Below are 103497 nucleotides of genomic sequence, written 5' to 3' on the forward strand. Positions count from 1 at the left end.
TCAATTGTTATTATGTTAAATATCATGTCAGTAGTTAAAAGTAGCTTATTCTTTATTCATTTTAGAGCAAATTATCTGATCTGTTTAAAAGTCATCCTTTATTAAAGCTCCTCTTTAAAACTCATATCATTTGGTAATACTTGCTTTTGTTCCAAGAAAGAAAGGATGCACACACTTAATATATTACAAATAGAAACAGAAAGAGAAGAATAGAAAGAAATACTAAACATTAAAATTTGTCTTCAGAACTGGCCCCACAAGGCCAAGAGGTGGATTAAGGGATGCTGAAAATCTACCCTAACCATTCTAAAATATGGCTGTGGTTACATTGCTCAAGGTATTGGGAAAGTCTGATTTGATGAGAAGCTGATTATTTAGAAAGGTCCATAGTGAGGGTTTTTATCTATGAAATGAAACCTCACTGACATCATCAGTGAAAGGTTGTGAGGTTCTTTATTTTCAGAACTTCTAAGTGCTCCCTTTAATTGGTTGATTTAGAGTGCCCTCCTGTGGCTGCATTTTTATATGATGGCAGTTTTGAAAACATTTAATATTAGAATCATAAAACTGAGGAGGAAATTTAAATACCACCTTTTTCTTTTCTCATTGAACACTGACTGTGTGCCAGGTCCCATCCTAAGCATGATAATTTTTTTTACAGTGATCTAAATCATACATACAAAAAAGTAAGAGGTTCCAAGATGGCGGCTTATTAAGGTAGGTGCGTCTTAGTTCCTCCTCCTCCAAAGCAACTACTAGGTGAACTGAAACAGTACAGAACAGCTCCCGGGGCTACGGCAGGGAATGGACACACAGCGTACCCCAGTCTGGACTGGCTAGTCTGACTGCGAGACTCAGCTGCGGTGAGATCCCCGAGCGGCGCGTGATTTCCCGAGCAGCGGCAGCTGCGGCGGTCGGAGCTACTCCCTCCCTCCTTCCCGGGCCGGCTGAGAGTCTTGGAGAGGCAAGTTTCCCAAGCCGAGGCGGCCGGCACCCCTCTTTTGTGGGCGGCTTCAAGTCTTGGCTTCGAGTCCGTGGCTACGAGTCTCGGATCAGAGGGCTATCCAAGCCGCGGTGGCCCCCCCACCCCGCGGGCGGCTTCCTGGTCCGGTGGGGAATTCCCCAGGCCGCGGCGGCCGGTGACTGATGCCCCTCCCCCGCGGGCGACTTCCTGGTCTGGTGGCGAATTCCCTGGGCCCGCTGCGGCCAGCGACCAGCCACAGGGTCCCCTCAAACCGCAGCGGCTGACGCCCCCACCACGCGCGGCCCCTGAACCAACGGAGAGAATTGGATCAGAAATCCCCAGGCCGCAGAGATCCGTGACCGGGGGGATCCATTCCAAACACTTGAGACAAACGTGTGCCACAAGCACCACCTACTGGGCAGGATAAGAAAAACAGAACCCAGAGATTTCACAGAAAAATCTTACAACCTTGTGGGGTCTGACACCCAGGGAAATCTGACTAAATGCCCAGACGCCAGCAGCAGAAGATAACTGTCCACGCTCAGAAGATTGAGAATATGGCCAAGTCAAAGGAACAAAACAATAGTTCAAATGAGATACAAGAGCTGAGACAACTAATGCTGAATATACGAACAGAAATGGAAAACCTCTTCAAAAATGAAATCGATAAATTGAGGGAGGACATGAAGAGGACATGGGCTGAACATAAAGAAGAAATAGAAAAACTGAAAAAACAAATCACAGAACTTATGGAAGTGAAGGATAAAGTAGAAAAGATGGAAAAAACAATGGATACCTACAATGATAGATTTAAAGAGACAGAAGATAGAATTAGTGATTTGGAGTATGGAACATCTGAATTCCAAAAAGAAACAGAATCTATCGAGAAAAGAATGGAAAAATTTGAACAGGGTATCAGGGAACTCAAGGACAATATGAACCGCACAAATATACGTGTTGTGGGTGTCCCAGAAGGAGAAGAGAAGGGAAAAGGAGGAGAAAAACTAATGGAAGAAATTATCACTGAAACTTTCCCAACTCTTATGAAAGACCTAAAATTACAGATCCAAGAAGTGCAGCGCACCCCAAAGAGATTAGACCCAAATAGGCATTCTCCAAGACACTTACTAGTTAGAATGTCAGAGGTCAAAGAGAAAGAGAGGATCTTGAAAGCAGCAGGAGAAAAACAATCCATCACATGCAAGGGAAACCCAATAAGACTATGTGTAGATTTCTCAGCAGAAACCATGGAAGCTAGAAGACAGTGGGATGATATATTTAAATTACTAAAAGACAAAAACTGCTAACCAAGACTCCTATATCCACCAAAATTATCCTTCAAAAATGAGGGAGAAATTAAAACATTCTCAGACAAAAAGTCACTGAGAGAATTTGTGACCAAGAGACCAGCTCTGCAAGAAATACTAAAGGGAGCACTAGAGTCAGATACGAAAAGACAGAAGAGAGAGGTATGGAGAAGAGTGTAGAAAGAAGGAAAATCAGATATGATATATATAATACAAAAGGCAAAATGGTAGAGGAAAATATTATCCAAACAGTAATAACACTAAATGTCAATGGACTGAATTCCCCAATCAAAAGACATAGATTGGCAGAATGGATTAAAAAACGGGATCCTTCTGTATGCTGTCTACAGGAAACACATCTTGGACCCAAAGATAAACATAGGTTGAAGGTGAAGGGTTGGGAAAAGGTGTTTCATGCAAATGGCAGCCGGAGAAGAGCAGGAGTGGCTATACTAATATCCAACAAATTAGACTTCAAATGTAAAACAGTTGAAGAAGACAAGGAGGGACACTATATACTAATGAAGGGAACAGTTAAACAGGAAGACATAACAATCATAAATATTTACGCGCCGAACCAGGGTGCCCCAAAATACGTGAGGAATACACTGCAAACACTGAAAAGGGAAATAGACTCATATACCATGGTGGTTGGAGGCTTCGGTTCACCACTCTCGTCGATGGGCGGAGCATCTAGACAGAGGATCAATAAAGAAATAGAGAATCTGAATATTACTGTGGATGAGCTAGACTTGACAGACATTTATAGGACATTGCGTCCCACGGCAGCAGGGTGCACCTTTTTCTTGGGTGCTCATGGATCGTTCTCAAGGATGGACCATGTGCTGGGTCACAAAGCAAGTCTTAAAAAATTTTAAAAGATTGAAATCATACACAACACTTTCTCGGATCATAAAGGAATGAGGTTGGAAATCAATAATAGGCGGAGTGCCAGGGGATTCACGGATGCGTGGAGGCTCAACAACACACTCCTACACAACGAGTGGGTCAAAGAAGAAATTGCTAGAGAAATTAGCTAATACCTCGAGGCGAGTGGGGATGAAGGCACAGCATGTCAAGACTTGTGGGGCGCGGCGAGGGCGGTGCTAGGAGGGAAATTTATTGCCCTAAATGCCTATGTCAGAAAAGAAGAAAAGGCAAAAATTCAGGAATTAACTATCCATTTGGGGGAACTGGAGAAGGAACAGCAAACTAATCCCAGGGCAAGCAAAAGGAGGGAAATGACAAAGATTAGAGCAAAAATAAATGAAATTGAAAACATGAAAACAATAGAGAAAATCAATAAGGCCAGAAGTTGGTTCTATGAGAAAATCAATAAGATTGATGGGCCCTTAGCAAGATTGACAAAAAGAAGAAGAGAGAGGATGCAAATAAATAAGATCAGAAATGGAAGAGGAGACATAACTACTGACCTCACAGTTATAAAGGAGGTAATAACAGGATACTATGAACAACTTTGCGCTAATAAATACAGCAATTTAGAGGAAATGGACGGGTTCCTGGAAAGACATGAACAACCAACTTTGACTCAAGAAGACATAGATGACCTCAACAAACCAATCACAAGTAAAGAAATTGAATCAGTCATTCAAAAGCTTCCTAAAAAGAAAAGTCCAGGACCAGACGGCTTCACATCTGAATTCTATCAAACATTCCAGAAAGAATTAGTACCAACTCTCCTCAAACTCTTCAAAAAAATCGAAGTGGAGGGAAAACTACCTAATTCATTCTATGAAGCCAACATCACCCTCATACCAAAACCAGGCAAAGATATTACAAAAAAAGAAAACTACAGGCCAATCTCTCTAATGAATATAGATGCAAAAATCCTCAATAAAATTCTAGCAAATCATATCCAACAACACAGTAAAAGAATTATACATCATGACCAAGTAGGATTCATCCCAGGTGTGCAAGGATGGTTCAACATAAGAAAATCAATTAATATAATACACCATATCAACAAATCAAAGCAGAAAAATCACATGATCATCTCAATTGATGCAGAGAAGGCATTTGACAAGATTCAACATCCTTTCCTGTTGAAAACACTTCAAAGGATAGGAATACAAGGGAACTTCCTTAAAATGATAGAGGGAATATATGAAAAACCCACAGCTAATATCATCCTCAATGGGGAAAAATTGAAAACTTTCCCCCTAAGATCAGGAACAAGACAAGGATGTCCACTATCACCACTATTATTCAACATTGTGTTGGAGGTTCTAGCCAGAGCAATTAGACAAGAAAAAGAAATACAAGGCATCAAAATTGGAAAGGAAGAAGTAAAACTATCACTGTTTGCAGACGATATGATACTATACATCGAAAACCCGGAAAAATCCACAACAAAACTACTAGAGCTAATAAATGAGTACAGCAAAGTAGCAGGTTACAAGATCAACATTCAAAAATCTGTAGCATTTCTATACATGAGCAATGAACAAGCTGAGGGGGAAATCAAGAAACGAATCCCATTTACAATTGCAACTAAAAGAATAAAATACCTAGGAATAAATTTAACTAAAGAGACAAAAAACCTATATAAAGAAAACTACAAAAAACTGCTAAAGGAAATCACAGAAGACCTAAATAGATGGAAGGGCATACCGTGTTCATGGATTGGAAGACTAAATATAGTTAAGATGTCAATCCTACCTAAATTGATTTACAGATTCAATGCAATACCAATCAAAATCCCAACAACTTATTTTTCAGAAATAGAAAAACCAATAAGCAAATATATCTGGAAGCGCAGGGTGCCCCGAATTGCTAAAAACATCTTGAGGAAAAAAACGAAGCTGGAGGTCTTGCACTGCCTGACTTTAAGGCATATTATGAAGCCACAGTGGTCAAAACAGCATGGTACTGGCATAAAGATAGATATATCGACCAATGGAATCGAATAGAGTGCTCAGATATAGAGCCTCTCATCTATGGACATTTGATCTTTGATAAGGCAGTGAAGCCAACTCACCTGGGACAGAACAGTCTCTTCAATAAATGGTGCCTAGAGAACTGGATATCCATATGCAAAAGAATGAAAGAAGACCCATATCTCACACCATACACAAAAGTTAACTCAAAATGGATCAAAGATCTAAACATTAGGTCTAAGACCATAAAACAGTTAGAGGAAAATGTAGGGAGATATCTTATGAATCTTACAATTGGAGGCAGTTTTATGGACCTTAAACCTAAAGCAAGAGCACTGAAGAAGGAAATAAATAAATGGGAACTCCTCAAAATTAAACACTTTTGTGCATCAAAGAACTTCATCAAGAAAGTAGAAAGACAGCCTACACAATGGGAATCAATATTTGGAAACGACATATCAGATAAAGGTCTAGTATCCAGAATTTATAATGAGATAAATTTTGTTGTTCAACTCAACAACAAAAAGACAGCCAACCCAATTACAAAATGGGAAAAAGACTTGAATAGACACCTCTCAGAGGAGGAAATACAAATGGCCAAAAGGCACATGAAGAGATGCTCAATGTGCCTGGCCATTAGAGAAATGCAAATCAAAACCACAATGAGATATCTCTCACACCCACCAGAATGGCCATTATCAACAAAACAGAAAATGACAAGTGCTGGAGAGGATGCGGTGAAAGAGGCACACTTATCCACTGTTGGTGGGAATGTCAAATGGTGCAACCAGTGTGGAAGGCAGTTTGGTGGTTCCTCAAAAAGCTGAATATAGAATTGCCATACGACCCAGCAATACCATTGCTGGGAATCTACTCAAAGGAATTAAGGGCAAAAACTCAAACGGACATTTGCACACCAATGTTTATAGCAGCGTTATTTACAATTGCAAAGAGATGGAAACAGCCAAAATGTCCATCAACAGACGAGTGGCTAAACAAACTGTGGTATATACATACGATGGAATATTATGCATCTTTAAGGAAGGATAAACTTATGAAGCATGTAATAACATGGATGGACCTAGAGAACATTATGCTGAGTGAGTCTAGCCAAAAACTAAAAGACAAATACTGTATGGTCCCAATGATGTGAATCGACACTTGAGAACAAACTTGGAATATGTCATTGGTAACAGAGTTCAGCAGCAGTTAGAAATAGGGTAAGATAATGGGTAATTGGAGCTGATGGGATACAGACTGTGCAATAGGACTAGATACAAAAACTCAAAAATGGACAGCACAATAATACCTAATTGTAAAGTAATCATGTTAAAACACTGAATGAAGCTGCATCTGAGCTATAGGTTTTTGCTTTGCTTTGTTTTGTTCTTACTATTATTACTTTTATTTTTTTCTCTATTAACATTCTATATCTTTTTCGGTTATATTGCTAGTTCTTCTAAACCGATGCAAATGTACTAAGAAACGATGATCATGCATCTATGTGATGATGTTAAGAATTACTGATTGCATATGTAGAATGGTATGATTTCTAAAAAAAAAAAAAAATGGACAGCACAATACTACCTAATTGTAATATAATTATGTTAAAACACTGAATGAAGCTGCATCTGAGCTATAGTTTTTTTTCTTATATATTTTTGTATTTTTTATTTCTATTTTTATTTTTTCTCTATATTATCATTTTATTTCTTTTTCTGTTGTCTTGCTATTTCTTTTTCTAAATCGATGCATATGTACTAAGAAATGATGATCATACATCTATGTGATGATATTAAGAATTACTGATTGCATATGTAGAATGGAATGATTTCTAAATGTTGTGTTAGTTTATTTTTTTTAATTTATAAAAAAATAAAAATAAAAAAAATAAAAAAAAAGTAAGATATATAGTTAGAGTTTAAAGAAAGAAAAACCATACCCCTCCTGGGGAGAACTCATTGGATGCCCCCTAAAAATTGCATTGCCACACCTTCTCCTCGGGGTTAACGCTATCTTGCTGTTGTGTTTATCATCCCCTTGCTTCTGTTTATAGTTTTATTCTTGTGTTTGTCTTCCTAAGCATTATACATTTTTGGTTTTTCTTATTTTGGAGCTTTGAATAAATTGAATCCTACCATATATATTCTTCCGTGACTTGCTTCTTCTTCTTCTTTTTTTTTTTTTAACTTTTTTTATTAATTAAAAAAATCATCAAACAAAACATTAAGATATCATTCCATTCTACATATACAATCAGTAATTCTTAATATCATCACATAGTTGCATATTCATCATTTCTTAGAACATTTGCATTGATTTAGAAAAAGAAATAAAAAGACAACAGAAAAAGAAATAAAACGATAATAGAGAAAAAAAAAGATTATACATACCATACCCCTTATCTCTCGCTTTCATTTACCACTAGCATTTCAAACTAAATTTATTTTAACATTTGTTCCCCCTATTATTTATTTTTATTCCATATGTTCTACTCTTCTGTTGATATAGTAGCTAAAAGGAGCATCAGACACAAGGTTTTCACATTCACAGAGTCTCATTGTGAAAGCTATATCATTGTTCAATCATCATCAAGAAACATGGCTACTGAAACACAGCTCTACATTTTCAGGCAGTTCCCTCCAGCCTCTCCACTACATCTTGAACAACAAGGTGATATCCACTTAATGCGTAAGAATAACCTCCAGGATAACCTCTCAACTCTGTTTGTAATCTCTCAGCCATTGACACTAGTCTCATTTCACTCTTCCCCCTTTGGTCGAGAAAGTTCTCCCAATCCCTTGATGCTGAGTCTCAGCTCATTCCAGAATCTCTGTCCCACGTTGCCAGGAAGGTCCACATCCCTGGGAGTCACGTAGAGATGGGGAGGGTGGTGAGACTGCTCATCATGTTGGCTGGAGAGAGGGGCCACATCTGAGCAACAAAAGAGGCTCTCTTGGGGGTGACTTTTAGGCCTAAATTTTAAGTACACTTGACCTATCCTTTGTGGGGTTAAGTTTCATATAAACATACTTGCTTCTTTTATTACACCTTTTTTTAAAAAAAGTATTTTCTTCATTATTTTCAAGTCTTTATGGTATTCTATTTCATGAATATACTCTTTTTTTATTAATTAAAAAAATAATTAACAAAACAATTAGAAATCATTCCATTCTACATGTACAATCAGTAATTCTTAATAACATCACATAGTTGCATATTCATCATTTCTTAGTACATTTGCATCGATTTAGAAAAAATAAAAAGACAACAGAATAAGAATTAAAACATTAATAGAAAGAAAAAAAAAAACCTATACCTCACATGCAGCTTCATTCAGTGTTTTAACATAATTGCATTACAATTGGGTAGTATTGTGCTGTTCATTTCTGAGTTTATATATCCAGTCCCGTTGTACAGTCTGTATCCCTTCAGCTCCAATTACCCCTTCTCTTTTTTTTTTTTTCATGAATATACTCTTGGTAAACATTTGGTTTTTTTTCAGTTGCCATGAATAAAGATGTTAGAACATGAATCAACACATAGTCAGTGTTCATATACAAGTCTCCCTGGGGGTACATGCCTATAGTGGAATAGCTGGGTCTTACAGTGTGCATATATCCAATCTTCCTGGATAAAGCCAGTTTCCCAAATTGATGGCAGCAAGGTTTCCTTTGCTCCACATCCTTGCCAGAATTTAGTTTTAAGGTTTTTACATTTGGCCAGTCTGGTGAAGTGAAATGGTATCTCATGATTTAAATTTGCAATAATAACTCATGAGGTTGGGCAACTTTTCATATGTTTACACAAATTTGTGGGAAAATTTTCTACTGGATTGTTTCTCTTCTTATTGATTCTCAGGTATTCTTTTTTTTTTTTTTCCCCTTTGGGGCATTTTTTTAAATAGCAAGATACACCATTCTTACAGAAGAATGCATAATGCAAAAATATATTGTTATAGGAATAATATAAAAATCAAACAACTAATTTTAAAGTCAAAATCATAGGAATAATTTTAAAGTCAAACCATTTCCTAGGTCAAAAAATCAGAAGCACCCCATTTGCCCTTCCTGTTCAAAATCCCCTTCTCCCCTCAGTAGTAATCAACATTCTGATATTTGTGGCAATTACTTCATTGGTTTTCTTTGTACAGTTTTATCACCTGGGAATGCATCCCTGAACTATATAGATTAGTTTTGCCTGCTCATGAACATTATAAAAATGGATTCACATGATTGTAACCATACCAAACCCTGAAATCTGGTCTACAATTAATTGTTGTGCTATGCTTTGATATTCATTGCATTTTTTGTATATGTTATTTTTCACAAAAAAAGAAAAAAATAAGTTGTGATGATAAAAAAAAAAAAACAACTATTCCTTCTAACCTCCTATGTTCTGGAGCAGTTAGAAGGAAAAATCTGAGAGGATGGTTTGGTAGACCATGACAAACTCTGGGATCTGTCCTGTAACTATTTGTTGTAGAATACTTTGAAAACTATTGCTTTTTTCTTTCTTTGCTTTGCATATATGTTATATTATATGATAAAAAAGGTTAAAAAAAAAAAAGGATTCACATGGTACTTATTGTTTTGTATTTGTCTTCTTTCACTCATTATGTTTTAGAGATTCATGCTGTTTCTCATGGCTGTAGTTTGTCAACTTTTGTTCCATTGTATGAATATATCCACAGTTCCTTTAGATATTCTAGCATTGATGGACGCTTGGGCTGTTTCCAGCTTTTAATTATCATGAATGATATGCTAGAACATTCTTGTAATGTCTTTGGACTCACTTGAACAAGATATTTTCTACGGTATATATCAAGATTGGAACTATTAACTCTGTAGCATATCTTCAACTTTACTAAACAACCCTAAACGACTTTCTAAAGTACCAACTTCTGGGAAGATGGCAGAATAAGGACAGGCAGAATTGGCATCTCAAAAAAAAACTAAAGAACACACAGAAACGGTACGATGCAGTGGTTTTGAGCCTCGAGTGACCAGAGAAGGACCAACATATAAGCAAGAGCTGGATGCAAAAGCAGAGAAACCATGGCTGAGAAGGAGGTGTGAATGAGCTCAAACATGGCCACCCCTTAGGCCTGTGGGTATGCCCCAACAGGACCAGACCTCTGAAAAACGATGCACTCCTACTTTAGCTGCAAGCTGGGGAAGTTAGCCCTCTCATTCCGGCAGGCTTTCCATATGGGAGCCAGCAGATCCATATGTCCACATACAGAGACCCCACTGCAGTTCCTGGTGTCCACCTCCCCACCCCCGAGGCTGGCTGTCCTGGGCACCCAGATCTGGGGGAGACGGGGAGGCAGAGCAGTGAAGATCTGACAGTTGGCCAACGAGGGAGACCTCTTGGTCACACAGCCTTGATTCTTTCTGCACAGGGGACCAGGGTGCTCAAAGGTCGACTGTTTTTGTGAGAGGAGAGGCAGGGCGAGGGAGGGAGCTCCACTGTGATGCCAGGCAGCCTTTCCCCACCCCTGAGGCTGGTGGCTGTGCATGGCCTGGGACTTGCTGGTAGCAAAATGCAACACACTCCTTGGGGCCAGCAGCTGGCCAGTGAAGGTGACTCTCTCAGTCCTGCAGCTGGGAGTCTTTTCCATGCGGGAGTCTGGGAGCCATCAGCTCCATCGTACCTACAAGTGGAGTCTTTGCCACAGTGCACAGCACCCATCCCGCACCCATCCCCAACCCATGCCCGACCAGCAGCTTCTAGTGCGCCCGGACCTAGGAGAAACAGGAAGCCCTCCCCTTGGGAAAAGAGGAAGAAGCATCACAGTCCTGGGCTAACAGTTGGCCAACCCTCTGGGGCCTGCAGCCTTGAACTTCATCTTGACTGGGTCTGGACCCTGCTGCTGGGGTCAGCTGGGGGGCGGCTGGGATGTAGGGGACAGGTGACCCAAGAGTGCCATCTTCTGGGAAGACTGGGAATGTGCAGTCTGGCAAGCTGCTTTTCTGCCCACCTTCTGAGAACCTTCTGAAAGGGGTTGAACCCCCTGCGTGAGACCCTGGTCCTGGTTCTGTTGGGAATTACTGACAAACCAAGTGCAAAAGGAGACACTCAACATGAACCCAAGCAACAACAAAATCTTAGACAAGAGAGGGAAACCAACTTTCAAAATAATTTTATCACAATAATCAGATTGAGATTAGTCAGAAACAAAAGGACAAATACTGTATGGTCTCACTGATATGAACTAACATTAATAAATGAACTTGGAGAATTTCAATCAAGAACAGAGGTCATCAGGAGACAGAAATAGGGTAGATATTGGGTAATTGGAGCTGAAGGGATACAGATTGTGCAACAGGACTGATTGTAAAAATTTAGAAATAGATAGCACAATATCACCTGATTGTAGTACAATAATGTAGTACACTGAATGAAGCTGAATGTGAGAATGATAGACAGAGGAGAGCTGGGGGCACATATGAAACTACAAGGAAAGATAGATGATGAAGACTGAAATAGTATAATCTAGGAATGCCTAGAGTGTATGATAGTGACTAAATGTACAAATCAAAAAACGTTTTTGCATGAGGAAGAACATAGGAATGTCAGTACCGCAGGGTGTTGAAAATATATGGTCATTCATATTTTAAAACTTCAAATTCTGTGTGAGACTAAAGAAAAAATGTTTATTGAATAAAGAACTTATATTTTGACTACTGCATTTCATAATATAACTTTATGGAGAGGTTAATTGAACACCATAACTACATGGAACCTTGAATAGGGCATGGGATTTTGTAGTTTGTCCAGTGTGGTGCCCCAATAAATCCCAGAGTGATCTGAACAGTGAATACAGAAATATTGGCAAGGTCCCCTTGGGGGAATGGTGAGAAAGGAGGAAAACTCAACTTCCCCATTTGAAGAATTCCTGATATTCTCACAAGCAGTGCGGACAACCAAAGCAATAAGCTGAGCCTTCAATCTTGGGGTATGTTCATATCAAACTTATCCCCACAAAGGATAGGCTAAACCTACTTAAAATTAGGCCTAAGAGTCACCCCCAGAGAACCTCTTTTGTTGCTCAGATGTGGCCTCTCTATCAGCCAACACGGCAAACAAACTCACTGTCTTCCCCCTCTCTTCGTGGGACACGACTCAGGGGTGTAAACCTCCCTAGCAACATGGGACAGAAATCCTAGAATAAGCTGGGACTCAGCATCAAGAGATTGAGAAAACCGTCTCAACCGAAAGAAGAGAAAGGAAGACAAAATAAAATGTCAGTGACTGAGAGATTTCAAACAGAGTTGAAAGGTTATTCTGGAGGTTATTCTTACATATTATGTAGATATCCCCTTTTCAGTTTAAGGTGTATTAGAGAGGCTAGAGGGAAGTGCCTGAAACTGTAGAACTGTGTTCCAGCAGTCATGTTTCTTGAAGATGATTGTATATGATATAGGTTTCTCAGTGTTACTGTGTGATTGTGAAAACCTGTGTCTGATGCTCCTTTTATATACAATATGGACAGATGAGTAAAAAATATGGATTAAAAATAAATAATAGGGGAAACAAATGTTAAAATAAATTGAGTAGATTGAAATGCTAGTGATCAATGAAAGGGAGTGGTAAGCGGTATAGAAAAAAACGGGAAACAAAGGTTAAAATATATTGGGTAGATGGAAATACTAGTGGTCAGTGAGAGGGAGGGGAAAGGGGTATGGTATGCATGAGTTTTTTCTTTTCTTTTTATTTCTTTTTCTGGAGTGATGCAAATGTTCTAAGAAATGATCATGGTGATGAATATATAACTATGTGATGATATTGTCAGCCATTGATTCTACATCAAGTATGGAATGTTCATATGTTAAGAATGTTCGTGTTTGCATGTTGTTTTGTTTTGCCAATTAAAAAAAAAGATGATCAGATGCCCAGAAACCATAAGAAAATCACAAGGCACATGAAGAAACAAGACGATATGGACAAGCTAAATGAATTAAAAAGTCAGAGGAGAAAAAGAATTTGGAAAAACTAATCAGAGATATTCAAGCAAATCTCCCAAAATACTTCAAAGAGATGGTGAAAGAGATAAAGGATATCAAGAAGATACTAGAAGACCATACGGAAGAATATGAAAGAGTTAATAGAAAAATTAACTGTTACAGAAGTTAGAGGCAAGTCTTACAGACAGGTAAGGCAGGTCTTACAGAAATGAAATAAAAAGTTTAAAGTAGGGCAGGCCACGGTGGCTCAGCAGGAAGAATTCTTTGTTGGATACCAGTCTGAGTTCATTCCCAGTGTATCTTGGGGTGTCTCCTTCTGACTTTGGGGCCTACTACTGTTGAGGTGTGTTTTGTTGCTGTTGTTGTTTCATATTTTTATTTTATTCTTATTGTATTTTATTCTTTTTTTGGGGGGGGTGCATAGGCTGGGAATCAAGCCTTAGTCTCCTGTGTGGTGGGCAGCCATTCTACCACTGAAGTACCTGTACATACTGGTCTAGCTTTTAATAGACCCTCAAGTTGAAATGTATCCCCTACACAAGATCTTAGCCTTGGATTTTCAGGGAATGACTGATAAAGCAAGTGCAAAAGGAACCTTCAAACGCAAAAGAAGTAAATACAAAACTTTAGACAGGTAAAGGAAACTAACTTGTAAAATAAATTTATCAAGATAATCAATTACCCCAATACAACTGAAAACACCAAAGCATGTGAAGATCCAAGCGGAAATGGCCAGCCAAATAACCAAATCAAAACTCCAGATGTTGATCTGGATAGAAAATATAGAACTACTTAATGATATTTATAAAGGATATCAGGAAGACACTAAAAGAACATAAAGAAGTCAAAAGACTAAATAGAAAAATGGCAGATCTCACAGAGATGAAAGATACAGTAGATCAAATTAGAAATATGCTAGACACAATAGCAGATTAGAAGAAGCAGAAGAGAGAATGTGTGCTAGAAGACAGAGCAATTGAACTAGAGCACACAAAAGAACAAATGGCAAGAAAGATGGAAAAATGAAACTAGATCTTAAATAAATGATGGACAACAAGAGGTGTACAAATGTAAGAACCACTGATGCCCTAGAAGGAGAAGAGAAGATTAAAGGGCTGAGTAAGTTAGTTGAAGATATAATTGGGGAAAACTTCCCAATGCTTATAAAAGATGTAAATATGCAAATCAAAGAGGCCCAATGAACCCAAAATAGAATAAATCCAAATAGGCCTACTACAAGACAGATGCCAATCAACCTGTCAGATGTTGAAGAGAAACAGAGTCCTGAGAGTAGTATGAGAAAAGCGACCTACTACATACAAGGTAAAACACTTAAGACTGGCTTTGGAAAACTCAACAGGCACCATGGAAGCAAGAAGGCAGTGGTATTCAAGATTCTGAATGAGAAAGGCTTTCAGCCAAGAATTCTTTATCCAGCCAAATTATTCTTCAAAACTGAAGGAAAGATTAAAGTGTTCAAAGGCAAATAAAAACAGAGAACTAATCAAGAGATCTGCCCTTCAAGAAATACTAAAGGGAGTCCTGTCAACTGAAAAAAAAAAAGACACGAGAGGGAAGTCTGGAGGAGAGCACAAAATTGAAGAGTACCAGTGATGGTAATTTAAAGGATAAAAAAGAGAGAGAAGTTTAAATAGATTTGACAAAAAAAAAAATAACAACAAAGGATAATAAGATGGTAGATTCAAGAACTACTTTTTGAATGATTACTTTGAACTTTTTTTTATTTTTTTTAATTTTTTTTATTAATTAAAAAAATTAACTAACACAACATTAGAAATCAATCCATTCTACATATGCAATCAGTAATTCTTAATATCATCACATAGGTGTATGGTCATCATTTCTCAGTACATATGCATCGATTTAGAGAAAGAAATAGCACGACAACAGAAAAAGAAATAAAGTGATAACACAGAGAGAAAACACAAATAAAAATAAAAAGTACAAAAATATATAAGAGAAAAAAAAACAAAACAAACAAAAAAAAAACTATAGATCAGATGCAGCTTCATTCAGCGTTCCAACACAATTACATTACAATTAGGCAGTATTGTGCTGACCATTTTTTTTTTTAGACATCATACCATTCTACATATGCAATCAGTAATTCTTAACATCATCACATAGATGCATGATCATCGTTTCTTAGTACATTTGCATCGGTTTAGAAGAACTAGCAGTATAACAGAAAAAGATATAGAATGTTAATATAGAGAAAAAAAATAAAAGTAATAATAATAAGAACAAAACAAACAAAACAAAACAAAACAAAAACCTATAGCTCGGATGCAGCTTCGTTCAGTATTTTAACATGATTACTTTACAATTAGGTATTATTGTACTGTCCATTTTTGAGTTTTTGTATCTAGTCCTATTGCACCGTCTGTATTCCATCAGCTCCGATTACCCATTATCTTACCCTGTTTCTAACTCCTGCTGAACTCTGTTACCAATGACATATTCCAAGTTTATTCTCGAGTGTCGATTCACATCATTGGGACCATACAGTATTTGTCTTTTAGCTTTTGGCTAGACTCACTCAGCATAATGTTTTCTAGGTCCATCCATGTTATTACATGCTTCATAAGTTTATCCTGTCTTAACGCTGCATAATATTCCATCGTATGTATATACCACAGTTTGTTTAGCCACTCGTCTGTTGATGGACATTTTGGCTGTTTCCATCTCTTTGCAATTGTAAATAACGCTGCTATAAACATTGGTGTGCAAATGTCTGTTTGAGTTTTTGCCCTTAATTCCTTTGAGTAGATTCCCAGCAATGGTATTGCTGGGTCGTATGGCAATTCTATATTCAGCTTTTTGAGGAACCACCAAACTGCTTTCCACAGTGGTTGCACCATTTGACATTCCCACCAACAGTGGATAAGTGTGCCTCTTTCTCCGCATCCTCTCCAGCACTTGTCATTTTCTGTTTTGTTGATAATGGCCATTCTGGTGGGTGTGAGATGATATCTCATTGTGGTTTTGATTTGCATTTCTCTAATGGCCAGGGACATTGAGCATCTCTTCATGTGTCTTTTGGCCATTTGTATTTCCTCCTCTGAGAGGTGTCTATTCAAGTCTTTTTCCCATTTTGTAATTGGGTTGGCTATCTTTTTGTTGTTGAGTTGAACAATCTCATTATAAATTCTGGATACTAGACCTTTATCTGATATGTCGTTTCCAAATATTGATTCCCATTGTGTAGGCTGTCTTTCTACTTTCTTGATGAAGTTCTTTGATGCACAAAAGTGTTTAATTTTGAGGAGTTCCCATTTATTTATTTCCTTCTTCAGCGCTCTTGCTTTAGGTGTAAGGTCCATAAAACTGCCTCCAATTGTAAGATTCATAAGATATCTCCCTACATTTTCCTCTAACTGTTCTATGGTCTTAGACCTAATGTTTAGATCTTTGATCCATTTTGAGTTAACTTTTGTATAGGGTGTGAGATATGGGTCTTCTTTCCTTCTTTTGCATATGGATATCCAGTTCTCTAGGCACCATTTATTGAAGAAACTGTTCTGTCCCAGGTGAGTTGGCTTGACTCCCTTATCAAAGATCAAATGTCCATAGATGAGAGGGTCTATATCTGAGCACTCTATTCGATTCCATTGGTCGATATATCTATCTTTATGCCAATACCATGCTGTTTTGACCACTGTGGCTTCATAATATGCCTTAAAGTCTGGCAGCGCAAGACCTCCAGCTTCGTTTTTTTTCCTCAAGATGTTTTTAGCAATTCGGGGCACCCTGCCCTTCCAGATAAATTTGCTTATTGGTTTTTCTATTTCTGAAAAATAAGTTGTTGGGATTTTGATTGGTATTGCATTGAATCTGTAAATCAATTTAGGTAGGATTGACATCTTAACTATATTTACTCTTCCAATCCATGAACACGGTATGCCCTTCCATCTGTTTAGGTCTTCTGTGATTTCTTTTAGCATTTTTTTGTAGTTTTCTTTGTATAGGTCTTTTGTCTCTTTAGTTAAATTTATTCCTAGGTATTTTATTCTTTTAGTTGCAATTGTAAATGGGATTCGTTTCTTGATTTCCCCCTCCGCTTGTTCATTACTAGTGTATAGAAATGCTACAGATTTTTGAATGTTGATCTTGTAACCTGCTACTTTGCTGTACTCATTTATTAGCTCTAGTAGTTTTGTTGTGGATTTTTCCGGGTTTTCGACGTATAGTATCATATCGTCTGCAAACAGTGATAGTTTTACTTCTTCCTTTCCAATTTTGATGCCTTGTATTTCTTTTTCTTGTCTAATTGCTCTGGCTAGAACCTCCAACACAATGTTGAATAATAGTGGTGATAGTGGACATCCTTGTCTTGTTCCTGATCTTAGGGGGAACGTTTTCAATTTTTCCCCATTAAGGATGATATTAGCTGTGGGTTTTTCATATATTCCCTCTATCATTTTAAGGAAGTTCCCTTGTATTCCTATCCTTTGAAGTGTTTTCAACAGGAAAGGATGTTGAATCTTGTCAAATGCCTTCTCTGCATCAATTGAGATGATCATGTGATTTTTCTGCTTTAATTTGTTGATATGGTGTATTACATTAATTGATTTTCTTATGTTGAACCATCCTTGCATACCTGGGATGAATCCTACTTGGTCATGATGAATAATTCTTTTAATGTGTTGTTGGATACGATTTGCTAGAATTTTATTGAGGATTTTTGCATCAATATTCATTAGAGAGATCGGCCTGTAGTTTTCTTTTCTTGTAATATCTTTGCCTGGTTTTGGTATGAGGGTAATGTTGGCTTCATAGAATGAGTTAGGTAGTTTTCCCTCCACTTCGATTTTTTTGAAGAGTTTGAGGAGAGTTGGTACTAATTCTTTCTGGAATGTTTGATAGAATTCACATGTGAAGCCGTCTGGTCCTGGACTTTTCTTTTTAGGAAGCTTTTGAATGACTGCTTCGATTTCTTTACTTGTGATTGGTTTGTTGAGATCATCTATCTCTTCTTGAGTCAAAGTTGGTTGTTCATGTCTTTCCAGGAACCCATCCATTTCCTCTAAATTGTTGTATTTATTAGCATAAAGTTGTTCATAGTATCCTGTTATTACCTCCTTTATTTCTGTGAGGTCAGTAGTTATGTCTCCTCTTCCATTTCTGATCTTATTTATTTGCATCCTCTCTCTTCTTCTTTTTGTCAATCTTGCTAAGGGCCCATCAATCTTATTGATTTTCTCATAGAACCAACTTCTGGCCTTATTGATTTTCTCTATTGTTTTCATGTTTTCAATTTCATTTATTTGTGCTCTAATCTTTGTTATTTCTTTCCTTTTGCTTGCTTTGGGGTTAGCTTGCTGTTCTTTCTCCAGTTCTTCCAAATGGATAGTTAATTCCTGCATTTTTGCCTTTTCTTCTTTTCTGATATAGGCATTTAGAGCAATAAATTTCCCTCTTAGCACTGCCTTTGCTGCGTCCCATAAGTTTTGATATGTTGTGTTTTCATTTTCATTCGCCTCGAGGTATTTGCTAATTTCTCTAGCAATTTCTTCTTTGACCCACTCGTTGTTTAGGAGTGTGTTGTTGAGCCTCCACGTATTTGTGAATTTTCTGGCACTCTGCCTATTATTGATTTCCAACATCATTCCTTTATGGTCCGAGAAAGTGTTGTGTAAGATTTCAATCTTTTTAAATTTGTTAAGACTTGCTTTGTGACCCAGCATGTGGTCTATTTTTGAGAATGATCCATGAGCACTTGAGAAAAAGGTGTATCCTGCTGTTGTGGGATGTAATGTCCTATAAATGTCTATTAAGTCTAGTTCATTTATAGTAATATTCAGATTCTCTATTTCTTTGTTGATCTTCTGTCTAGATGTTCTGTCCATTGATGAGAGTGGTGAGTTGAAGTCTCCAACTATTATACTATATGAGTCTATTTCCCTTTTCAGTGTTTTCAGTGTATTCCTCACGTATTTTGGGGCATTCTGGTTCGGTGCGTAAATATTTATGATTGTTATGTCTTCTTGTTTAATTGTTCCTTTTATTAGTATATAGTGTCCTTCTTTGTCTCTTTTAACTGCTTTACATTTGAAGTCTAATTTGTTGGATATTAGTATAGCCACTCCTGCTCTTTTCTGGTTGTTATTTGCATGAAATATCTTTTCCCAACCTTTCACTTTCAACCTATGTTTATCTTTGGGTCTAAGATGTGTTTCCTGTAGACAGCATATAGAAGGATCCTGTTTTTTAATCCATTCTGCCAATCTATGTCTTTTGATTGGGGAATTCAGTCCATTGACATTTAGTGTTATTACTGTTTGGATAATATTTTCCTCTACCATTTTGCCTTTTGTATTATATATATTGTATCTGATTTTCCTTCTTTCTACACTCTTTTCCATATCTCTCTCTTCCGTCTTTTTGTATCTGACTCTAGTGCTCCCTTTAGTATTTCTTGCAGAGCTGGTCTCTTGGTCACGAATTCTTTCAGTGACTTTTTGTCTGAGAATGTTTTAATTTCTCCCTCATTTTTGAAGGATAATTTTGCTGGATATAGGAGTCTGGTTGGCAGTTTTTCTCTTTTAGTATTTTAAATATATCATCCCACTGTCTTCTAGCTTCCATGGTTTCTGCTGAGAAATCTACACATAGTCTTATTGGGTTTCCCTTGTATGTGATGGATTGTTTTTCTCTTGCTGCTTTCAAGATCCTCTCTTTCTCATTGACCTCTGACATTCTAACTAGTAAGTGTCTTGGAGAATGCCTATTTGGGTCTAATCTCTTTGGGGAGCGCTGCACTTCTTGGATCTGTAATTTTAGGTCTTTCATAAGAGTTGGGAAATTTTCAGTGATAATTTCTTCCATTAGTTTTTCTCCTCCTTTTCCCTTCTCTTCTCCTTCTGGGACACCCACAACATGTATATTTGTGCGGTTCATATTGTCCTTGAGTTCCCTGATACCCTGTTCAAATTTCTCCATTCTTTTCCCTATAGTTTCTGTTTCTTTTTGGAATTCAGATGTTCCATCCTCCAAATCACTAATTCTATCTTCTGTCTCTTTAAATCTATCATTGTAGCTATCCATTATTTTTTCTATGTTTGCTACTTTATCCTTCACTTCCATAAGTTCTGCGATTTGTTTTTTCAGTTTTTCTATTTCTTCTTTATGTTCAGCCCATGTCCTCTTCATGTCCTCCCTCAATTTATCGATTTCATTTTTGAAGAGGTTTTCCATTTCTGTTCGTATATTCAGGATTAGTTGTCTCAGCTCTTGTGTCTCATTTGAGCTATTGGTTTGTTCCTTTGACTGGGCCATATTCTCAATCTTTTGAGCGTGGACAGTTATCTTCTGCTGCTAGCGTCTGGGCATTTATTCAGATTTCTCTGGGTGTTGGACCCAGCAAGGTTGTAAGATTTTTCTGTGAAATCTCTGGGATCTGTTTTTCTTATCTTGCCCAGTACGTGGCGCACGTGGCACACGTTTGTCTCAAGTGTTTGGAATGGGTCTCCCCCAGTCACCGATCTCCGTGGCCTGGGGATTTCGGATCCAAATCTCTCCGTTGGTTCAGGGGCCGCGCGTGGTGGGGGCGTCAGCTGCCGCGGCTTGAGGGGACCCTGTGGCTGGTTGCGGGCCGCAGCGGGCCTGGGGGATTCCCCACCGGACCAGGAAGCCTCCCATGGGGGGGGGCTTCCGCGGCTTGGATAGCCCTCCTATCTGAGACTCGTATCCGCGGACTCGAAGCAGAGACTCGAAGCCGCCCGCAAAAGAGGGGTGCCACCTGCCTCGGCTTGGGAAACTTGCTTCTCCAATACTCTCAGCCGGCCCGGAAAGGGGGGAGGGAGTAGCTCGGACCACCGCAGCTGCCGCTGATCGGGAAATCGCACGCCGCTCGGGGGTCTCACTGCAGCCGAGTCTCGCAGTCAGTCTAGCCAGCCCAGACTTTGGATAGCCCTCTGATCCGGGACTTGTAGCTGCGGACTCAAAGCCGAGACTCGAAGCCGCCCGCAAAAGAAGGGCGTTGCCTGCCTCGGCCTGGGGAACTTACTTCTCTGATACTCTCAGCCGGCCCGGGAAGGAGGGAGGGATTAGCTCAGACCGCCGCAGCTGCAGCCGCTCGGGGGTCTCGCCGAAGCCAAGTCTCGCAATCAGACTTGCCAGCCCAGACTTTGGATAGCCCTCTGATCCGAGACTTGTAGTCGCGGACTCGAAGTCGCCCGCAAAAGTGTGGCGCCGGCCGCCTTGGCTGGGAAACTTGTCTCTCCGAGTCTCTCAGCCAGCCCGGGAAGGAGGGAGGGATTAGCTCGGACTGCCGCAGCTGCGGCTGCTCGGGAAATTGCCCGCCACTCGGGGATCTCACTCACCGCAGCCGAGTTTCGCAGTCAGACTAGCCAGCCCAGGCTTGGTTACGCTGTGTGTCCATTCCCTGCTGTAGCCCCGGGAGCTGTTTTGTACTGTTTCTGTTCACCTATTAGTTGATTTGGAGTCGGAGGAACTAAGACGCATGTACCTTACTAAGACGCCATCTTGGATCCCCAATTACTTTGAACTTTAACAGACTGAACTCACCAATTAAAAGACACAGACTGGCAGAATGGATTAAAATATAGTCTATCTACATGCTGTTTTATTATAAGAGACACATCGTACAATCAAGGACACAATTAGATTGAAAGTGAAAGGATGGAAAAAGATGTTCTATGCAAGATGTAACCAAAAGAAAGCAGGAGCAGCTATAGTAATATCAGATAAAATAGACTTTAAGTGTACTTTAAATGTAAAGATGTCATAAGAAACAAAGAAGGACACTATTAATAAAAGGGACAATTCACCAACAGGAAATAATAATCATAAATGTTTACACTCCCAATCAAGGAGCTCCAAATTACATGAGACAAACATTAGCAAAACTGAAGGAAGCTATAGATGTTTCAACAGTAATAGTGGGAGATTTCAGTAAACACTCTCCATTATAGACAGAACAATCAGACAGAGTACCAACAGGGAAATAGAGAACCTAAACAATGGGATAAATAAATTAGGCCTAATAGAAATACATAGATCATTACACCCCAAAACGCCAGGACAGACATATTCTTCTCTAGTGCTAATGAACGTTCTCCAGGATAGATCATAAGCTGGAACACAAACTGAGTCTTTATAAATTTAGTAAGATCGAAATTATCCAAAGCACTTTCTCTGACAAGAACAGAATGAACCTAGAAATTAATTATGAAAGAACCAGAGTTTTCACAAATATATGGGGATTACACAACACACTCTCCATCAGCAAGTCAAGGAAGAAATTACCAGAGAAATCGGGGAATATCTGGAGACAAATGATAATGAGAAAAACATTGTGCTGGTTTGAAAAAATATATGTCCTCTAGAAAAGCCATGTTTGAATCTAAATCCCATTTCATAAAGGCAAGATAATCCCTATTTAATACTGCATGTTTGAATCTTTAATTAGCTCATCTCTCTGGAAATGTAACCCAATCAAGAGTGGTTGTTAAACTGGATTGGGGGAAATGTGTCTCCACCCATTTGGGTGGGTCTTGATTGGTTTCTAAAGTCCTATAAGAGAAGAAACATTTTGGAGAATGAAGAGATTCGGAGAGAGCAGAGAATGCTGCAGCACCACAAAGTATAGAGTTCATCAGCCAGCGCTTTGGAGATGAAGAAGGAAAACGACACCTGGGGAGCTTCATGAAACAGGAAGCCAGGGGAAGTAGCTAGTAGATGATGCTGTGTTCACCATGTGCCCTTCCAGATGAGAGAGGAACCCTGACCGTGTTCACCATGTGCCTTCCAGATGAGAGAGAAACTCTGACTGTGTTTACCATGTGCCCTTCCACTAGAGAGAGAAACTCTGAGCTTTATCGGCCTCCTTGAACTGAGGTATCTTTCCCTGTTTGCCTTAGCTTGGACATTTCTATAGACTTGTTTACACTGGGACACTTTCTCAGCCTTAGAACTGTAAACTAGCAACTTATTAAATTCCTCCTTTTTAAAAGCCATTCTGTTTGTGGTATATTGCAATCCGGCAGCTAGCAAGCTAGAACAAACATCAAAACTTATGGGATGTGGCAAAGGCAGTGCTGAGAGGGAAATTTATCGCAGTAAATGTCTATATTAAAAAGCAAGAAGGAGAAAAACTTGAGGACTTAACTGCTCACATAGAGAGTTTAGAGAAAGAAGAGCAAACTACCCCCAAAGCAAATAGAAGAAGAGAAATGATAAAGATTAAAGTAGCAATAAACAGGCTGGGGGACAATAAGACATTTGAAAGAATCAGCAAAGAGTCAAATCCAGGAAGATGGCAGAATAGGATAGCCTGAGTTCACCACTGCTCCAAGGAACAGCTAGATAAGTGAAGAAAAATGACCAGGACAGCAATTCAAGGGTGTAAGTGACCTGGGAAGGTCTTCATCACCATAAAGGGAGGCCTCGTTGCAAAAGCTGAGGAATCGAGACTCAGAGAACTGGAGACCAGCCAGCTGGTGCAAACAGCCTAACACGCTCCTTTCCAAATGGAGGATGCAACCCTCAGGAGTGCACAGGCAGGGAGACGGGGACTAGGAAGTAAGCAAAGCCATGTTCCTTGAATGTGCCAGAACCATTCAGGCCCCCACCCTGAGACCTGCTACCTCCCCCATGCCCCATGTACCTGAACCCTACCACCCATCCACTCACCAACGCCCCAAGCACCCCCGCCCGCCCTGACAAGCCCCCTGTGCATCTCTGTCCCAGGCACATGCACATGCACATGCCCACCCCAGCCCTATCCACCTCTCCCACGCAAACGCACACTCGCGCCCCGCCTCTCCTGAGACTGGCACACATGCCCAGCCCCTTACCTCCACCTCCTCCTCCCTTCCTCCTGAAGGCGCTCAACTATGCGCATCTGGGCAACACCTACCCCCAGCCCATGCACTTATACAACCCCGCACTTCCCCTCCCTGAGCTCTGTGCACATGAGTGTCTGACCGGCCAGGCCAGCGCATGTGCATACCCATGTCCTGCCCCAGCATCCACACATCTGCACCCCACCCCCTTGACCCCTACACCCCATGCCCATGGTCCCGCATACATGCATAACCCCATTCCCCTCACCCCCAGCTCTGCACAAGCACTCACTTGTGCATCTGGGCCATTCCCAGCACCAGGACATGCAGGTGTGCAGTCCCACCCCACCCTCAATGAGCTCTAGGCATGTGCACACCAGAGCCCCACCCTTCAGACCTTTGTATATGCATATTCGCATCCTGCCTGTCCCAGCACCCACTCATCTGTGCATTGACCTCTCCACCGTTGCAACCCACACCCCTGCCCTGCGCACATGTTCCCCCCCCCCCATCCCATGGCATAAGTGGCCCACTCAGAGACCTGGCAGGGGCTCACATGTTCATCTGTATCACACAGCCCCCACCCTGAGAACACGTGCCCTTCTGCCCCACCACCACTGCACCTGTGCCAGGGCCCCACGCATTCCACAACACCCACCCTCAACCCAAGTCCTGTAATACCCATGACATGCGCTGCAACCCTGCATACACACATCTGCATCCCAGTCCCCCTGTACCCCCTTCTCCCAAGCAAGGATGCATATGCGCACCACCCTCTCTGTGCCCCAACCTCTGTGCCCTGATCCCCATACCCTGATACCCACGTTGCCTGCATTCCATGTGCCCACCCATATCCTGCCCATGCATCAGCCCCTGTGCATCTGCAAGGCCCCACCGATCTGCCTCCTGCCAGGCCCTACGTCTGTGTTCCCTAGCTGCACTTGCTCTGTACTCCAAGGCCTACCTGAGCTGCACCCTGCTCTCACAGCCCCACACTGCCCCTCTACAACACCATGCCCTGCACCCACGCTTCTGGCCACCAGCATAGTGCCCCCAACCCAAACCTATACCTATGCCACGGCCTGTCACTACACTGTTGTGCCCTGAATCCTGCTCCACGCCTGACCCACAAATACAAAGCTTTAGACTACGGAAGGAAATCAACTTCCAAAGTAAATCTATCAAAATATAAAAATATTTACATGCCTCAAAGGCAAGAGAAAATCACAAAGCCTAATGACCACATTAAAACACTGGAGAAAGGGGCACACAGGTGGTTCAGTGGTAGAATGCTCACCTTTCATGGAGGAGACCCAGGTTCGATTCCCAGACCATGCACCCCAGAAAACAAAACAAAACAAAACACTGTAGAAGACACAGGCTTTGGAACAACTAATCAAAGATTTTTATAGAACTCTACTAAAGAAATCAGTGGGTTGGCTAATGACATAAGAAAATCAAGAAGACACTAGAAGAGTATAAAGAAGAATTTGAAAGAGTAAATAAAAAACAGCAGATATCACAGAGATTAAAGATGCTGTAGGCCAAACAAAAAATACACTAGAAACACACAACAGCAGATTTGAAGAGGCAGAAAAAAGAATAAATGAACTAGAGGACAGGACAACTCATTTCAAATACACAACACAGCAAATGGAAAAATTTGAATTGGATCTCAGGGAAATGATGGACAAAACAAAGTGCACAAACAGACTCATCGGTGTCCCATAAGGAGAAGAATAAAGGGCTAGGAAGTTAAGTTAAGGATATAAGGGGGGAAACTTCGCAACCCTTATAAAAGACATAAATATGTTAATCAAAGAAGCCCAAAAAACCCAAATAGAATAAATCCAAATAGGTCTACTCCAAGACACATACTAATCAGTCTGTCAAATGTTGAAGAGAAGCAGAAAATCCTGCAAGCAGCAAGATAAAAATGATCTACTACATACAAGGGAAATCACATAAGACTGAGTTCAGACTACTCAATAGGCACCATGGAGAGAAGAAGGCAGTGGTATGATATATTCAAGATCCTGAAAAAGAAACACTTCCAGCCAAGAATTCTATACCTAGCCAAAGTGTCCTTCAAAAATAAGGGAGAGATTAAAATTTTCACAGACAAACAAATGCTGAGAGAGTTTTTCAACAAGAGATTGGTTCTACAAGGAATACTAAAGGGAGTTCTGTCAGCTGGAAAAAAAAGACAGGAGAGGGAAGTCTTGAAGAGGATACATAATTGAAGAGTACCAGCAAGGATAATTTAAAGCAGAAAAAAGAGAAAGAGGGAAAATAATATATAGATCTGACAAATAAAATCCAAAGGAAAAGATGGTGAATTCAAGAAATGCCTTTACAGTAGTAACTTTGAATGTTAATGGACAAAACTTACCAGTTAAAAGATACGGATTGGCAGAATGGATTAAGAAATATGACCCATCTATATGCTGCTTACAAGAGACTCATCTTAGATCCAAGGAAACAAATAGGCAATTTAGATGAAATGGACAAATGAGAAAAACATGAACAAGCTACACTGACTCAAGAAGACATAAAAGATTTCAAGAAACCAATCATAAGTAAAGAGATTCGATCAGTCTTAAAAAAAAAATTTCCTACAAAGAAAAGTCAAGGCCCAGATGGCTTCACAGGGGAATTTTATTAAACATTCCAAAAAAAAAAATAAAACAAAACAAAATACCAATCTTGCTTAAACTTTTCCAAAAATCAGAGGAAGAAGGAACACTACCTAACTCATATTATGAAGCTACCATCACTGTAATACCAAAATTGTGTAAAGAAGCTATAAGAAGAGGCAGGGCAAGATGGAGGCATAGTGAGGTATGGAATTTAGTTCATCCTCCAGAGCAGCAAGTAAATAGCCAGAAACAGTACAGAACAACCACTGAGGACACATCAGTGACAGGACACACAGCATACACCAAACCAGGCAGAATAGCTGAGATCCAGCTGTACATTCCCAAACCCTGGAGACCAGCGCCCTGCCCCAGGGGCACAGCAAGCTGTCTCCCCGAGGGGAAAGGAAACAGACTTCCCTAGCAGCAAGGGCTTAGCTCAACCAGCCTCCAATTGCAGAATTAATTAACAAATTCTGACTACTGAAAACAGCCCCCAGTACAGTAAAGCTGGAATAAGCACTAAAGAAACTAGGAGTTTTTGCCCCCAGCAGAGAGGGGGTGGGGTTGACAGAAAAAAAATAGGCTTTTTTGAGTTGGACAGCACAAAATATTGTAAAAAGGGTGGATCCCAATAAAACAGGCACATAAAGCCTGGAGATACATAGAGTGTCGTACCAACTCAAGCTCTTGATTAACAAACCCAAGAGTGGAGGTCCAGCTCTAAAAGGACTTTTTTTCTTTTTCACTTCTTAAACAGCTCATTAGACAGAACTGCTAGCAGTCTCAGGCTCCAGCACTGCCCTAGGGAAGGGTGGAATTAAAGCTTGTCTGAGAGAAGAAGTAGCTAGTCAGGTAAAAGGGGTTAATTCCCTGAAGGCTGTAACTTCCCCCCAAAATGAGGGCAGGGCCCAGCTCAAGTGGAATCCCTACTTGAATGAAATCAGGCCCCAGGGACTTGAAAACTAGAAGCAATCAAAGCCATCCTACCACCTCATCTCTGTCTCAACCATGCCCCTGGCAGGGAAAATCTGCTGAAATTAAAGGCACCACATCACTGTAAGCTGGTTGGAAGCTGCAGGCAGACAAGCACCACATGCTAGGCAGGATAGGAAAAGAACAGACTCTAGAGGCTGCATAGAAAATGTGACAACCTGCTGGGGCTCACCCTCAGGGAAAACTGAGGCTGGCTACTCTCTCCTCCTGAGACTTGGGCCCCTCTGGTCTGGGAAAATCTCACTGGGGTCTGTAACATCTGAGGAAACCTTCCTCAAAAAAACAAGGGCTCCACATATGCAGGGCAATAAACAGAAAAACAAGAACTGAAAAATTCTGATAAGTTAAACAGAACCTGTGCTTGAGATCTAGAATAAGTTTAATTGAATATCAAAGAACATCTTTCCAGCAAGAAAACCCTAGGTAAGAGTGAAAACAACCTCTAGAATAAACTAATTAAGGAAATCAGATCTCTAAACACCAGCAAAAAATAATGGGTCATATTAGGAAAACCAAAGATATGGTCCAGTCAAAGGAACAAATCAATACTTCAAAAGATATAGGAGTTGAAACAACTACTTCAGGATGTTTGAACAGACATGGAAAATCTCACCAAATATCAAATCAACAAGTAGAGGGTGGATATAAAGAAGACATTGAGTGAACATAAAGAAAGTTAAAAAAACAAATCACAGAACTTATGGGAATGAAAGGCACATGAGAAGAGATGAAAAAAAGATGGAACCTACAACAGTCGATTTGAAGAGGCATAAGAAAAGATCAGTGAACTAGAGGACTGGACATCTGAAATCCAACACACAAAAGAAAAGATAGGGAAAAGAATGGAAAAATAAGAGCAGGGTCTCAAGGAACTGAAGGAGAATGTGAAGCACATGACTATACGTGTTGTGCGTATCCCAGAAGGAGAAGAGAAGGGATACCTGCCTTTTCTGCAAACTTCTTCTTGGGTTTTAGGCTGTATAAGTACTGGCATGCATCCACAGGCTACAAACAGGCTCTTGACACCAAATGTAGATACACATTCTCCATCTTGGTTGGCAGAATTTAGTTCTGCTACATTGTACATTACAGATGGCTCCAATGAAACCTTCTCTATAAACATGGGTGAGGTTATCATATTCTAAATCTGAGCCTTCAAAAATACTTCGTCATTCATAGAACTGAGATCATTCTCTGCATTGCAAAATTTGATTTTCACATCCACTGGTTTGAGAAACTGAAATTTTAAGATTTTCTAAAAGATATTTTTTTCTCCACTCTGAGTTGTGTAACTCACTGCACACACCAACCTTCTCTGAAGACTGGTTACTGGAGAGATTGGGCTTCTCTGTCAGATAGCAAGGCACAGGATGCTATCTGCTGGTCCTTCTCTCCCAGGTTTCATTGTTTCAGTCCTGGCTTCTCCATCTGTGGATGGAGAATTTATATATACACAATGGAAGGAAAAGAGAAAAGTAAAGGGCCAGGAAGAATATTTGAGGAGATAACTGTGGAAAATTCCCAACTTTTATAAAAGACATAAATATGCAAATCAAAGAAGCCCAATAGAATAATCCAAACAGACCCACATCAAGATGCACACTAATCAGACTGTCAAATGCCAAAGAAGGAGAGACTCCTGAAAGCAGAAAGAGAAAAGTGATTTGCCATATACAAGGGAATCCAAATAAGACTAAGTGCTAACTACTGGTTAGGCACCATGGAGGTGAGAAGGCAGTTGTACAATATATTTAAGATTCTGAAAGGAAAAAATTGCCAGCCAAGAATTTTTTATCCAGCAATGGTGTCCTTCAAAAGTGAGGGAGAGTTTAAAATATTCATAGATAAACAAAACTGAGAGAATGTGTTAACAAGGAACGTACCCTACAAGAAATACTAAAGGGAATTCTGATGGGTGAATAAAAAAGGTTGAAGAGAGAGTTTGGGAGGATATTATAGAAATGACGATTATGAGTAAAGGCAACTGAAAGGATAAAAAGAGGGGAAAATATTAGATCTGACAAATAAAAGCCAAAGGATAAAAGGGTTGAGTTAAGGCTGGCTTTTACAGTAGTAACATTGAAATTACTGAAATAGCAAAAAAATGCAAATTGGCAGAATGAATGAAAATCTGATCCATCTATATGCTGTTTACAAGAGACTCATTTTAAACCTAAAGATAGAAATAGATTGAAAGTGAACAGATAGGAAAAGATATTCCATGTAAGCAATAACAACAACAACAACAAAAACAAAAATAAAAGTTTGTGTAGCTATATGTGTTAATTAGGGTTCTCTAGAGAAACAGAACCATCAGGAGAGATCCGTAAATATGAGATCTATAAAGTTGTTTCATGCAACGGTGGGAATGGAAGAGCCCAAAAACCGTAGGGCAGGCTGTGAAGCTGGCGTCTTTATTTATTTATTTATTAAAAAAAATTAAGAACAAACAAGCAAAAACATTAACATATCATTCTGTTCTACATAATCAGTAATTCTCAATATCATCACATAGTTGCATATTCATCATTTCTTAAAACATTTGTATCAATTCAGAAAAAAATAAAAAGACAATAGAAAAAGAAATAAAATGATAACAGAGAAAAGAAAAAAAATTATACATACCATACCCCGTACCCCTCACTTTCATTTATCACTAGCATTTCAAACTGAATTTATTTTAACATTTGTTCTCCCTATTATTTATTTTTATGCCATATGTTCTACTCATCTGTTGACAAGATAGATAAAAGGAGCATCACACACAAGGTTTTCACAATCACACAGTCTCATTGTGAAAGCTATATCATTATACAATCATCATCATCAAGAAACATGGCTACTGGAACACAACTCTACATTTTCAGGCAGTTCTCTCCAGCCTCTCCACTACATCTTGAACAACAAGGTGATATCTACTTAATGCGTAAGAATAACCTCCAGGATAACCTCTCGACTCTGTTTGGAATCTCTCAGCCATTGACACTTTATTTTTTGTCTCATTTCTGTCTTCCCCCTTTTGGTCGAGAAGGTTTTCTCAATCCCTTGATGCTAAGTCTCAGCTCATTCCAGGATCCCACGTTGCCAGGAATGTCCACACCCCTGGGAGTTATGTCCCACATAGACAGTGGGAGGGTGGTGAGTTTGCTTGTTGTGTTGGCTGGAGAGTGAGGCCACATCTGAGCAACAAAAGAGGCTCTCTTGGGGGTGACTCTTAGGTCTAAATTTTAAGTAGACTTTGTGGGGTTAAGTTTCCTATGAACAAACTCCAAGACTGGGGGCTCAGCCTACAGCTTTGGTTGTCCACACTGCTTGTGAGAATATCAAGAATTCAACTTCGGGAAGTTGAATTTCTCCCCCTTCTCACCATTCCCCAAAGGGGACTTCACAAATACTTTTCCACTCACTGATCAAATCACTCTGGGAGACATTGGGGCTTCATTCTGGACAAACCAACAAAATCTCATGTCCTACCCAAGATTCCAAGTACTTATGGTGTTCAATCAAGCTATCTACATGTTATATTAGGAAATGCACTAGTCAAAATATAAATTTGGTACCGAATAAATATTTTTTGCTTTAGTCTCACACATAAGGTGAAATTTTAAAATATTAATTACCATCTATTTTCAGCACCCTGCAGTAATGATATTCCTTTGTTCTTCCTCATGCGCAGACATTTTAAAAATTTGTACATTTAGTCACTATTATTATACACTCCAGGCATTCCTAGCTTATACCATCTCAATCTTTATCGTCTTTCTTTCTTTCTGATTCCATTTATGCCCCCAGCCCTCCTCCCTCTATCATTCTCACATGTAGCTTCATTCAGTGTTTTAACATAATTATATTACAGTTAGGTAGTATTGTGCTGCCCATTTCTGAGTGTTTGTATTCAGTCCTGTTGCACAGTCTGTATCCCTTCAAGCTGGCATCTTTGATGAAGAGTCTGGACAAAATCCACAGGAAAGGCTCGCTGGTTGAAGAAGCAGTGAAAAAGTCTCTCTTCTTCTTCAGTCTTCAAGCGATTGGATTATCTCTTCGGGGGAGACACACCTTAGTTGATTGCAGATGTAATCAGCCACAGATGCAATCAACTGACTGATGACTTAATACACCAACCTTCCTGTTTATCAACCAGCAACAAAATATCCTTGCAGCAATGGTCAGGCTTGCCCCACCCGACAACCGGACTTAATCATTCGTCCACGTTGACACCAGAACTTAACCATTACACTATACTAGTATCAAACAAAATAGATTTTAAATGCAAAATGTTATGAGAGACAAAGGACACTATATATTAATAAAATGGGTAATTCTCCAAGAAGGAATAACAATCATAAATATTTATGCACCTAATCAAGTTGCTCCAAAGTACATAAGACAAACACTGACAAAAGTGAAGGGAGTAATAGAGGTCTTTACAATGATAGTGGGAGATTTCAACACACCAACTCTCTCCAATAGACAGAACTTCTAAACAGAGGATCCATAAGGAATACAGAACCTAAAGTGGGTGTACCAGCTTACATTCCTACCAGCAGTCTGGACTACATTATTATCAACAGTTGGTATTGACAGATTTTCCATTTTTGTCACTCTGTGGGTGTAGTTTGTTTAAAACAAAACAATTACTGGACATTTAATGCATTCCCTGAATACAATATATCTGAGTACCTGCTTTGTTTATTGGACATTTGGATTTCTTCATTTTTAAAGCATCTTTCAATTATTTTACCCATTTTCCTGCTGAGCTTTTTTCTTTAGAAATTGTATGTGCTAGATACTAGCTATTATCAATGATGTGTCACTGATATCCTCTCATTCCATGGTTTATGCTTTTCTGGTTTTTTTTTTTTTGGTGTATTTTGGAGGTTAAATTCCTTTTAAATTTTATTCTAATCAAATTAATCTATTTTTTAGGACTAGTGCTTTTAAAATCACATATCCCTATACAAAGGTCATGAAGAAATTTTAGTACGTTATCTCCAAAAAGTCTCAGTTTCACCTTTCAAAGATTAAGGTTTTTTTATCCATCATAAATTTTTGTGTGTGTGTACGGTATTGGAAGAGTCAGTTCATTTTTCACCCCCAATATGGACCACTAACTGGTCACCACCATTTACTGAAAGGACGTTCCTTCCTTGCCTCTGCTTTGCGGCGCCTCTTGTGTCAGATCTCAGGGTCCATATACGTGTTTCGTTCCCATCTCTTTCTTTCATAAGAAGGAAGATAAAGGAATGTTTTTGCTTATCCACTGCAGCGAGTATACACTAACCTGTCTTAACATTCTTAAGCATTCTGTGTTCCTTAAGCTTTTCTTGATTACGTGTGAACCGCCGCTTAAACTTAACCGCCTCAGAACCAAGAACCAGTCGCTAGCGAACCTCTGCCCATGAGAGGCCACACGCAGGCACGCCCTGGCCCCGCCCCACGTTTCCCAGAAGGACGTGCGCTTGCGCAGGGACGTCCACCCCCGCCCCCGGCTCGCTATAAAATCTGCGCGCTTCTCCTCGCGAGAGACTCCGTGCTCATGCTGGCCGCGGGGGTCGGAGGTCAGAGCGAGCGTCTTGCGGGCCGTAGGAGGAAGATGGCGGTGGAGTCGCGCGTTACCCAGGAGGAAATTAAGAAGGAACCCGAGAAGCCGATCGACCGGGAGAAGGTGAAGGCCCAGCGCCCCTGGGTCTGGAGGAGGGATCCCGGAGAGGGAGTAGGGACTGGGAGCCCGCGGGGCGGAGGGCGGCGGCCTGTGTGCGCTCAGCCCCGGGGCTTGCGTTTTTGGAGAGGTTTGGAAGGTTATCTCGGGCTCGCATCCGCCTTCTCTAACTTATGTCCTCTTTTTCCTCCTCTTTTTGCCAGACATGCCCGCTGCTGCTCCGGGTCTTCACCACCAATAACGGCCGCCACCACCGTATGGATGAGTTCTCCCGCGGAAACGTGCCCTCCAGCGAGCTTCAGATCTACACTTGGTGAGGGCGCCGCGCGACGGGGGTGGTAATGCGGCTTAAGGACCCTTGTCGGGCCCCTGCAGCATTTAACTAATTTCCTTTCCTAGTGCTGAGCTAGTCTCCTTGATTTCAACCTCTCCCCGCCACTTGGGGCCTTCGAAGACAGCTCTCGGAAAGTTAGACGTTTTAGCTGTTAGGAAGAAGGGGATTTTGCCCATTTTCTGTAATTAATTATGAAGCTGGTGGTTACGAATTTTTTCTGATTCTAATTTTGGACAGATCCAAGATTGCTGTCAATATATGCCTCCCTGGTTCAAAAATGATGTGTAAATATTTACAATGTGGTGGGTCTTGTAGATGATACTAGAATAACACGGTAAGGGGGAGTGATGCTTTTTGAATTTGTCATCCACCAAGTGCATTTCTGTGTAATATTAAGCTTTGAGTGCCATATCATCAAAAAAAAAAAAATCACCAACAGAAAACAAGAGACTTCTGATTCAGAGCCTAGTGGAAAACTTTAGGTATGTGTGTCTAGTGAATCTTTATCTCTTGTGTAATTTTCCTGTTCCTACGTCTATGTCCATCACATAATGTAAGTTTGTCTTTAGTGGTGCATGTACCTCCTTGGTTTGATGCTATAGTTACTTATTTGTGACAGTGAAAGGTATATAAATGAAAACTGTAAATCCAGTTTACAAGAACTGAGTCCTTTGAAGATTGTAACCTTATTTGTCTTCTTGGAGTGCTTGTTGTGTTTATGTAGTGGTATAATTCTAGTACACAAAGGGTACTAGATCAATTTCACAAAGGGTAAAAGTTCCAGAAAGGTTGATTTAACCTATAAGGAAGAATGGTTCAGTCATGGATTGATGAAAACTTGTTCAGAGGTTAAATTATATATTGTTTCCCAACTAGAGTTCCTACTGTTTGCCAGGTGCTATTCTTAGACCCTGGAGGAATAAAGTAAAGAAGGTACTGCCCCTGCTTATACTGAGCACAGTTTAGTGGAGGAAGCAGATGAATATGTGAAATATCATGCAAGATTTTAGGGTTAAGATGGCAGGTGAGGTTTTAACCACAAACCTACTCCCAATCATGAAAAAATTATAACAAAAAATCCTATCCCAAATTCATACACTGCAAAACTTGGAAAAAGTATGCATCAAAATGATGAAAACAAAGATTTTGAAGAATGGATGGTTAGTATGGGGACAACCCAGAACCTTGACCCATTCCTAGAAGAGAAGAGAGGAGATTAGTTAACATTTCTTGAGAATTCTCATAAACATTCTCCAATTTGGAGAAACAAACTGACAAACTAAAGTAGGCAGCCTTTAGAAAAGTTAGGGAAGGCCAAAAGAGTTCAGCAGAGACAGATTGAGTTTACCAAATTACCTGAGACTGGGTGGAGTTTGGGGGAGCAAGCCAGATGCCACAGAAATAGAATGCATCCTGCATCTGGGAGGTCATTAAACAAGTTATTGGAAGAGAGTTCTCTAAGTCACTGTATCAATCAGGTTTCAAGCATAGAAACAAAACCAGCAGTAGGGGCTGGTTTGGCAGGTCCAAAATTCATAGAGTAGGTTGTCAAGAATGGCAGTCAGGGGCACAAGCTGAAGCTGCTGGCTCTGGCTCTGCTCTGAAGGCTTTCAACTAATTGAATCAGGTCTACCCAGATTATGTAGAACAATTCAGTTGAATGGATAGCATAAGTTAACTGATTATGGATTTAATCATATCTACAGAATAACTCACGGCAACACCTAGATTAGTGTTTGAATAACTGGGGATTATAGTTTAGCTGACTGGGTACATAAAATGCATTCTCCACCCCTTGTCAATTTGGCACCCGGTATTTCCTTAAACCATACTTAATCTCCAACTAAAGACAAAAGTCAAACTTTTGTCTAACATGATAGAACAATCCTGTGTATAAAAAGCACACTTCTCATTTCCTCAGAGAGGGTGCAAAGTCCTTGGGTGATGTTAACTCTTCTCCTTTGATATCTTGTAACTTAAATATATGAGATAAAGTTAACTATAATTAATGCATTTTATGTTAGATGATAAGGGATGAGAGGGAAGAAAATAAGACTTTTTGGTTGATACGGTCATAACAAAATAAAAACTATTCATAATTATTATAGTCATTATAACATGGTTGTAGTTACTATTAACTACCTTCTTCCACTACCCATTCTGTATTCCCTCAGCACTTCAGCTGGTTGTGGCTTTTTGCCTGGTAGGGTGATCGCTGAAGGTGTGTTTCATTAGCAGTCCAGTTTGATCTGGGTTATAGTTTTCCGTTGACTTTAACCATTGGACATGGGAGTTGTAAGAAATGTCTTCAGAGATCTCTCCTGTATTCCAGACATGCACTTCCTTACCTCATTTGTGTGGTAGCAATGTGATTTTCCCTTGGCAATCAGGATTACTCACCCCAGCCATTACAGTAACCACATTTATTGTCTGTTCGTTCAAATGCATGAGGGGCCTAGAGTGTTCAGATGGCAGTCTCACCTTCCAGTCAGTTAAATCATTGTTGAGTCTCTGGTGGAAGCATTCCTACTTTTGAAACTAAGACCTCTAGAAGAGCACAACCTAAGGTTGTGGAGACAGGGCACAAACTGCTTCTGGTAGACTTTACTAACAGAAATAGAGAAAAAAATCACTTGCCAGAGTGATTTATAGTTGCATACCAGGTACCAGGGGATGTTAATTCGATTGAGCAGAGAAACCACACCTGGAACAGAAACTGCAATTGTAGTCACAGTCTGATTAAGTTTATGATAATCCACAGAAATTTATTTCCATCTATTTTCTGTTCAGGCCAATAAGGTAAGTCGAATGGGAACATGGTGAAGTTCACCTTCTCTGCAGTCTGTCCAGGCATGTGATAATGATTTTGTTTACTATTTTTGTAGGTAGAAACTTCCCCTTGGCCTTCCCTACCATAATAACCTTCATTCCACAGGTCAGTGATCCAGTGTAGGGATTTTGCCAGTTGCTGAGTATGTTTTAACTTTGCTTTCTGGAACAGTAACCACTGGATGGGTTCAGGGATGTACTGGATCCAGTGTGAGATGAATCTGAGCTAAAATTCCATTGATCACCATATGCCCCTACTCTACCTTGTGGAGTACAGTTGGGTTTCCAGGACTTAGTGTCATTTTAGAGCCAGTGTCTCTTTGTTCAGTGCACAGTCATCCTAGTAAAAGGTCATAGGTTCCTTTGGGGAAGACTGGGAGGAAGAATAATAGTATCCATTTTTGGTGATGTGGTAGGTTGCTTTCCCAAAGAGAGCCGTCCCTCCTCTTCGTTGAAGGATTCTGGGTCTGAGTCTCAAGTCTGAGAATTGATTGAGGGGCCTTGACTCTGTTTTGTGGATACATGTTAGACATTTACTGTTTACCCTTCCGCTTATACAGATCAAGTAAGAATTTAGGAAATTTCCCATCTGTTTCTTTTCTGGGGATCCCATGATCAACTAGCCAGTGCCATAGATGTCTGTGAATCAGACTGTTCTGATTATTGCTTTGGCCTCACTGTCCATTATGGTAACCACACCCACCTTTTCTTTGGTGATGATGTGCCACCAGTTGGATTCAGTTGTCCTCATTGCATTTAAGGATCCCAGTTCAGTGGCAGCAGTTCTGTAATTTCTGATGTACAGAAAAAAGCTACCTTAGAACTCTTAAAGCATCCCATCACAAGTTTTATTTCTCACTGTCATGGTGAAAGATGTATTGTCTGGATTCTCCTGGGGTGGGTGAGCAGGTCTTATGTGAGAATCCACTCTAAATATCCTAGTCTCCCTGAACCTTTGTATGTCTTCCTTAGAGGAAGCAGTAGTTTAGGCCACCTTTGGTCAATGTTTCAGCCAGCCAATCAACCAGATTTTTCCACGCTTGTTTTAGTTTTTTAGGGCTGGCTGCCATAACACATTACCACAAACTGACAGGCTTAAAATAACAAATTTTTTGTCTTATAGCTGTGGAGGTTAGAAGTCTGAAATCAAGCTGTAAGCAGGGCCATGTGTTCCTTGAAGGCTCTAGGAGAGCTGCTTCCTGGCTTTCTTGCCTCTTACTTTCTTGTGGTTACTGACCATCCTTGGCGTTCTTTGGCTTGTGGCAGCATAACTCCAATCTTTGCCTCCAATGTCACATGGCCATCTTTTCCCTATGTGTCTCCACCTTCACAAGGCGTTCTGTCTGTGTTCAGATTTCCCTCTTATAATGATATCAATTATATTGGATTAGGGTGCATTCTAATCTAGTATAACTTGTATTGACTAATTACATCTGCAAAGACCCTGTTTACAGTCAAGGTCACATTTCTAGGTCCTTGGGTTTAGGACTTCATATCTTTTTCAGGGGCACAGTTCAAATCAGAACAGCTCTTTCTAGCCCTTCAAGGCTTCACATTGAATCCAGAATTTGCTTAGTGGAATCATTTCAGTAAATTAGCTGTTTCAATTTTATATTCCTTCCATCAGGTCCCATTTCCACAAACATTCCCCAGCTTTTTGTCTGTGTGAATTGGAAAAATCATGCAGTTCTTTGAATATATAGCATGTTTCTTCCTGAGTTACACCTTATACGTCATGTTTTAAGGCCTCTGGGACTCGAGTCTGGTTATAGGTCTAGAAGCAAAGAGGGGTAGTGGGGGTAGATCAAGATTTGTGAGGGGTGAATCAGCAGTGTCTTGTAAACAAGACCTTAGGGGAGGCTGTTACATGTTCCTTAGGAAAGCAGAGCTAACCTCTGAGAGAGATGAAAGGGCTGCTGTTTATGGCATAGGAAAATCAGAATTTAGGGGTTTGATGTCCATGACTTTATTGGGATCTGCCCAACTGTCCCCATCAGTTTTCAGGGTCCCATTCCTTCCCAATTGGTGTGAGATTAGGAATTCAGTTTTTTCTTATACTTCAGCTCCACATAGTATTCAGCTCACAAAAGCTGAAGCTGAAAATTTGAAGCCTTGAACCCATCCAACTCTTCCCCCACTCTCCAGTGTAAGTAGGAGCAATCCCCATTATACTCCTTGGTTTGACTAAATGTCTCAAGGTAGTGCATGGTCATCCAGAAGCTTATCTTTTGTAAGTGTTTGGAAATAGTCATTAGAATCTTTAATCAATTTAGAGAATTAATTCCAGAAAACCCAGCACCAATTGATCCTTATGCTTCTGTTCCTAGAGAACCACTTCTGGTACCAAGATCTGTATCAGGGTTCAACCAGAGAACCAAAACCTGTGGGACATATATATCAAGAAATTTGTTGTAAGGCATTTGCATACGTGGTTTTCGGGACTGGCTAGGGTAAGCCCTAACTCTGTAGGGCAACCAGTCTGGAACTTTATTCTGGTCCGCAGGCAGAATTTCATTAGGGAAGCTTCAACTCTGTTCCTAAGCCCTTTCACCTGATTGAAACAGGCCCACCCAGATTATTTAGTCTACTCTCCCTCACTTTAAGTTAACTGATTATGGACTTTAATCACATCTACAGTATCGCTCACAGAAGCACTTAGTATTTGTTTAGTGTTTGAATATTTTGGGGATTTGGCTTAGCCAAGTTGACATGTCAGGCTGATCATCGCAGTCACCCAGCAAAGATTTAACCCTATTGGAGCTCTCCTTGCGTTCTCTTCCCATGTCCTCAGCTATGGACTGGTGGTTAGGAAGTGATAGTTGGTCCTCAGCTGGTCTGAAGGGACAGGTCTCAGAAGGTTGGAAGCTGTGCAAGACTCAACAACTGTTAGAACTGAGAAAAGTTCCTCAAGCTATTTATGAGTGGGATGACAATATGGAAAGGTTTTTTTGAAGGGAGAAAGAAATCTGAACATAATTATACGTTGTGTACTAGGGAGTAATTGAGTTAGAATAATTAACATCAGAATATCAGCCAAAAATAAAGTTACCTGTAAGATAAGAAAAAAAAATCAGTCTGGCTTCAGACTTCATGTCAACATTGGAGATCAGTGGGACAAATTTAAAATAACCAGGGTAATTATTGTTGGAGAATATAATATTAACTCTGACAAAGTAAAAACAAGCTACAAAATTAGAAGGTGAGAGTAGGGTGATAATGTGAATCTTTATCTGAAATTTTATACTACTTTCAGTTTTGCTTTGATTTTTTTAATGTTAAAATTCAAGTAAAATTAAATTTAAGAAAATATGTACAGCCTTTAAACCATGAATTGTATGTGTTTAGTGTCTGTAGTCTCGACATGTATGTTTGGTTAATACATAAAAATATGTTTAAAGTGATGTGTTAAATTGTTTCTATATGGAGATTTGGGGTATAATTTATTGAATTCTTGCATATGGCTTTTTTTTCTTCTAAATAATGAGCAGGCGTCATTTATACAAAATATCATCTTAAAAAAACAATGGCAGTTAATGGTTAAAGGAGAGATTGAAATAAAGCAGTGAAGGTGAGGATGGGGAGAGATACATGGAAAGAGGAAATGATGGCCTGTGTCTTAGTTTGAAAGCTGCTGGAATGCAGTATACCAGAACTAGAATGGTTTTTTTAAAGGGAATTTAATAAGTTACAAGTTTACAGTTCTAAGGAAGTGAAAATGTCCAAATTAAGACAACAACAAGAGGTTACCTTCACCCAAGGCTGATGGGTTTAGAACACCTCTGTCAACTGGGAAGTCACATGGCTGGCATCTTCTGGTCTCTTGGTCCTGAATTTCGTTACTTGCAGCCTCTGTTCCTGTGGGGATTTCTCACTTTGCTTCTCTGGGGCTGTCCTTCATCTCTTGGCTTCCTTTGCCTCTCATCATGTTCTGGCTTGCTTACCATCTCTTGGTGATGTCTGCTGGGCTCCAGGCATCTCCAGACATCCGTGTTTTGTTCTCCATGTGTCCGCATCTGTGTCAGCTCTGCTGTGGAGTTTGTGTGGGCTCTGAGGCTTCTGTCATTTCTGACTCTCTCCAAAACGTTTCCTCTTTTAAAGAATCCCAGTAAACTAATCAAGACCCATCTGGAATGGGTAGAGTCACATCCCCATCTAATCAAAAGATCACATCCACAATTGGATGTGTCACATCTCCATGGAGATAATTTAATGAAAGTTTCCAATTTATAGTATTGAATCAGGATTAAAACATGGGTTTTCTGGGGGTATGTAATATTTTCAAGCAGCACAGTCTGGATACCTGAGTGGCTGATTATATTTTTGATGGAACTCGGGGGAAGACTGTTTAGTTCTTTAATGGAGATATTGAGAAAGATTTGGTTGCAGTAGAGAATGGAAGATGATTTCATCCTGGATATTTTTACAGTTGTGTAGTTGATGCTGTGGGTTTACTTAAGAATGATACGATGAGAGTTTATAAACAGGCGTGGAGTTAAGTTAAAAGACCTTTTTGATATTAGGTTACTTGGTGTTATAATTTGGAATTACTGTTCCTCACTGGTGCTGAAGTGTCCTTGTGTCATTTTATAGCACTCTACAGACAATGCTGTTTGTTTGTTTTTAATTGTGAAATATAACATACATGTAAAAACAATGAATTTCCAAGTATATTATAAGAAGTAGTTATAGAACAGATATTAAAGTTTGGTATGGGTTATAGTTCCACAATTTCAGGTTTTTACTTTAGCTGCTGCAAGACATTGAAGACTAAAAGGAAATACCAATATAATGATGATTCAGTAGTCATACTCATTTGTTAAATCCTAACTTCTCTGTTTTCACTCCTCCTTCTGCTTTGATCCTTCTAATCTTTAGGGATACTTGGGTTATGCACGTTCTAACTTTCCTCAGGTTGAGAAGGAGTGTGGACAGTGTGGGATAGGGGGATGGTTGATGTTCTTCTGGCACCTCTGGGTTTCAGGACTTACCTGGCCTGGGAACCATCTGAAGGTTTTAAGTTACTGAACAGTCAACTTAGTGCATGCAACTTTTGTAAAATCTCAGATAGAGCCCTTGGTATATTTTAGGGTTAACAGGAATGATATTGATTGGGGATTTGCAAATCGTAGCAATTAAGCTCTATGTAGGGGAAGCTTGTACAAGGGTAGCCTTCAGAATAGCCTCTCGACTCTATTTGAACTCTCTTAGCCACTGATAATCTTCTTTTGTTACATTTACAGACAGTGCTGTTTTAAGTTGCAAACCATCCACGTCATTTTCCCAGTTCTCATTTAAGAACACAGTATAAAAATTTACACTTAATATTATTTCCAAGTTGCTCATATATATTTTATTTTTTTATTTAACATGGGCGGGCCATGGTGGCTCAGCAGGCAAGAATGCTTGCCTGCCGTGCCAGAGGACCCGGATGCTTATATATATTATAAAATATTTTTTTCTGGATTGTGGTATATTAACTCAAAGATTTGTGTTAAGTTCTAGGTTCAGATATTTGCAGGGAACTGATGGCAGCAAGATGATGAAATGAGACTCACCTGATGAATAATCCCTCCCTTAGACAAAGTGAAAAGTAGGCTGTCAGAGTCAACCTTCCCAAAACTTGAGAAGACTTTTGGGGCTAAAGAGCAACCTAAAAAATGCTGATTTGGGACAAGTTTGCATGTCTGGGCCCCTCTCTGTCTTTTGGGTCTGCACAGCTGTTTATGTGATCCATGGCTGCAACTTGGTAGCCCATGTGTATTCAGGGTTAAGCGTTGGTGCATCTAAAAGAAAATGTTGGGTGTCTGGTATGTTGGCCCCAACTCGCTCTAATGAAGACTGACTTGGCATGTGGGTCCGGGTCCCCTAACCTGGTAGTTACCTCGGGTGGAAAAATGGTGCTAAAAGGGGGAGTGGAACTGCAGAGCAGACTGAAGCACAAAGAGGACAGAAACTGAGGTAACAATAGCTACCTGGGGTAAAAAACTGTGATTGAGACAAAGAGCATGCCCAGGGCCCCAGGAATTAAAATTGGAGTGAGACACTCCTTTTTTGGAAGGGAAATTGTCACACATACTAGGAAATTCATGAAAGCTGCTTGTGCCAGTGCATGATGCGGGCTCAGAGAGACCTGAGTAAGAGCCTAGTGCTTCACCACAGGCTTTTGTATAGGTTCAGTATGGACTGAACTAAGCACTGAAGAAGAGCCTCAATACAGAGCCAGTCCACAGTACAATCCTAGCTTAGGAAGAGAATCTGATTCCCAGAGTTAGCACATCAAAATATTCAAATGCCTCTACTTCACCCAGAAAACTGGGCATACAAAGAAATGGTGGCCATTCGAAGGAATAAAATAAAACAACAGAGGAAGCATAGACATTGGAACTAATAAATTACATTAATTTAACTCTTCTAAAGAAACGCAGGTAACGGAAAACATGGACATTGAAACATGGAAAACATTGAGACCTAAAGGAAATCAAGAAGACTATGCATGAACAGAAGGAGGAATTAGAAGAATTAAAAAGGAATTAAACAACTTTTGGACATGAAAAAAACACAGTAAATTAGACTCCCACCTCAAACCATATACAAAAATTAACTTTCAGTGGGTTAAGGACCTAAACATAAGAGTTAAAACCATAAAATCCTTAGAAGAAAACGTAGGGGAGAAGCTATAAGCTTGAATTTGGCAGTGATTTCTTAAATATGACACCAAAAACATGAGCAACAAAAGAAAAAATAGAGTTCATCAAAATTAAAAACTTTTGATTAGTAGGTTGATGTTCGGCTTGTATTTACAGGTATTGCAATTCAGGTGGGGTGTTTGTGACATGGCACTGAGGGATGATGGCTTGTATTTGACTCCTAGGACCAACTGTGGGTTGAGCCTAATCTTTAAAGGTCCCCAGATGTTAGTACATTTTCTGAGAAGTATTTCGAGACTGTACATTTAATTCCATGCCTTCTTTTAAACCCTTTCTATTTGGTGAAATGAAATCCTTGACTTCTTCGCAAGTTCTGTCTCCACTTTCCCTTCTGAGAAAATGTTATATCTGTTCCTCCTTTTGAATATCAATTTAATCAGCCCTTGTTTTGTTATACTTTGTACTCAGAATTGTTCAATAATTCTTCAGTACTGTAAAGGTAATCATTTTAGAATCCTTAAGTACTCAAGTGCCTCCACAATCTTCAGTCCCCACCCAGCTTACAGTATTCATTTATCCATCCATTCATTCATTCAGCAAACCTTTATTGAATATCTATTAAGTGTCAGACACTATACAGTGCTGAGAGTGGTAACACAGACAGACATGGTCCCTGTCCTCATGGTGGAGAAAATGGAACGTTAAACAGGCAGTGATCATGCAGTGTAAAATGCTGTTTGAGAGCTACAAGAGAGCATAGGAGGGATATGTCACCCACATTCTGAGGCTAAGGGACACTTTCAGGATGAAGAGTTATCTAGGTTGAACTATGAACTATGGATAGGAGTTAGCAGGTGAAAGACAAGGGACAAGTTTTTTGGTGATGAGAGGTGAGAGAGCATGGAACACTGGGTAATAGAAAGAATTGAGTGTGGCCAGAGGGTAGAGTGGGGTAGGGGTAGAAAGACTAGAGCCAGACACCGCTGAACTTGAGAGTCTAGTGAGTTAGGATTTTCTTCTAATGTCAGTGAGGAACCAGGGGATGAAACTGTTAAGATTTGCATTTTTAAAAGATTGCTCTGATTTGGCCTTAATTTTGTTTAAAATTTTAGAGGTGATTGAAGTGCTGCTGTGAAAAGAAATGTACTGTAGATTATTTCTGTAATATTAAGTTTTTATGGTTACAAAAATATATTATTCTGGTTGCCTTGAGGAGAGTGAACAGAAGGGACAAGGTAAAGAGCCAGGAAACCCAAGTAGGAGGTTGCTGTTCAGACAGATGATGATGGTGTGAAGCAGTGGTGTGGCAGAGAGAGGACGAGATGTGGACAGATTAATGATATTTAGATGTCTGTGACAGCTGGGCTGATCCTAGATATATCAGTGACATATTTTACAAATATAAATTTATGTATTTGATATTTTAATATTTGATATATTTGGTGTTTTTTAATATCAAGTAGAAAGGCAGTCTACAGAATGGGAGAAATATTAATTATACACCTGAAAAGGATTTAATATCCATAATATATAAAAACTACTGTAACTCAACAACAAAAAGACAACCCAATTTAAAAATGGTCAAAGGACCTGAATAGACAATTCTCCAAAGAAGATAAATACATGAAAAGATGTTTATCATCATTTGTCATCAAGGAAATGCAAAGCAGAATCACAGTGAGATTCCACTTCAGACCCATTAGGAGGTTTATGAAAAAAAAAATCACAAGTATTGGCAAGGATGTGGAGAATTTGAAGCCTATGTATTGTTGGTGGGATTGTAAAATGGCACAGCCACTCAGGTAATCAGTTTGGTGACTGAGAAAGCTGACCATTGTATTACCATGTGACTGGCAATCCCATTTTTTGGTATAACCCCCCAAATAATTGAAACAAACAAACAAACCCAAAAGACAAATATTGGATGACCTCACTTATATGAAATACCTTGAATAAACAAATTCATAGAGACAGATCTTAGAGTACAGCTTACCAGGGGCTGGGGGCTTGAGGGGAACTGGGAGTTACTGCCTAATGGCTACACAGTTTCTGCTTGAGGTGATGAAAATTTGGATAATGTATGTTGGTGATAGTAGCACCAGTGTAATACCACTGAGATTTAGATTTGAAAATGGTAAAAATTAGAAGTTTTGAGTTGCGTATGTATATATATGTTACTATATAAAAAGATCAAAATATAAATATTTTCAGAGGAAGAAACTGTCAAGGTGAAATGAACTTGTGTTTTTGTCTTGAAACATTTTCATATTTCACTGGCGTTTAGGTTCCATCTATTGTGAAACTAAGTCTCCATCTAAAAAAGAAAAAAAACTGCATGTTTATGAAAATGCTTCCTTTACATGAATTCTAAGACATATTCCAGTTTGAGACAGTGTTAAAATGAGAGAAAGTATTTGTCTTGGATAAAATGAAGTACAATTATATTAAGTATTTGAATTAATCTGGATTAGTTACTAGACTATAAGGTGTTACACACCAGTAGAAAATATATATGCTGAAGTCCCTTTAACATTAAGCATAGCCTTTAAATCAGAATTTCAAACAGAGAAGCTGGTAAGAGAAGTATTTGGGGCTAAATAGTATTTTTAATTCCTTTAAGATGAAATCCTGGCTGTTTCTAATGGAAGTCACAATTTAGGTACATGTTATTAACTCATTGTATGTCGGCGTCATTGATTTTATTGCTGATTAAATCAAATATGCCTTTTTTTTTTTAATATTTAGGATGGATGCAACCTTGAAAGAACTGACTAGTTTAGTAAAAGAAGTTTACCCAGAAGCCAGAAAGAAGGGTACACACTTCAACTTTGCTATTGTTTTTACTGATCTTAAAAGACCTGGCTATCGGTAGGTAACTTTTATTTTAACTCCTATCATCTCATTTTTTTGGTTTGTTTTAACTGATAGGGATAAAACATCCTTAATGAATCTGTTTAGTGGGACAATACAGATTTATTTTATCTTACTATCTAGTCTGGATATTAGCACTTAGATATTTGAATTCTTCTGTGTGAAGGAGATGGAGCAAATCCATTCCCTTATTCACTTTGTTAGATAGATGCTACATTATAGTGATTTCTGATTCTTTAATGTCTGGTTTCCTTTCCTACAGAGTAAAGGAGATTGGCAGCACCATGTCTGGCAGGAAGGGGACTGATGATTCCATGACCCTGCAGTCGCAGAAGTTCCAAATAGGAGATTATTTGGACATAGCAATCACCCCTCCAAATCGGGCACCACCTCCTTCTGGGCGCATGAGACCATATTAAATGTTTATTTACTATTTCTTGAATGTATTTTCAGTCAGTGATGTAAAATAAAATTACATTCTTTTCCTGATTATTGCCATTAAGCCTTTAAACTGTTAAGCACATCGTAATGCATCTATTTAGCTTCAATTTGACTGTGCTATGGTGTGAATATTAATAGAAGGTCCATATTATTTCAAGCTCTTCTGTAAAATATGAAAAAAAGTGCTCTTAGCATTCTCTGTAAAACTGTATTGTTAAATATATGTGTCTAATAAGCCTGAGTCTGAAAGTTAATGGAGAAATGGAAATACGGTTTAATCTAATGAATATTTGGGGTTTTGTGCTAAGTAATGGGAGGATGTGTATAAGTCCCAGCACAACCAGAAAGCCAGGGGATTGTATTAAATTACACACTATGGCATTGACTACTGTAGGCAGTTAGAAAGGACCAGTGTGTGTGTGAACGAGGTATAGCAACAGACATCTCAGGATAGTGTAATCTTTGGCAAACTGAAGAGCTGTATGAGTAGATTGGCCTGTCTTGGACCTCAGGTTATGGTGACAGAAAAAGGTTAGAGGAAAATGGGTATCATGAGGGCTTTATACATTTTAAAAGGGAAAATAAGGCATTTTGAAGGCAGGAATCAGCGTAGAGAAATCAAGGCTAAGAATCTGGGGTAAGGGTTGAAAGATCTGAAAATAGAGGCAGGGATGAAGGATCATTTTAATTTAAGACCATGTGGGAAGAGCCAGGGATGAGGCTAGGTTGAGTAAGGAGGGGATATCCACACATCCTGCTATTGCTGGGGCCTAGTGTACATTTAAATCTTGAGAGTGCATAAACTAAAACTATCTGATTTGAGAGGGATATATTTTAGTGGTTAAGACCACTGAGTGGGGCTAAAATTTGAAATCCTTAAGTACTGTACTACTTGTGCTGCAAAGTTGGACAAGTTATTTAAATCAGTTCTGTTTAAAATTTTTTTCCTATAATTTGTAAAATAGAAATAGTAGCCCATAGGGTTATGAAGATTAGATAATTGTAAAGGGCTTAGGATAGTGCTTATTAGCCATAAGTTGGAGTTTAGTCAAAATTGAACTATATCTTCTATAGCACTATTACATCTTGTTTTAAAGTTTCTAAAGAGATGGCAGTATGTAATAGGTAGAATCTAATAGTAATTCCTCAGGAGAGCCTAATTAAATAGTACTGTAGTCTATTAAAATTACAAAATCAAAATGTGTGTTACAAAATGCAAAACAGTATATACTAGCAGTAATAATCCAAGTAAAATTTTATTAGTTTTATCTTGTACATACAAAAGCAGCCATTTAATATCGGATGATTTTGTGGAATTGCTATCTGTTGCGAAGGAAGTTAACAAATGGCAGAGACAAGCAAGCATGGACTTGTCTACCCTCTAGTTTTCCCCAAGCCCTTAGATTAATTTATTCCTTCATGTAAGGGACACTTGAGTTATAAGCCACAAAATTAATTTGAACCTAATTTTTGAAAAGCCATGATTACCTTCATATTTGTAGGGAAAACTGGATGTATTGTACAGATCAGAAGGTAGAACTAAATGACCTCTCAGCCAATTTTTCATATGTTGTGAACCCTTAATAAGGGTTTTATAATTTGATATTATCTTCCCACTAGCTTAAAATAAAGTGGTTTGGCTGATTTACTGAATTCCATCCTTTGCTTGGTTCTAACATGTAGTTTTTCTTTTTAAAAGTTTCAATCTCCCACCAAAAGTACATTTATAAAGTGCCTAATGAATTTATTGTATATAAAGCTAAGATTCAAGACTGCATTTTGTCCTGATTTACCTCTTACTGTGGTTAAGTATGGCTTTGGGTAGCTGTGCTGTTTCCTTAAATACAAAATAGAAACGGTCATGGTGGCCCCATGCTAAGTGCTTTAGTATTTACCCTGACTTCTTCACTTGCTCAAAGTATTTTCCCTTTTGGAAACTGAATTATATAGCAGGTGGTATTTCCTGTATCTGTTCAGTTTTCTTATGATGTATATTAAGTTGGTATTTCCATTTATTTACCAGATCTTCAATAGGCAGTCTGAAAGTTGTTTATACCTAAATTTTAGTCATTAAGTACAAAAAGATATTGACACTGTTATACCCATAACACTCATTGGCTCAGGTAATGTTTTAGATACATTTGTGCATGTGTGTGTGTATGACAGAGAGATTAAACTGTGGCTAGTTTTAAAATTCTCTGAAGTACTCTTGTTTAATAAAAACTGAACTTGGCCTAATTTTCTTTTTATTCCAAACAAATTTCAAACTTTTTTTGTGAAACCAAAAAAGGCCACCCCTAAAACCCAATAGTGTATTATGCTATAATTTGAGTGCTTAAGTGTGCCAGATACTGTGCTAAGCTTTACCATGCATTATCACATTTAACCTTCAATTGAGATAAAGCTACTGTAAAGTTCCCACTTACAGATGAGATTTAGTCCTAGGTTGGTAACAGATTGAAGCCTAGGCTAACATCTCAAGGTTGGAGCATATCAACCTATGTAGCCCACAACAGGATTAGTGGACACAATCTGTTTCCCAAAATAGTGTTTTCATGGTTTCTTTTATTTTCAACTCACTGCACTCTGGCTTCCACCCACATTGTTCCACTGAAACTTCGCCTCTGCAGTTAAAAATTTCTGCCAAAGTAGAGTCATTCAGAGTACATGGACCTGTTTTATTCAGATTTTATGTAAATCTTAAAAAGGGATATGGTTGTGGTTTACAATATTAGTGTGCTAAGAGCAGCCAAATGAGGTTTACTTGTTCTGATTTGTATTAAATTGCTTACTGTTTTTGCCAGTAGCTATTAATTTTTTGTAGTCTGCAGTGGGATAAGTTTTAAGAAAGTATGTTTTTTTCTTGGACTAACTCACTGGACATCTTTTATGAAGACCAGGTCTTGGGGGAGGAAGCAAAACCTAAAAAACAATTTGAATACTAAATGCTTTACTAAAATATAATTTCAATAGGTACAAATCATTAGCCTGGGACTGTTAGGGAGAATTTACTTTAGAAAGGTATTGTAATTGCATACCTACCTCTTGAAATGGTGCTTAGTGGTGTGCCTGCTATATACTGAATGTCAATAAAAATTGTTAGCTACTAAAATAGAAGGCATTTCCTTCCCTCAGTTTGTGCCTTGGGCTAGTAGGTCAACCCTGTCCCAACTCCTAAGAAAAATTCAGATAGGATTTGATGAAATAAAAGCAACTTCATTGTGAATGAAGGAAACCTCAAGGGATTTTTAAAATCTGTAAATTCTGAAGGTGGTATTGGAACCTGTCAGAGAATTTGCAGTATTCCTGATCACTCTAACTCAACTCATACTTTTTGGTATTTTGCCAGGGAGTCAAATATATATAATCTGTGCCTATCTTATGACTCAGGTGTACCATGCTGGGTGGAAAAAGAAAGATATGTCGGATACAGAAACAGATTTTTCCTCAGAAAGTCTTAGACTTTAGTAGGGAGGAAAGAAGGTGAAAATACTGATAATAAAGAGATGGACTAAGGGTCTTGAGAAAGATACAGGTAAACTGCTACTAGGGAGAGTACTATATGATAGGATAATGAAAGGTTTCCTATTTCAGGTAGCATTTGAGCTTGCCCAGTTCTTGAGAGGTTGGATTTAGAACTCATAATCAAAAGAGCACTTATTTACTAATTTTGGCCAGTATTAAGGGTAAGGACATGTGAATGTCCTTATTACCTTATTACCGTATGGCAATAATTTAGGAGAGAACTGGGTTAGTGGCAAAGAAGAGAGAAGGGGAAGGAACATGTCCCAGAGACCATCAGTAGGGCTTGCTAGCCAGCAAGATTTGAGGTGAAAAATGGGGCATGGGAGAGGAAAGAGTTAATCATTAAGGCAGCAATTTCCTCATCTGAAAAACTGGGATATACCTACCTCTTAAGTTATTCTAAAAATAAAATGAGTTAATAAATGCAAAGCATTGAGAACTGTGCCTAGCACAAGTATAGTAAGATTTCAATAACATGTACTATCAATTCATTTAATATTTTAGGTTGCTAGGTACCAATGTGATGAACAAAGTAAGCACTCATTGAGCTTACTGTCCAGTGGAGAGAAAAACATTAAGTAAATACACACCCAAATAAATACTTCAATTACAAATTCTACCAAGTGTCATTAAGGAAGAGAAAATAGGGTGCTGAGAAGGAATGAAGAGGGAGGACCTCCTAGGCTGGGGCACAGAAGACTTCACTTGTGGATTTAAATACATATATTTTATGGTAAAGGTGAAAAGTTGATACAAATTTTGGGAATTGTTAACATACATAGGTTGACTAGAGCTTTACCTTGAAAAATAAATATTTTTAAAACAATTTCATATTTAACAAAATTAAATTATAACTACCCACTCCTAGAACAAAGAATAAATTAAGTGGTTAATTCGTTTTGATGACAATTTTCTGACAAAGTTATGAGCATAAATATGACTCCACTTTGGCTTTCAAAGAACCATCATAAACAAGGGTATTCTTTACTGCACCAAATTTCCCAAAGTCCAATCTTTGAAGCACCCTGTCATGATACTTATTGTTTCTCCTCAAATTTTAACAGGTCTTCTATTAATTTCCTATTGGTTACAATTTGAAAAGTTCTGTAACAGCACATTCATGAACTTATAATTGGATAAAAATACTTTCCCAATTATACTTAAATCAGAAGGATCTTAGGCTTGATCTAAAAGGGCAATCTGAAGCTACCAGGTAGCTTTAAGGATACATAGTATTCCACCTCTTATGGCCACAGCTGAGTGTCCAAGGAAGGGCATCAGACCCTAGATGAGTCACTCAGAACCTTTCCCCACTGAATTTGCAACCAGAGGGAATGAGGCTCAGTCTCTTGTCAAGCTGGTGTGAGTGAACCTGGGAGATGCCAGCCATGTGGTAAAAGAGTGAAATACACAAAAAAGCTGGAAGGAACAACAACAAAAAACATACATTATGATGGCACATGAATATCTGATTACAACTGACTGAGACTATCATAGTTTGGTTATCTGAGTCTGTAAACGCCTTTCTTCGAAATCAGTTTAAGCTGTGTTTTTATCATTTGCAAAAACAACAGTCTTAAAAAGATTTTAGTTTTGTTGAAATAAAAGGTGTAAAAGACACTGAGATAGTTATGAGAATAGACAAGAGGCAGACAGAGCTGGAATTGGCCCAGCTGTAGCAGACAGTAATAACCTAGCCATAAAAAGGTCATGTGTGCTTAACTGGGCCTTGTTCTGCTTTCTGATATAACTTAAACTATTCTGTTAGACTAAGCAAGGTGAATTTTAAATCAAAAAGTAATAATCCTTAAAAGCTGAATGAGATTTCAACAAGAACAAGGCTAAACTAAATCAAAACTTATCAAAATGCATGTTATTACTTGAATGCCTCTGTGACTGATTTTTTTTCATTTTAAATATAAACGTTTTTGTGAAAAAAAAATGCATGTTATGACATTTCTATATTCTCCCTTTAATGAATTGGTTTTTTTTTGGGGGGGGTGTGCATGGTCTGGGAATCAAACCGGGGTCTCCCACATGAAAGGCGAGTGTTCTACCACTGAACCACCCGTGCACCCAAAATGAGTTGTTTTTTAAAAGAAGAGTGGTAGAGGAATGTGATTAAGAAAATAAGCCCAATTCTGGCTTCATCTCATTCAGTTTATACAGTAGATGGATCCACTAGAATTTCTGCAAATACAAACAGATACAAATAAAAAAATACTAATTAAATATAGTGAAAAGCCATCCATAAAACTGACGACACAACATTGTTGCCATGTAATTTTTTTTTTATTCCAGTCAATGAGAATCCAGGCCAAACATTTATTTGTTGTTGTGTTTTCCACTGTATTACTATATATATATATATTTTTTGTTTAATTGTGAAATACATACGTACAAAACAATAAATTTCAAAATACATTATAAGAAGTAGTTATAGAACAGATTTTAAAGTTTGGTTTGGGTTACATATGGGTTCCATAATTTCAGGTTTTTCCTTTTAGCTGCTCCAAGACACTGGAGACTAAAAAGAAATATCAACATAATGATTCAGTAGTCATACACATTTGTTAAATCCTAACTTCTCAGTTTTTACTCCTTCTTCTCCTTTGATCCTTCTCCCAATCTTTAGAGATATTTGGGTTATGCCCATTCTAACTTTTTTCATGTTGAAAAGGGGTGTTGACAATATGGGATAGCAGGATAGAACTGGTTGATGTTCTTGGAGATTCTGGCACATCTGGCCTGGGAACCATCTGAAGGTTTTAAGTTACTAAAAAGTAAATTTAGTGCATACAACTGCTGCGGGACCTCAGATAGCGCCCTTGGTGTTGTTCTGGGTTAACAGGAATGGTGTTGGTTGGGGTTTGGCAAACCGTAGCAGTTAACGATATCTAGCTGAGGCTTGTGCAAGCCAGAATAGCCTCTCGACCCTATATGAACTCTCTTAGCCACTGATACCTTATTTTGTTACTTTTCTTTTCTCCCTTTTGATCAGGAAGGTGTAGTTGATCCCATGGTGCCAGGGCCAGCCTCATCCCTGGGAGTCGGGTCCCAGATTGCCAAGGAGACTCGCACTGCATTTCCCATGTAGCAGGGAGGGTAATGATTTCACTTGTGGAACTGGGCTTAGAGAGAAGCCACATCTGACTAACAAAAGAGGTTCTCTGGAAGTAACTCTTAGGTATAATTATAGGTGGGCTGCTTAGCTTCTCTGCTCCAGAAATAAGTTTCACAAGAGCAAGCCTCAAAATCAGGGGCTTGGCCTCTTAACTTGGAAGGCTCTAGTGTTTGAGAGAGTTTCAGGGATTTCCCAGGTGGGAAATTTTAATAGTTCCATATTTTTTTCTCCAATGCCTCAAAGATTTTTGTAGCCCTGTAATTTTACACTTATAAAGTAGTTGAGAATAGATTCCAAATGATATAATCAAATTTGGTAATCTGGAAGGCTGAGATACAGGGATCACACATTCTATATAAAAAATTATGGTAGGTTATACCATAGGTTAGGTTATTTACCTAAGCTGGCAAAGGTAAATTAAATGAAGTTCTGCTAAAAGTAAAATGTTAACTTTTAAATGTCTGCCTCAAATAACACAAGTACTTTCTTTAGAATGGTACCATACTCACTTTTACCAGTTTTCTTTGTCATAAACATCTTGGATGTTGTGTCCTTTATGTTTAGTAAGAAAGACTTTGCTGGGTGGTACTGCTTTCACTGCTACTGGAGTAGCTAGGTTTGAATTGTATTTTGACAAAATCTGAAACAAAAAGCAAATCTCTTTTTATCAGGTTATATGGATAATATAAAATAAAACTGGAAGGTGTTAGAAAAATTTCAAGAAAATCCATGAAAAAATTGAAGATACAGGTTATATACAAACACTAATTTTTTAGCTGTTCTTACATTCAATGAAGAAAAAAATGGAGATATTAGAAATTTAACTAGCTATTGATAGCTTTCTAAAATGCACTCTAACTAAGGTTAAGTAGCAATGCATCCCAGAGAACAAGTTAAGCCTTTAGAAAGATGTTTGGTAAAATACATACAGAAAAGATCCAAAATAAATGCTCAAAAGAAAGACTGTCAGCTGTAAAGATTAAGAATCTGAAATACCAGCAATATTTTTTTCATGCACAAAAAAAGTGATACATTAAATTCAAGATTTATTTTCTTTCACTTAAAATAAGGAGAAAAAAGTCAACCAAGGGGAAGCAGAAACTTTATACAACTCCTTATCAAGAGAGAAGATGCTCCTACCATACCTAATTTATTATAACTCCCAGGAATGCAGAAAACACAGAAAGAGAAGGATAACAAGGACTTCACTGGTATCTTAGAATGAGTTCATATTAATGGCATCTGGTATTTCCCCAAGTGGCTTCATCTTTCTCATGGCTGTCCATGAGCTAGAAGAATCCCTAGAACTGTTATCAAGAATTTTACTTGCCTAACCAATAATTTCAAAACACCACAACTTAGATTAAAAGGGAAACTCAAAGAATCAGACTAGTTATTTGGTAGATTGGCAGTTACAAATCAGTAGTAGACTAGTGGTAAATGATGTAACAAAGAGTCAGAGAGTCTAAGAACATGAATCAGTGTTCTCAAACTGTGGTCCAAAAAAGTCTGAAGTTCAAGAAACACCTCTGTAAGTTTTCTTGATCCCTCATTCTGAAGTTTAGGTAAATAACATTCCTCATGTTGCTAGTAACACCCCCAATGGAACAATTCTCAGCATGGCAACTACAGTTGAACATATATTAGAAATGTTGTAAGAAATATATATATATGTTTCAGAACATGAAGTTAAAGGTAAAGAGAAAATACTGCATGAGGTAAAATATCACTAAAAATATAACATTATTAACGTGTACTTAGCACAGACGAGCCTTACCCAGGTGGTTTCAGAAGGGCCTACCAGAATTCAGAATTCTTCTCGATATCCAAACCAGCACATTAGCCAGATGGTAAATAAAACAGTTTATATGTAGTTTCAGTTCTTTAATATAAATATCTATTTTTGAAAAGGATATATTAGAAAATAGCCTGGAATAATAACCTGAAGAATATCTTCTGGAATTGTAGTTACTTCTGGAGGTGTAGGTGTTCTGAGCAGATTCTCATAAGAAGAAATCTTAGGAGAAGAGGGATCCACAAGATTTTCAAAACACTCCTCTGAATTTAAAACTAATGAAGTACAATCTTTCATTTCCAAATCATTTGATGAACTGTTTGTTTTTGATAATGGATAATTTGTGGATACCTATTGAATAAAAATAAATCATTATATTATGCTGGTATAAATACTCTAGCAAATAAAAATACACCTTCAATTGCTAGTTGGGTTGGGGTTTTTAAATAGGTCCAAAAACGATATCCTTCTTCCTTGATAAAGTTTTAAACAAAACTGAGAAATCAAAGAAATAGCATATGGAGTCCAGAATGCCATCTTAATTACTAATCAAGGCAGAGTTAGCACTTAATGGGGAAACCAAATGGACTTCTTGACTGAACCCCAGATTTAGATACACTCACACACCCCAGTCTCAGGCAATATTAACCTGGGCTGACAAGAAAGCATGGATGAGGAAAAGTGTGGCCACATGCCCGCAGCAGGCAGGCTACAGCCAAGAGGAAGAAGGGTAGATTTCAGGTAAACTTTGCATGTAGTTTATTCATATTCATGCTAAATTTACCAAATATCACCCTAGGGTCAAAGTTAATAAAGATGAGGATAGGCTAGGAGTGAAACGTCAGTTTGATAATATAGTTTGTCTACAACTACACTGTCTAGCATTATGGCCATTAGCCACGTGGGTCAACTTTAATTTACTTTTAAATTAATTAAAATTAAAAATTCAGTTCCTTAGATGTATTAGCCACATTTTAAGTGCTCAGTAGCTACATACCTGTAGCTAGTAACTACTATATTGGACAGTGCAGATTATGGAACATTTCTAACCCTTTAGAAGGTTCTATTGGACAGCCTAGGTTTACAGTATCAGTTGTTTTAAGTGTTTATACATACTTTAAAAAAGGGATAGAGATCTGTTTATAGTAAATCTGTTTAGAGGGAAAAATTTTGGGAAAAAAAAAAGCATAAAAGTCAGTCATTAAATCTATCACCCAGAGCATTTTTTGGACTTAACATAAAATATCTGACTGTGCATATCTGTGCCTGTGTACACACACACACACTTACACAAAACTGGGTTGATGAAATAGTTAGTTTTACAGATGCCTTTATAAAACAATGCACATAATGAATAATTTTCCATATCACTAAATATCTTAAAAAACATTCCTTGTAGGTTTTCATCTATTTTTCAAACCACAATGGTTACTTAATACCAGATCTCAATGTACTTCACTATTCCTTTCTTTTTTTCGCATGGGCAGGCACCTGGAATTGAACCCAGGTCTCTGGCATGGCAGGCGAGAACTCTGCCTGCTGAGCCACCGTGGCCCGCCCTATTCCTTTCTTTTCACATTTAGATTGTTTTCACTGTTTTACTTTCATAAGCAGTGTTATTAACAAATTTCCTTATACGTAAATCTGTGTCCCAGTTTGCCTTAGAATAAATTCTGGGACAAGGATAAAGGGTACGAAAACAAGGCCAAAACTCTAAATATAAGTGGCTAAATTACCCTCCAGAAATGTGTATGTTGCATTAGTCTAAGTTTTGTAACCAGACTATTTCATAATCTGGAAGTCATTAGAAGCTTCTAATTTTCACTTTTATGGAAATTTACCAAAGTTGTACTGTTCTTTGTAGAAGGAATTTTCAAACCAGGAGTGCAGAATGTAGGTGCCAAGGGTGAATTTGTATACTCAGCATCTAGAATATAATGGCATGAAAATAAAGCTGAAATGAAGATTCCACTTTTTAAGTTATAAGCTTTGTCAATACAATTTGTGCATTTATTTTTAATAGCTGAAAAAATAAAACTACAGTGTGTGCTTCATGGGATAGGAAAAACAAAACTGTTATTCACATTAGTAATAATAATTAGCACTAATAAAAGTTCATCACGGTTGCAAGGTACAATACCAATGTACAAAAATGAATAGTTCTGTGCATAAGAACAACAAACAATTAAAAAAATGTAATTTGAAAAAAGGTATCATTTATCATAATAGCAGAAAAGAAGACAATATAACTACATATAAATCTGTTAAAAACTGTGTAAGATCTGTATGGAGAAAATTATCAAACTTCTGAAAAGAAGGAGACAAAAGAAGAGAATGAGGAGGAGACTACTTGTCCTGCAAGATATAAGAACTTACTCTAAAGCTAAACTAATTAAAAATCCTATAGCATTGGCCAGGGATGGAAAAATTAATTATTGGAACAAAAGAAGGAACCTAGAAACAGACCTGTGTATACAAACATTTGATATCTACAAAAGAGTATCATCAAGACATGCTAAAAAACATTTAAAGAGAAAAAGTAAACATGATAGAAAAATTATCAGATTGGCAAAATTAAGTCTAAAAATCAAGTGCTGGAAAAGTTATGGAGAAAAGGAACAGTCACATTTCAAAGAAGAAATTATAAAACAGAAAGCTAGTCTCCGGTGTCAAACTTCAATTGATGTATTAAGATAATAATTCAGACTCAATGTTGGAGAGAAAGAGCAAATTGGAAGAAAGATCTAAAGCACAAAATGATAGAAAGAAATAAAGAGAAGGAAAATATGAAAGAAAATGTAAGACACTTAGGAGAGAGAATGATGAGTTCTAAAATACATCTCCCAGGAACTTCAGGAGAAAAAAATGAGGAACGAGGAGAGAGGCAATATTTTTAAAGATATAATGCCGGAGTCTTTTCTAGAATTACTGAATGAGTCCTTAGTTTGAAAAAACACGCCAAAGTCTAAACATAATAGGAAAAACAAATATGCATGTATGTAGATTACTGAGAAATGTAAAATATCAAAGATAAGACAACAATCTTATAGACTCTCAGAAAGTAAGAAACAAGATTATCTAGAAAGGAAAACTAATCAGACTAGATAGCACTCTGTTCATCAGCAGTAACAGATATCAGAATACAATGGAATAATTTCTTTAAAATACTGAAGAAAAACTGTCAAATCTAGTGATCTATACCAAGCTAAATTATACAAAAATGAGAAAAGAAAAAAAAAATGAATGTTTTCAACATTCAAAACTAGATACTCAGAAAGCGCCAAGATGGTGGCTTAGCAAGGTGTGGAATTTAGTTCGTTCTCCAGAGCAGCTAGCAAATAGCCAGGAACAATACAGAATGACTGCTGGGGTCATGTCAGTGACTGGACACACTGGACAAGACATATGAAATCAGACAAGCAAAAGAAAACATAGCATACCCCAGTCTGGACTAGCTGGACTGGCTGCGAGCACAGGCCACTTCCCAGAGGGGAAAGGAAAGAGACTTTACCAGCAGAAGGGGCCGAGCAAAACTAAGCTTCAATTGTGGAATTAATTCACAAATTCTGACCATTAAAAATAGGCCCCCAACTCAGCTCAACCTGGTCAAAGCTGAAGTTGCTGATCTTTGCCCCAACGCCGAGGAGGGCAGGGCTGACGGAAAAAGAAACAGAGGTTTTTTGAACTGGACAGCACATAATACTTGAAAGGGTGTGGGCCCTGAAGGAAACGAGGGGGCACATAGGATCAGAAGGTACACAAAGCAACATATCAACTTCTGCTCTTGACTGGCAAATCTAAGGAACAGGGGTCCTGCACTGAGAAGGATTTTTCTTTTTCTTTTTTGTGGCTGTGTTTCTACTGCTTGACTGCCTTTGGATACAGCAGCAGGGCTTCTCAGGTTGCAACTGCCCAGGCATAGGCAGAAACAAGCTTGTCTGAGAGCTTGTCTGGAGCCTGTGCCTTCCCCAGGAGAGGGGTGGGGCCCAGCTCAGGTAGATTCCCTCCCTCAAGGAATTCAGACCCCAGGGTTTGGAAATCTGAAGCGATTAAAGCCAACCTACAACCTCTCCTCTGTCTCCACCACACCCCAATAGGGAGAGTCTGCCAGAGTTAAAGGTACTGCATCACCTTATGCTGGTGGGACCTGCAGGCAGACAAGCACCATATACTAGGGAGGATAGGAAAAACAGAGTCCAGAGACTTCACAGGAAAGTCTTTCAACCTGCTGGTTCTCACCCACAGAGAAAACTGATACAGGTGACTTTTCCTTCTGACAGGAGGCAGGTTTGGTCTGGGAAAATCTGGCTGGGGTTTATAATACCTAAATAGACCCTCCTAAGGGATGGGGGAAAGACACCATACAGGCAGGGCAAGAAACAACAAATAAAGAACTGAAAAATTCTGATCTATTACACAAAACCTAAGCTAGAGGACTAGAATAAGCTGAACTGAATGTCAAAGAACAGATAGACTAACAAAGTCATCCAGTAAGAAAATCCTAGGAAAAGAAAAAAAGTGAAAACAATCTCCAGAATAAACTAATTAAGGTAATTAAATGTCTAGATGCCCTCAAAAATTACGAATCACACTAGGAACACTGAAGAAATGGTCCAGTCAAAGGAACACATCAACAATTCAAATGAGATGCAGGAGTTGAAACAATTAATTTAGAATGTTCAAATAGACATGGAAAACCTCATCAAAAATCAAATCAATGAATTAAGGGAGGATATAAAGAAGGCAAGGAATGAACAAAAAGAAGAAATCGAAAGTCTGAAAAAACTTATGGGAATGAAAGGCACAGTAGAGGAGATGAAAAAAAAAACAATGGAAACCTACAATGTCAGATTTCAAGAGGCAGGAGATAAGATTACTGAACTGGAGGATAGGACATATGAAATCCGACAAGCAAAAGAAAACATAGGGAAAGAATGGAAATATGAGCAGGGACTGAGGGAACTGAATGACTACATGAAGCACACGAATTTACATGTTGTGGGTGTCCTAGAAGGAGAAGAGAAGGGAAAAGGAGGAGAAAAACTAATGGAGGAAATTATCACTGAAAATTTCCCAACTCTTATGAAAGACTTAAAATTACACATCCAAGAAGTGCAGCATACCCCAAACAGATTAGATCCAAACAGACATACTCCAAGACACTTACTAATGAGAATGTCAGATGTCAAAGAGAAAGAGAGAATCTTGAAAGCAGCAAGAGGAAATCAATCCATCACATAAAAGGGAAGCCCAATAAGACTATGCGTAGATTTCTCAGCAGAAAGCATGGAGGCAAGAAGACAGCGGGATGATATATTTAAAATACTAAAAGAGAAAAACTGCCAACCAAGAATTCTATATCCAGCAAAACTGTCCTTCAAAAATGAGGGGGAAATTAAAACATTTGAAGGCAAAAATTCATTGAGAGAATTGTGACCAAGAGACTGGCTCTGCAAGAGCTACTAAAGGGGGCATTAGAGACAGATAAGAAAAGACAGAGAGAGAGGTGTGGAGAAGAGTATAGAAATGAGGAGTATCAGGAAAGGTTAAAAGAAGAAAAATGAGATTTGACATATAAAATCCAAAAGGCAAAATGGTAGAAGAAAGTACTGCCCGTAGAGTAATAACACTAAATGTTAATGGATTAAACTCCCTAATCAAAAGACAGATTGGCAAAATGGATTAAAAAATAGGACCCATCTACATGATGCCTACAGGAAACACATCTTAGAACCAAGGATAAACATAGGTTGAAAGTGAAAGGTTGGGAAAAGATATTTCATGCAAATAACAATCAGAAAAGAGCAAGAGTAGCTATACTAATATCCAACAAATTAGACATCAAATGTAAAACAGTTAAAAGAGACAAAGAAGGACATTATGTATAAATAAAAGGAACAATTGAACAAGACATAACAATCATAAATATTTATGCACCGAGCCAGAATGCTCCAAAATACATGAGGCAAACACTGAAAAGAGAAACAGACACATCTACCACAATAGTTGGAGATTTCATTCCATTCACTCATCAATGGACAGAACACCTAGACAGAGGATCAGTAAAGAAACAGAGAATTTGAATAACACAATAAATGAGCTAGAATTAACGGACATATATAGAACATTATACCCCACAACAGGAGGATATACTTTTTTCTCAAGTGCTCATGAATCATTCTCAAGGAGAGACCATATGCTGGGTCACAAAGTAAGTCTCAATAAATTTAAAAAGATTGAAATTGTACAAAACACTTTCTCAGATCATAAAGGAATGAAGCTGGAAATCAATAATAGGCAGAGTGCCAGAAAATTCACAAATACATGGAGGCTCAACAACACCCTCTTAAACAACCAGTGGGTCAAGGAAGAAATAATAAGAGAAATCAATAAATATCTCGAGGCAAATGAAAATGAAAATGCAACATATCAAAATTTATGGGATGCAGCAAAAGCAATGCTAAGAGGGAAATAAATTGCCCTAAATGCCTACAATAAAAATGAAGAAAGAGCAAAATTGAGGAATTAACTGTTCACTTGGAAGAACTAGAGAAAGAACAGCAAACTAACCTCAAAGCAAGCAAAAGGAAAGAAATAATGAAGATTAGAGCAGAAATAAACGAAACTGAGAACAGGAAAACAATCAAGAAAATCAACAAAACCAGAAGTTGGTTCTATAAGAAAATCAGTAAGATTGATGGACCCTTAGCGAGGCTGACAAAAAGAAGAGAGGATGCAAATAAATAAAATCAGAAATGGAATAGGAGACATAACCACTGACCCCACAGAAATAAAAGAAGTAATGAGAGGATACTATGAACAACTTTATGCTAATAAATTCGACAATGCAGATAAAATGGACAACTTCCTAGAAAGGCATGAACAACTAACATTGACTCAAGAAGAAACAGACGACCTCAACAAACCAATCACAAGTAAAGAAACGGAAACAGTCATTAAGAAGCTCCCCAAAAAGAAGCTCCCTGAAAAAAACCACAGCAAAACTAGTAGAGCTAATAAATGAATACAGTAAAGTAGCAGGTTACAAGATCAACACTCAAAAATCTGTAGTGTTTCTAAACACTAGTAATGAACAATCTGAGAGGGAAGGAAATCAAGGAAAAAATTCCACTTACAATTGTAACCCAAAGAATAAAGTGTTTAGGAATAAACTTAACCAAAGATACAAAAGACTTATACAAAGAAAACTACAAGAAATTGTTAAAAAAAATCACAAAAGACCTAAATAAATGGGAAGGCATACTATGTTCATGGACTGGAAGACTAAATATAGTTAAGATGTCAATTCTACCTAAATTGATTTACAGATTCAATGTAATACCAATTAAAATCCCAAAAACTTACTTTTCAGAAATAGAAAAAAAACAATATCTAAATTTATCTGGAGGGGCAGGGTGCCCCGAATAGCTAAAAATATACTGAGAAAGAAAAATGAAGTTGGAGGCCTCACGCTACCTGACTTTAAGGTGTATTATGAAGCTACTTAGGTCAAAACAGCATGGTACTGGCATAAAGATAGATATACTGACCAATGTAATTGAATAGAGTGTTCAAATATAAACTCTCTCATCTATGGACTATTGATCATTGATTAGGCAGTCAAGCCAACTCACCTGGGACAGAACAGTCTCTTCAATAAATGGTGCCTAGAGAACTGGACATCCATATGCAAAAGAAAGAAAGAGGATACATATCTCACACCCTATACAAAATTAACTCAAAATGGATCAAAGACCTAAACAATAGATCTAAGGCCATAAACCTGTTAGAAGACAATGTAGGGAGATATCATATAAATCATATAATAGGGGCGGTTTTCTAGACCTTACACCCAAAGCATGTGCACTCAAGAAATACATAAATAAACGGGAACTCTTCAAAATGAAACATCTTTGTTCATCAAAGAACTCTGTCAAGAAAGTAAAAAGACAGCCTACACAATGAAGACAATATTTGGAAATGATATATCAAATAAAGGTCTAGTATCCAGAATTTATAAAGAGATTGTTCAACTCAGCAACAAAAAGAAGACAACCCAATTACAAAATGGGCAAAAGACTTGAACAGACACTTCTCAGAAGAGGAAATACAAATGGCCAAAAGGCACACGGAAAGATGCTCAACTTCCCTGGCTATTAGGGAAATGCAAATCAAAACCACAATGAGATATCATATCACACCCACTAGAATGGCCATTATCAATAAAACAGAAAACAACAAGTGCTGAAGAGGATGTGGAGAAAGAGGCACACTTATTCATTGTTGGTGGGAACATCAAATAGTACAACCACTGTAGAAGGCAGTTTGGTGGTTCCTCAGGAAGTTAAATATAGAATTGCCATATGACCTGGCAAGACCATTGTTAGGTATCTACTCGGAGGATATGAAGGCAAGGATACAAGTGGACATTTGCACACCAATGTTTATAGCAGCTCTATTTACATTTGCAAAGAGATGGAAATAGCCAAAATATCCATCAACAGAAAAGTGGCTAAACACACTGTAGTATATACATACAATGGAATATTATGCAACCATAAGACAAAATAAAGTTATGAAGTATGTAACAATATGGATGGACCTTAAGGACATTATGGTGAGTGAGATTAGTCAGAAACAAAAGGACAGATATTGTATGGTCTCACTGATATGAACTAACATTAGTGAATAAACTTGGAGAATTTCATTGGCAACAGAGACCATCAGGAGACAGAAATAGGATAAGATATTGGGTAATTGGAGCTGAAGGGATACAGACTGTGCAAGAGGACTGATTGTAAAAATTCAGAAATGGATAGCACAATACTACCTAACTAGTAGTAGGTAATTTTTTGTAATACAATTATGTTAAAACACTGAATGAAGCTGAATGTGAGAATGATAGAAGGAGGAGAGCTGGGGGCACAAATGAAATCAGAAAGACAGATGATAAATACTGAGACGGTATAATCTAGGAATGCCTAGAGTGTGTAATGACAGTGACTAAATGTACAAATTTAAAAAATTGTTTTTGCATGAGGAAGAATATAGGAATGACATTACCGCAGGGTGTTGAAAACTGATAGTAATTAATATTTTAAAATTTTAACTTATGTATGAGACTAAAGCAAAAAATGTTTATTTGGTACAAAATTTATGTTTTGACTAGTGCATTTCCTAATATAACTTATGTAGACAGCTTAACTTAACACCCTAAGTACATGGAACCTTGAGTAGGGCATGAGATTTTATAGGTTTGTCCAGAGTGATGCCCCGAAAAATCCCAGAGTAATTTGAACAGTGAATAAAAAAGTATTTGCAAAGTCCCTTTTGGGGAATGGTGAGAAAGGGGGAAAATTCAACTTCCCCAAGTTGATTTCTTGATATTCTCACAAGCAGTGCAGATAAGCAACACAATAGGTTGAGCCCCTAATCTTGGCATTTTTCATATGAAACTGAACCCCACAAAGGATAGGTCAAGCCTACTTAAAATTAGGCCTAAGAGTCACCCCCCCAAGAGAGCCTCTTTTGTTGCTCAGATGTGGCCTCTCTCTCCAGCCAACACAACAAGCAAACTCACTGCCCTCCCTCTGTTTACGTGGGACATGACACTCAGGGATGTGGAGCTTCCTGGCAACATGGAAAAGAAATCCTAGAATGAGCTGAGACTCAGCATCAAGGGATTGAGAAAACCTTCTTGACCAAAAGGGGGAAGAGCAAAATGAGACAAAATAAAGTGTCAGTGGCTAAGAGATTCCAAACAAAGTCAAGAGGTTATCCTGGAGATTATTCTTAGGCATTAGATATCACCTTGTTAGCCAAGATGTGATGGATAGGCTGGAGGGAACTGCCTGAGAATGTGAAGCTGTGTTCCAGTAGCCATGTTTCTTGAAGATAATTGTATAATGATTGAAGATTCTCGAAGTTTGTGACTGTGATTGTGAAAACCTTGTGTCTGATGCTCCTTTTATCTACCTTATCAACAGACGAGCAAAACATATGGAATAAAAATAAATAAATAATAAATAATAGGGGGAACAAATGTTAAAATAAACTTAGATTGAAATGCTAGTGATCTATGAAAGGGAGGGGTAAGGGGTATGGTATGTATGAATTTTTTCCGTTGTCTTTTTCTTTCTTTTTCTGAATTGATGCAAATATTCTAGGAAATGATCATGATGATGAATATGCAACTATGTGATGATACTGTGAATTACTGATTATATATGTACAATGGAATGATCATATATTAAGAATGTTTGCGTTTGTTGTCATATTTTTAAAAAAAATTTTAATTAGTAAAAAAAATTAAAAAAAAAAAAAAACAACAACTGAGGGAGAGATTAAAGTTTTCATAGAAAAAAGAAATCTTGAAAGAACTTGTCAACAAGAGACCGGCCAGAGAAGAAATTCTAAATGGAATCTGCTGGCTGAAAAATTAAAAAAAAGACATGAGAGGGAGGTCTGGAGGAGGAAACAGAATTGAAGAGTACCACTAAGGGTAATTTAAAGAATACAAAGAGAAAGAGGGAAAAGAATATATAGATCTGACAAATACAATTTAAAAGATAAGATGGTGGATTCAAAAAATACCTTTCTAGTAATAACTCTGAAAATTAACAGTCTAAAGTTACCAATTAAAAGATACAGATTGGCAGAATGGATTAAGAAACATAATACAGCTATGAGACTCATCTAAGACACAAGCATACAAACTGGTTGAAAGTGAAAGGATGGAAAAAGATTTTCCATGCAACTTGCAACCAAAAGAAGCCAGGAGTAACTATACTAATATTAGACAAGATAGACTTTAAATGTAAAGACATCATAAGAGACAAAGAAGGATACTATACACTACTTAAAGGGTCAGTTCACCAGAAGATATAAAAATCATAAATGTTTATGCTCCCAATCAAGGAGCTCCAAAGTACATGGCACAGACATTGGCAAAACTGAAGGGAGTGAAAGATGTTTCAAAAATAATAGTAGGAGACTTCAATATATCACTCTTCTCTATACACAGAACAACCAGACAGAAGATCAACAAGGAAATAGAGAAGTTAAATAACTTGATAAATGAATAGACTTAGCAGACATATATAGGTCACTGCATCCCAAAGCACAAGGTTAAACATTCTTCTCTAGTGCTTATGCAATATTCTCCAGGAGAGATCACATGCTGGGGCACAAAACAGGTCTTTATAAATTTAAAACAGTGAAATTATTTAAAGCATTTTCTCTGATGACAATGGGATGAAGCTGGATCTCAACCACCAAAGAACGAGAATATTCACAAATTTATGGAGATTAAATAACACACTCTTAAACAACCAGTGGGTCAAAGAAGAAATTGCTAGAGAAATCAGTAGCTATCTGGAGATGAATGAAAATGAGAATACAAAATATCAGAACTTATGGGATGTGGCAAAGGCTGTGCTGAGAGGGAAATTTATTGCCCTAAATGCCTCTATTAGAAAACAAGAAAGAGGAAAAATTGAGGCCTTAACAGCACACTTGGAGGAACCTGAGAAAGAACAGCAAACTAACCCCAAAGCAAACAGAAGAAGAGAAATAACAAAGATTAAAGCAGAGATAAATGAATGGGAGAAAAAAAGAACAATAAAAAGAATAAATAAAACCATAGTTGGTTCTTTGAGAAAATCAACAAAACTGATGGGCCACTAGAAGAATGACAGAGAAAAAAAGAGAGGATGCAAATAAACAAAATTAGACAAGAGAAGGGGTGCGTTACCACAGAGCCTGAAGAAATAAAAGAAATCTTAAGAGGATACTATGAACAACTATATGCCAACCAACTAGACAACTTAAATGAAATGGACAAATTCCTGGAGACACAGCAACAAGCTATACTGACTCAGGAAGAAATAGAATAGAAGATCTCAACAAATCAATCACAAGTAAAGAGATTCAATCAGTCATCAAAAATCTTCGTACAAAAAAAAAAATCTCCCAGGGCCAGATGGCTTCACAGGGGAAATTTATCAAACATTCGAAAAAGAACACCAATCCCACTCAAATCTATCCAAAAAAACTGAAGAAAAAGGAACTCTACCTAACTCATTTTATGAAGCTAATATCATTTTAATACCAAAACCAGGTAAAGATGCTGTAAGAAAGGAAAACTACAGACGAATCTCCCTAATGAACACAGATGCAAAAATTCTCAATAAAATATTACCAAATCAAATCCAACAACACATTAAAAGATTTATACACCATAAACAAGTGGGGTTTATACCAGGAATGCAAGGATGGCTCAACACAAGAAAATCAGTGAATGTAATACAGTACATTAACAAATCAAAAGGGAAAAATCACATGATCATCTCAAATGATGCTGAAAAAGCATTCGACAAAATTCAGCATCCTTTTCTGATAAAAACACTCCAAAACACAGGAATCAAAGGTAACTACCTCAATATGATTAAGGGAATATATGAAAAACTGATAGCCAGCATCGTACTCAATGGAGAGAGACTGAAAGCCTTCCCCTAAGATCAGGTACAAGACAAGGATGCCCACTGTCACCACTATTATTCAACACTGTCCTAGCTTGAGCAATCAGACAGGACAAAGAAATAAAAGGCATCCAAATTAGAAAGAAGAAGTAAAACTCTAATTATTTCCAGATGATATGATACTATACTTGGAAGATCCTGAGAAATCTACACCAAAGTTACTTGAGCTAATAAACAAATTCAGCAAGGTGGCAGGATATAAAATAAATGTGCAAAAATCAGTAACATTTCTATACACAAGCAATGATCTAGCTGAGGAGTCAGTTAAGGAAAAAAATTCCATTCAAAATAGCAACTGAAAGAATCAAGTACTTAGGAATGAACTTAACTAAGGACATAAAGGACTCGTACACAGAAAACTACATAACAGTGCTAAAAGAAACGAAAGGAGATATAAATAGGTGGAAAGACATTCCCTGCTCATGGATAAGAAGGCTAAATATAGTTAAGATGTCAATTCTCCCCAAATTGATTTAGAGATTCAACACAGTACCACTCAAAATTCCAACAACGTACTTTGAAGATTTGGAAAAGCTCATTACCAAACTCATCTGGAAGGGAAAGAAGCCCCAAATAGCTAAATGTATCCTAAAAAAAGAACAAAGTAGGAGGATTAACACTCCCTGACTTTAAAACCTATTATAAAGTCACAGTGGTCAAAACAGCATGGTACTGGCACAAAGACAGAAGCACTGACCAATGGAATCAAATCAAGAGTACAGAAATAGACCACCAAATCTATGGCCAACTGATTTTTGAAAAGGCCCCTAAATCCTCTGAACTGGGACAAAATAGTCTTTTCAATATTCGGGCAGGAAGAACTGGGTATCAATAGCCAAAAGAATGAAGGAGGACCCCATCATACACCCTACACAAAAATTAACTGAAAGTGGATCAAACACCTTAATATAAGAACTAGCCCCATAAAGCTTCTAGAAGAAAATGTAGGGAAACATCTTCAAGACCTAGTAATAGGAGGTAGCTTCCTAAACTTTATGCCCAAAGCACAAGCAACTGAAGAAAAAAATAGATAAATGGGAAATACTCAAAATCAAACGCTTCTGCATCTCAAAAGACTTTGTCAAAACGGTGAAGAGGCAGCCAACTCAATGGGAGAAAATATTTGGAAATCACACATCGGACAAAGTTTTATTTCCTGTATATACAAAGAAATCATACAGCTCAATAACAAAAGAACAAACAACTCAATTATAAAATGGGCTAAAGGTATGAATAGGCATTTTTCTGAAGATCAAATACAGATGGCTCAAAAGTACATGAGGAGATGCTCATTTTCATTGGCTATAAGGGAAATGCAGATCAACTACCACCTCATACCTATAAGAATGGCTGCTATTAAACAAATAGGAAACTATAAATGTTGGAGAGGATGTAGAGAAACCAGGACACTTATGCACTGCTGATGGGAATGTATAATGGTGCAGCCACTATGGAAGACTGTTTGGCGGTTCCTTAGGAAACTAAATATCGAGTTGCCCTATAACCCAGCAATAGCACTACCACCCAGAAGAGCTGAAAGCAATGACACAAACAGACGTTTGCACACCAATGTTCACAGCAGCATTATTCACAATCACCAAGAGATGGAAACAAACGAAATGCCCATCAACTGACGAGTAGAAAACAAAATGTGGTATATACATATGATGGAATATTATGCAGCAGTAAGACAAAATGACGTCCCGAAGCACAGGACAAGATAGATGAGCCTTGAGGACATAATGCTGAGTGAAATTAGCCAGACAAAAAAGGATATTGTATGATTTCGCTTTTATGACCAGCATAAAGGTATAATCAGGGGCTTATATTACAGAATATAAGGGACTTAGAGATACTAGAAGCTAGAGATGGGTGAACCGTCAGTTAACGAGGTTGAACTTCAATGTAAGGGAATAGATAGGAGTGAACATGGTTCTCTAGAGGGTCTATAAGTAATACCACCACATTGAAGATAAACAAGATTGAAAGGGGTTGTATAGACTTGTGTCCCACTGATTAACACTAGAAATATGAATTAGCTCTTGCAAGAATTACTTCAAAGATATGATTCTTGTACAAAGAATGTTTAAATCCAGGGTACAGGGGAAAAATGCTATTGCATGCTGAGCTATGTTCAAAAGGAAACCATCAGCACTACCACAGCAACAGCAGAGGTAAATAATGGGGGGAGGGAAAAGACTTAAGAGGAAGTTGAGATTTCCTATTTGGCAAGGGTGTATTTATTGGTTTTCTTTCTCTTGGAAACAACGAAATTATCTAAAATTGAGAATGTTGATGGTCTGTGGACTTTGGGCCCTCTACATGATTCCCGATGAATGCAGGTGGCTAAAAGATCCACTGATGGAGAAATAGATTGAAGAACCATAATGTATACTTATTTATGAAGGTTGTGCTGCTACAAAAAGGAACAAAGGCATGAGGCATGCAACAATGTGAATGAACATGTGGGACATTTGGTGAGACAAAAATAAGCCAAAACAAAAGAACAAGAATGGTATGGTCGGCGGGCCGCGGTGGCTCAGCGGGCAAAGTGCTTGCCTGCCATGCCGGAGGACCTCGGTTCGATTCCCGGCCCCAGCCCATGTAAAAAACAAACAAACAAACAAAATACAATAAAACAAGAAAATGTTTAAAGATGTTTCCCTTTCTTCCTCCCTTCCTTCCTTCCATCCTTCCTTCCTTCTCTCTGTCTTTCCTTCCCTTCCTCCCTCTCTCTTTAAAAAAAAAAAAAAAAAAAAAAAAAAGAATGGTATGGTCACCTTTAGAAAATGCTTATAAAAATAAGGGCCTAGACTGCAAGCTTTTAGAGCAGACACATTAAGTCCGGAGTGGTGATTACTACCTCTGGATTTTGAGAGGCTGTTTTATATATATAACTTAATAATTAGAGATAAGAATGAAATCAAACAGATTGGGGTTAAAGTAATTCAGAACACAGGGGTAAGGAAGACAGTGCCTACATTTCAGAACCACATATACTCTTTGAGAGAAATGGAAGGAAGGTTTATTTATTCTGGAACTGAAATTTTATGTAGTCCATAATCTAATTCAACCTATCTGTATAGCTCATTTGAACAACTGAAACACAGGGAGCACAGAAATAAGAGACCCTTAAATCCTGGAAACATCCTAGAGTATATTAAGCAGATAATCAAAAAGTATTGGCAAAATCCCAAGGGAATGGAGAGAGACTATGGAACTATTAATCCGTACCATCAGGAAATCCCTGGGTACTGTGCCAAACTTTAGGGAAACCCAAATCAATAGGCAATGCCCTCAATCATGAGGCTTACTCTTGTGAGACTTATGTAGGTAGTGGAGAAGCTTAGACTACTTATAGGCATGCCTAAGAGTTACTTCTGGAGGACCTGTTTTGTTCCTCAGATGTGGCCTCAGTCCCTGTAAGCCCAACTCTGCAAGTGAAATCACTGCCCTCCCCCCTATATGGGACGTGACATCCAGGGGTGAAAGTCTCCCTGGTGACGTGCGACATGACTCCCAGGGATGAATCCAGACCTGACACCATGCGGTCAACAATTCCATCATGACCAAAAAGGGGAAAAGAAGTGTAACAAATGACGTATCAGTGGCAAAGAGACTTTAAATAGAGTCAAGAGGCTACTCTAGAGGTTGCTCTTACGCAAGCTTCAGTTAGATCTTGCTACCTATCATAACCTGCCAACCTCCAACCAGGGCCATTCCAGCCAATCCCAAAGAATACCTAGGGCAATATATAAGATTCCAAAGGGTTCCATGCAGTAGAGTAACTTTTCAGAAACCTACAACCTCCAGATGGGTCCCTGGTCCATATAAGTCCTGAAACCTATCCCAGCCTCTCCAAAACATCAGATAGTTCCATCTCTCTACCCCATATGAAAAATTTAGAATAGCCATAGTCCAAACACCCCTAAAGAAAGGGATGGAAAGATCAAAGGTGATAATGGAGTTATAAAGGGAAGATAGGATTTAACAAATGAGTATGAATGTTGAATCACAGCTAGAAGTAAAAATCTAAAATTGTGGAACTGTAACCCATGTCAAACTCTGAAATGTGTTCTACAACTAATTGTGGTGCTGTGCTTTGAAATTTATAGCTTTTTTTGTATATACGTAATTTTTCACAAAAAAAGAAGGAAAAAAAGTCGATTGCGATGATAAAAAAAAATTTATGCCCTCTAGCCTCATATTATGGAGCAGCTAGAAGGAAAAATATGAGAGGATCATATGGTAGCCCATCACAAACTCTGGGATCTGTCCTATAACTACTTGTTGAAGAATGCTTTGAAAACTATTGCTATTTTATTTCTTTGTTTTGTATATATGTTATACTATACAATAAAAAGAGTTAAAAAAAAACAAAACACAGAGGTCACTCTTTAATATAATTGTGTTTTATAAACTGAGTTTTAAGTTTAATAGGAATCAATTGCATTTTTCAAACTTGTTCATGCCAAAATTACTTAATTATGTCAGTGAAAATCAGTATAAAAAGACAATTATTATTAATCTGAAAACATGGCAAAACTTTGCAAAGACCTGATAAGAAAATTACTTAATTACTTACAAATTACTAATAAATTTAGTGGAGATAAGCAAATCACAAAAAAATTATTCAAGGAAATTTAAAAACTCTATGATTTTGTGTTCGCTATTTTCAGGAAAACCAATATTTCACAAAACCAATATTTGTTTGCTGTGACAAATATGAAAATGCTGCATGAGAATTTTCTGTTGTCTTGAAGTATTTTTACAAAGCAAAATCTGAAATGGTAGGTGATGTATTTTGGGTGTGGTTTATTTAAGAAAATGATGTAGAAGTAAGCAAAACTAAAAAGCAAATAGCAAAAGTAAACAAAAGAAGGTACTCTTAGCTTCATATCAAACAATTGGTGAATGAATATATATTTATGTTTTCAGTTAAAATGCTAGAATCAAAGAAACAAGCTTACAAATACTGAACATAAACAGGAAGGGTATAAAAATCATGTAGAGAGGACCGAGACTTCCGGGTCAAGATGGCGGCTTTACGTGTGCATTGTAGTTCGTGCTCCAGAACAACTACTAAATAACCAGAAACAGTACAGAACAGCTATGGGGGCCACGTCAGTGACAGACTCACAGCATACCCCAGTCTGGACCAGCTGGACCGGCTGCGAGCCCCCCCAGAACCATGAGTTCCCAAAGCCGCGGCGGCCAGCGCCCCTCCCCCACAGGCCGCTTCCCAGAGGGGAAAGGAAAGGACTTTACCAGCAGCAGGGACTGGGCACAATCAAATGCCAATTGTGGAACCAATTAACAAATTCTGACTACTAAAAATAGGCCCCCAGCTTAGGTGAACCTGATCAAAGCGGAGGTTGCTCATTTTTGCCCCAGCGCCATGAGGGTGGGACTGACAGAAAAAGGGGGAAAAAAAAGAGAAGGAAACAGAGGATTTTGTGGCTGTGTATCTACAAAGGCTTGACTGCCTCTGGATACAGTGGCAGGACTTTTCAGGCTGCAACTGCCCCAGGCATAGGCAGAAGTGAGCTCTTTTGGGAACTTATCTGGAGCTTGTGCCTTCCCCAGGGGAGGGGTGAAGCCCAACTTAGGTGGAATTCCTACATCAAGGAATTCAGACCCCAGAGCTTGGCAATTTGAAGCCATTAAAACCAGCCTACAACCTCTCCTCTGTCTCCACCACGCCCCCAGCAGGGAGAGTCTGTCAAAGTTAAAGGTACCACATCATCTTAAGCTGGTGGGACCTGCAGTCAGACAAGCGCCACATACTGGGCAGGATAAGAAAAACAGAGTCCAGAGACTTCACAGGAAAGTCTTTCAACCTGCTGGGTCTTACCCTCAGGGAAAACTGACGCAGGTGACTCTTTCCTCCTGATAGGAGGCCAATTTGGTCTGGAAAAATCTGGCTGGGGTATATAATATCTAAGTAGACTCTCCTAAGTGTGGGGGGAAAAGGCACCACACAAGCAGGGCAAGAAACAAGAAAACAAGAACTGAAAAATTCTCCTCTGTTAAACAAAACTTAAGCTAAAGGTCCAGATACAGCTGAAAGGAATGTCAAAGAACAGATAGACAACAAATTCACCCAGCAAGAAAACCCTAAATAAAAGAAGTGAAAGCAATCTCCAGAATAAACTAATTAAGGTAATTAAATGCCTAGACACCAGGAAAAAATAACAAATCACACTAGGAAAATTGAAGATATGGCCCAGTCAAAGGAACAAACCAACAATCCAAATGACATACAGGAACTGAAACAATTAATTCAGAATGTACGAACAGACATGGAAAAGCTCATCAAAACCAAATCAATGAATTGAGGCAGGATATAAAGAAGGTAAGCAAAGAAAAAAAAGAAGAAACTGAGGGTGGGCCACGATGGCTCAGCAGGCAAGAATGCTCACCTGCCATGCCAGAGGACCTGGATTCGATTCCTGGTGCCTGCCCATGTAAAAAAAAAAAAAGAAGAAACTGAAAGTTTGAAAAAACAAATCACAGAACTTATGGGAATGAAAGACACAGTAGAAGAGATGAAAAAAACAATGGAAACCTACAATGGTAGATTTCGAGAAACAGAACATAGGATTTCTGAACTGGAGGACAGAACATCTGAAATTCGACTAGAAACAGAAACTACAGGAAAAAAAAAGGAAAAATATGAGCAGGGTCTCAGGGAATTGAAAGACAACATGAAGCAAATGAATATATGTGTTGTGGGTATTCCAGAAGGAGAAGAGAAGGGAAAAGGAGGAGTAAAATTAATGGAGGAAATTATCACTGAAAATTTCCCAACTCTTACGAAAGACTTAAAATTACAGATCCAAGAAGTGCAGCATACCCCAAAGAGAATAGATTCAAATACACGTACTCCAAGACATTTACTAATCAGAATGTCAGAGGTCAAAGAGAAAGAGAGGATCTTGAAAGCAGCAAGAGAAAAGTAATCCATCACATACAAGGGAAGCCCAATAAGACTATGGGCAGATCTCTCAGCAGAAACCATGGAGGCGAGAAGACAGTGGGATAATATATTTAAATTATTAAAAGAGAAAAACTGCCAACCAAGAATTCTATATCCAGCAAAACTGTCCTTCAAAAATGAGGGAGAAATTAAAACATTTTCAAACAAAAAATCACTGAGAGAATTTGTGACCAAGAGACCAGCTCTGCAAGAAATACTAAAGGGAATGCTAGAGACAGATACGAAGACAGAAGAGAGAGGTGTGGAGAAGAGTGTAGAAAGGAAGACTATGAGTAAAGGTAAAAAGAAGGAAAATAAGATATGACATATAAAATCCAGAAGGCAAAATAGTAGAAGAAAGTACTACCCATGCAGTAATAACACTGAATGTTAATGGATTAAACTCTCCAATCAAAAGACATAGTCTGGCAGAATGGATTAAAAAACAGGACCCACCTATATGCTGTCTCTACTCAAAGGACACGAGGCCAAGGACACAAATGGACATTTAAACACCAATGTTTATAGCAGCATTATTAACAATTACCAAGAGATGGAAACAGCCAAAATGTCCATCAACAGACAGTTGGCTAAACAAACTGTGACATTTATATACGATGGAATATTATACAGCTGTAAGACAGAATAAAGTTATGAAGTATGTAACAACATGAATGGACCTTAAGGACATTATGCTGAGTGTGATTAGCCAGAAACAAAAGGACAAATACTGTATGGTCTCACTGATAAGAACTGACATTAGTGAATAAACTTGGAATATTTCCTTGGTAACAGAGACCATCAGGAGATAGACATAGGGTAAGATACTGGGTAACTGGAGCTGAAGGGATACAAATTGTGCAACAGGACTGAATATAAAAACTCAGAAATGGACAGCACAATATTACCTAACTGTAACACAATTATGTTAAAACACTGAATGAAGTTGCATATGAGAATGATAGAGGGAGGAGGGCTGGGACATAAATGAAATCACAAAGAAAGATAGACGATAAAGATTGAGATGGTGTAATCTATGAATGCCTGGAGTGTATGATGATAGTGACTAAATATATAAATTTAAAAAATGTGTTTGCATGAGGAAGAACAAAAGAATGTCATTACTGCAGTGTGCTGAAAATAGATGGTACTTAATATTTTAAAATTTCAACTAATGTGTGAGACTAAAGCAAAAAATGTTTATTTGGTACAAATCTATACTTTGACTAGTGCATCTCCTAATATAACTTATGTAGATAGTTGATTGAACACCTTAAGTACCTGGAACTTTGTATAGGACATGAGATTTTGTTGGTTTGTCCCTGATGAATCCCAGAATGATCTGATCAGTGAGTAGAAAAGTATTTGCAAAGTCCCCTTCGGGGAATGGTGAGAACAGGGGAAAACTCAACTTCCCCAAGTTGAATTCTTGATATTCTCACAAGCAGTGTGGACAACCAAAGCTATAGGCTGAGCCCCCAGTCTTGGGGTTTGTTCATATGAAAATTAACCCCACAGGGGATAGGTCAAGCCTACTTAAAATTAAGTCTAAGAGTCACCCCCAAGAGAACCTCTTTTGTTGCTCAGATGTGGCCTCTCTCTCCAGCCAACACAGCAAGCAGACTCACCACCCTCCCCCTGTCTATGTGGGACATGACTACCAGGGGTGTGGATCTTCCTGGGACAGAAATCCCAGAATGAGCTGAGATTCAGCATCAAGGGATTGAGAAAAACTCTAGAATAAGCTGAGACCCAGCATCAAGGGATTGAGAGAACCTTCTCGACCAAAAGGGGGAAGAGTGAAATGAGACAAAGTGTCAGTGGATGAGGGATTCCAAACAGAGTTGAGAGGTTATCCTGGAGGTTATTCTTACGCATTAAGTAGATATCATCTTGTTAACCAAGATGTAATGGAGAGGCTGGAGGGAACTGCCTGAAAATGTAGAGCTGTGTTCCAGTAGCCATGTTTCTTGATGATGATTGTATAATGATATAGCTTTCACAATGTGACTGTGTGATTGTGAAAACCTTGTGTGTGATGCTCCTTTTATCTACCTTGTCAACAGACGAGAGGAACATATGGAATAAAAATAAATAATAGGGGGAACAAATGTTAAAACAGATTTAGTTTGAAATGCTAGTGATCAACGAAAGGGATCAGTAAGAGGTATGGCCTGTAAATTTTTTTTTTCTGTTTGTTATATCTTTCTGTTTTCTTTTTATTTCTTTTTTCTGAATTGATGCTAATGTTCTGGGAAATGATCATGATGATGAATATGCAACTATGTGATGGTATTGTGAATTGTTGAGTGTATGTGTTGGGAATGTTTATTTCCTGTAATTTTTTTTTTAATTAATAAAAAATTAAAAAAAAAAATCATGTAGAACATTTTGTCTTTCCCTTGTACAAAACAACACTGAATCTGAATGGAATGGAACTACCTATAATTCAAAGAAAGATATATTACAAATTGAGAACGCTGTTAGAATGTCTAAGATGATAGATTTATTTTTGTATGCACAGTCTTGAAAGAGTATACTGAGAATTAACTTGACTTTCACACTTACCATTTTTTCTCAAATGCTGGATTATAGGGCCACGAGTGGTGAAGAAATTATCATTAGTCACTGGTTTCCTTTCTCTGGCTTCCTCGCTGGCATGATTCATAGGGAAGTTATACATTAAAAAAAACGGTTAACATAAAACCTCTGGGAAAAATCTGATCTATATATATATAGACTTTTTTATTTTTATTTTTTGAATATCCATGGCTCAAGAGGTCAACACTCATTTTCTCTTAATGACCTTGACTTACAAATGGGTTAAGACTCTAAAGAAAAGCCATAAATTCAACTCATGTATTCCAATACAGGAACCATTAGCTCATGACTTTAAAACCATAGAGTGGAATGTGACAAACAGTATACAGATGTAGATTAAACAGCTGCCTTTTTTTTTGGACTAAGAAGATCAATTCTGTCATCTTATTAAGGTTGTCCTAGCCCATTACCGACATCTCTGTAATACAGCTATAATCAGGAATATCACCCAATACTAGCAGATGGCTCAAGATTTTCACAAAGAATGTTTCCATTTTTGAATTGGAACATAATGAATCATACTGTCCTTAACATCCTGAATAAACTTAAAAAAAAATGTGTGCATAAAATACGTAACACATACCAAGAATATATATATGTTTAAAATTTAAAAATAATAAATAGGGGTTTGCCCCTAGGAAACTTATTTCTGCAAAGGATAAACTAAGCCTACTTAAATTATGCTTAAGAGTCACCCCCAGAAACCACTTTTGTTGCTCAGATGTGGCCTCTCTAAGCCAACATGGCAAGTGAACTCACTGCCTCCCTCCCTATGTGGGACATCACTCCCAGGGGTGTACATCTCCCTGGCAACATGGAACAGGAATCCTGGAATGAGCTGGGATCTGGCATCAAGACATTGAGAAAACCTTCCTGACAAAAAGCAGGAAGAGAGAAATGAGAAAAAAATGAAGTGTCAGTGGCTGAGTGATTTCAAACAGAGTCGAGAGGTTATCCTGGAGATTATTCTTATACATTATTATAAATCCCTTTTCAGTTTATCATGTATTAGATTGGCTAGAGGGAAGTACCTGAAACAGTAGAGCTGTGTTGAGTAGACTTGTTTCTTGAAGATGAATGTACAATGATATAACTTTTACAATGTGACTATGTGATTGTGAAAACCTTGTGTCTGGTGCTCCTTTTATCTAGGGTATGACCAAATGAGTAAAACATATGGATAAAAAATAAGCAAATAATAGGGGGTACAAAGATTAAAATAAATTGGGTAGATGGAAATACTCATGGTCAGTGAGAGAGAGGGGTAAAGGGTATGATATGTATGCATTTTTAAATTTTTTTTCTTTCTTTCTTTTCCTGGAGTGATGTAAATGTTCAAAAAAAATTATCCTGGTGATAAATACACAACTAGATGGTGATATTGTGAGCCACTGATTGTACACCATGTATGGAATGTTTGTATGTTAAGTTTTATCAATAAAAAATATTAAAAATAAGTAAATATATAAAATGAACACCTATAAGGCTACTATCCAGCTTAACAGAATACTTACTAGAATCTTTGTAGTTCTCAGTGGGTCCTTCCCAACTAAGAGCTCCTCTCTCCCCTTTAGAGATTAATTCCTTCCTAGATTTGCTTGGTACTTTACTTATCTATGTACTCTTTTTCTTCTTTGTACTCTTAATATATTTTTCACATAGTTTTGAATGTCATAAAAAGAAATCATAATTTTATGTATAAAAAATTATTGCACATTTTCTGATCATTTGTCTTAAATTCATTCTTATAACTAAAATTTCATAAAGGCTTTTACATACATTACAAATTTGCCCTAAGAGAATTTCACCAATACCCACAAGCATTATAAAAGTTTATTTTCTCATGACCTCATCAACACTATTACCTGTCTTTTTTTATATTATTTCTTTTAAAATTAATAAGCCTAGTTAAAACCTAGGAATTCAACACGTCTTTGGATAGATGAAAATGATATGATTTTTCATTTGAATTTCATTATTTGTGAGGACTACTTCATCTTAACTGTCCTTTTATACAATTCAGAGATGTTATATGATTTTCATCATATAAGTCATTCACCTAAACTAGATGGGTATTTTTTTGGTTGTAATTTTAAATGGATTTCTTCACATTATGTTTACTAATTGGTTACTAATGAAATTTAGGAAAGTATATTATTTTAGTTATCTTCTATAACTATAGAGAATATATTTTATATCAGCCTCTTTCTTGAACTTTTATTATATCTAGAAGTTTTTCATCTGATTTCATAGAGTGCTTTGGTATAAAACTATAAAATTTGTTTATATCTCATTACATTAGCTAGAGCATTAAGAATAATGGTGACAGAAAGTTCACTATGAGCATTAAGCTAGATATTCATATTCTTTATCATGTTAGGGAAGAAGCCTTCTATTTACAGTTTGACAAAGCATTTTAAATAAAGAATTGGGGTCAAAATTTTATCATATTCCTTACTAGCTTATTGAGATTATCCTGCCTTTTTTTTCGTTATTGAATCATGCAATGCATTGAGTTCCCAAATATTAAATATCCTTGCATTCTTGGGATAAGCCTAACTTGGAAATTGTCCATTATACATTCATATTCTGTTGAATTCAACTATGATTATTTTAATTACGCTTTTTAAATCTGTATTCAAAAATCAGATGGGACCATACCTTTTGTGTGCTTTGTCAAGTTCTGTATCAAAGTTATATTAACTTCATAAACTAAACTGAAAAGTTTTCTGTTTTTTTCTAGTTTTAGAAAAAGAAAATGTTATACAACATGAAACATGTATATTCTCTGATGTTATGAAAGGATTCATCTAGAAAAATATATGGACCAGAGTTTTTAGAACTATTTGATAAATGTTTCAATTTTTACTTTATTGGTCTATCCAGTTTTTACCTCACGGGTCTCTAGTTTTACCTTCAAATCAATTTGTATCATTTGTATTGTTTCCATTTTCTGAAGTTTTCAAATTCTCAGAACTACACCTTACAGTATTTTCTTTTAGTTTAAATAATAAAAATTAAGCCTTTTGTTCCTAATTTTGTCATTTACATTATAATTACATAAATGCAAAAGTTCTAGAAAGTTAGATAAAATAATTTTTTCCATAATGTAGCATGCAAGAGCCTTAAGAAAATTGCTTACCTTTTATCATGCTTCACATTTTTAAGCCCCATTGTATAATCTTCATTTAAACACATGGTATATTCAGAGATACCAAAGTGTTCTAATTTAGGAGTTATACATTCAAAATCATCCATCTTTAGTGCACATTTTGGAGTTTTTAGTACTTTAGTTGGTGATTGTTTGGTAGATGGAGTTAAAGTTTTTGGCTCTTCCTGATCATTATTTACTGCCTGTGGATGGTTTGGTAGAACTTGGGATATCATGTAACGCTCAAGTCCAAAATCAGAAAGTTGTGGACTACGTGGCGGTGTATCAGAAACTGAACTAATGCTTGGAACATTAGGGTCAGACAGATCATCCTTCATATCAGGCATTTCAAGATCTTCACATTTAGCCAACTCTGGTTTAGAGTTAATGACTTCTTGCTCATCCACTGGGAAATCAAAGAGGTAACATTTTGGTCAAACATCACAATAACAAATCTCCTGTACTTAAATGTACTAAAACTACATAGAACAGCTCTATTTAATATTTCCCAGGTTAACAAAAATCTTGATTCTCTCCTTAATCTGTAAATATTTTATTTCAGCTACTGCTGTAGTAAATTTCTGACATGTATCTCTTGTCCATGCATAACAAATTTTGATAATACATTAGAGCAGAAAGGTAAACAAAAGTGTTAAACGATGAAAAACAATGTCCACAAATAAAAGTCCAAGTTCCTAACTTCCTCAGAGTGAATGGGATTTAAGTCTTTCTTAACTTATTCTGAAACTACTTTGTCATTTTTATGAGATTACAGTGTGGAGTTAACTGTACTCTAGATTTAATACAAGGTATAATACTACTATTTTAGATTTTTAACTTTCAGATACCTAAGTTAAACAGAAAAGGCTCCTATACAAAGATAAGTTTTTAACCTAACTCAGCCTGAAACTAACTGTATCAAAAGACATAATGGGACCGCATTTAAAAGATACTTAGTTTCTCAACAAGTAATCAGTTTTGTACTTTGATTTCATGGTTTTGTCCCTTAGAAGAGCTGCTGATTCACTGAGCCCTATTTTTCCATTGTGCTTTTGATATTAACTCAGAGGAATACTATCCAAAACCTACTAATGTATTATAACAGGCTGCCACTAATAATAATAATAAAATAAAATCATCACAATTATCACTCCCCTATAGGGAGGCATTATTATCCCCATTTTAGAGATAGGGAAAAGCAATTTAGAGAAATTATCCAAAGTCACACAGGTATTAAATGACAGAGCCAGAATTTGGATCCATGCTTCTTTCCCACTAAAGCCGACCGCATTCTTTCTGTTATATCATATGGATTGTTCATTATGCCTTATGCACACACATAATTAAATAAATATGCTGGATATAATGAATGTTTTATGTACAGAGATCATTCTCATAATGATCTGAAGACACTGAGGCATACTGAAATTAGTCATTCATAGCTATGGGCATAACATTAGTCAATGATAGGTGACTGTGCTGGTTTTGCATTTGTTACGTACCCCAGAACAGCCTATGTTCTTTTAATCCATCCCGATGGGTGCAGACTTGTTGTGTGTTTGTCTGTGTCTGTGTGTGCATGTGTTGTGTGTGAGAGAGAGAGAAACACACACAGAAACTCAGAGACATTTTGGAGAGAAGGACCAGCAGACGTTGCCATGCACCTTCCCATGTGACAGAGGAACCCCGGGTGGCAGCAGCCTTTCCTGTGAGAAGGTATCTTCCTCTTGATGCCTTAATATGGACATTTTCATGGCCTTAAATTTGTAACCTACTAAATTTTCATCGAAAATCAACCCATTTTTGGTATATTACATTCTGACAGCTCTTGCAAACTTAAACAGTGACTATTAATGCCAAGCACTGTTTTAAGCAAATTTTATCTCATTTAATCCTTATATAACCTCAAGAGGTATATACTACTAAATATTCCTATTTTGCAGATGAGAAACAGAGGCACAGGGTTAAATAACTTGCCAGAAGTAACAGTAAGTGATGGAACTGAGATTTGAGCCCAGGCAGTTTGGCTTCACATTCCAAACTACCACACTATACTACTCTTTAGTATTTTAGAATTTAGTACTAAAAAAAAAAAGGACTTTATCAATTATGTAGCCAAAATCTCCCATTCTACAAAGTTAAGAGGGATGAAGAAAAATCAAACAGTATGCCTAAGGTCACTCAGTTAGTTATTGGCAGAGATGACTACAAACCACCTATCCGAAGTCACACACACTTTCCTTTTAAATAGCTCAAAGAATTCCTCCCTTTGGCATTGAGTTCATTCTCATCTAATATTTTGGAAAGAAGAGCAAGATCTGTCTTTTTTACACTGCACCACTGGTTAGCACTGCATCCAGCATATGGTGAGCACTGAACAAATGCTTATCAAATGATGAAGAGCCAAAATCAGACACCATGGCCAAGCTTACTGGTGTCTTATTTAATTATGCTGCCTTGTTTTTTTTTTAAATACTAAAACAAATGCTGTAAAATCAATTATTCAAACCTGGATTTTCCTTGGCACGTGGATTATATCCATACTTCTGGAAAAACTCTCTTATTTTCATGATATCCATTGCATTTTTTTTCATCAGTGCTTTGGTTGCCTTTATGAAGCCAATGCTTTCTTGATTTTCCAAACTTGCTTTATCAAGAAGTATACTAACATCATCCTTTGATGAAGAAAGAAAGTACATTACAATTTCTCTAACTTTTTACTACGTATATTTCAATTAAAAAAAAAATTACATGCCACAGAAAAATGGTAAATTAATTTTGTAGCAGTGGTACCTTTAGAGTCTGGACTTCTGAATGCAGGTCATGTAAAACTCTCATTGGGTAATCTTCAAAGTCTTCAACATGATTGAAAGGAAACAAGTGCAATAAATATGAGGAAAAAAGGAATAATGGAAAATATAATTTAGTGTAGTCTCTTGGAATTGTAAAATCCTTATAGATATTTATTTATAATTTATATTTTGTCAACGCTTACAAGGATTAAGGCCTTTCTTTTAAATGTGAACTTTTACTGAATCATAACATACATTTAAAAAAGTACACAAATCACAAGTATATAGTGTAATGAATTTAACAAAGTGAATACACCTGCATCACCAGTACTCAGTTCAAGAAACAGCATTACTAGAATGCCAGAAACCTTCATGTATGCCCCCCACCATCAAGAATAACCAGAACTTTGATTTCTAACATCATGAGTCTATTTCCCTGTTTATAAGTCTTATATAATAGAATCATATAACACTCTTTTGTGACTGGCTTTGTTCACTCAACATTGCTTGTGATATTACTCCATGTTCACTCAGTCTATCTGTTTATTCTCATTACCATGTAATATTCCACCTAATTTATTTATTCATTCTATTTTTGATGGACTTTGGCCTCTGTCTAGTTTGGATGTATAAATATCCAAGCTTTGAAACTTCTTGTACATGTCTTTTGGTGCTCATATATTCACATTTCTGTACAGTAGAGCTCTAGACATAGGTTTTGCTTATGTTTAGCTTTAATAGCTAAAACCAAAATGGTTTTCCAAAGTGGTGTTAACAATTTACATACCCACCAAGTAGCATGTGAGTTCAATCTGCTCCACATTTTTGCCAACATTTGCTATTTTCTTTTACATTTTAGCTATTCCAGTGGGTGTATAATTCTACAGCACTGGTATTTAATTTGCATTTCTCTGATGACTAATGAAGTTAAGTTGATACCTTTACAAATGTTTAATGGCCATATGAAGATACTCTTTTGAAATGCCAATTTAAGACTTTAACTTTAAAAATTTAACACTTTTTGAAAAGATACCTGTCCACCTGTCACCTCTGTTATTAATGAGTTGGTCACATATATAATGTAAAGGCAGTTTTAAAAAGAATTATAATTGTCTTTTCTAAAACATGCTTCCTTTGAAGACCTCCTTCTCCTTTCACCTGTTAAAAATAAACAATTTTCATTAAGTAAATGAAAATCAAAACCACAATCGGATACCACTTCATATTCACTGGGATGGCTATTATCAAAAAGACAGACATGACATTAATGAGGATGTGGGAAAACTGGAACTTTCACTCATTGCTTGTGGGAATTAAAATGCCACTTTGGAAAAGGCTGGCAGTTCCTTAAAAAGTTACCATATGATTTTGGCATAATGAGGAAATCAAATTACAAAGATAACCTTGAATTAAAGGTGATTCAGCAAGAGAACGGGGCAATGTTCCTATAAAAGAATGAAATGATATGCAATTGTCCTGGTCATACATTTGTTAAAAAACTGGGTAGTTATAGTAGTTTAGAAAATTGGATAAATACCAACTTTATTTCAGTAACTATCTTTGGCCCTTAATTTATTTATTTCCTTTGTTGTGTAGACATGACCTAAAGTCAATTACAATATTTTATCTAATAAAGTAGAAAATTAAGTATGTATTTGAATACGGATAATGAACCAATATTCTCGTAAATTGATTACGTTTATAAGCAATTGCAAACATTTTCACCATTTGTTCTGATGTTCAGTGTTTAACCACAAGCGTAATATAATCATTGTCTTATACTCAATTATAATTAGGGTGACTATACAATTTACCTTCTAACCCAAGACAAATTTGAAAGTAAACAGAGCGCTAGTAATAATTATAACTGATATCACTAGTGTGACATCACTAGTGATATCAGGTGTACTGGTTTGAAAATATTATGTACTCCAGAAAAGCCAAGTTATAATTCTAATTCATATTTGTGGGGGCAGCTGCTTCTTTTTCACCCTGTTTCAGTATTACAAGGCAGACACTTTTGCTTAAGATTATCTCCATGGAGATGTGACATGCCCAAATGTGAATGTGACCTTTTGATTAGATGGAGATGTGACCCCACCCATTTCAGGTGGGTCTTGATTAGTTTACTGAAGTTCTTCAAAAGAGGAAATGTTTTGGAGAGAGCTTAGAGCTGACACAGATGCCAACCCTTGGAGAACGGAGAATAGATGTTTAGAGATGCTTGGAGCCCAGTAGACATCACCAGGAGATGTTACACAAGCCAGAACCTGGAGAGAACCAATGGGAACCAAGAAATGAATGCCAGCCTTGGAGAAGCAAAGTGAGGAACCCCCACAGGAACACAGACTGAAAGTAATGGAGCCCAGGTGCAAGGGACCAGCCGATACAAGTCACATGCCTTCCTAGCTGACAGAGGTGTTCCAGACCCATCAGCCTTCCTTGAATTAATACATATTTTTATGGATGCCTTAGTTTGGACATTTTTATAGGCTTAGAACAGTAAATGTGCAACTTATTAAATTACCCTTTTTAAAGGCTAAAAACAAAAACAAACCAAAAAAAAGTTACCATATGAAACCTCCCTGGCAATGTGGGACAGAAATCCTAGAATGAGCTGGGACTCAGGATCAAGGGATTGAGAAAGGCTTCTTGACTGAAAGGGTCAGAAGAGAGAAATGAGAGAAAATAAAGTGTCAGTGGCAGAGAGAGTCAAACAGTCCAAGAGGTTATTCTGGAGGTTATTCTTACACATTTTATAGATATTCCCTTTTTAGTTTAAAGTGCATTAGGCTAGAGGGAAGTGCCTAAAACTGTAGAGCTGTGTTCCAGTAGCCATGCTTCCTGAAGATGAAAATATGATATAGCTTTCACAATGTGACTATGTTATTGTGAAAATCGTGTGTCTGATGCTCCTTCTATCTACAATATTGACAGATGAGTAAAAAATATGGATTAAAAATAAGTAATAGGGGGAACAAATGTTAAAATAAATTGAGTAGAATGAAATACTAGTGAACAATGAAAGGGAGTGGTAAGGGGTATAGAAAAAAAATTTGGAGGATAAAAAGTTAAAATCTATTGAGTAGATGGAAATACTAGAGGTCAGTGAGATGGAGGGGTAAGGGGTATGGTATGTGTCAGCTTTTTTTTTTTTTCTTTTTCTGGAGTGATGCAAATGTTCTAAAAAATGATCATGGTGATGAATATACTACTATGTGATGATATTGTGAGCCACTGATTATATACCATACACAGAATGTCTGTATGTTAAGAATATTTATGTTTGTATGTTGTTTTGGTTTGATAATACAAAATAAATTAAAAAAAAAAAGTTACCATATGTTCAACAGTTCCATTTCTAGGTATAAACCCAAGAGAACCAAAAACATGTTCATGCAAAACTTCGTACATAAATGCTCATAACAGCATTATTATAATAACCCCAAAGTGGAAACAATCCAAATGCCCATTAAATGATGAATGAACGTATAAAACATGGTTTAACCATATATTGGAAAACTATCCAATAAAAAGGAATGACGTACTAATATATGCTATGACATGGATGAGCTTGAAAACATTATGATAAGTGAAAGAAGTCAGTCACAAAAGCTACATATTGGGTGATTCCATTTATGTGCCATGTTCAGTACAGGTAAATCTACAGAGACAAAGTAGATTAGAGTTTGCCTATAACTGGTATGGCTGGGTGGGGGTATGGAGGGGGTTACGGGGAGTGACTAATGGGCACAGGGATTTCTTTTTGGGATGATGAAAATATTCTAAAAGATTGTGAGAGAGCTGCTCAATTCTTGTGAATATACTAAAAACCACTGAACTGTATGCTTAAAATCTCAATAAAGATGTTAAAAATAAAAAGTCAACCAATTTAATGATTCATTATCATGTTCATAAAAAGTGAACTTTTCTGTGCTCATTTATTCTAATTATCACATTTCCACACTTCCATGAACATATACGTGCAAGGAATTGAAGAACTGGATTTCAATTATATCCTGTAGAACCAAAAGAAAATGTAATTCGTGCACACAGGAAATATGCTGGTAAGAAAGTAAACAAGCACAAGCTTTGTGGAAAGCAATTAAGCATAAATTATCAAGAACCCAAAAATATTAATGTGGTTTTGTAGACAAAATTAAATAAAAACACAACAACAACCAAAAAACCGTAAAAATAAATTCTTATGGAATAAATACAATATTAATATTGATGTGTTCTGTTGGTGGGGGTGTGGGGAATACACATAGTTCTTTCTACTTTTGCATATCTCAAATTTCCAATAATGTACATACATTGTTTTTACAGCCGCAGAAATAAACATTTTTACCTAGTTAGACAATTATTCAAAATATTTTTGAAGTAAAAGGAGTCTGCAGGGTGCAATATTTTCAGGAGCATTACAGTTATGACATTTATGTAAGAATCTCGAAATCTGAACTACTCTTGCAACAGCTTTTAATCTCTGATACAAAGATTGTCAGTGACAGCATATTTTGGTTTATTTATGAGAGCAATACTCAATGAAATCGATTATTATTGCTGGGTTGACAATACGATTTGGGAAATTACAAAACTTTACTGCACCCAAGTTTCCAACTTTTAGGTGAGATAAAAGTCACTACACATGTAAAGAACAATGCTATATAGGTGCATTTTAAGATAAATAGCTTGATTTAGTTTGTCCTCTATTTTGACTGATAAACACACATTGAGATGCGACTTGAAAACACACTATGTATCAGATGGTGTATGTATAATGAGCTCAAGCTGCCAACCTCATTTAATTTTTATTTAAAAATGCCACTTTCATTATTTTGAGGGCAGAATTGTTTCTCTACGTGGAACTAAAAACAGTCATTCCACTTGAAGGGGTCATAAATAATAAAGAGGTGGTAAATGCAGCTCTTCGGAGCTAGCTGGGTTAGAGGCACTGAATGTGCATCTTCATACGCGCACCCCTTCTCCCACGTCTTTCGAAGTACTCTCACCATTGTAGATGGCCATTTTGGAAGTGTAATTTTCTGTGTTTAAGGCCTTTCTAACCTGCCAAGTCTCAGCTCACCCCCTCCCCCAGCACGGTCCGACGTGGATGGACCCCGGCGGACCCCCGAGTGCGGTCAGGGACCGAGGGCGCCCCCAGCCCGGCCCCGCACCCCCTCACCGGTTTCTTCTCCGCTCAGCGCCAGCTGCAGCCGGGCCGTCTCGCTATCCAGGGTAACGGCCAGAGAGCGCAGCTTTGCGCAGAAGTTGCGGATTGGATCCATCGGCGGGCGCCCGGCGAAAGAAAGAAGTTACAGGGCAGGACAATAGCTCAGGCCGCGACCGCCGCTACTTTGAAACTCTCGTCGCCTGAATTCATTGGTTCCGCGGAGACCCGAGTGTCTTCTCGTGAGAGTATAAACTCTCGCGAAAAGCTACGTGAACGCTCCGGTAGGAGGACGTGCTTCCGCCATTGCACCGGCCAGCGGCTGGCGACTCTCGGGTCGGGGGAGCGACGCCGGTGAGTTAGTCGGTCCGCGAGCTTCAGAGCTCGGGGAGTTCTGGGAGCTCTCTCGTCTGCCTGTCAACTTTACTGGGATCCCCATTTCCTCTGGGCGGCTGTGCATGGCTCCGGGCGCCGGGACAAGCGTGGTGCGCTGGGCCTCGGCGCCGGGTTCGTGCCCGGCCGCTTGTTCCTCCCGAGCGGGCTCGCCACCGGCTGGATCCCAGCTCATTCCTCTCTAACCCGCAGGCACCATGTTCCTGACCGCGCTCCTACGCCGCAATCGGATTCCTGGGCACCAGTGGATCGGGAAGCACCGGCGGCCGCGGGCCGTGTCTTCCCGTGCCAAGCAGAGCATGATCCGTCGCCTGGAGATCGAAGCGGAGAACCACTACTGGCTGAGCATGCCCTACCTCACCGCGCAGCAGGAGTACGGCCACGCCGCCGTCCGCAGGGCGCAGGCCTTCGAGGCCATCAAGGCAGCCAGCACCTCCAAGTTTCCCTCGCACAGATTTGTAGTAGACCAGCTCAATCATCTCAATGTCACCAAGAAGTGGTCTTAGCCGTGAGCCACCACCATCATTTTTGTAGATGACAGGGTTGACCTCACTTGTCCTGGTCCTGGAAACGAACAATTGCAGCCTCTAGATAAAAGAGAGCCTTTGGAGCGTGTTCTACATTTGGAGCATACTCTGTGATATTGTGTTCGTTAGGTAGGAAAATGCCAGGAATTCCCTGGGTCACAGATGATAGAAAACAGAGGAAAGTTGCAGTAAAGCTACAAATTACGCTTATTTTGGGGTCTATACTTATAAGATGGGGCTTGCTTACCACGGGACATTTCCTTTGCTTATTTTTGTCAAAAGTAATTACCTAAACTTAAATGGAACTTTTTCAATAGCATTTTTGGGGGGGTGATATTTGACCACAAGTGAACTATTAAATGAAGTTAAAAGGTATCAGAACTGTTACATGAAGGTGTATTTTTTTCAACAGCTTTATTGAGATATAACTCACAAATGGTACAATTCAACAATGAAGGTTTTTTAAAAAAATAATAATTTTGCTGAATATGATAAAAATAGCCAAACATGACATATATAGCACTTATAATAGTCTTATGAAGTTGGGATTCTGATATTACAGGTTAGGAAACACATTAAGGAAACTTGTCCAAAGTAATGCTATGAATAAGCAGAGGAACTTGAATTCAATTGTAGTATAATCCAAAAATGTTAGCAGCTATACATATTTAATATAAAATGTGGAAAATACCTAGAACCAAAAAAAAAATTGTTTCCTTATTCAGAGATGAGATCATTCTCATTCAGGTTTTTTGTCTGTTTTTGCTTTAAAAAATATGTATTGAAATATAGATAAGCAGAATACCTTACTGGGCGGCCAATAGCTATAATATTTAAAGAACCATAGCTTTCCAGGAAAGGTACAATTTCCAAGACTAAGTATGAGCGTGCCATTCTCATTTGCACACATATGTTCTTTACAAGAGAAAAAAATGTTCGTTTACAAAAATACATTTTGTTTATTACATAAAAATCTTAATGTCTAATTAGTATATGTAGGCTGTGGTCCAGGCACATTAATTTTTTTTTATTCATTGTGCCTAATATGTAATAGGCATTTGACAGTTGAATGTTTAACAGCTAAACCATCTTCTTAATATGTCATTCTTGGGGGTATATAAATAATTTGCTGAATGTTTTTAATTACTCAAGGCAAGGTGCATATGGGCGATTTAATAACCACTTTTATTTTCATATCTGTAAATGATGACAGCTAATGTTTAGGAGAAAGATGAAGGAAAGAGCCTAAAGTACCTCCTTAAAACCACAACTGCTTCCTATCACTGCTCTCTGTATGGGTCTGAAAATTCCTTTGATTTTAGAATTTGAAAAAATGTTAATACTGATTAACTTGAACCTCAGAAGACATTTGAGAAGCAAAATGATACCAAAGATAAAACTTGAGGTTGGATTCCTGGACCATGCACCTAAAGAAAAAAAAGGCAAAAACAAAGTAAAACTTTAGGTTTGAAGAAATGGAAAGCGATTGGTTTTTGTAAGACAGGCATTTTAATGTACAACCAATCTCGTTTAAGTTTTAAACAGTCTTGTGAAGTAGATACCCCTACTTCACAGATGAGAAACTGAAGCTCAGATATATATATATAGAGAAATATATATATATATACAACATTTCTACCATCAAGGCTGTTTAAAGACCACCTTAATTTTAATATAGCATCTGGCTACTATAACTAAAGGCTTACAGTTTTGTTTCTGCTGAAACATTTAGATTTTCTCTTTGAAACTCTTCGACCATCAGTTTTTTTTTTTTTAACCTTTAAGCAAATGCTCATTGCCCTAAGAGGTGTTCATAATCACACATATAATAAAATATTAACTGTGCCAACCTCTGCATCCTAAGTGTCCCTGATCTATATCTGTAATAGCTTCTGGAGCTGTTTGATCCAATCGTTAACTTCTCAATCTTTCTCTAGGATCTGTTGCTAAAATCTGAGTCAGAGCAGGTGGTTAAGGTCTCTAACTTCAAGTTTATTGTTTCCTGGGGAAATAAAATGCACAATGTAATTGATACAGCATGGTTAACTTCATGGAGATAAGTGTATATAAGGTGTAATGGGAGTCCAGGGAAAAGATTGTCAACCTTGGTTGGCTCGTCAGAAAAAGTTTCAGAGTAAATTTCAGTTTGCTTATCAAATAAGGGGGTGGCAGAAGTTTGTTCTGGTAGAAGGAACTGTCTAGTAATTGTTCAGGGAATCACTAATAGTTTAATATAGTTGGATAATAGTGTAGGAAGGAGAAGTGATGGAACAGACCAGAACATAAAAGCCCTTGTAAATAAATCACTTTTAAAAAAATTTATTTATTAATTTAAAAAATTAACATGAAATAAAAATTAACATTGATAATCAGTAATTCACAATATCGTCACCTTGTAAGTCTCTTTTAAGAAGTTTGAATTTGACCTTGTAAGTAATGGGGAGCTTTGTAAAAGTTTAATTAGTGGAATTATTGGAAGTATTACGGAAGGTGGCATGGTGAAGAAAGAGATTGGAAATAGCCCGAGTGGCTACTACAATAATCCGGTTAAGAATTGAATTATGGTGTGTACCGGTTTGAATCTGGTGCACCCTGGAAAAGCCATGTGCTTTAATCCTCATTTAATATTGCTGGGTGGGAGCATTTGATTGTTCCCATGGAGATGTGACCCACCCAATTGTGGGTGGTAACTTTGGATCAGAAAACTTCCATGGAGTTTGACTCCACCCATTAATCCTTTAAAAGAGGAAACATTTTGGAGACAGCCCCTTTGGTAGAGCCACAAGAAAGCCAGCAGATGCCACCATGTTTCCCATGTGCCCTTCCAGCTGAGAGAGAAATGAGGAACGTCATTGGCCTTCTGGAAGCAAGGTATCTCCCTAGATGCCTTAAATTGGACATTTCTATAGACTTGTTTTAATTGGGATATTTTCCCAGTTTTAGAACTGTAAAACTAGCAACTTGTTGAATTCTGCTTTTTAAAAGCCGTTTCATTTCTGGTATATTGCATCCCGGCAGCTAGCAAGCTAGAACATGGTGGTAGATAGGTGTTAAGAAATTAAATGATTAAGAAATAGAATTAATAGTTTTGACCAACTTGTTGAGTCTTAATTTTCTGGCTTCGTAGTTTGGATGGAGAGTGCTGATAATTTAATTAAGATAATGCAGTCACACTGTACCTATGTCTATCTTCAGTGTTTTAAATGGAAAATCCCCTGGATGAATTCTTTTCCTTACCTTGTTTGAAACCCACCAAACTCCTAAATATTGCTAGAGAAAATTGGACAACCAGGATTATTAGTTTCTCTTTAAATTCATGACCATAAAACCCAAATGTGAACTCAGTATTGCTGAGCAACCTTACTGTGTTTCTCTTTGGTGCCATTTTCTATTCAGTAAAATAATTTATATTTACTTTCTTGGGAAATCTGTCTTCATGCCCTCCCCATTATTACTTTCAGCTAGTGACCCAGCTTCATGTATACTTCAGTGCTAAAATTGAAGTGCAAAGATGTTAATTCTTTCACCTCTCCAGCACCAGATCTAGGGTTTATATTGTCATCTTTGTGAAAATCAAGGATGTGTTGTTCCTTTCAAATGCCAAGCTAGAGTGCAATTTAAAATGATTAATTGAACACATGGGTTTATTTTTTCCCTCTCCCATAGCCTTCCTTTTAGTGTTAACTAACACTAAAAAGACTCTTCTCAAGAAGAAAAAATGCAGAGAAAAAAAAGATGAGATTTCAATGACTATTTTTTGGGGGGGGTGGGGGAAGGTGGGTAGAGAAATAACCGATATAAAGAATGTTACAATCTAAATATCTGTAGAAGGAAGACAAAGAACCTACAAAAATCTCAAATGGGAGGCCCCCTGGATAGTAAACTCCAGCAAAGCCAAAGAATAAAGCCATGAAATTAAAGAATATAAGATAGCAGAGAAGGTAGGTGTCAGCAACAGTTTTTTTTGTTTCTTTTTAAATAATTAAAGAAAAAGATTAACACAACATTTAGAAATCATTCCATTCTACATATGCAATCAGTAATTCTTAATATCATCACATAGATGTATGATCATCATTTCTTAGTACATTTGCATTGATTTAGAAAAAAATAGTAAGACAACAGAAAAAAATAAAATGATAATATAGAGAAAAAAATAAAAAATACAAAAAATATATATATAAAAAAACAAAAAAAAACTATAGCTCAGATGCAGCTTCATTCAGTGTTTTAACATAATTACATTACAATTAGGTAGTATTGTGCTGTCCATTTTTGAGTTTTTGTATCTAGACCTGTTGCACAGTCTGTATCCCTTCAGCTCCAATTACCCATTATCTTACCCTATTTCTAACTCCTGATGGTCTCTGTTAGCAATGACATATTCCAAGTTTATTCTCTAATGTTGGTTCACATCAGTGGGACCATACAGTATTTGTCCTTTAGTTTTTGGCTAGTCTCACTCAGCATAATGTTCTCAAGGTCCATCCATGTTATTACATGCTTCATAAGTTTATTCTGTCTTAAAGCTGCATAATATTCCATCGTATGTATATACCACAGTTTGTTTAGCCACTCGTCTGTTGATGGACATTTTGGCTGTTTCCATCTCTTAGCATTTGTAAATAACGCTGCTATAAACATTGGTGTGCAAATGTCCATTTGTGTCTTTGCCCTTAAGTCCTCTGAGTAGATACCTAGCAATGGTATTGCTGGGTCGTATGGCAATTCTATATTCAGCTTTTTGAGGAATTGCCAAACTGCCTTCCACAGTGGTTGCACCATTTGACATTCCCACCAACAGTGGATAAGTGTGCCTCTTTCTCCGCATCCTCTCCAGCACTTGTCATTTTCTGTTTTGTTGATAATGGCCATTCTGGTGGGTGTGAGATGATATCTCATTGTGGTTTTGATTTGCATTTCTCTAATGGCCAGGGACATTGAGCATCTCTTCATGTGCCTTTTGGCCATTTGTATTTCCTCTTCTGGTAGGTGTCTGTTCAAGTCTTTTTCCCATTTTGTAATTGGGTTGGCTGTCTTTTTGTTGTTGAGTTGAACAATCTCTTTATAAATTCTGAATACTAGACCTTTATCTCATATGTTGTTTCCAAATATTGTCTCCCATTGTGTAGGCTGTCTTTCTACTTTCTTGATGGAGTTCTTTGATGCACAAAAGTGTTTAATTTTGAGGAGCTCCCATTTATTTATTTATTTCTTCAGTGCTCTTGCTTTAGGTTTAAGGTCCATAAAACTGCCTCCAATTGTAAGTTTCATAAGATATCTCCCAACATTTTCCTCTAACTGTTTTATGGTCTTAGACCTAATGTTTAGATCTTTGATCCATTTTGAGTTAACTTTTGTATAAGGTGTGAGATATGTGTCTTCTTTCATTCTTTTGCATATGGATATCCAGTTCTCTAGGCACCATTTATTGAAGAGACTGTTCTGCCCCAGGTGAATTGGCTTGACTGCCTTATCAAAGATCAAATGTCCATAAATGAGAGGGTCTATATCTGAGCACTCTATTCCATTCCATTGGTCGATATATCTATATGCCAATACCATGCTGTTTTGTCCACTGTGGCTTCATAATATGCCTTAAAGTCCGGCAGCTTGAGACCTCCAGCTTCGTTTTTTTTCCTCAAGATACTTTTAGCAATTCGGGGCACACTGCCCTTCCAGATAAATTTGCTTATTGGTTTTTCTATTTCTGAAAAATAAGTTGTTGGGATTTTGATTGGTACTGCATTGAATCTGTAAATCAATTTAGGTAGGATTGACATCTTAACTATATTTAGTCTTCCAATCCATGAACACGGTATGCCCTTCCATCTATTTAGGTCTTCTGTGATTTCTTTTAACAGTTTTTTGTAGTTTTCTTTGTATAGGTCTTTTGTCTCTTTAGTTAAATTTATTCCTAAGTTCTTTATTCTTTTAGTTGCAATTGTATAAGGAATTCGTTTCTTGATTTCCCCCTCAGCTTGTTCATTGCTAGTGTATAGAAACACTACGGATTTTTGAGTGTTGATCTTGTAACCTGCTACTTTGCTGTACACATTTATTAGTTCTAGTAGTGTTGTGGATTTTTCCGGGTTTTCGACGATTAGTGTTCTGGTTTGCTAGCTGCCGGAATGCAACACACCAGAGACGGATTGGCTTTTAATAAAAGGGGATTTATTTTGTTGGCTCTTCAGAGGAAAGGCAGCTAACTTTCCACTGAGGTTCTTTCTTATGTGGAAGGCACAAGATGGTCTCTGCTGGTCTTCTCTCCAGGCCCCTGGGTTCCAACAACTTTCCCCGAGGTGACTTCTTTCTGCATTTCCAAAGACCTGGGCTGAGCTGCTAGTGCTGAGATGAGGAATGCTGAGCTGCTAGGCTGTGCTACATTGCAATCTCTCATTTAACCACCAGCCAATTAAGTCAAACGTCACTCATTACAGCAGACATGCCTCCTAGCTGACTGCAGATGTAATTGGCAACAGATGAGGTTCACGTACTGCTGGCTCATGTCCGCAGCAACAAGACTAGGTATGCTCACCTGGCCAAGTTGACAACTGAATCTAACTAACACATATAGTATCATATCGTCTACAAACAGTGATAGTTTTACTTCTTCCTTTCTAAATTTGATGCCTTGTATTTCTTTTTCTTGTCTAATTGCTCTGGCTAGAACCTCCAACACGATGTTGAATAATAGTGGTGATAATGGACATCCTTGTCTTGTTCCTGATCTTAGGGGGAAAGTTTTCAATTTTTCCCTATTGAGGATGATATTAGCTATAGGTTTTTCATATATTCCCTCTATCATTTTAAGGAAGTTCCTTTGTATTCCTATCCTTTGAAGTGTTTCAACAGGAAAGGATGTTGAATCTTATCAAATGCCTTCTCTGCATCAATTAAAATGATCATGTGATTTTTCTGCTTTGATTTGTTGATATGGTGTATTACATTAATTGATTTTCTTATGTTGAACCATCCTTGCATACCTGGGATGAATCCTACTTGGTCATGATGTATAATTCTTTTAATGTGTTGCTGGATTCGATTTGTTAGAATTTTGTTGAGGATTTTTGCATCTATATTCATTAGAGAGATTGGTCTGTAGTTTTTTTTTTTTGTAATATCTTTGCCTGGTTTTGGTATGAGGGTGATGTTGGCTTCATAGAATGAATTAGGTAGCTTCCCCTCCACTTCGATTTTTTTGAAGAGTTTGAGCAGAGTTGGTACTATTCTTTCTGGAATGTTTGGTAGAATTCAGATGTGAAGCCGTCTGGTCCTGGACTTTTCTTTTTGGGAAGCTTTTGAATGATTGATTCAATTTCTTTACTTGTGATTGGTTTGTTGAGGTCGTCTATTTCTTCTTGAGTCAGAGTTGGTTGTTCATGCCTTTCTAGGAACTTGTCCATTTCATCTACATTGTTGTATTTATTAGCGTAAAGTTGTTCATAGTATCCTGTTATTACCTCCTTTATTTCTGTGAGGTCAGTGGTTATGTCTCCTCTTCCATTTCAGATTTTATTTATTTGCATCCTCTCTCTTCTTCTTTTTGTCAGTCTTGCCAAGGGCCCATCAATCTTATTGATTTTCTCATAGAACCAACTTCTGGTCTTATTGATTTTCTCTATTGTTTTCATGTTCTCAATTTCATTTATTTCTGCTCTAATTTTTGTTATTTCTTTCTTTTTGCTTGCTTTGGGGTTAGTTTGTTGTTCTTTCTCCAGTTCTTCCAAGTGGACAGTTAATTCCTGCATTTTTGCCTTTTCTTCTTTTCTGATATAGGCATTTAGGGCAATAAATTTCCCTCTTAGCACTGCCTTTGCTGCATCCCATAGGTTTTGATATGTTATGTTTTCATTTTCATTCGCCTTCAGATACTTTCTAATTTCTCTTGTAATTTTTTCCTTGACCCACTCGTTGTTTAAGACTGTGTTGTTGAGCCTCCATGTATTTGTGAATTTTCTGGCACTCTGCCTATTATTGATTTCCAACTTCATTCCTTTATGATCCGAGAAAGTGTTGTGTATGATTTCAATCTTTTTAAATTTGTTAAGACTTGCTTTGTGACCCAGCATATGGTCTATCTTTGAGAATGATCCATGAGCATTTGAGAAAAAGGTGTATCCTGCTGTTGTGGGGTGTAATGTCCTATAAATGTCTGTTAAGTCTAGCTCATTTATTGTAATATTCAAATTCTCTATTTCTTTATTGATCCTCTGTCTAGATGTTCTGTCCATTGGTGAGAGTGGTGAATTGAAGTCTCCAACTATTATGGTAGATGTGTCTATTTCCCTTTTCAGTGATTGCAGTGTATTCCTCACGTATTTTGGGGCATTCTGATTCGGTGCATAAATATTTATGATTGTTATGTCTTCTTGTTTAATTGTTCCTTTTATTAGTAGATAGTATCCTTCTTTGTCTCTTTTAACTGTTTTACATTTGAAGTCTAATTTGTTGGATATTAGTATAGCTACTCCTGCTCTTTTCTGGTTGTTATTTGCATGAAATATCTTTTCCCAACCTTTCACTTTCAACCTATGTTTATCTTTGGGTCTAAGATGTGTTTCCTGTAGGCAGCATATAGAAGGATCCTGTTTTTTAATCCATTCTGCCAGTCTATGTCTTTTGATTGGGGAATTCAGTCCATTAACATTTAGTGTTATTACTTGATGGGTAATACTTTCCTCTACCATTTTGCCTTTTGTATTATATATATCATATCTGATTTTCCTTCTTTCTACACTCTTCTCCATACCTCTCTCTTCTGTCTTTTCGTATCTGACTCTAGTGCTCCCTTTAGTATTTCTTACAGAGCTGGTCTCTTGGTCACAAATTCTCTCAGTGACTTTTTGTCTGGGAATGTTTTAATTTCTCCCTCATTTTTGAAGGATAATATTGCTGGATATAGAAGTCTTGGTTGGCAGTTTTTGTCTTTTTGTAATTTAAATATATCATCCCACTGTCTTCTAGCTTCCATGGTTTCTGCTGAGAAATCTACACATAGTCTTATTGGGTTTCCCTTGTATGTGATGGATTGTTTTTCTCTTGCTGTTTTCAAGATCCTCTCTTTCTCTTTGACCTCTGACATTCTAACTAGTAAGTGTCTTGGAGAACGCCTATTTGGGTCTATTCTCTTTGGCGTGCACTGCACTTCTTGGATCTGTAATTTTAGGTCTTTCATAAGAGTTGGGAAATTTTCAGTGATAATTTCTTCCATTAGTTTTTCTCCTCATTTTCCCTTCTCTTCTCCTTCTGGGACACCCACAACACGTATATTTGTGCGCTTCATATTATCATTCAATTCCCTGAGCCCCAGCTCAAATTTTTCCATTCTTTTCCCTATAGTTTCTGTTCCTTTTTGGATTTCAGATGTTCCATCCTCCAGTTCACTAATTCTATCCTCTGTCTCTTTAAATCTACCATTGTAGGTTTCCATTGTTTTTTTTCATCTCTTCTACTGCTTCAATCCCATAAGTTCTGTGATTTGTTTTTTCAGACTTTCCATTTCTTCTTTTTGTTGATCTCATACCTTCTTCATGTCCTCCCTCAATTTATTGATTTGGTTTTTGAAGAGGTTTTCCATTTCTGTTCGTATATTCAGAATTAGTTGTCTCACCTCCTGTATCTCATTTGGGCTATTGGTTTGTTCCTTTGACTGGGCCATATCTTCAATTTTCCTGGTGTGATTCGTTATTTTTTGCTGGTGTCTGGGCATTGAATCAGATTTCCCTGAGTGTGGGACCCAGCAGATTGAAAGACTTTCCTGTGAAGTCTCTGGGCTCTGTGTTTCTTATCCTGCCCAGTATGTGGTGCTTGTCTGTCTGCGGGTCCCACCAGCGAAAGATGTTGTGGGTCCTTTAACTTTGGAAGACTCTCACTGCTGGGTGTGTGGTGGAGACAGAGGGAAGGTTTTAGGTTGGTTTTAATGGCTTCAAATTGTGAAGTCCTGGGATCTGAGTTCCTTGAGAGAGGGAATCCACCTGAGTTGTGTTTCACCCCTCCCGTGGGGAAGATTCAGGTGGTAGAGAGCCCTGAAAGCCGCCTGTTTCTGCGTTCGGGGCAGTTGTAACCTATGTAATCCGTGCGCTGAGCCTAGAGGCAATGAAGCCTCCGTAGAAACAGCTGCAGAAGGCTCTGTTTCGCCCCCTTTCCTCTTTTTCAGTTAGCCCAATCGGCGATTTCCGCCTTGATCAGTTTCGCCTGAGCTCAGGGCCTAGTTTTAGTAGTGAGAAGTTGTTCATTGATGCCACTATTGGTGTTTGGTTGGGCTCAGTCTCTACTACTGGTGGAGACTCTTTCTTTTCCCTCCAGGAAGTCGCCTGTCGGGGAGGGGCGCCAGCCGCCGCGGCTTGAGGAACCGCTGTTCGGATGCTCCCAGCCGGCCCGGGAAGCCGTGTGTGTGGAAGTGACTGTGGTCACCGGCCACCACGGCTTGGGGGACCGCTTTTCTGAGGCTCCCAGCCGGCCCGGGAAGCCGCGCGTGGGGGAGGGGCACCGGCCGCCGCGGTTTGGGGAACTGCCCATCCAAATCTCCCAGCCGGCCCGGGAAGCCACGTGTGTGGAAGGGGCTCCGGTCGCCGGCCAGCGCGGGTTGGGGGATCACCCCTCCGAGGCTCCCAGCTGGCCGGGGAAGCCGTGCGTGGGGAGGGGTGCTGGCCGCCGCGGCTTGGGGAACCCGATCCAGAGCTCCCAGCCGGCCCGGGAAGGAGGGAGGGAACTCTGGCCGCCAGCTGCCGCGGCCCGGGGAAGCGCGCGCCTCTCGGGGACCTCACCGCAGTGGAGACTCTTAGCTGGTCCAGAATGTGGTATGCTATGTGTCTGGTCTCTGTTGTGGCTCCGGGAGCTGTTCTGTACTGTTTCTAGTTCTTTAGTAGTTGTTCTGGAGGAGGAACTAAGACCCGTGTGCCTTACTAAGCCGCTATCTTCTCCGGAAGTCCAGCAACGGTTTTGAAGGGACTTAAAATCAGGAGGTCCAGATTGGAGCTGGAAGATGAAAGACTCAGGAAAGGAGACCTCCAGGAAAAGAGCAGGCTGATGAAAAGAGGAAGAAACATAGCATATTGTATAAGAAAGAAGTGGCAACATTGAATGATACCTGCATGGTCTTAATAATGTAAGTACCACTGTATTGGTTTGACTTAAAATGATGATAGTTATGTTGAGATGGGGGAGGGGAAGGGGAAAGGAGGTCTAGGGGTGGTTGTGTAGGAGAATGCCACAGCAGAAAATTAATAGATAAGGTTCAAACTTAAAATTAGGAATTATACTATACTAGTATTATAATAAGAGAAATGTTAAAAATGATGTTGGAACCTCCATTCCTGGAATGTGGCTACCAAGGCCTATATTTAGAAAACCACAAAAAATTCTGGAATAGATTGTCACCCTTATTTAGGTATCAGCAATTTATTTATTACATTGTACGTTTCAGTGAAATTTGACATATGTATAAGGGCATGTACCCTTCACCACAATCCAGGTATAAAATATTTCCATCACTCAAATTTTCCTTGTCCCCTTGTGCTTTTTCCAGTTAATCAGGCCTGCTCTCACCCTCACCACCCTCACTCAAGAGAAGAAAATAAACCTCATCACTGATTTCTAACACTATAGATGTCATTTTTAGATGTCCGTATGTGTTGGATAAGATTTTGTAAATTTTTATACCTGCCTTACTCAGCATGTTTTTGAGATTCATCCAGGTCAATGTGTAACAGAAGTTATTCAGTTATTTTCTTCAAAGTAGTAGTCCATTGTATGAATATAAAACAGTGTTTAACTATGTAACTGTTGATGGATATTTTTATTAACTGAATTGTTTGCCTTTTTAAATTACCAAGTGATAAAAGTTGTTTATATATTCTGGATACATATCCTTTGTCAGCTATAAATCGAATATTTAGGAATGAAACCAATGTGTGAGATGAATTATGCTGCATGGAATCAGCAGCAGATTAGAAATGGCAGAAGGAAAGATAAGTGAAGTTGAAGACAGGAATAGAAATAGTCCAAAATGAAAAAGATTAAAAAAAAATTAGCAGTAAATCAGAGAGCTGTGGCACAATTTCATGTGGCTTGATATATCCGTAATTGAAGGCAGCCAAGGAGAGAAGGTGATATGCAGAAAAAATATTTGAAGAAATAATGGGAAAAGATTCCAATATTTGAGGAAAACTATAAACCTACATTCCAAACAAGCTTAAGAAATATGATGATTACTATACAACCAAATCATAATCAAACTGCTTAAAATCAGTCACAAAATAAAAAAAAGTTTAAGGGGTGCAAGAGGAAAAAGTATATGAAAAGAAAGCATTCAACAAAATCCAATGTCCAATCCTGATGAAAACTTCAATAGAAGGCTGGTTCATCTGCACTGAAAATCTGTTGTTTAGTGTGGCCGCCTTGCTCAATTTTCTTAGCTAGATCTTCTGGATAACTGGCTGCAGCATCTCATTGCCACCTGTTGCTTCACCTTGCACTTTGCTTCTTTCCTTAAACCTCGTGAACCAATCTCTGCTAGTTTCAAACTTCTGCAGCTTGCTCAGCCTTCATAGAATTGAAGAGTTAGGACCTTGCTCTGGATTGTACCCTGCCACTTTGCTGTACTCATTTATTAGCTCTAAGAGTTTGCTGTAGGTTTTGGGACTTTCTGCATATAGTATCATATCATCTGCAAACAGAGTTTTACTTCTTCCTTTCCAATATGGATGCCTTTTATTTCTTTTTCTTGTCTAATTGCTCTGATTATTACATCCAGCACAATGTTAAGTAAAATGGTGACACCGGCTTCCTTGTCTTATTTATTCCTGCTCTTACAGGGAAAGCTTTCAGTCTTTTCCTGTTGAGGATGATGTTAGGTGTGGGTTTTTATAATATTCCCTTTATCATGTGAAGACAATTCCCCTTTTATTCCTGTCCTTGTTTTCATCAAGAAGGGATGTTGAATTTTGTTAAATGCCTTTTCTAAATTGAGATGATCATGTGGTTTTTCTGGTTTGACTTGATATGGTGTTTATATTAATTGATTTTCTTGTGTTGAACAAGCCTTGCATAACTGGAATAAATCCCACTTAATCATGGTGTATAATTCTTTTAATGGGCTACTGGATTCGATTTTGCAAGTACTTGGTTGAGGATTTTTGCATCTATATTCGTTAAAGAGACTATCTGTAATTTTCTTTTCTTGTCGTATGTTTGTCTTGCTTTTGGTATTGGGGTGAAGTTGGCTTCATAGAATGGGTTAGATAACTTTCCCTCCTCTTCAATTTTTTTGAAGACTTTGAGCAAGATTGGTACTAATTCTTGTTTTGAATACTTGGTAGAATTCACATGTGAAGCCATCTGGTCCTGGACTTTTCTTTTTGGGGAGCTTCTTGACTAATTCAATCTCTTATGATTTAGTTTTTTTATTAGGTCATCTGTTTCTTCTCAAGTCAGTGTTGGTTGTTCATGCCTTTGTACGAAGTTATCTGTTTCATCTAGTTTTCTAGCATATAGTTGCTCATAGTATCATCTCTTTACTTCCTTTATTTCTGCAAGTTATGTTCCCTTTTCCATTTCTGACTTTATTTGCATCCTTTTTCTTTTTGTCAGCCTGGCGAAAGGTCAATCAATTTTGTTGATTTTTCTCAAAGAACCAACTTCTGTTTTTGTTGATTTTCTTGATTGTTTTTATATTCTCAATTTCATTTATTTCTGCTCTAACCATCGTTATTTCTTTCCTTTTTGTTTGCTTTGGGGTTAGTTCTTTGTCTAGTTCTTCCAAGTGAACAGTTAACTGCTCAATTTTTACTCTTTGTTCTTTTTTAATATGGGCAGTTAAGGCAATAATTTTCCCTTTCAACACTGCCTTTGCTGTATTGCATAAATCTTGAAATGTTGTGTTTTAGTTTTCATTTGTCTCGAGATATTTACTGATTTCTCTTGTAATTTTTTCCTTGACCCAATTGTTATTTAAGAGTGTGTTGTTTAGCCCCCTGTGTTTGTGAATTTTCTGGTTCTCTGCCTATTACTGATTCCAACTTCATTCCATTATGACCTGAGAAAGTGTTTTGTATAATTTCAATTTTTTTAAGTTTATTGAGTTGTGCTGGTTTGAAAGAATGTATGGACCCTAGAAAAGCTATGTTTTAATCAAAATCCCATTTCATAAAGGTAGGATAATCCCTATTCAATACTGTATGTTTGAAACTGTAATCAGATCCTCTCCCTGGATGATGTGATTTAGTCAAGAGTGGTTGTTAAACTGGATTAGGTGATGACATGTCTCCACCCATTTGGGTGGGTCTTGATGCATTTCTGGAGTCCTATAAAAGAGGAAACATTTTGGAGAAAGAGATTTGGAGAGAGCAGAGAATGCTGCAGCACCATGAAGCAGAGAGTCCACCAACCAGCGACCTTTGGAGATGAAGAAGAAACATGCCTCCCGTGAGCTTCATGAAATAGGAAGCCAGGAGAAGAAGCTGGCAGATGATGCCGTGCTCACCATGTGCACTTCCAGATGAGAGAGGAACCCTGACCA

At 37.9% G+C, this 103497-nt stretch overlaps 3 protein-coding genes across 3 annotated transcripts; 2 read left to right on the forward strand and 1 right to left on the reverse strand.

The window, feature by feature from the left end:
- The first annotated feature begins 33101 nt into the window (after positions 1-33101).
- On the forward strand, positions 33102-46428 carry SAP18 (Sin3A associated protein 18). Its single transcript, XM_077158836.1, has 4 exons — positions 33102-33264; positions 33462-33571; positions 45814-45936; positions 46202-46428. The coding sequence occupies exons 1-4, from the start codon at positions 33136-33138 to the stop codon at positions 46356-46358; spliced, it is 519 nt and encodes a 172-aa protein (XP_077014951.1). The 5' UTR covers positions 33102-33135; the 3' UTR covers positions 46359-46428.
- Positions 46429-52181: 5753 nt separating this feature from the next.
- SKA3 (spindle and kinetochore associated complex subunit 3) lies at positions 52182-88375 on the reverse strand. The gene is made up of 9 exons (XM_077158824.1): positions 88072-88375; positions 82888-82949; positions 82604-82769; positions 80086-80500; positions 76911-76996; positions 56666-56751; positions 54972-55175; positions 53539-53669; positions 52182-52432 (listed from the first exon to the last, which is right to left on the reverse strand). Exons 1-8 carry the CDS (start codon positions 88172-88174, stop codon positions 53541-53543), a joined length of 1251 nt encoding a protein of 416 aa, XP_077014939.1. The 5' UTR covers positions 88175-88375; the 3' UTR covers positions 52182-52432; positions 53539-53540.
- Positions 88305-89351, forward strand: MRPL57 (mitochondrial ribosomal protein L57). Its single transcript, XM_077158837.1, has 2 exons — positions 88305-88410; positions 88642-89351. Exon 2 carries the CDS (start codon positions 88647-88649, stop codon positions 88953-88955), a length of 309 nt encoding a protein of 102 aa, XP_077014952.1. The 5' UTR covers positions 88305-88410; positions 88642-88646; the 3' UTR covers positions 88956-89351.
- The last annotated feature ends 14146 nt before the right edge of the window (positions 89352-103497 follow it).

The sequence above is a fragment of the Tamandua tetradactyla genome, chromosome 4, assembly GCF_023851605.1.
Source record: "Tamandua tetradactyla isolate mTamTet1 chromosome 4, mTamTet1.pri, whole genome shotgun sequence".
Taxonomy (NCBI): Eukaryota; Metazoa; Chordata; class Mammalia; order Pilosa; family Myrmecophagidae; genus Tamandua; species Tamandua tetradactyla.

Bases quoted from the DNA above. Each gene is read 5' to 3' on its own strand.
- SAP18 (XM_077158836.1), top strand. From the start codon at position 33,136: ATGCTGGCCGCGGGGGTCGGAGGTCAGAGCGAGCGTCTTGCGGGCCGT. The intron at 33,265-33,461 runs GTGAAGGCCCAG...TCTTTTTGCCAG, and splicing joins AGCCGATCGACCGGGAGAAG to ACATGCCCGCTGCTGCTCCG. The intron at 33,572-45,813 runs GTGAGGGCGCCG...TTTAATATTTAG, and splicing joins GAGCTTCAGATCTACACTTG to GATGGATGCAACCTTGAAAG.
- SKA3 (XM_077158824.1), bottom strand. From the start codon at position 88,174: ATGGATCCAATCCGCAACTTCTGCGCAAAGCTGCGCTCTCTGGCCGTT. The intron at 82,770-82,887 runs GTACCACTGCTA...TCTTCATCAAAG, and splicing joins CAGAAGTCCAGACTCTAAAG to GATGATGTTAGTATACTTCT. The intron at 56,752-76,910 runs GTAAGTGTGAAA...ATTATATTCTAG, and splicing joins CCAGCATTTGAGAAAAAATG to ATGCTGAGTATACAAATTCA.
- MRPL57 (XM_077158837.1), top strand. From the start codon at position 88,647: ATGTTCCTGACCGCGCTCCTACGCCGCAATCGGATTCCTGGGCACCAG.